Here is a 144,179-nt window from a genome sequence, read left to right on the forward strand (position 1 = left end):
TTGCTGTCACCTACATACCTATGACATATTTTTTATGTCTCCTCAACAAGGATATGATGCTAATTATTTTCTAGTTTATCTTTCTTTGGAACACATTTTTTTCTATCATTGAGAGTTTTCTAGGTCGGATGGATAATATTCTAATTAACACTATACTCTATTTATAAGGCTAACAACCTATTTTATTATAGGATTTTGAGAATGTCTGATCCTTAGAACAATTTCACTTTGTAATTTTTCTTTTCATATGATATAAAATATTTATATTTTGGTTCACCCAATGATTTTCTTATTTTGAATCTTTATTTGCAAAGGTTTTCAAAGTATCACATTCTTATTTTACTTACTAGCTCAGAGTGCCTCTATTTTTATATAAACTCCTTGTATTAGTCTCTTATGTTTTAATAACCTTTAGAAGGGTCAAACCACTTCTTCAATTAGTTAAATAAACATGACTTTCACTATTTATATTTGTTTCCTCTGTGGTTAATATTTATCAGGTTTTGTCCCTTATAGACACATAGACCTTGATGAGCCTTCGTATTGCACCAAGGATGTTTCAACTCCCAAGGGCTTCTCAACTTAAATTATCAACCCAGGGTTTGTAAAAGCTTATAGGTGACAATGCTATATGCACAACAAGTTAGGTTCTACTCATGTCACTCTTAGTCATCAGATCAAATCAAGGTGTTCAAAGACCACTCCTTCAGCTAACTACAAAGAGAAAAACATGTCATGATTTCAAGGAGATGAACATGATTCTAACTACAGAAGTGAAAATGTCATTCATTCAATGTAAATTCTGATTGAAATTGGATGAAATGAAAAGGCTAGTCTAGTTACAAAAGTTAACCATGCTACTCTATTTTCTTACTTAATAAAATTAACAGCCTACTTGCATTAATCGTTTATCTATTTGCAACATTCTTGAAAATGATAAATTCAATATTCAACAAAATTGTGGAAAAAAAATGCCAATTCTAATTCTATTTGTTGTCTTATGTTTGCAGTGAGGAGAGGATGGGGTTGGAGTGGTCTTAGAGTCTTCCTTCATCACAAAATAAAGGCTTGTGGGGCATTTTTCAAATTCAATATCTGAGGGTAAAAATATGGAGCAAATATGGTTAAAGAAAACAAGGCTACATGTCTACTATAGGAAGTGATATAGGAGGCTTTGTATTGCTATGTGGGGACTTGTTTTGCTATAGGAGGGGGGTTCAAGGAGAATGTTGTCTTGAAGGTAGAAGAAACTAGATGAAGGTAGATTAAGGTGCATGAAGGGTGTGGGAGCCCCTTGGCCAAGCCTAGTACCCCTCAGAGGTATATCTTGCACAAACGTTTGTGCCTGTGGTGTCCTACATTTAACCTAGTAGAGTGATCTTGGTGGCATAATTAGGAGGAAATGTAAGGTGTCTAGGAGGGAGATCGAATTGTCTAGGTGGATGTAGAAATGTGTGCCCAACCCTGCAAGTTAACATAATCCATGAAAACTATTCAAAAACACGCATCAAGTGATCACTATTACAACAAAGTAAATTAAAATGGAAAAGATGAGTTGAATTTTATTAAAATATACTGTACCCTACAACACAAATCTAATTTTCAAACCAATGCTACTAACTTCTAAGTTGCAGAAAATAAACATGAATAAGGATTACAGTGTAATACTTAACAATTTCCAAGAAATCATAAACAAATATTTTTGGGTTGTTATTATGTATCTTCCAATCACTCTTCCCACACGAGAGATGATAGGAAAACCTGCAACTACAAGTTTTATGATATAATACCTAACTTTTTTGAGAACTTCTAGAAACATGTGTATTTTTTCTAAGAGACCGACGTTTTGGGTGAACACTTCACCAATTTGTAGGGGAAAGAAGCTTAACTCAAAAAATTAATACCTATTGAAAAAAGAAAAGAATTGAAATGACTTGAACAAGAACAAGGAACAAATACAAGAGAGGGACTAAAGCCTCTAGGTTGTGTCCAAACCAAAGGGTTTCAACCCTCCAAAACTAACTCCAATGTAGACAAATAGTGAAATTCTCGTTAACAGAAAACAAGTCTAATAACAATGTTAAGAACTAGGCTCTCCATAGCTAATCCTAGTTGCAACAAAAAATTGAATCCTAGTGAGCCTTTTGGTTGGTTATTTATACAAAAAGTAGCTAAGGGGTAGCTCCCTTGAAAAGAGGAGTGATTCCCTCCAAAATATTGAGATTGGTGGATCTAGTTCCTTTGGATCTTCACATTCACTTGAGTTCCTTGGATGCTAGTGAATTTGAGTTGTTGGTGACGAATATTTGATCTAAAGTCAAGTTGGGGAGTTAATGTAGTGGAAAATCCCCCTATATTTTCTCTATATGTCTCCAATCAACCCTTGCATGGTAAATATCTCAAAAATGAGGCCCCTATACTACTAGTGTAACCCCTTTTTGTTATTAGTACAACCCACTTATTATATTCATGTACCCATGTACTGCCCATATTGTTACTATTGTGCCACATAGAAGCCCACTATTGTTATTATTGTGCCCTTACATTATTATTGTTATGTCGGCTCTGATTATGTTATGACCACTGGACTCCTATATATAGAAAGGAGGTCTTTTCATTTTTATCATCCAAGAATTGTTCATTTATGTAATGTAAAGGAGGTTGCCCCCTCGAAGAGGTTGAATTTTCAGGCGTTGATCTATCTTTTCTATCTTTTTCTTGAGCTGGTTTCAGAACATTTGGTATCAGAGCTTTGGATTCTAGGGTTTCACTAATCCAAACAGGTTTTTTCGCTATAATTTTTTCTGCGACGTTTCAGAAGCTAGAAAAAAACCCATTTGAGAAGATGTCATGCTGAATATTAGGTCCGAATTTCAGAACTTTTCGTGCTATATTTGTGGAGATATGATCTGAGGAAGTTGGTCTTCTTGCAGACTCCTAAATTACATTCCAAACAGGTAACCTGGGGAAAATCGTCATAACTTTCTCTCTGAGCATCAGATTGAAATTTCGTAAGAAGGTACAGAAAGAGGACGGACTGTAGTTTCTTGTATATATTTTTTTAGAGCCAAAGGTTGAAACAGTGACTCGTGGCATGCTATATAAGTTCGCTCTACTGAACTAGTCTATAATCAGGTCATATTGGGAGATTGTAAATAACTCTTCCTTGGAGAATCCAATTTGGATTAGACTAGTGGCATTGGAAAGAGGAAACAGAGGGCTACTACAGGTCACAATTTTAGAAATTAAAGATATGAAAGTACAAAGTTACAGTCGTTTCAAGATCGAGCTCCTAAAATCAACAAAAAGCAAGATGAGGAATTTTGATGGCAAGGATCTGGTAAATTGGATACTTCAGATGGAGCAATATTTTGATCTACATGGGATACCACTATTACAAAAGGTATGTATTGCATCTTCATATTTAGAACCAGATCAATTTTTATGGTATGAAGGGCTTTGTTCTCGTAAACAACTTGTTACATGGTCAATTTTCACGGAGGAAATGATAGCACGTTATGAGGATACAAAGAGCAACACCTTCTTTAGAGAAACACCACAACAATTGGAAAGAGTAAAAGGGCTTTGTTACGTAGTGGAAAGAAAAATTATGGAAACCAGGAAGCATACCCCTCACAACTATAAAGATGGAAGTGTTGTTTCTCCCAGCCTTCCACAACCTACAAGGGTTACACCACAACAATTGGAAGAAAAAAGAGAAAAAGGGCTTTGTTACAATTGTGATAGCAAATGCGCTAAAGGTCACAAGTGTGCTGAGAATAAATTGTTTTACATAGAATATGAAGAGGAGGAAGAAAAGGATCAAGAAACATCAAAAGAAGAGGATATACGCCAGGACCCCACCCCAGAGAAAGAAGAAATGAATCAGAACATATCTTGTAAAGCATTGATAAGAATTACCACTCCTCAAACTATCGAGATAGAAGGACATATCAAGAAGAAAAAGGTGCAAGAAGTGAAAGATTACATCGAGAAAGAAGAAATGAATCCAACCATATCTTGTAATTCATTGGTGGAAATTACCACTCCTCAAACTATCAAGATAGAAGGACATATCAAGAAGAAAAATGTTCAAGAAGTGAAAGATCACATCGAGCATCGAGAAATGAATTCGAGCATATCTTGTATAGGATTGGAAGAAATTAACACTCCTCAAACTCTAGAGATAGAAGGACATATGAAGAAGAAAAAGGTTCAAGTAGAGAAAGATCACATCGAGCATCAACAACGAGTTCTCCAGCTTTTAAAGGATAATGCCACTTCGGTGCAAAATCAAACGAAGCAACAGGTAGATCAACATCGTAGTGAAAAATGTTTGATGTAGGTGATTGGGTATTTTTACTGCTACATCTCAAGCAAGCTATTTATGAGAAGGAAATGTTGGCAATACTGCATGCACTTAAAAAATGGCGACCTTACCGAATGGGAAGACTCTTCAAGGATGAGGATGTGGAAGCATTGTTTTGTGCTATTTCTATTATCCAACCAGATTGGATAAACGAAGCAAGGGATGAATGGAAGAGGGACGAGGAAGTATGGCCACTTATTCAAAAGTTTCAAAAGATCCCAATTCAAACAATATTTCCAGAAATTGAAGAGGAAGGAAAAATCATATTAGAACCTGGAGCAATCATAGAAACAAGAACTCGACAACTACGAAATCAATCAATTTCAGAGTATCTCATCAAGTGGAAGAACTTACTCGCTGAAGATTCCACATGGGAGGACAAGAATTTTATACAGAAGCATCAAGAACTACTCAAGCATTGAGGACAACGCTTTTTGAAGGAGAGGGGCATGTTAGGCCCCTATACTACTAGTGTAACCCCTTATTTTTATTAGTACAACCCACTTATTATATTGATGTACCCATGTACTACACATATTGTTACTATTGTGCCACATAGAAGCCCACTATTGTTATTATTGTGCCCTTACATTATTATTGAAATGTCAGCTCTGATTATGTTATGACCCCTTGGACTCCTATATATAGAAAGGAGGTCTTTTCATTTGTATCATCCAATAATTGTTCATTTATGTAATATAAAGGAGGTTTCCCCCTCGAAGAGGCTGGATTCTAAGGTGTTGATCTATCTTTTCTATCTTTTTCTTGAGCTGGTTTCATAACATTCTTCTACCTACATACTAATCACATTATGCCATGAAATAAGGCAAGTGCCCTTTCGTCTTCCTACTAAGCATATTATGGTTAAAAATACAAATTAATGTTAGAAAAAAGAGAGCTTTAAGGGTTGGACGATAACACAATGGGCCTCAAAATATATCTATTGATGGGACCCATCATCACCCACCTACTGAAGGTGTTTCTCAACTTGTAAGAAACTCATTCAATGATATGAAGTTCATTCATGGCCCTGGTGGCCTCTATGACATCCCAAGGAATCTTAGATGGTGTGCCTTCCTAAGGATAAAGACCTGCATTTTCTTCTATGTCTGTACATTCCTTTTGTTCTTATGCCTAGTTTCTTCTCTCTTGTAGGCCTAATAAGGGATGAATGAGTTTGAGTCCTATCCACTTGATCTTCAACCTTCATGTGATTCTATTGTATAGTGGGGTTCTCTCCAAGGCATTCCTTAATCTTTGAGGAGAGTGATACTCTCATTTGCAAACTGTGAGGTAGTGCATTTCATCTTCTTTGGAAAGGCTGCAAAATTTTTGTCCGGAACATCCTAAAGGTGTCTTCAAAATGGAGGATAGTTTTTTCTTAGGTTTCCATATACCAAGGTGCCATTCAATATTAGTGGAGATGAGGTTGTGGTTACTAATGACAGCATTGGGGCTCACTAGTTATGCTCTAATGTATAAGGGTTCCCTCTCTTCTTTGGCCATCACCCTATTTACTTCCTCATCTCTTGTTTCCTCATGAGTAAACCAAGAGGCTAATTCCATTAGTTTCATGTCCCCCAATATTGAATTTGGGTCCTATAATTTCATGTCCGTGAGGATCATATTGTGCATATAGAACTCAACTAGTTTGGATCTATCTTCATTACTTTCCTTTTTGCAAAAGTCAATGAACTTCTTGTAGAATTCAAAAGGTAGAGATCCATATTGTGTTAAGGTATTTATTTTAAACTGTAGCCACTACTCCCTGAGGAAGATGGCATAGGATTTGGATAGTTTCTTGCATTGTATGGCTTCCATGGATAGACTTGACATGGTGGAAAGTTGTATCTTTTTTTCTTGCTACTCCTCTCTTAGCCTTGTGTTTTTCTCCTGTAGTTGCTCCCTTATGATCAAATCTCTCAACCTTAAGTTGTTTAATTCCTTGTTCATTTCATTTACTCTTTGATCAATGAGGCCCACATCTTTTACCTTTTCATATTTTTCAATTCAATGTATCCATCTATGTGTTCTACCTCTTTCCTTCTCCAACTCAAAGAAGAGTGGTATAGACAATTTCTTAGGTATAATCCTACCTCCCTTAACAAATTTGTAGTAGGAGTGTAGATTGGGTTGTGGATCAGGCTCCTGGAATTCTTGGAGGCATTTTTTGTCTTCTTTTGGTGTGGTTTCCTCTTTCTTTAGCATCTCCTATTGATCCTGTAGCAACCCCTATTTCTCCTGTAGCTCCTCTCTTTTCTCATGTATCTCTTCCATTTTCTCTTGTAACAGGGAAGCTAGTGTCTTGAGACTCTTAAATGTGATTGCTCTAGTGTTGGGCTTCCCTATGGGTTGCACAAGTTTCTTAGTCTTGGCCTTAGGAGAGGTAACTTCTTCAATATTTCCCTCACTAGGCCCCACTTCTTCCCTTTTTCTTGTTGATTCATCAATGGTGACAAGGATTTTTGAAGGAGGCTGAGGTTTCCCTTGCCTTAGCCTAGTTCTCTTCCTTATTTCAAAGTACAAGAAGCCTTGTGTTTACTGCCTCCTTTTGGGATCAAATGGTGTGCCCAATGTGACCAATGTGGAAACCACCTTTTACTCTGTGTTTCCTGGTGAGAGGCTCATTTTTCCCCTTGTCTCTCTATCCCTTGAGGTTTGGAGTGCTCCCCGGGGTTCTCTTCATCTAATTTTTTTTCTTCTTCCTCTTTTCCCTTTGTTTCTACTTTCTCCTTCTCTCTTTCCTTTTATTTTTCCTTATCTCCCTACGCCTAGTACTAGAGGCTGGTGTTTCTTCTTGCTATGTGGAGGTGAGGGATTGTGTTTCAATGAAAATCTCTCTGTCTGTGTCTATGAAGTCAGTCCACAACATAGGGTTTCTCAGGTGGATCAAGTAATCTAAGACAATTTTCTTAATAAGTCTATGATAGGAAATGTGTTGGTGCTGCCCTTCCCTAAATTTTGGGCTCATTTTAGTGATAGATTGTAAGAGGAAATGTGTGATACTAAGTTTGTTTAGAATGGGTAACTTTGTATGAAACCTTATCTCATATAGAAACCTACATTGGTAGGCATACACACTGCTTAACATCCCCTCACAAAATATGTATTTAAGGATGTGATAGGCCAATTCATCCTAAGGGTAAGGGAGGCTCTCTCTTCTTACTCCATTTTTTCTTCCATAGGCTTCTCTCTATGGAGGAAATTGTTTTTTTTGGTTGTAACACTTATTGGCTTATCTTTCTTGCTCCATCAAACTCCTAAGGTATGATGGTTACTCTACTTATAATTTCTACACTCAGATAGATTTAAATTCCTCTAACAATAGTAGTGGCATTATTTTCTCCTTGAGAGTCGAGGGCCATGGAAACTTATCGAGTTATCTCATCATCATATCCATTCCATTGTTCAAAGAATCCCATCCACTAATGTCTCAGAACAAATTCTAGAATAATGGGATGCTGATGGATTCTTTTTATGTCTGTGGGTTCTCTTCTGTTAAAATCTCCCCCCATCGATCCTAATGCTCCTTCTCAAGGTTATTTTGGGTGTATTCTCAATCTTTGCCTTAGAGAAGTATCTGGCACAAAGTTAATCTCGAATTTTCCTTTTTAATAGAGGAGGAGAAGGACACTATTTTTTCTATAAAAAAACAAACATTTCCTTGTCCCTATCTTTCCTTCTCATATAATAAATTTCAAAGGAAACTACTGCATAATTTTTTCTATAGGATACTTGATTCAAGCATAATTACTCATGCAAGTGTATGGGAATTAAAGAGGGAGGAGGCCACTTACTCTTTTCAAGATGACTCTCTTATCTGCATGAGGGTTTAAAGACAATCTATGGTGGTCTTGGCTCCTTTTATCCCCTTAATTCTCCCATGTAGCTTCCTTTGTGTGATCATGTAGGAATTCGAACCCTCCTATAACACCTCTTGTAGCACCTGCAAACAAAATTTGTAGCAACTTGGTGGCACCCTAGGTAGTCTATAGTAGCAGCTAGCTCATCCTTCTCCAACTTTTTTTCTAGAAATGAGCGACTATGAAAATGGAGTCGAGCCTTGTACTTTTTATTACTTTTTTATGGTAAAGGCTCAGAGCGCTCTGGTGACTTATCTCTTGTACGAGTTTCCTTTTTTAATTGTTGTCCCCACTCCTTGTAATCATCACCCCACTTAAATTGAATTTTCAACATTGCATGGTGGTTGAGAAAAATATAGTTAACTAATTGAAAGTGGCCAAGTTTACTAGCCACCTCCAACCCAAAAAATTCCATTCTAGATCATTAAACACATTTTTTTCCATTATGTGTAGATGGAATAGGTGAGGGGTGTCATACCTGAGCCTACCTATGATGTTAAATTATTGGAGATGCCTGCATGCTTCTACTAGGCTTCATAATAGGATGATTTTGAAGGTGTTGATTTCCTTTGTTTTCTTCTGCACAGGTCTTCATAGCATGATGATTCTTGACTGACGAAATCCTTTTTTTCTTTTCTTATGCAAGCCTCTTTCCAGTGCTCATTCTGCTACTGTTGGAATGGATGGATGACCTAACATATGCTCTCTAGGGATGGTGTGTCCCTTCTTAGCTTCATAAATGGCCTCATGATGCCTCAGGGTGACTGGATCTTCTACATGAAGCTGTAAAAAAATAATTGGTTCAAGATTTTGTTGTAACTGTGCAAGCTGCTACAAGAGGTATCCCCTTCGTGTAGTAATCACTTTGTTCCTCCTCAAGACCTAAAATTTCATTCAAGAACCAATACAAATAATATGAGGTATAGGGACAATATTAGAACCATAAAAGGGTGGTGTATGTGGTGAAAACGTTGAAAGAAAAGTTCTTTTTCTGTATTTTTTATTTTTTATTTTTGTATGTATGGTAGAGTGGAATTTTGAGGATGAATTTTGGTTAGATGGAGTGGATGAGCAATTAAGGAATTTTGGGTGACCTCTCTCAAAATTTCTTAATGAAAACACAACCTTTTTGGCCCCTTTCTCTAATTGGAACAACCTCCTATAGCATTTCAGGTTGCTTATGTAGAAATTTAGGACAATCCTATAACAATTTAGGATAGTCTTGTAGCACTTTAAAAAGGAGGAAAAACATGGTTGAATTGATGGCTAGATGATGAAGAGAGGTAGGGAGGTGAATGAATAGGATGAAAATGGAATGGATAGATAGGAAGAAAGGATAAATGAATCTGTGGAACCTGTTCTGTAACCACTATTATTCTAATTGTTTCGAGTCCTACAAAAGAGAGATGTTATCCAAATTGGTGTAAGGACTCCTCCCTTGTGTCTTATTTATTTTTCTCTCTCTCTTTTTTTTTTTGTAACATGCAGCCTGCCTCTATAGAGGTTTTTAGCTAGCATGCCTCCCCTAGGTGCCTTAGAGGAGATTTTCACCCAGGGATATTTTCATCTTATTTTTTATTTTATTTTGTTTATTTATTTATTTATTTTTCTCTTGGGATGCCTTACAGAGGTTTTCAACCCTAGAGTTGGCCTTAGTTCCCTCATGGAGGTTTTCATCTAGGCTCTTTATTTTTATTCTTTTTCTCCTTTTTTAGAAGCTTTGTGGATTGAGGGTTGTGAACCTCCCAATCACATTCAATTCTTTGCTGATTGAACTAATAAACTCTTCCTTGGACATAGGCCTTTTATACAACTTAAACCTGTAACCATTGAAAAGTAAGGCAAATCCTTCCTCATCACTTGTTTTGATTTTGACAGACCCATTCTCATGACATCATTCCACTAGATAGGGACCCAACCATATCGTCATTAACTTTCCCTTAAAAGCCTTGAATATGGAATCATACAATAGGGCCCAATCGCCTTCCTGAAAAGTCTTCTCCCTAATGTGTTTGTCATGCCAAATATTCCTTTGTAGTTGGATTACCTCAATGTGCAGGTCAGCTTGCAGCGTAACTTCATCTAAACCATTGAGTTGGAGCAACCCCTCCTATTGTGTTGTAGTGATGTCCAAGTCTAACTGAGATGCCATCATTAAGGTGTTGTATTCAAATTCAATGGAAATCAGGGCCTTCTTCGCATTGACTAGTTTGAATGGAGTAAATCCAGTGGTGGTCTTCCAAGTTGTGTTGTAGGCACAAGTGGCTTCTGTAAGTCTACTTACCCAATATTTTATAGTGATGCTAACAAAATTTGTTAGAATGTTCTCCAATGCTTTACTTGTGACCTTCACATGCCCATTTTCTTGAGGTAGATAGGAAGTGGAAGTCCTGTGATTTATGTGGTTCTTCCTCATGAGATATTCGATCAAATTTGATGTGAATTGTCCTCCTTTACCAATGACTAAATCTCTTGGAAAACCAAACTTGTAGAATATGTTCTCTCTCAGAAAATCAACCCCCTTTTTCTCATTTGTTTCCTTTACTACATTTTTTTAGCCCATTTAGTTAGGTAATCACTAGACATAATGATATACTTCTTTTGTCTTGATGGGGCATCAATGGGTCCAATGAAATCCATGCCCCACTTATAAAATGGCTCTAGTGTCACTTGAGGTTATAAGGGAATTTAATCCTTAGGTGTCATCTTACCCATCCTTTGGAACTGATAACACCTGGTCGTGTACCTCCTTGCATCTTGATGCAAAATGGGCCAATAGTAACCTGCTTGTAAAACTTTGAATGTTGTCCTTTTAGCAACAAAATAACCTCAACAAGGTCCATCGTGGAATTCTGAGAGGATGTCAAAGACATCCTCTTCCCTCACACATATCCTCATGATCTGATTTGGCCCCAACTTGAAGACATTTCCCCTAATCCAAGTGAATGGGCCACTTTTCCTAACAATCTTGCTTTCCTCCTTGGAGGATAGATTAGGAGGTAACCTTCTAGTAACTAAGTAGTTGGATATATCAAAAAACCAAGGAGAGAGAATCGAGATGGAAAATAGGTGTTCATCTGGGCGCTGACCATCTACCATTTCTTCTTAATATACAAGTAAGGTTAGTCTTGACAAGAAATATGCAACCACATTCTCTTTCACTGGTTTTTCAATAATAGTCAAGTAAAATTGCTGCAATAACAACAACCATCTAATTATCCTAGCATTGACATCCGGTTTATTCCATAAATACTTAACGGCTGCATGGTCAGTGTGAACAAAAGTTTGATAACCAATGATGTAATTCCTAAAGTTGTTGAAAGAATGTGCCACAATCAAGAGTTATTTTTGAGTGACTGTATAATTTAACTCACCTTTAGAAAGGTTCTTACTGATAAAATAGATAACATAAGGCAATTCATCTTTCACTTGTCCTAAGGTAATCCCTACAACTTTATCTGAGGCATCTGTGTGTATATGGAAATGTAATTCCAAATTGGGACCGCTAAGGATTGGTGCAGTGGTCAAATTTTCTTTTAGCAATTTGAAGGATTCCCAAAAATTATCTACGCAACAAAATTTTGAATCTTTATCCCGTAGTCCAAACAAAGGTGAAGCCAATTTACTAAAGTCTTTAATGGACCTTCGATAATACCCAACTAATCAAAGGAATCTTTGGACATCTCTTTGTTTTTGAGAAATAGGGACCCTTTTAATAATGGAAATTTTGTTTGGGTCAACCTATATCCCTTCCTCCGATATGCAATGGCCAAGGACAGTCCTTGCATGCATAAAAAAATCACTGTTATTAGGACTCAATGAAATATTATTTCAATGCATTTGTTTAAGACTTTTCATAGGTTAGAAATATCTTCCTGGAAGTCACATCCATAAGGAGTGAAGTCATCCATTTATATCTCAACAGTGTCATGAACAAGTTCAGAAAAGAGACTTATAACCGCCCTCTAGAAGGTAGTAGGGGCATTGCACAGACCAAATGGAAGGACTCTATAGGAAAAGGTACCCTAAGGACATGTGAATATGGTCTTATATTGGTCTTCAAGACTAATCTATTTGTGGTTGTACCCACTAAATCCATCCATAAAGGAGAATAATTTCTTCCCTATAAGGCCATCGAGGACTTGGTCAATGAAAGGAAAAGGAAAATGGTCCTTCTTTGTAGCCTTCTTAAACTATCAATAGTTGCCACAAATCCTCCAATTCCCATTTTTCTTTGGGGTTAAAACAAGAGGGGACACCCACTCACTATCTGAAATGGGATATATGAACCTGGCATCCAGTAGTGTTTGTAATTCCTCCTTCACAATGTCCTTAAGTGTTGGGTTCATACTTCTCTAGAGTTGCTGCTCAGGCTTGCATCTCTCTTTGAGTAGATATGATGAGTATAGACTGAGGTATGCACACCCTTCATCTCCTTATAATCCAAGCAAAAGCATCGAGGTGTTGCCTCAACACACTGCATAATTTCTCCCCCCGTTCGGCTAAGAGAGAGGGGTTTATCTTTAGATTTTTGGATGGGATAATTTCCATAACCTTGCCATGCTCTGGCTCAGAGTCAACAAAGTAAAAATCAGTCCAAAGAATTATTTTGGGTTCCTTTATTAGTTCATCCTTTTGCATGGAAGCAGGAGGTTGATTCTGTAAGATATGGTCAATAAGGTCATCTTCATTAAGTTTCCTTCCCCCTATAACAGCGCCCATTATGAAGAATGGGTAGGGGGTTATCTAATAAAATTCATCCTTTCCTAATTCTCTAACCACAAGGGAATGCCATGCTCAACAGAAGGCTGAGAAGGAGGATACAACACAAGTTGTTTTGATAGATTCCCATTTTTGATGGTCATGTTCCTAGCCCTACAACTAATGTAGGCATTAGCAATGGACAACCAAGGTATTCATATGATGAGAGGATAACCATTAAACTTATCTCTAGGATGGAGGATAAGGAAATATGTGGGATATTCCCTAGAGTTAATAGAGACCATTACATCCTCAATAACCCCTTAGGAGCTACTGTCGACCTATTTGTAAGTTGCAATACTGTAGTGATCTTCCTGAAGGCCCCTTGGAGGTTGATATTGAGCATGGTTTCCTTGGTCATCACATTTATTGCAGCCCCAAGGTTAATCAATGTATTAGGGACCATAATGCCATCGATGTGCACATCCACTACTAGGCTACTTGAATCCAAGTACTTTGGGGAGATCACCCTCCCAAGCATCAGATCAGATAATTGTCCAACAACATTAATACTGGGTATCTGTTCTTCTTCTCCTAGGTCTTTTGAAAAATTATAACTTGATAAGCTTCTTGTAAATGGGAACATCCTTCATGGCCTAGAGAAGGGGTATTTTGACACACAAGTTCTTCAATTCTCCTAGGAGTTCAACTTCCTCTAGGGTGTGCTGTTTAGGGTGAACCAACCTTTCAGGATAAGGAGGTTCATTGGCTTGAGGGGAAATATCTTCCTTATCCTCTTAAATCTCTCTAAGTTGAGAAGGTGGGTGGTTATCTTGGAGAACCTTCCCAGGCTGATGGTTGATCTCTTGGATTTACACAATATAAGTAGGATAGGATGTCTCCCCACTATAAACCTATTGTGCTTGCTTATTATTTGGGTTCATATTGGGTTGAGCAGGCATTTGAGGTTTCTTAGGTGAAGTATGGAGAGGAAGTTATTGTTGAGGTTGAGGTGGAGGAAATAAAGTGGGAAGTTGGGTTTTTTGAGGCCTCCACCCTAGTGAGGGGTCACCCAACTGGGAAGATTAGGGTCGATATGGTTGAAAAGGAGGGTTGATAGGATGAGGAGGGTATTGAGGAGCATAAGGAAAATGAGTTGTGTACCATGATGGATGAGTGGAAGGGTACCATGGATGAAAAGGTGCATGTTGATTTGGATTGTAATGAGGATAGTTCACACCTTGCATGTTGTGTTGATATTGCCGAGGACCTTGAGGCATCCTTTAGCTAATGAAGTAGAGTTGCTATGAACCACCTTCTACCCCTTGGTATACAACCTTTAGGCCTCGAAGAGAGGGACATTTTTAGGTTGCATGGTTTTCTTCACAAACTGAGCAAAATTCTATGACATTCAGTGGGTACACATTCTTAGGATGTCTCTTAGTGCATCTAGGACAAAGGACAACTAGTTCCCTTTTCACTTCCTTTTGCTTCCTTTTCATTTTCATAATATCCATTTGTAAGGAAAATGTATGGAACATTTCACTCATAAAATCCTCCAACATAGTTCTTATCTCATGCTTGATGGCTGTTATAGAGTGAGAGGAACTGACCAAGCTTTGGCTAGACCTACCCTTTTTCCTAACAACCCTAGAGTGATTCATGAATATGATTTTTATGTCATCATAAGGAAATTGGTAGATATCTCCTCAAGAAAACATGTTGATGGTTTCCATTACAATCTCCCTAATCCCTCAGAGAAGAAATAGCTTGAGTGACTCAGGATCAAGGGTACAATTAGCCCTCCTCTAATTGAGTTGGAATATTTCCTTGTAGTCCTCTAAGGATGCATCAGGTCTAATGGTCATTCTAAATATCTCCTTATTTGTTTCTTTGGACCTATAGTAATCAATGTACTTGTCATTGAAGGCTTGTTACATTTGGGCCCAGGTAGTGATGCTGCCTCCAAGTAAACCCATAAACCAACACAAGGTTGCATATTTGAGTATAGATGGAAACAACTTTAGCTTTTGTTCATTTGAGGAATAGTCATAGGTCCTACATACAAAAAAAAAATTAAAACATAAAGGTGTTAGGATCCTCATTGGTTGGGCCATGGAAATGGGGAAGGATAGCGAGGCTTATATTCTTCATTTTGGCCTCCCCATTAGTTTATCTGATAGGGCAATTATTATTATTATTATTATTATTTTATTATTTATTTTTGTTTATTTTTTTTAGCCATGGTTTGGATAGATGAGGTGGGTTCTTCTTCCCCTATGGGTTCCTTAGAAATTTTAGGTTGATTTCCTAGAGTGTCTTCTAACTCATTTGCAGTCAGAGAGGGAAGTACATAATCACCAAAGAAGAATGATGGTTGACTGCTTGAAGGGGTGGGGGTTTTTGGTAAGAATTTCCCTTGACTATCCCTACTTCTACGAGGCATGAAAGAACTAATTCTATTTCTTTTTTTAAATCATTTTTCTCTCTACTTTTTGTTTTAAGATTTCAAATAAATAAGACTAATGAAAAACACAAGCAAGTAACTCCTAAGTAGAAACAACACCTACTTGAACACCTCCCTGGAAATGACACCAAAAAGTGACGAGCCCCAATATTGCACCAAGGATCATGGGGGATTCACTCAATAAACCTTTGGCATATGGCGTGCATTCATGGCATACTAAACAACCCCCATAATTTGACTACATATTGGAAAAATACCTCTAAAAATCACATTATCTAACCCATTACCAATACAAACCCAATACACCTTCCGAATTAAAAAAACCCCTACTTTCACTAGATATTGTAGGTATCTATTTTCTTACACCCCCTTATATTTTTTCATTAACTTTGAGCTCCATTTTTTATACATGCCAATATAAAAACCCTTTACCCTTTATATATATTCCCTAATATATTGTGTCATTTTTTCCTCAATATATACCCACCAATATGAACCCACATGGTATGGTATTTCTCCCCCAGTGAAGCCCCCATGCCAAGGATGTTGCAACTCCCAAGGGATTCTCAAATTAAATTATCAACATGAGGTTCGTACACACTTAGAGGTGACAATGCTATATGCATACCAGGTTAGGGCCTACTCATGTCACCCTCAATCATAAGATCAAATCAAGGTGTTTAGAGACCACTCCTTCAACTAACTACAAAGAGAAAAGAATGGCATGATGATCCAAGATATTTTACTTACAAATGCATCGGAATTACATATAACAGAGTTAATTTACCATTGAACTTAAAAGCACGTAAACAATGCGGAGATAATCAGAAGAGCACAAAAACAATGACACAACAATTTTATTATGGAGTTCATCCAATTTGGACTATGTCTTCAGGCCCTACTCAATAGTGGGGAAGCCTTCATTTGTTAAGTGTCATAACAAGAGATAAAAGTAAAAGCAACATTATTTACAGTCCTTATACCTCCAAGATGGAAGATGGACAAAGAATGGAGAGCCCAACTTTAGAAACAGACATAACCACTGAACTCCTAGCAAAAAATTGTGAAAAATGCCTATCCAAATATCAAATTTGGATAATCGGGCCTTCTACAACTTCTCGGGACCTCCCTACTGCTCAGGATGAGGTCCCAGCTTGTTGCTAGGGTTAGGGTCTACTATACAATACTTTTGAACTATTCTGCTAATCCTCTCTACCTTCTTCCGACAAAAAAATGGCCTTTTATAAGCATGGATAAAATCCCTCAATACCTGGGTAGTTCAAACTATAGACCAAGTTAAGCGAGCAGGTGTATTACAAAGAGGTTCTTGGGCCCCTAAATAGTATGTGGCAACAACCCTTACAAACATGAAAAAATTATTTTAACCGTGTGTTTAAATTGGCGACAAGACTATCGACATTTCCAACCATCAACAGATAGTCCCAGGCCCAAACAATAGGCACTCTGCGATATGGTAGACCCAATGAGAATATAAAACATGATATATAACATATCACATCTGGGGGAACCCATCGCAATCACAATTGGTGGAAGACCCACACTTTGTGATGATCACTAACCTACCAGGATAATATAATGCATTTTATAAAATATTTCATCCAGACCATCCCCGTAAATTAAAATCGACAGAGTCCATTGATAACATGTACATTGGCATGGTACTTGTGCAATATGCGATCGCGATTATATCACAGTGTAACCCGGCTTCGTCAAGGGAAGATTCTTAAGTACTCATTCCTCCTCTGACCTGCGATATGTGATATCGTAATCACAACTGGGATCCTACCGGGGCTGATTCTCCTTAAGTCGCGACCTCTTTTTCTGTGATAAGAGAAATGTAGGACCAATGGCAGCCTGCCACTTGGCACTTCCCCATTCACTGAGAGTGTCTACCATGTCACTCCTCCTGCCACTTGGACAAGTCAAACATCAATTTTGACTTACTCAAACATTTTCATATGGACTTGGATTTGAGTGTCATTCACACTGTTGGAATCAGGATGACGAGCACTTCGATCTGATGCTAAATTTGTCCAGATTATGCCACTTTGATTTTTGAGCCTTTTACCATGCCACTGGTACTTTTTGAAGGTCCACTTGGATCAATGCTCCAGGATCCTCCTGGATCAATCTTCCCCACTAAGATCTTTTGGACCACCAAAAGACCTTTCAGTCAATTGGAAAGTGAGGAAATTTCTCCCTCACTTTTTCCTTCTCCATTCATCGAGATTTACTTGGATGCATTTCTTTGAAGCCAATACAGATATACTCCACAGCTCCCCATTGTGAAGTTCTAGTTTTTCGGTCGAGTATGATATCTTCGGGAAACTTATCTAGATACGCTGGTGCAAAAACATACACTGGAGGAATATGTGCAACCTCCTTGGTATCCATAATCAATGGAGATTCATAAAGCTTCAGGTTTTATACATTTACCACTGAGTACATTTTCATATAAGCAAACAAGTCAAGATGAAAATCATTGTCTCCAATCTTTTCCAATATGGTGAAGGGGCCATATCGGATGGGTCTCAACTTCTTCCCTTATCCCTTCATTCTATCCTTGCTGATATGGAGCCGTACCTTGTCCCCAACTTGAAACTAATGGTGGACTTGGTTGTTATCATGTCGAGCTTTATATCTAGCTTGACTCTTCTCCAACTACTCCAGCACTGCCTGATGAATCACCTGTATCCACTAAATGAACATCCGTGGTTTGTTCCTATCATATCGTCCATTGTTATCCTCCTCTTTCCCAAAGACCATGTCCAATGGATCTCTAGGTAGATAGCCAAAACATGTCTCAAACGGTGAGCTCTGTGTAGATGAATGTGCTGGTTGATTGTATGCATGCATCACATAAGGAAGTTGTTCATCGCATAACTTGTGATGTTTCACACAATAGCCTCGCAACAAGTGTACTGTAGTGCAGTTGACAACCTCTATCTATCCATCGGTTTGTGGATGAAATGTCATACTTTTTTTAGCTTAGTATCCATCATTCTCCACAAGCTAGTCCAAAACTCCCCAAGAAAGTGAGTGTCAATCTGACACAATAGATGTAGGCAACCCAAAATGGACCCAAACATGTTGAAAGAAAAGAAAAAAAGTCTGCTCATCTGTGACCTACTTTTTACAAGGCATTAAAATACACATTTTATTAAACTGATCCATAATGACATACAAATAGTCGTGACCTTTCCTAGACATAGGAAAACCTCCTACAAAGTCCAGGGATACACTTTCCAATGGTCGAATCAGAATAGGGAGTGGTGTGTAGAGCCTAAGTTTTCTATTAGAGGGTTTTAAAATAGAACACAACACAACCCTTTACAAAGTGAGTCACGATGTTTTTCATACGAGGCCAAAAACAAAACCTCTGCAAATGACATAAAGTTTTCTCAATTCCATAATGACCAGACATCAGAGAGGTATGAGCCTCTCTGATTACATGAACCTTTTCATCACTAGGTATGCACAATTTGCGAAGGTAGTACAGTAGATTTCTCTACAAGTAATAATTTTCCACCTACGATCCATGAGTCAATTTTGCATAGATTTATTTAAAATCACTATCGTTAGCATACTATTCATCATGACAACATTTTGCAGAAACTACAGATGCAGAAATAGGAGGGTGATAAATCATATCTGCTACTTTATCATTGGCACCCTTCTTGTATCATATCACCAAATGAAACTATTGGAGGAATCCCATCCATTTGAAGTGATGAGCTTGTTGAAGCTTGGTTTGTGACTAAAGATACTACAAGGGTTGATGATCCGTATGGATGGTGGTCTCCTTGCCTATTAGATAATGTTTCCACTTCTTTACACTCTGGACCAAGGCATACAATTACCTGTCATAAGTGGGATAACTCACAACATCATGGGAGAAAGTCTCTAAATGGTAACATACAGGCTTTCTTTGCTACACCAATACAACGCCCATGGAATATCCGTGGGCATCTGTTTCAATTTCAAAAGGATGTTGAAGGTCTGGTAAGGCTAGCACTGGTGTTGTCCTGATCTTCTCTTTTAGTGTGCCAAAGGATTTTTGTTGTTTTCCTCCCCATTGAAAGGCCTGCTTCACACTAGTCAAGGCATGCAAGGAGGCTGCGATAAAAAAGAAGTTTGCAATGAACCTTCTCCAATAATGTACCACACCCAGAAAACTTTGAACCTTTGTAACATTCATGGGCTCAGGCTAATTCATAATCGGCTCTACTTTAGAGGGAATCTATCTTCAATTGCCCATTTCCGACAATGTGGCCCAAATAAATCAGAGAAGTCTTCCCAAACCCACATTTTGATAGTTTCAAATACAACTTTTCACTTTTCAGAACATCAAGCACTTTCTTTAGATGACACACATGTTCATCCCATGTCCTACTGTACACAGTAATATCATCCAAATATACAAGAACAAAATGATCAAGAATAGGCTTAAATAAATCATTCATTACCCTCATAAACGTGGCTAGACCATTGCACAATCCGAATGGCACCAGCATCCATTCGATCGAACCCTAAATTTGGTTTTGAATGAAGTATTACAAATTTCCTTCTTTGAAATTCTAACCTGGTGATAACCACTACGCAAATCTAGCTTTGTAAAATAAACAATATTTTTCAACTGATCTAACAATTCATCAATGTGAGGGAGAGTTGTTGAGCCTCAAACCTGCACTTCTTTACACATCCTCTCAGCCTCCTTTTCCTATTCATTTCCTTCTTTTGCCACTCATTCCCTCCATCAAATTGCTCAAATCATTGTATTTCAAGACTTTTACATGGTTTGTTAATTATGCTAATGACTGTGTTGTTGGTTTAGAATTTTGTTCAAGTGCTGCACTTTCCGCAGCTGATCCTGGTTTCCACAGCCAACCCTGGATTCCGCAGATGTTTTATTAAACGGCATGTTCCAGGTGTCCTCTGAGCAGAAGAGCCACATGGGCAAGTTCGTGGAACCAAGGACATGGTGTGTGTCCTTCCAGCTCAGCCAAACCAGTCATGAAAACCCATGGTGAACGAGGGGGCAACTATGGTCAAACAGAGGTCATTGACGGTGGCACGGCTCTGCGTGTTCGGTTTTAGAGCACATGAAGAACAGTTGGCCTCTTCCTCAGCCACACAGATGATGGGAAACACGAATCCAATAGAAGATTTAATGCCCACCTCGACCGTTGCCTAAATCCGAGGACTGTGCTAGATTACGTGTTTTTACACAGCTGATAGAATAGCGTAGTTTGTGTTAAGTTCGTTTTGTTTTCTCTGCTATAAATAAAGCGTCTCTGAACGCTGATTAGTTAGTTGCTGTTATGTAATTTTGATCCCCCACTGTACTCTTTATTTTGCTACATAATATATGAGAAGACCGTTCTGTTTCTAAGCGTGTAACTAATCTTTTGAGTTGGCTGGAGTAGGCAGGGGGCCCCTGTTTACTAAGGCCTGTACAGTGCTTTTCGTTTCCTGCATTTCTTCTTATCAGTTTATGTATAATAGTTGTACATAATGCTTTTGATTGCTATGTTTTGATCATGTACAATAGCTGTATATAACTTTGAATTCTGCTCATTTATATTTCTGCACTTTTCCATGACTGATCAGTGTGTTTTTGCAGATTTCTTAGGTGCCCGGGACAGTTTTCTTACTTCTCTTTTTACAGCTAGTGGCATTTGTGATCGTCTTATCTAGACTGCTGATCTTTATTTTTGATTTCCATTAGTATCATTGCTTTAGTTTGCACTTTATTTTCTGCTCATAGCTTATCAAGTTGTTTATATTTTGATGGCTCTTTTTATCATAATCAACTAACTTTTAATGGAGCCAGAATATCACTTAAGTGCAGCTTGGTTTACTTTGTTTTAAGACTCACATTGCTAACTTGCTCATAACTCTTTCTTATATGATCAATCCAGCTGAAGGCAGAAAGGTTAAGGGAAAATTAAGTAGTGTGATTTGTCACTTAGATTGTACATTGCTTAATATTTAATTGAAGAGTTAAATTAGTTGTTCTTGTTTTTAATTGAGTTAATATAGATGTCATTTTCAATCTCATTTTTATCAGCAGTAGAGGTACTGGGCCAATGCCATTGGTCTTTTATTTGATACTTTCATTTCCCTTCAAGAGTTAATTTCATTTCAGTTTTTATTCAAAGCTTTCTGGTAGATCACTTTTAAGTTTTAAGAAATCATTTAGGACTCATCACAATCACACACACTTCACTCATTTTATTTCATTTCCATCACATCACTGTAGGAGAAATAGAATTGAAAACAAACTTAAAAAAGTTAAAAACGGCAAAAAACTTAAGAAATAGTTGCCTAAGTACATACAGTACACATCACTTCATCAGCTTACGAGCCCCGGGTTGACATTTAAAAGTTGCAATTTAGACATCACTAAATTGACCAAACATTTTGGCACTGTTGCTGGGGAAGTGAAAATTAGGTAGCCTATTCTTAAAAAAAAAAAAAACAAGAAAATTTCAAGAAAGGAAAATTAATAACCTCTCAAAGTATGCTCTCCTCTTGCACCTAGAGTGATCTGGAGGATCATAAAAGAGAAAGTTATTGGTTTAATAGTTTCTTGAGTATGCTCTCTTCTTGCACTTAGAGTGATCTGGAAGATCAGAAAGGGAATTATTACCCTGACTTGAAAGAAAATAAAAAATGACATGCATAGAGCAAGAGATTCTAGGGGAAGGTTTTTAGCTAGAGCTAAGAGTTCGATTTTTACAAGTCCATCTACTCCAAGGAATAGACAAGAGACACCTCCATCATCTCCAACTCACACTCCTAGCCCTAGGATTCCTGGAATTCAAGAGGCGATAGTTGACTCTCCCACACCATCCATTGAATCTGAACAAGAAAGAGACCCTTTCCTCTCTTCCATAGGAGGGCAAATTTTAATTGAAGAAGTAGAAACATCTGAAGAAGAGGGAGAAATTACTTCTCGTTCACCCTTAGTAGAGGAACTAGAAAACTCTGAAGTCCCCAAGGGAACTATATGACAGAGGAAGGATCAATTGGATTTGGTAGGGGTAGAGGTAGAGGAGGAGGAGGAAACAATGGAGGAGGTCGAGGTAACATTGGGGGAAATAGGGATGGAGATAACTCATTCGGGTTTCCTATAGTTGATGAGGACTCCCGAGCCACCATGAAAAACATCTCACCATCTGTCCTCCCAAATTTCCATGGGATGAGGAATGAGGACCCTGAAACATTCCTATTTGAGTTTGAAGTCGTTTGTCAAACTTATGATTATCTGGAAGACTCTCAAAAACTCAAACTGTTTCCTTCAACATTGAAAGGAGCAGCTCTGTTGGGTCCCTATAATACTAGTGATTACCCCATTACTATTGTAGTTATACCCCTTATTTATATTGATGTACCCACGTGGTGCCCATATTGTTACTATTGTGCCACAGAGAAGCCCACTATTGTTATTGTTGTGCCCTACAATATTATTGTTATGTAGGCTTTGATTGTATTGGGACCACTTAGACTCCTATATATAGAAAGGAGGTATTTTCATTTGTATCATCCAAGAATTGTTCATTTATGTAATTTAAAGGAGGTTTCCCCCTCGAAGAGGCTGAATTCTAAGGCGTGGATCTCTCTTTTCTATCTTTTTGTGAGCTGGTTTCATAACATTTGGTATCAGAGCTTTGGATTCTAGGGTTTCGCTGCTCCAAACAGGTCATCGTGGCATTTTTGCTATAACGTTTTTTCTGTGACGTTTCAGAAGTCGTAAGAAAAACCCATTTGAGAAGAATTGGTGCTAAACCTTGGTTCCGAATTTCAGAGATTGTTGCATGATATTTTCGGAGATATGATCTAAGGAAGTTGGCCTTTTTGCAGACTCCTGAATTACATTCAAAACAGGTGACCTGGGGAAAATCGTCATAACTCTCTCTCTGAGGATCAGATTGAAATTTCGTAAAAAGGTGTAGAAAGAGGACGGACTGTAGTTTCTTGTATGTGTGTTGTAGATTCAAAGGTTGAAACAGTGGCTCGTGGAACGTCGTACAAGTTCGCTCTACTGAACCAGTCTAAAAGCAAGTCACTGTGGGAGATTTCACATAACTCTTCCTTGGAGAATCCAATTTGGCTCAGACTTGTGGCATTGGAAAGAGGACGTAGAAGGCTACTGCAGGTAGCAATTTCAGAACTGGATGATTCGAAATTACAGAGAAACATCAGATTCAATATCAGGCTTCTATAAAGTGAAAAAAAGGTGTGTAGTTTTTTTTTAAATTTTTGTGTAAGCTTGGTTTAAAGGAATTCAAAGGGCATAGTAAAGAATTATTATCGGTAACTAATGCCCCGAGGAAAGAAAATGCAAACACCTAGTAAGGAACCTGAAAGATCTAGCATGACTCATGAAGAAGAAGAAGAAATGCTACGTGATATATCAAAATTACAAGAACAAGTGCAACAAATGTCACGATCACAAAAGCTAACAGAAGCTAAGATAAGTGGCATGGAATCTAAGATAAAGGGCATGGAAGCTAAGATGGATGATTCAAAGACAAATTTGAAGAGAGACATGGAAGATTTGAAGATAGATTTGAAGACAGATTTGAAGAGAGACATGGCAGATTTGAAGATAGATATGAAGACAGATATGGAAGAATTGAAGAAGTTGCTACAAGAAAGTGTCACTAATGGTGAAAAGGTAGTAAAGGAAACTCATGATGAGAACAAAAGAAATGTTAATCATGATACCATAGATGCTAATGTTGGATCGAAGACTCATCATGTTCCAAAAATCGATATGAGGAAGTTTGATGGCAAGGATCCCGCCACATGGATATTACAGATGGAGCAATTCTTCGATCTCAATAATGTGCAAAACACACAAAAGGTACGTATGGCAACTTTATATTTGGAACCAAATCAGTTTGTATGGTATCAATGGCTTTGATCTCGTAAACAATTTATCACTTGGGCAATTTTTACGGAAGAATTGATAGCACATTATGAGGATACAAAAAGCAACACTTTTTTTAGCCAATTGATGAATCTCAAACAAAAGGGTTCAATAATGGAGCACATTGAGGAGTTCCAAAAATTGAACATAAGGATAAAAGATATTCCAGAGGAGCATAGGATTGATGTGTTCATAGGGTCTTTAAAGGATAATATCCAACATGATGTGCGCCTTTGGGAACCTGATTCATTAGAGAAGGCATTCAGGTTAGCAAGAAAAATGGAAAGCAAAATTATGGCAACTAGGAAGCATACCATTCACAACTATAAAGATGGAAGTGTTGTTGCCCATAGTCTTCCACAACCTACAAGGTTGACACCGCAACAATTGGAAGAAAAAAGAGCAAAAGGGCTTTGTTACAATTGTGATAGCAAATACACAAAAGGTCATAAGTGTGCTGAGAAGAAATTATTCTACATAGATTGTGAAGAGGAAGAAGAAAAGGAGCAAGAAAGGTCAAAAGAAAAGGATATATTCCAGGAACAAAGCCTATATGAAGAACAAATAAATCCGACCATATCTTGTAATGCATTGGCGGGAATTACCACTCCTCAAACCATCAAGATAGAAGGACAAATCAAGAAGAAAAAGGTAATAGTGTTGATTGATTCAGGAAGCACCCACAATTTTATTCATTGTAGGGTAGCAAAAGAATTGAATTGCTTCCTATATCCAGCACCAGAGTGTCAAGTGATGATTGCAAATGGAGGAACAATAAATTGCTCTGGAAAGTGCCATAATATCAAGCTATCCATGGGAGAATATGTATTGACTAGCCCAATGCTTTCCATTCCAATGGGAGGTGCTGATGTTGTACTAGGAGTCCAATGGCTACAATCCTTGGGTACAATAGCTTTTAATTTTCAAGAACTTTTCATGAAATTTTCTGTGGAAGGAAAGGAAGTTGAATTAAGGGGTATTGCAGGGAAACCAGGAAAGATAATCAGCTCTAATGGTATGACAAAGCTTCTAAAAAAGGAGCAAAGAGTGTAATTGCACAATTATGTTCGCTAGATGTTTCCACATTAGAATCATCTATTTCTCCAGATCTCCAAAAAGTCCTGGACAATCATTCCAAGGTATTTGAGACTCCCAAAGGTCTCCCACCTATGCGTGATCATGATCATGCTATTCATCTGATTCCAGGAAGTGTTCCTCCAAACATCAGGCCATACAGATATCCCTATGTCCAAAAAAGTGAAATTGAACGTATGGTTGCAGAAATGCTAGAGGCTGGTATAATTCAACCGAGTCAAAGTTCTTTCTCTGCTCCAGTAGTATTGGTGCACAAGAAGGATGGATCATGGCGCATGTGTCCGGATTATAGGGAGCTCAACAAGCTCACTATTAAAGATAAGTTCCCCATTCCTGTCATTGATGAATTACTGGATGAATTGCATGGATCAATTTACTTCACCAAGTTGGATCTTCGTTCAGGATATCATCAAATCAGAATGAAGATTGAAGACATTCCGAAAACGTCATTTAGAACTCATGAGGGTCATTATGAATTTTTGGTCATGCCTTTTGGCCTTACCAATGCACCTTCAACATTTCAAGGTTTGATGAATTCAATTTTCAAACCATTCCTTAGAAAATTTGTGTTAGTATTTTTTGATGATATACTTATCTACAACAAGTCTTGGAAGGATCATGTTGAACATGTCGACAGGGTGCTACAACTATTGGAAGAGAAACAATTATATGCCAAAAAATCCAAATGTTTCTTTGGAGTCCAGGAGGTGGAATATTTGGGTCATATTGTATCTCATGAAGGAGTTAAGGTAGACCCTAGCAAAATTAAAGCCATTAAGGAATGGAAAATCCCCACATCCATAAAGCATTTGCGCGGATTTCTTGGGTTGACAGGGTATTATCGCAAGTTTGTTAAGAATTATGGGAGAATAGCAGCACCTCTAACGACATTATTGAAGAAAGATGCATTTTCATGGACTCCAGAAGCAACAAAGGCCTTTGAACATCTTAAAGAGGCAATGTGCCAAGCACCGGTCTTAGCTACACCGGACTTCACAAAAACCTTTATTGTGGAATGTGATGCTTCAGGAAATGGAATTGGTGCTGTTCTAATGCAAGATGAAAGACCCATTGCTTTTGAAAGTCGTCCAATCAAGGGAAAGTTTTTAAGAAAAGCTATTTATGAGAAGGAAATGTTGGCAATACTCCATGCACTTAAGAAATGGTGACCCTACCTAATGGGAAGACACTTCAAGGTAAAAACAGATCATGATAGCCTTAAATACTTTTTAGAACAAAGATTATCCTCTGAAGAGCAACAAAAGTGGGTCACAAAGATGTTGGGTTATGACTTTGAAATCATCTACAAAAAGGGGAAGCAAAATGTGGTGGCAGATGCACTCTCAAGGAAGGATGAGGATGTGGAAGCATTGTTGTGCGCTATTTCTATCATCCAACCAGATTGGATAAATGAAGCAAGGGAGGAATGGAAGAATGACGAAGAAGTGTGGGCACTTATTCGAAAGCTACAACAAGATTCCAGTACGTCTGATACATTTAGCTGGAAAAATGATTCGTTATGGTACAAAGATCGCTTATACCTCTGTAAGAATTCCCAGCTAAAACAAAAGATTCTTATGGAATTGCACACTTCTCCCTTAGGAGGGCACTCAGGATTTTTAAAAACTTACCACAGGGTTAAGAAGGAATTTTTTTGGGATGGCCTTAAATCAGATATTCATAAGTTTGTGGCAGAATGTTTGGTTTGCCAGCAAAATAAAGTTGAAACAATTAAGACACCGGTCTATTACAACCTTTACCCATTCCAAGCCAACGTTGGGAGGAGGTATCAATGGATTTTATCACAGGTTTACCCAAGTCTGAGGGAAAGAGTGTCATCATGGTGGTAGTTGACAGACTTACCAAGTATGCACACTTTTGTGCATTATCACATCCATTTAAAGCCAGTACAGTTTCTACTGCATTTATGGAAACAATTCAAAAGCTACATGGAAACCCAAAGATTATTGTAAGTGACAGAGATCCCATTTTCACTGGAAATTTTTGGACAGAATTATTTTCTTGTCTTGGTACTCAGTTAGCTCATAGCTCATCTTATCATCCTCAATCTGATGGGCAAACTGAGATAGTAAACAAATGTTTGGAAGGATACCTTCGTTGCTTTGTATCTGATAAACAGACACAATGGGTCAAATGGTTGCCTCTGGCTGAATGGTGGTATAACACTTCCTTTCATACAGCAACAAAAATGACCCCATTTATGGCACTTTATGGGTATCAACCACCATCCATCACATCATATTTAAGAGAAAATTCTAAGGTTCAGGCAGTGGAACATCACATCGAACATCAACAACAAGTCCTCCAACTCTTAAAGGATAACCTTGTGTTGGCACAGAATAGAATGAAACAACAGGCAGATCAGCATCGCAGTGAAAGAAGTTTTGATGTAGGTGATTGGGTATTCCTACGGCTACAACCATATAAGCAAATGTCCCTCAAGCAAGCTAAGAAGGATAATAAATTATCACCAAAGTATTATGGTCCGTACAAGGTGTTGCAAAAGATTGGTACTATGGCATACAAATTGGAGCTTCCTACAGCTTCTCGATTGCACCCAGTTTTCCATGTTTCATGCTTAAAGAAGGTTATAGGCGACAAGCTCCCAGTTCAAACAATATTGCCAGAACTTGACAAAGAAGGAAAAATTATATTGGAACTGGAAGCAGTTATAGAAACAAGAACTCGACAGCTACGAAATCGATCAATTTCAGAGTACCTTATCAAGTGGAAGAACTTATCCGCTGAAGATTCCACATGGGAGGACGAGAATTTTATGCAGAAGTATCCTGAACTACTCAAGCGTTGAGGACAACAATTTTTTGAAGGAGAGGGGCATGTTGGGTCCCTATAATACTAGTGATTACCCCATTACTATTGTAGTTATACCCCTTATTTATATTGATGTACCCATGTAGTGCCCATATTGTTACTATTGTGCCACATAGAAGCCCACTATTGTTATTGTTGTGCCCTACAATATTATTGTTATGTAGGCTTTGATTGTATTGGGACCACTTAGACTCCTATATATAGAAAGGAGGTATTTTCATTTGTATCATCCAAGAATTGTTCATTTATGTAATGTAAAGGAGGTTGCCCCCTCGAAGAGGCTGAATTCTAAGGCGTGGATCTCTCTTTTCTATCTTTTTGTGAGCTGGTTTCATAACAAGCTCTGAAGTGGTTCATGGGATTACTCACCCAATCCATTAGGTCTTGGAATGATATGAAACAAACATTTTTGGATAGGTACCTGGATTATTGTATGCCCACCAATCATAAGGATGAGGTATTCAAAATGGTACAAAAGGAAGATGAAAATTTGGAGGATTTGCTTGAAAGATTTCAATATAATTTGAAAAGAGCAAAAATGAACAACTTAGATGAGGAGACCTTGAAAGCCCTTTTGTTAAAAGCCATTAGAGATGAATGGATAGACATTTTGAACATGATGGGGAAGGGAGATATATCTCAACTTTCACTCAATGATATAGCAGAACTATGTGTCCATCTCTCAAGGGGAAAATCTAAAACTCAAAAAGGGCCTAGAGATCCTTCTCTCCTCAGAGCAAACAAATCTGCAACTGGATCGGTAAGTAGGGTTGAAATTGGCAGTATGCTTGATGAATTTAAAACTGACATCTTAGGGAGTCTTAGTGAACAACTAGACACTCTTAAGATTCACAATAAGCAGAAAGCAGAAGCTGAGGCTTTGGCCATCTTTTGCCCAAAGTGCAGAAAGAAACATGCTCTAAGGGAATGTCCCTTGGAAGCAAAAGTTGTAGAGACATGTGTAATTTGCTCAGAAAATCATGAGACCAAGGATTGTCCTTCAATCGCTGGGCTCAAAGCTGCCTTTCAAGAAGATCCAAGTACACTTGAATCTCTCTGTTTTGTTGCAAGGAGACCTTGGCAGGGGCAACAAAATCAAGGGTTTAACAACTCTATGAATTTTCAACCTCCATCAAATTGGAATCCTTGGCAACAACCTTGGCCCCAAGCTCAAAATCCTTTTCAAGCATGGCTACAAGGTATGCAGAATCCTTATGGTAGATTTGCTCAATTCTACCAATATCCTCCATCTTTCCAAAACCAACAAGCTCCACAACTTCCAAATCAAAACCCACAACTATCATTACCATTTCCACAACAACAACAACCTTCTCAATAGAATCCCAATTCTCAAGTCTTGCTTCCATTCCAACAGAAGTCAAATCAACTTCCTTCTCAGCCATTGCCAAACCCCAACAATAAGAATCCTCAAAATGCTTACATGATGGAAGGACAACCTTTTCCTACGTATATGATTGTTCCTCTCAATGAAGTACAACTCAGATCAGGTAGAGTCTTAGACAAACCTTCTATAAAAGCTCAAGAGCAAAGCATTTTTGAGGAAGAATCTATTGAAGCCAATAAGGGTTCTGAAAGCATCTCTTCAAGACCCAAACACTCAAAAATGAAAAGAAAAAGAATTACCCCCCACAACTCCTATAGTTGAGCAACCTACATCTCTATCCACACCTCCTTTTCCTAAAAGATTACAAATTGACAAAGGAGTGGAATAACAAATTTGGTTGCCTGACTATAATTTCCTAGATGAATTGAAGAATGTCTGTATGAAGATTCCCTTGTTACAAGCCATTAAGGAAATTCCTATTCTAGCGAAAACAATAAAAGAGTTGAGCCTTAAAAGACCAGGAAGGAAACCAAGAGATACCAGAAGGATCCACCTGGTAGGAAAAATTGTAGACATCATGATGGGAAAGATTACTATGCAGAAATATGTAGACCCCTGTAGTCCAATGGTCAAAACACATATCAATGGGGTAGAAATACCAAATACTTTGATTGATTTAGGGGCTGCTATTAACATTATGAGTAGGCAGACTATGGAACAGCTAAAACTTCCTAATCTTCTTTTTACACCTACTTTATTGCAACTTGCAGATCGATCAATTATTAAACCAGATGGTGTATTAGAAGACATTCCTGTCTCCTTAGATTCTTGGGAATATCAAGTGGATTTTATGATTTTAACTCCCAAGAGTAATCTAGGAGGACATCCTCTTATTTTAGGAAGACCTTGGCTAGCCACAGCTGATGCTTTCATAAATTGTAGGTCTAGGGATATGTACATTTCTGATGGTAATTCGACAAAGAAGTTCAATCTGTATCCTCCAGCAAAAGCAATCACAGAAATAGGAGATAATGAGTGGATTGATGATGAAGATACTATACAACCTGTCTTTACCATTTCTGAGATTAGTGAAGATAGTCAAATTCTGAACACATTAGAAAATTTTGAACCATCTTCAGAATATGACTCCACACAATTTTAGTTGGATTCTGACATAGAGTGTCTATCATCTAGACAAATGTCTCTTTTCTCTATGGAAGAGTTTGGTAGTTCTGCCATTGAGATCTTTCCAGGAAAAACACTAAACATCAATAGAAACTTGGAAAAATCACAACAGGAAGAGCTAACCAAAGTCTTGCAAAGACATTCTACTGCATTTGCATGGGAGTATACCGATATGAAAGGTATTGATCCTAAGACTTTCATTCATCACATCTACATTGAGGAAAACAGTAGACCAATCAGACAACCTCAAAGAAGGATGAATCCAAATCTTAGGGAGATAGTGAAAGAAGAGCTCCAAAAGTTACTTAATGTAAACTTCATTTACCCTATTTCAGATAGCCGGTGGGTTTCCCCTTTGGTTATAGTACCTAAAAAGAATGGTAAATGGAGGGTTTGCATTGATTACAGAGAATTGAACAAAGCAACCTTGAAGGACCACTTTCCTTTACCCTTTATTGATCAAGTATTAGATACTCTAGCAGGCAAAAAGTATTTCTCATTCTTGGATGGTTTTAGTGGTTACAATCAAATTCAGGTAGCACCTGAAGACCAGGACAAGACCACATTTACCTGTCCACGGGGAACTTTTGCTTATCGAGTACTTCCTTTTGGATTATGTAATGCACCTGCAACATTTCAAAGGGAAGTACTATGAATCTTTTCTGATCTAATTCATGATTGTGTAGAGGTCTATATGGATGACTTTACAGTTTATGGTAATTCATTTGAAGAGGCACTAGAAAATTTGGAAAAAGTCCTTGTCAGATGTAAAGAAACAAATCTTTCATTAATTCATGAAAAATGTTTTATGATGTTTACTGAAGGGATTGTTTTAGGACATCATATTTCAGGAGATGGATTCAAAGTTGATAGATCAAAAGTCGAAGTCATCTCCAAGTTACCTATTCCAAATTGTCAAAAAGATGTTAGAAGTTTTCTTGGGTTTACTGGGTATTATAGAAGATTTATTGGAAACTTCACCAAGATAGCATCTCCACTTTTCAAATTACTTACCAAAGATTGTGAATTCAAGTGGGATCCTGACTGTCAATCTGCATTTGAAACCTTAAAAACTAGAATATCTGAAGCACCCATTTTGAGAGGGCCAAATTGGAAACTCCCTTTCCACATTTCTACAGATGCTTCAGATACAGCTCTAGGAGCTGTGTTGGTTCAAAAGGATTTAGTTCCTTATGCCATTTATTGCACCAGCAAAAATTTGACTCCCACTGAGTTAAATTATATTGTGACTGAAAAAGAGTTCTTAACCGTTGTTCATGCAATCAACAAGTTTAGACACTATATAACAGGCTATGAAACTTTTGTCCATACTGATCATTCTGCAATTAGATATCTCATGAAAAAACCTGTTACTAATGGCAGAGTTACAAGATGGATTTTACTTCTACAAGAATTCAACATTACTGTGTTAGATAGACCAGGAAAACAAAACACAGTAGCTGATTTCTTGTCTAGAATTCAAAATACTAACGAAGATTCTCCCGTAGAGGATAAGTTTCCAGATGAATATCTGTTTGCAGTAACTACTAAAACTCCTTGGTATGCAGATATTTCTAACTATTTGGTTACAGGGAAGCTACCTCCACACTTATTTCCTAATGAGAAAAGGAAAATCATTCAGGAGAGCTCAAAGTATTCTTGGATTTCTAATGAATTGTTTAAAACAGGGCTAGATTGTGTGATCAGAAGATGTGTTCGGGAAGATGAAATGCCTGTCATCCTTAAGGTATGTCATGATGAACTGTGCGGCGGACACTTTGCTGACAAGAGGACGGCCTATAAAATCCTTTCTTTAGGATATTATTGGCCTTCTCTCTTCAAAGATGTAAAGAAATATGTTAGAAGGTGTGACAGCTGCCAAAGAGTTGGGAGACCAACTCCTTCAAATGAAATGCCACTACAGCCACAGGTATGCATCGAACCCTTTGAGAAGTGGGCTCTAGATTTCGTTGGACCTATTAATCCACCATCTAAACAAAATAAGTATATATTGGTTTGCACTGATTATGTTACTAAGTGGGTAGAAGCCAAGGCATTGCCTTCTGCCACTGAAAATTCAGTTATTCAATTTCTTTTTGAGGATATTTTTACTCGTTTTGGTGTCCCAAGAGAAATTGTGAGAGATCAGGGAAGTCAATTTACATCTAAATTGATGGAGAAGCTGATGGAGGAATACAAAATCAAGCATAGAAAATCTACTCCATACCATTTGCAAGCAAATGGTCAAGTGGAATCTACAAACAAAGTTCTTGAGAGCATCATCACCAAAACTGTTCATCTTCATAGAAGAGATTGGGCAGAAAGGCTTCCTGAAGCCTTATGGGCCTATAGAACTACATGGAGGAACACAACAGGACATTCTCCCTATGAACTTGTTTATGGGAAAGAAGTCTTGCTCCCCATTGAGTTTCAAATCAAGACCTTCAAGATGGCAGTTCAGTTGGGGATGAGTTTATCAGAAGCCTAAAAGCACAGAATGGACCAGCTAAATGAGCTAGATGAAATAAGACAAGATGCAATTCTAAGGACCGATCTAGTTCAGCACCAAAGAACTAAGTGGCATGACCGATATATCAAAGAGAAGAAGTTCCAAAAAGGAGATTGGGCGCTACTGTTTGATTCCAAGTTTAAGGACTTCAAAGGAAAATTTCAAACTCATTGGCTTGGACCATATGAGATTGATGAAGTCTTTAACAATGGAGCAGTTCGAGTAAAGACCATTGATGAGTTTCAGACTCCTCTCATTGTGAATGGCCACCGATTGAAAGTCTACCACAAGCCACTCTCAAAGGAGGAATTTGTTAAAATGTTCCAAGAATATTCTGCAATGAGGCTGGTGGAGAAGAATTCTTCTCCTCCATCAGCCTAGTCTTTGTTTCTTTTAGTTGAAAAAAAAAAAAAGATCTCTTGTATAATCCTGAAAACCAATCTTGAATTGGCAGTCTTATGCAGAAAATATAAGGTGAAAATCAGGGGTACCTGACACTTTATATTTTCCAAATAAAAAGTCTCTCTCTCTTTCCATCTCATTCGCCATTTCAGTTCATCCACTTCACTTCCATCTCCATTTCACTTCATTTTCATTCCATTTCATTCATCTCATTTCATTTTCACTGATAAAGTCCCTCTCAGGACTATTTCATTTAGTTAAGTCTTCTCTAACTACTTTTTGGTATAGACAGAAGGGTGTTGTTTCAGTTTCCGCAGCTGAAAACTGTTTCCGCAGCTCGCACTAGTTTCCGCAGCTCGCACCAGTTTCCGCAGCCAGCATCACTCTGTCTCTACAGTAGCAGTACTCTGTTTTCAAAAATCACAGTCAGAGGCATCATCATCACCAAAGGCAACAAGGATAGGGGGCACCTGCAGGAACAAAAGGCAATCATGGATCAGCAACCTTAATCAACAAATGGCAAACCCATGAAGGTATGATCAAAATCTTTTCCAAACAACCATTTAAATGTCATTTCATGCATAATTATTAAATCGTGGATAGAGCCACTAAATACAATGATTCGGAAAAATCATCCCACTTCTCCTCCAAGATAGTCCTTCATCCACCTCATACCCTCCTAACGGTCTAATAATCACTCCTAGTTCAACTCAAGTTGAGACTGCGCTTTCATTTATGAGCCGTACAAGGAAGAAGAGACCTATCGTACTACGTCTCTTCTCTACCATGATCTCCGCAGCCAATAACTGAAACGTGTGCTTAAGCCACCCGAACTCCAAGGGATTTGGCCGTTATTTCATTCTCTTCGCACACATTTGAACTCATTCTCGTGTTTGTATTCTACTCACTCACACTCACACCATTTCCATTCTCCTTTTCGCTGCAAACTCCACGGCTCTGTTTCAAATTCCGTGGCTCTGTTTCAAACCCCACGGCTCTGTTTTAAACTCTACAGTCCTGTTTTAAACCCGTATTGCCTCGCATTACATTGCGGATATTCCACTTACGGCCGTAATACACCTGTTGTTCCCGTGAGTATCCTCCTTGAGCATCCATACACAGTCAAAAGCCTCAGCCGAAGTTGAAAACCGAATATGGGGAAGCTGCTTAGAGCAGAACCTGAAGGATCAAAGTATCTAGAAGGATACCCACAGACAAAGGAAGCATTAAAGAAGGCAAAATGGTTGAAGTTCATTCAAAAATTCAGAGGATATGATAAGGAGGTAACGAAGGCATTTGCTCGATCATTCAATGGAAATACCGTGGAAGTGGGAGACCTGAAGTTCACAGTAACAGAGAATACCATAGCCACAGCAACCGGTTTACCTCAGCTAGGAGAACGATGGTTCAAGAACAGAACAGTGGAAGATCAGGGATGGAAAGATATGCTTAAGAATCCAGGTATGGACACTTCAATATTCACCAAAGGGATTCCTGTACATGTGATTAAGGAAGAATGGACTGCATTGTTATTACTTGTTCAAAAGTTTGTTACATGTGAGGGCCGCTTTGGCACTATGTATATGTACCATGCTAGAATTATGATGAACTTCATGGAGGGACATGCCATCAATTTACCCTATTTTCTGTTAAGAAGCCTAACAAAAATGAGTTCCACTGTCCAAAAGAATATAGGCCATATTGAACCACACTTGTATCATCATGGGTTCATTAAAATTCTCATAGAGGACCAATTGAAAAACAACAATGATACATGGGAAAAGTTTTTAATCAAGAATCATTTTCAAGAGGTAACTGAAGCTTCCGCTAGCAGCTCTCCTAGAGTCCCAAAAAGAAGTAGGAGAATGAAAAGAGATGTTGTAGCCCAAGATCCTCCTATTGTAGAAACTCAGGAGACTACTCAAGAAGAAGAGGTAGAGAGAGATAAAACTAAGAAACAGAAAAAGGAGAAAGGGAAAGCAATTATTCAAGAGTCATGTCCATCACCTGAACCTTCAATAGAAGAAGACTATCAAACCTTGGCTGATAGACTCTCACATCTTCAAACTGCTGCCCTCTCAAAGAAGAAACAAAGAGAAAAACAGAGTGCCAAACCAAAGAGCACTAGTGCACAAGTGAGAAGAAGCAGTAGAATTAAAGAAAGAATGAGTGTGACTAAGGAAAAATAGTCACATTTCATTGATTTGGGAGAAAGTACACCTGAGAAGACTCCAATTCAGCTAGTTATTGAGCCAAGTCCTCCACGAGAGGAAAGTCCCTTCCAGCAAGAAAGAGAAAACAGTCCTCAAGAATTCGAGTTTAGGCCAAGAAGAACACCTGAAATTGACCCTGACCAGCAGGAGGCATACAATTATTTGGAGACCTTGGAGCAATCAGTTGCAGGTCCAAGTACTATATTGCCTCTTAATGAACAAGTTGAATCTTTAAAACAAGAGGTATTTGAGCTAGAAGTCCTGAACCGACATATAAAACAAGAAAACGAAGCATTGAAAGAACAAAGCAAGGTGGACAAAATTGTCCATGACAATGCCATGCTTCACCTAGGACTCTGGCAGAAGAAGAATAGAAAATTGAAGAGAAAATGCAAGAAACTGAGCAGGGCCTTGATCAATTTGAAACTCAAGTGTTTAGTGAAGAAACCAAGAACAATTTTGGCAACAAGAAGAAAGAAAAGAAGGCTAGATGTTTTGGCAGAAGCATCTGAGCACATGGACTGAAGAGCAATGACAAAGTTTTGGTTGCATGAGGACATGCAACACCTTCACAGTGGGGGTATGTTGAGCCTCAAACCTGCACTTCTTTACACATCCTCTCAGCCTCCTTTTCCTATTCATTTCCTTCTTTTGCCACTCATTCCCTCCATCAAATTGCTCAAATCATTGTATTTCAGGACTTTTACATGGTTTGTTAATTATGCTAATGACTGTGTTGTTGGTTTAGAATTTTGGTCAAGTGCTACACTTTCCGCAGCTGATCCTGGTTTCCGCAACCAACCCTGGATTCCGCAGCTGTTTTATTAAACGGCATGTTCCAGTTGTCCTCCGGGCAGAAGAGCCACATGGGAAAGTTCGTGGAACCAAGGACATGGTGTGTGTCCTTCTAGCTCAACCAAACCAATCATGAAAACCCATGGTCAACGAGGGGGCAACTACGGTCAAACAGAGGTCATTGACGGTGGCACGGCTCTGCGTGTTTGGTTTTAGAGCACGTGAAGAACAGCTGGCCTCTTCCTCAGCCACGCAGATGATGGGAAACACGAATCCAACAGAAGATTTAATGCCCACCTCGACCGTTGCCTAAATCCGAGGACTGTGCTAGATTACGTGTTTTTACACAGCTGATAGAATAGCGTAGTTTGTGTTAAGTTCATTTTGTTTTCTCTGCTATAAATAAAGCATCTCTGAATGCTGATTAGTTAGCTGCTGTTATGTAATTTTGATCCCCCACTGTACTCTTTATTTTGCTACATAATATATGAGAAGACCGTTCTGTTTCTAAGCGTGTAACTGATCTTTTGAGTTGGTTGGAGTAGGCAGAGGGCCCCTGTTTACTAAGGCCTGTACAGTGCTTTTCATTTCCTGCATTTCTTCTTATCAGTTTATGTATAATAGTTGTACAGAATGCTTTTGATTGCTATGTTTTGATCATGTACAATAGCTGTATATAACTTTGAATTTTGCTCATTTATATTTCTGCACTTTTCCATGACTGATCAGTGTGTTTTTGCAGATTTCTTAGGTGCCCGGGACAATTTTCTTACTTCTCTTTTTACAGCTAGTGGCATTTGTGATCGTCTTATCTAGATTGTTGATCTTTATTTTTGATTTCCATTAGTATCATTGCTTTAGTTTGCACTTTATTTTTTGCTCATAGCTTATCAAGTTGTTTATCTTTTGATGGCTCTTTTTATCATAATCAACTAACTTTTAATGGAGCCAGAATATCACTTAAGTGCAGCTTGGTTTACTTTGTTTTAAGACTCACATTGCTAACTTTCTCATAACTCTTTCTTATATGATCAATCCAGCTGAAGGCAGAAAGGTTAAGGGAAAATTAAGTAGTGTGATTTGTCACTTAGATTGTACATTGCTTAAGATTTAATTGAAGAGTTAAAGTAGTTGTTCTTGTTTTTAGTTGAGTTAATATAGATGTCATTTTCAATCTCATTTTTATCAGCAGTAGAGGTACTGGTCCAATGCCATTGGTCTTTTATTTGATACTTTCATTTCCCTTCAAGAGTTAATTTCATTTCAGTGGTTATTCAAAGCTTTCTGGTAGATCACTTTTAAGTTTTAAGAAATCATTTAGGACTCATCACAATCACACACACTTCACTCATTTTATTTCATTTCCATCACATCACTGTAGGAGAAATAGAATTGAAAACAAACTTTAAAAAGTTAAAAATGACAAAAAAATTAAGAAATAGTTGCCTAAGTACATACAGTACACATCACTTCATCAGCTTACGAGCCCCGGGTTGACATTTAAAAGTTGCAATTTAGACATCACTAAATTGACCAAACAAGAGGGTATCAATTCTTCATCGTGATCTTATTCAGCACCCTGTAATCTACACATATTCTACATGTGTTTTCTTTCTTAGGCACCAACACGATCAGTAAGCGACACGGAGAAGAACTTGGTCTGATGACTCCATGATTTAATAGTTACTGCACCTATTTCTTGATCTCCTCCATCTCAATAGAAGCCATCCTATACATGCCAACATTCGGTAAAGGAACATCTAATTGCAAATGGATCTCATGTTGGAATTCCCATTGAGGGGGCAATCCTCTTGGTTCCTGAAACAATCCATCATAATTAGAAACAATTTCAAATAATTCTTTCTTATGATCAGGATTACAACTTTTTAAAGTGTCGACCATCTCCACCTCTTTCACTCTCACTATCATGAGCATGCACCCTTTGTTGGAATTAACTAGTCGCTTAATCTGTCTTGCACTTATAAGGCTAGCATTAAATTTTATATGATGAACTCTGACTATATACTCTACCCCATCCTTTGTGAGGTGGTATTTGTTTTCATGCTGAAAGAAAATGACCTTTCTGTCATATAGATATGGGCTTCCAAGGATGATTCCACAGATGTACAAAGGCACTACATCTAACTCTACATCATCAACTAATTTAGAAGTAATAACAAATATGGCCCTAAACTTCTTGGTGACGTGCAATTTGATTTTATCATTTACCCAACCAAGCAGGTATGGACTCAGATGAGGCTTAGTTTCAAGGCCTAACTTTTTCACTAAGGACTCTGAGATTAAGTTTGCTTGGGAACCTGAATCAAACATGGTTTCCACCTTTGTATGTTTTATTACAACTCTAATGTGGAATAACTCAATTCTCTTCCACTCATTACTTATAGGCTCATTCAAATAACTAGTACTTACAACCGAATCATAACTATCATTAATAGAAAGAGTACCTCTTGTGCCCACAACTGTGATCAATGTCTCATCACTAGAATTTGATCCAAGGTCATGCGTTGTTGCCATTGTCTTCTGCTTCCCCTTTCCACCAAATCTCTTCGGTCTCAACTCTAGATGCAACTTCCAGCACTGGTCCTCATCATGACCATCTTTCTTGCAATGAGTGCAAGATGGTGTTGCTCCATCCCCTTTCTTGATTACAACATTCTTCTTATCCTTCCCTTTTCCTTTCTTTTGGATTTTTCCATGTTGAGGTTTGAATGGTGCCTTTTTGGATTGATCATCTCGATCATTCTTTCCTCGAATTTCAAGATGAATAGGCTTTACGCTGGCCACATCAATTGCAGTAGGATCGAATAATAATAATGGGTGTCTGATGTAACTATGTAGCACAACTATATACTTAGTTATAGTCCCAGGTGCATCTAATGAGATGCCCAGATTCAGTTCTTGTTAATGAAATTATTCAGTGAAGCTTTGCACATTCTTGCCCTTACCTTGCCTTAGATATTTCTAGTCCATAAGTGCCCTTTTCTTATAACCCAAAGGGTATAATTGGTCTTTCAATGTAGAAATAAAACTAGACCAAAAGGACAGAAGGTTACCTGACTTTGTGTTGCCCTTATGCAACTTTATCTCCCACCAAATGATAGCAGTGACGCTCAGCCAAAGAGATGTTAATTGGACTTTCACCTCATCTTCTTTGATCTGCTAGATCTGGTAATAAGCCTTTATTTGTCTTATCCAGTTATTAAGTTTTTTGCACTACACTCTCCATTGTACATGGGAAGGTCAAACTTTACATCTAACTTGAAGAACGGTTTCTTAGATGTCTGCTTGGAATTTCGATGAGAGTGATGAGAAACATCACTTGAAGAAGGAGAGGGAGGAGGCTCTTCTCAACCATCTACATGACTTTCTGACCCATGTTCATCAACATCCTTCCTCTCATACTCTGCGAACAACTTGTCTACTTTCCATTCCATATTGTAGAATGCCTTGTGGAAATTCTGCTCCTCTTCCCAACGAGCTTCTTCATTGGCCATGTTTCTTCTTCACTGTGCATGTCCCACTTCAAGATCAAAGGACTTAAGCGCTCCTTCTCCTATTCATAGCTTGTTCCAGTTTAACATAAACTCATGTAATTCACATCTACAAAGACCTGCTCCGATACCAAACTTGATCCAAGATCTTTTACTTACAGGTGCATCAGAATTACATATAATAGAGTTAATTAACCATGGAACTTAAAATCACGTAAACAATGTGGAAATAATCAGAACACAAAAACCATGACAAAATGATTTGATTACGGAGTTTGTCCAATTTGGACTATGTCTCCAGGCCCTGCTCAATAGTGGGGACGTCGTCATTCATTAAGTGGCATAAAAAGAGATAAAAGTACAAGAAACATTATTTATAATCCTTATTCCTCCAAGATGGAAGATGGATAAAGAATGGAGAGCCCAGCTTGAAAAACAGACAGAACCACTTAAATCTTGCTGAAAAATCGTGCAAAAATGCCTATCTAAACACCCAATTTGGATAATCGGGCTTTCCGCAACTTCTCGAAAACTCCCTATTGCTCAAGGAAGGGTTCTGACCTACTGCCAAGGTCAGGGTCTAATGTACATTACTTCTGAACTATTCTGTTGATCCTCTCTACCTTCTTTTGACACAAAAATGACCTTTTATAAGCATGGAGACAATCCCTCAATACCCAGGCAGTTCAAACAATAAACCAAGTTAAGCGAGTGTGCATATTCCATAGAGGTTCTTGAGCCCCTAAATAGTATGTGGCAACACACCTTACAAACATGGAAACATTATTTTAACTGTGCATTTAAACTAGCGACAAGACTATCAACATTTCCAACCATCGACAGAGTCCCAAGCCTAAACAATAGGAACTTTGCGATACGGCAGACCCACCAGGAATATAAAACATGATATATAACATATCGCATCTGAGGGACCCCATCACAATCACAATTGGTGAAAGACCCATGCTCTGTGATGATCGCGGACCTACTGGGATAACATAATACAGTTTATAAAATATCGCATCCAGATCCTCCCTACAAATCAAAATTGGCACAGTCCATCGGTAACATGTATATCAGCGTGGTAATTGTGCGATATGTGATTGCGACTATATTGCATCGCAACCTAGCTTTGCCAGGGCCCAATTCTTAAGTACTCGTTCCTCCTCCGACTTGCGATATGCAATATCATAATCGCAACCGGGATCCTGTGGGGGCCAATTCTCCTTAAGCCACGACCTGTTTTTCTGCGATAAGAGAAATGAGGGACCAATGGAAGCCTACCACTTGGCACTTCCCCATTCCTTGAGAGTGTCTACAACATCACTCCTCTTGCCACTTGGACAAGTCAAACATCAACTTTGACTTACTCTAACTTCTTCATATGAACTCGGATTTGAGTGTCGTTCACACCGTTGGAATTAGGATGATGAGCACTTCGATCCGATGCTAAGTTTATCCAGATTCTTCCACTTTGAGTTTTGATCCTTTTACCATGCCACTTGTACTTTTTTAAGATCCACCTGGATCAATCTTATAGGATCCTCCTAGATCACATTATTGCAAGGAGATGAACATGATTCTAACTACAAAAGTGAAAATTCCATTCATTCGATCTAAATGCTGATTGAAATTGCATGAAAGGAAAAGGCTAGTCTAGTTGCAAAAGCAAAACACACTACTCCATTTGCATACTTAATAAAATTAACAACCTACTTTACACAAATCATTTATCTATTTTCAAGTTTCTTGAAAATGAGAAATTCAATCTTCAACATAATTATGGAAAAAAAATGCTAATTCTATTTGTTGTCTTGTGTTTACAATGAAGAGAGGAGGGGGTTGGAGTGGTCTTAGAGTCTTCCTTGATCATGAAATCAAGGCTTGTAGGCCATTATTCAACTTCAATATCCAAGGGTCAAAATATGGAGAAAATATTGTTGAAGAAAACAATGTTACAAGTATACTACAAGAAGTGCTACAGGAGGCCCTGTATTGCTACATGATGCCTGTTCCATAGGAGGCCCTGTTTTTCCAAAGGAGAGGGGTCTGAGAGATTTTTGAGGACAAGAATGGTGTCTTAAAGGTAGAAGAAGGTGGATGAAGGTAGAATAAGGTGAACTAAGGGTGTGGGAGCCCCATATCCAAGCCTAGTACCCCTCAAAGGTCTATCTTGCACCAAATTTTGTGCTCATGATGTCCTCCATTTACGCAAGAAAAGTGATCTTGGTGGAAAAATTTAGAGGCAATGTGAGGTGTATAGGAGGGATATGGATTAGTCTAGGTGGATTTAGAAAGGTGTTCCCACCCCTACAGGTCAACAAAATCCCTGCAAACTAGTCAAACACGTGCATCAAGTGATCATTACATCAAAGTAAATTAACATGGAAAAGATGAGTTGAATTTTATTAAAATATACTCTACCCTAAAACACAAATGTAATTGGAAAACCAATGCTACTAATTTCTAATTTGCAGAAACTAAACATGTAGAAAGATTACAATCCAATACTTAACAATTTCCAAGAAATCATAAACACATATTTTTGGGTTGTTATTGTAGATATTCCAATCACTCTTCCCACAAGAGAGGTGATAGGAAAACCTAAAACTACAAGTTTTATGATATAATACCTATTGAAACAAGAAAATAATTATAATTACTTGAATAAGAATAAGGAAGAAATACAAGAGAAGGACTAAAGCCTATGGGTTGGGCCCAAACCCAAGTGTTTCTTCCCTCCAAAACTAACTCATATGTAGACCAATAGTGAACTCATTAATATAAAATAAGAGTCACATACATCATATGAAATATGAGAATAACAATGTCAAGCACTAGGATCTTAGTAGCTAGTCCTAACTGCAACAAGAATTTGAATCCTAACGAGACTTTTAGCAAGTTTATTTATACAAAAAGTAGCTAAGGGGAAACTCCCTTGAAAAGAGGAGGGGTTCCCTCCAAAATCTCGAGATTTGTGGATCTAACCTTGGATATTCACATGCACTTGAATTCCTCTACCTCTAAATTCAAGCTATTGGTGAGGAGAATTTTATCTAAAGCCAAGTTGGGGAGTTAATGCAGTGGACATGCGCCCCTATATTCTCTCTAGATGTCTCCAATCAACCCCTGTATAGTAAATATCTCCAAAAATGCTTCTTTTGCTTGCATATTAATCACATTAGGCCATGAAATACGACAAGCACCCTTTAGTGTTCTTACTAAGCATATTATGGTTAAAAATGCAAATTAATGTGATAAAATGAGAGTTTTAAGGGCTGGAGGATAACACAATGGGCCACAAAAGATACCTATTGATGGGACTCGTCAGACCCTATAGTTAAGGTACTATAATAAGAAAGAAATTTATCACCCTTCCTAAATATGCATACTTCAACTCTAATTCTTAGTATATGCATATTTTCATCTTTATCAAACTTCCATTCTTGTTACACATTAACATATGATATTTTGTGACAAAGGTCATTTATATGCCATGTATAATTATCATATGCATCTATATTTATACATATATTTTTTTTTATCTTAGCTTAATATAATATTTGATAAGTGAATTTTGAATTTTAGACTTCATTTTAGTCACTAAGAACTATCTTTTGATGGGTTAGAAGACGTAGTGTCATTTCTTACTCTTTGTTAAAATCTAAAAGTTCTATGTAGAAATTTAAAAAGTATTAGCATAAACGTGAAAGTTCTATGTAGAAAATTGGCTGTACTTTGTAGAAAATTGAATGCAACTAAATGTACTTTGTAGAGATATGAATGTAATTTGAAGAAAAATAAATGTACTTTGTAGAAAATTGAATGGAACTGAATGTACTTTGCAAAAAACTTAATGTGCTTTGAATAAAATTGAATGTGCTTTGTAGAAAACAAAATGTTCTATGCTATCGCAATTACTTAGAATGAAAATTTCTTCTTAAATTTTTTTTAGATTAGCAATTGTAGATAGAACATAAACTTAATGATCATATGAAGAAACCCAAGCATAAATGTAAGACACTGAAATTTAGGTCCAATGATTAGGGAAAAACCCACAAGGAGAAAAACCAAATGATTCTTATTCTATTAGATTTCTTTAATTGTTCAGCAAAGTACAAATATAGAGAGAGAATGAGAATGAATAAGGTCACCAATGTATGATCAACATGCAGATTAAGTTCTCTTTCTCTTTGCTTGAAGATCTCCTTCTCTTTATCAGATCTTGTCCTCCACAATTTCTCTAACTCTTCCCTTGTGCTTACTCTTCATTTTCTCTCACACTTCTCTTACACAAACTCAACACTAGCTCTACTTCTTCACAATGAACATGCTACTCTCAACTCTCAATTTCTCTTTCTTTAATAAATGAGAAAGGAGAGGAGTTACAAAATGAATTCATGCCTTGAGCCAATAATAGGAGAATCAAATTCCATGAGGGAGGAATTACTTGAGGAGAATCGTAACTCATCCCAAGAATAGAGATAGAACTACACTTGTCTTGAGGAGTTACAATTCGAATTAGGGAGAGAGAGAGTTACAATTAGACATGAGAGAATATTTGGTGAGAGTTACAAATAAAATTGCATAAGAGAGTTTCAAGTGCATATAATAAGGAGTTACACTTTTTCCATATATTGAAATAGTGAGGGAGAGTCACATTCTCTTCAGTGTGGAGTTACTATTTTATTCGAAGAGAGAGGTTCAATTTGCTAAGTAAGAGATTCTCAATTTAATTTACTTATTCCATGAGAGAATTAATTTTTATTAATCCATTAAAGGTGAATAACTTTATTTTTTTTAAATAATAATAATAATAATAAGTACAAAAATATTAATTCTAGACTTGTATAATCACGATTGATTTGATTTTTAAGTGGATTCCATATGTCGAGATAATCCTTGATCATTTAGACATGAATTTCTATTTTTGCAAAGTCATTTCCAAATTGAAATGTGACTTTCTATTTTTGGAAAGTCATAATATAGTTATTACAAATGAAATTTTATTATAGGTGGTTCAAACAAAACTGAAAGATATGATTTCTTCTAGGAGAAATTCATCCTTGGGCTACTAAATTTTAACACTCTTTACTAAAGAGTCTAAGTCACACTCACAAACAAATGGCAGGTTAATGACATAATGGTTTAAATTTCCTATTCCATTTTTCCTAACCCACTTTCATTGACCCTTCCACCTATATAACTCATATAAATTCTCATCAAATTGGGTTCCTCTCATTCCTAAGAACGAACCCCTAGTTTATTAACTTCAATTTGGTTTTTTTCGTCTCCTCTATGCATTCAACAACAAATAATTCACCTTGTTATTAATATCAGCTATTTTGACTCATTCCCCTCAACACTAAATTTCCTACTACTCATTAACATATGTTTCATAGTAATAACATTAAACTAGTATATAGTCCAACATATAAATAATAAAACGACAATCATCTAATTGTAACTAGTTACTTAGGAATATTTAGGGAAATAACATCTTCCTCCCAACCAATGAATTGCAACTAGAAATTCCCATCAAGCTCAGTCTTCTTGCACCTAGGAATCAAGAACCCCCTTTCTGTATTAATGGGTGGCTTTCTTATAGTTCTTCCCAACAAAGATTTCCTTATCAATGTCCTAATTTTAGGGACTGCACCCCTTAATTACCAAGGAATTTTATTTAATGTAAGAAAAAACTTTCCTTTTTTTTAAAGCATGCCTTTCTTTCCTGTTGTGTTTTTTTGTTTTGTTTTTTTAACCCAACTTAGTAATTCTCTTCAACTAAGTATTTGGCATAATATTTCTCTCCCATTATGCTATTATTAAATTGGTAATTTTCTCCTAGGATTTTCAAGAGAGAATTTGGGAAGGTCCACTATGTGGACCTGACCACTTAACAACTTTTCTAGAATACTAAGAAGTCTTACTTAATAATGTTCTCTTTCCTATCTATTCCCAAAAAACTAATTTATTCATTAATTAAAATTTAATTACAAAATCACGTAATTTAAAGCATGTCTTCCATAACCATTTAGTTCAAAAATAATTCAGGGGTATAAAAATAGTCATGTGTTAAAATGCAGAACACAGGGGTGTCACATTGGGGATGGTTCAGAAGATAGAGACAAGAAGGAAGAAGAACGAGCTCAGGGGGAGTTGTTGTGGGTGAAACTCGTTGGTTGAGTGGACCGTTCTACTTCTCAACGTGTTTCCATGGACTACGATAAGTAAATGAGTTGTGCACTTTATTTAACTAGTCTAGCTCTTTTAAGTAAAGGATTATTGTGGATTAGTGGGAAGACGGAAGAAATTGAATGATAGGATGGCTCTGCAAGAACTATCGCAACCCTAAGCTCTGAACTTACCTGCTCCTCCCAGCCGCCGCCGGTCCTCCCCAGAGCGTCCTCTCATGGATTCGTCCGCAGGAGGGGCAGGCTCCTCCCCCCCTCCTTTCAAAGACTCTACCCCTATCACAGATAGACCTGCAAATCCTCTTACCTCCACTGAAGGTGTACCAGACACAGATCAAGTCACTAGACAGAAGAACGATGACAGAGCTACTACGGTAGTCCATGACGTAGAAGACAAAGGAGAAGGGGATAATCGCGAGCCATCCACACCGCTGCAGAAAGCTTCCTCCGCCACTTATATCCCCAAAGCTACAGAGCGAATAAAAGTAGATCTTCCTACCCACCGCATCAATAGTGAGATCCAGTACATGCAGGATCATGCGCTCATAGGCAAGTTCCTGGGCTTTTGACATACTAAAAAAGCACTGTAGGGATGGATAGCCTCAAAATGGAAGCCTAAAGGACAAGTGACTTTACAGTTAGGACCCAAAGGATTCTTTACAGCCATATTCCACTGCTTAGAAGACAAATCTCGCATTTTCGAGGGCGGACCATATTTTTTCAACTCATCGGGCCTCTTCTTAAGGGATTGGAAACCTAGGTTCAATCCAGACAAGGAGGACTTCAGCTGGGAACCAGTCTGGGTGCGAATGTACTCTCTATCTGCGGAGTATTGGAGAGAAGAAATGTTAGCAGATATCGGTAACAAACTAGGGAAATTCATCAAAGTTGCGGAGGAAACCGAAACTCGCAGATATAGCTCCTATGCTAGGATATGTGTCCACATGCACCTGACCAAAGCTCTTGCAGACTCGGTAAGTCTCTACCATGATGAATTTGAATGGATCCAACCTTTAGATTATGAGCATATTCCTTTTCGTTGTCGAAAATGCCATGAACATGGCCACCTCTTTCGTGATTGTCCCATGAACTCTCAGAATAAACCCCAAGATAAGGAGGCTAATAAAGACTCAGAGGGTTTCACCAAGGTCCCGAATCGACGACGCCATGCAAAGAAAAATCAGGCCGCCCCTGAGAACCCCCTTAAATCTGATTCTCAGAACAGATTCATACTGCTCTCCTCTCAAGATCTGCCAGCCTCTCTGAGCTTTGCGCCCAAGGATTCTCCCTCCCTCCCCTCTTCTTCGTCTGCTCCCTCTGCCCCCATTTCTTCCCCATTGCCCTTTCCTACAAAAATCATTTCCAGCCCTCTTTCAGATAAAAGTCCTGCTCAACTTGTAAGCTCTTTCCCTTCCTCCTCTGAACATCCTGATCCAGAGTATTTCTTGCAACCCTCAGCAATGGAGCTAGACGCAGCTCTAGCCCTTAGTCTACAGGATTCAGTAGCACAGGACGATCAAAGTTTACCCACTATTATGGAAGAAGATCCAGAGAAGGTCAGCCTAGATGGTCTTGACATACTCAAATTAGAAACAACGTGCAAACAAAAAGAATTCAACTCAATACCTCCATGGCAAATCGATAGGCTTGAAGGAGTTTTAACCAAAGCACAGCGTAATGTTCATCTGGGCATACAAGCAGGAAGTCCATGGGATGGAAAAAAGATTCTCAAAGACACCAAGAAAAGAGGGCGCAAAACTGATCTACAAAGGACAATCATAGTTGGAGAACTACTCATGGAATCGGGCAGATTCCCTAAGTTGACAAAGTTCTACAAACCTAAACCCCATGGTTCCTCATGAAGCTCATATCTTGGAATGTAAGAGGACTCAATAGCCCCTCAAAACATAGAATGTTAAAAAATTTGATACAGAAAGAAAAACCTTCCTTAGTTTTTCTTCAAGAAATAAAAAGCAACAATAATGCTATGGAAAAAAATCGCAATAAAGTATGGGCAGGCGGCTGCTCTGTATCAGTAGACGCATCTGGAGCCTCCGGCGGATTGTCCATCCTTTGGAACCCACAAGTTCTTACTCTGAGTGACTTTCATGCTACTCATCACCTCATTCAAGCTTCATTTCATCTTATAGGAACCAGCATTCATGGGCACCTCACAAATGTCTATTCCCCACAGAACATTTAGCAAAAAATTGATCTTCTGGACACACTTACCATCCTCAATGCCAACAGACAGTGCCCCCTTTGGATCAGTGGTGGGGATTTCAACATTATAAAGACATTGGAGGAGAAGCAGGGAGGCAGAATAAGGCTTGAAAATGATAGCTGCGGATTCAGAGAATTCATTCAAAATAACCAACTCATGAACATTCAAACCTTTAATGGAGTCTTTACATGGACTAACAGGCGCAAAGGCACACACAATATCACCTCCAGATTGGATCGGTTTCTTATCTCAGATAACGCCATACACCTGGGAGGGGACTTTCACGCCTCCATATTACCTCAAGGCGGATCAGATCACTGGCCAATTATGTTGCAATGGGCAAGGCAAGGCAACAAAAGCAATCGTCCTTTCAGATATGAAGCCTTCTGGCTCTCTCATCCCAACTTCAAAACTGTAGTAAATAAAGCATGGCACTCATTCAATCCACCTCCAGGAGCTAAAATGTTCCAATTCCAATGGAAATTAAAAAACTTAAAGCAAGTTCTCAAAGTTTGGAACCGCACTCAGTTTGGTAACATATTTGAGAACCACAAAAGACTGGAACATCAAATGATGGTACTTCAACAAACTCTCATCCGGGAAGGCCGAACGGAGGAACAAGCGCAACAAGAGCAGACTCTCTGGAATCATATCGAAGCCTGCCGGAAGCAAGAGGAAATCCTTTGGAGACAAAAGTCCAGAATCCACTGGCTCAAAGAGGGGGAAGAAAACACAAAATTCTTCCACAGAACCACAATCCAAAGAAGAATGAATAATAACATATCATTCATAAATAATCAACAAGGGGATAGGCTGGAAAAGCATGAAGATATGGAGAAAGAATTCAAAGATTACTTTTAGGAAATTCTCAGGGAACCTCATGGCAACAGAGATCAAGCCATTAGAAAAATCACTTAGCACATTCCCAAAATCATCACGGAGGATCACAATAGCAAACTGCTCCAGCCCATATCTATTCAGGAGGTAGAAGAAGCGTTAGGTCAGCTCAAGGACGACAAAGCTCCAGGCCCGGATGGATTCACTGCCAACTTCTTTCATGAGTTTTGGGAACTTATCAAAACAGAGGTATGGGAATTAGTTGAAGAGTCAAGAACCATGCACTGGCTTCTTCCCTCCCTCAATACTACTTTCATAGCCCTAGTTCCCAAAGGCGATGAACCAAATAAGCCGGATAAATATAGACCGATAGCACTATGCAATGTCATTTACAAGCTCATATCTAAAGTTCTGGCAAACAGGCTCAAACCTCTACTTCCTCTTCTCATCTCTCCGGAGCAGACGGGCTATGTAGAAGGGCGGCAGATCATGGATGGCATCATACTCTCAAATGAAGTTATCCACTCTCTCAAGATTCTGAAAAAACCAGGTATGATTCTTAAGCTAGATCTCTCCAAAGCGTTTGATAAACTTAGCTGGAATTACATTACTCAGATGCTATTAGCTTTTGGCTTCCACCCGACCTGGACCAGATGGATTTCCAGCCTCATCTCCTCTCCTAGCTTCTCTGTTTTGCTAAATGGCACCCACTCCATGCCTTTTCGACCCTCCCGTGGAATTTGACAAGGGGATCCCCTCTCTCCCTTTCTTTTTGTCCTTATGGCAAAAGGTTTAAGTCGTCTCCTCTCCTCAGCCATCTCTTCCCATGCTCTTAAAGGTATCTCGCTCCACGGCCTCAACCCTCTGTCCCATCAGCAGTTTGTCGACGATACCATGTTATTTGGTCATTCCTCCTCTCAAGAATCCAAAGTCTTTAAATCTCTGCTCTCTCTCTTTTCGGAAGCCTCTGGCACCTCCATCAATGCTTCAAAGTCTCAACTCTTCTTTTTCAACACCCCGATCTCCACTCAAAGGAATATTGCTCGCATTCTGGGGTTTACCATTGCCTCGCTTCCCTCTAAATATCTGGGAGCCCCCTTGATAGACTCTGCCATCAATCACTCTTCTTGGAGAACTCTGCTTGATAAGTTGGAATCAAGACTATCATCCTAGACTTTCCGCTCCCTCAATATAGCCGGTCGACTCATTCTGATCAAATCAATCCTCCAGGATATGCCTCTGTATCTTTTCTCCATTCTTGCACCTCCAAAATGGGCACTCAAAGCAATACGCAATCTTCAGCGAAATTTTCTGTGGAGCTCCTCTGTGCTTAATCGAAAATGGGCTCTTGTCAACTGGAAAGAAGTTTGCAGCACAAAAACAGAAGCTGGGCTTGGTCTTAGGGATCCCCTGCAAAGTAACAACACTATGGGGGCGTGTATCTGGTGGAACTAGATCTCCAAGCCACACACTCCCTGGGCAAAGCTTTGGCAAGCCAAATACGCTCCAGGCAGTCAATGGAAGGATCTCATTAGAATCAGCACAACCACTCAAGGCTCACTGATATGGAATGCCGCAAAACTTCATAGCACCTTCATTCAAGAACACAGTTTTTGGGAAATCCATTCGGGCACTACAGCGAGGTTCTGGGAGGACTCATGGCAACAACTTCCAAAACTAGCCACCCTTTTCTACAAGCCACTTTGGCAGGCATATTCGCAACACGCCGATCGAATCCTAGTACAACAATTCTGGCAGCCTCATACAAGCCATGACTTCAGAATCTGGAAACCAGGCATCACTTGGCAACCTGATTGGCAAGGGGAAACATATACAGATATAGAACAGGAACTAAATCACAGGAAAATCAAATGCTCACACCTAGAGGATAAACTGAGATGGGGTCACACGCCTAAAGGTATGTTCACAACCAAGGAAGCTCACCAGCTTCGCTACTCCGCCTCCCAAACAGATAAAGATCCACTCTGGGATAGGGTTTGGCAACCAGGCATATGGCCTAAGATCTCCATTTTTCTCTGGCTGCTAAGCAAAAGACGCATACTCACCTGGGACAACCTGCAAAAAAGAGGATTCATTGGTCCATCTCGTTGCCCCAACTGCAATATACACCCTGAATCCATCAGGCATCTAATGGAGACATGTCCGCTTGCAACCCAACTATGGGAACAAATTGACCACTGTAACACGAGATCAAAACATCGATAGGGAGACATCACATAAACCATTCGCACATGGACAAAGCATCCCTTCAAAAGCCCATTATTGAACACACTGTGGAATATAACACCGGGCTTCCTCTACTGGATCCTCTGGAAGGAAAGAAACAACCGTATCTTCAATAATAGCAGTAGGACAATTGATGCCTTATGGCTCCTCTTGAAACAAAATCTTCAAGAAACTTTAGCAATTCGTAGCTGGCATGATACGGACATACCAGACACTCCTCAGGAAAGTCTTATCTTGAAAGCCTGGAATCTGGACTTATCCTTTCTTGCCCAGATCAAAGCCCATCCCATATCTAGTTCTTCCTCGCCCCTCAATTGGTCCCCTCCTACTTTCAACTCCTTCAAATTAAACTTTGATGGGGCTGCCAAGGGCAATCCCAGACCCACAGGATATGGTGGAATCTTCAGGAACAATCTAGGCGCTGCTCTATTCATCTATCACAGTTCGATCGACAAAGATACCAATAACGCGGCTGAGATGGAAGGTCTCTGGCAAGGGATATGTATTGCAGAACAAAAAAATTACTACCCCTTAGAAGTAGATGGAGACTCTCTTATTCTAATCAATGCAGCGACCAGAATCCAAGCGGGCACCTCTGCAGCTAAGATAGCTACTAGTTGGAGATTACTTAGCAGACTGGAACAACTGGAGGAAAAGCTGAGACATCCACAAAGCATAACCTTCAAGCATGTAAGACGGAGAGCCAATCAAGTTGCGGACAGGCTAGCCAATCAAGGTGTAAACCAGCAACTTCCCCAATTTTCAGGTACCCTCGATGAAATAGATGATCAACAGCTTAATCAAGATTGCACTTCCTTGGTGCATCAAGATCACTCACCCCCGGATGTGGGTGATTAAATGTTCGAAGGACATTCGGGCGGCGTTTCATGTGGGCATCTATCAGCTCGCATACGCCATGAGTAAGTTCACTTGGGAAGGGGAATGGGCCTGCATAACCACATTAATGCGGCCATTATGGTGTTCATCTGCCATCATTATCGCCGTGTCTTACTGCTCCTTAAACACTCATCACATTCCAACTCAAATGCATTCTGCCGTCGAGGTTTCACTTGCAGTTCTGGGCGTTTCTCTACATCCCATTGCAAGGGTTCACAACACTGTTAGTGTGTAGAGATTGTATGGTTATTGGGAGGTTCTGCAATTACCCAGCGCACAACAAGCCAACATGCGGTGCGAAAGAGTCAGGCTACTGAGCAGAAGGGGGGGCTCTGGTGGTTGAGCTGTCTCGCAGTGCTCCTCCGACACTCTGGAACCTGAACGTCGAAGTCCTCCGTCAATGAGGAGTGGCAGAGGAAGGGGTCGCGGTAGATCACGAGAGGTGATAAGTGAGCTTGCCGCTCACTAGATAGCGTGGTATCGCTTCCCTTGCTCGTTCGACAACGCCATTTTTATTATTTCTGTCTCCATTCAAAAGCTTGAAGACAACAACAATTTGGGAGAAGCCCAAGCTGTTGAACCTGTGAAGCAGAGAATTGCAAACCCGGAGGAGCACCTGCGCTCAGTCTCGGAGGATGCTTCGTCGCCAATTCTGGCAAACCCCGCTGGCCCAGGTGTGTCCGTGCATGGCGATCCCACCGACTTAGTTGCTCCTCATTCGGACTCGGAGGACCTTCTTCGGTACGGGTGTCTAGTTGTTGAGGAGCCCTATACCACAGATGATGACTAGCCTAGCTTATTCTGGTTTTGTTGCTATGTTTTGGCTCCGGTTCTTGCAAGTTAATGTGTCGTTTCTACATATATCAGCTGTTTCTGTCTGTCTCTGGGCAGGGTCTGTCCATGTTTCTGTCAGTCTCAGGGCGCTGTCTGTCAAAATGTACTGGTCTGGTCACTATGGAAAACTGTAATGTGTCGGAGAACTGCACTGATCTTATGTGTTTTTGTAAAATGCCATCGTCAGGCTGAACTTTCAAGGCCACTGCCTCGCTGTAAATTTTTGTATCCATAATAGAATTAGTCTTATTGAGAAAAAAAAAGTAAGGGATTATTGCACTTTGTATAATAGATATGTTTTTATATCATGATTGAATCGGTATAGGCATTAACTATTTAATTGTTGGAATATCTCCAACTATAGTAAATAGGTGGGATGAAACTTCTAAGTATGGAAGTAGTATTATGATCAATCAATTGAGTAGTAAAACATGTCTCATGAGTATTTGTATAATGATTGTGTGAATTTTATTCCATGATGCTTTGTATATTAAACAAAATAGAAGTTAATGTACATATAGTAAATCACTTAGATAGAGAAACACCAGGAAGTATATACCTATATATGTATGTAAGGAAAAACGTGTATAATTGCTTTTTTGGATCTGTTAAAAAAATAGTAATAGCAAGAAAAATGATGAATAGCACATAATAGATAATTGAATGGAAAATTACAAATATTTGGAATTTTTTGTAATAAGAAAAGGAAAAAAACTAGTTTTAAATTCTATATAGTAAGCTAGTTGCATGTTGAATGATGAAAAGGGATCACTAGACATGTTTTGGCCAAAATTGTTCAAATATTTACATAGGGGTTTATTAAGGAAACATGTATAAATTCTTGTATTTTAATTATCTTCTATCGTGTAATAACTATATATATTGATGGAACTCTTTGAATGTTGTATATTAGATGAAATTTAATCCCTAGATATATTGTTAGTGTTGTAAGGTTTGTTTAACTTGCACTAAATACTTTTGATTATATATAAATTACAATACTGTAGGACATATGTGTGTTATTGGATAACTATAATAGGCTACCTAGAAGCAAGGAAAATTTGAAGGATGGAAAATTTTCTTGAAGTTTAAAAACATTGGCGAATCTCACTATTCCCTAATATACAAATTATAAAATGTTTATTGATATATTTGTAAAATTATTCAAATTTATAATGATTTTATATATAGTCTCTATATAATGTTGGTGATTTTTAAGGTAAAATAATTTTATATTCTAAAATTTGGGTGAATCATCTTTTATAAAAATTGGAAATTGGCGAATCTTTTTTGTGGAAAAATCATGGAAAATTAGCCCACTGGGCGAACATTAGCCCCTAAAATTTTCCATGCCTAGAAGGTAGGCTAGACAATTTCTGGGATCCAAGAGAACTCAAAAACTAGTGGTATGTAGGCTCTATAGAAGTATAAAGTGTAACAAATAAAATTCTATGCGTAAGGCAAAATGGCTATGCCTAAGTAACCTACAACTAAGAAGAGAGAATGTAAGTCTTACATAATCCATCATGTAAAATAAAGAAATCTACAATTTTCTAGTTGGAAATCCAAAGTATGTTGTATATTAATATATATAAAAATTTATGATACAAAAATATAGAGAATTTAATTAAGAAAAAAATGGGTAGATTGTATAAATACTGATATATTGGGTACATAATACCAAAATCATATATATATAGACCAAACTCAAGTCCATATTCATTAAAATGGTAGATTTGAGCATGAAAAAACTTAGACTAGATAATGAGACATAAGAACTTAATGAAGTATGTGAATGACCAAATATCCATAGCTACATTTGGCCATTACAATCATCATGCAACCCTACATCATGGAATGCGCAAATGCTATGTGAATAGAGACACGTTGAGGAAATAGCTTCCTAAAACAATATGCGAAATTGACCCTTAAATGAACAATATATGCTTAGTTAATTCGGAACTGATCAAGTGTTCTTAACCTAGAAAATGAAATCAAATGACTTGTCATGGAATTACCTTTGGGGGATGGGGGTTGTCCCAAAACTATTGTAACATCCAAGACATGTCTAAACCCAAAAAGGAAAAATTCATAGTTAGTATTGTCACAAGTGCACTTAAATATTAATGCTGAGTATCCAACTATAGCTAGGAAGAGACCAAACTATGCACATTTATAAGGAATTGTTCCATACTTGATGTTAAGTGACATAGAACCAAGCTAAGTCGACGTTTATCTGCGAGGAGAAGAGCCTTGGGTGTACATATCTACAAGCAAAAAAATCCATAAAGTAGCCATAGAAAAACAAAAATATAAGAGACTTAGACACAAATTGGGGCTTTGCAACTCATATCACCAAAATTTTGGTAACACAAAAATGAATTTCCAATAAAGGGCATTGAACACCAAGTAAGGGTGATATCTCCACGACCTACCATATAAATGATAAGGACTCCTCTTTCCACTAGAGGAAGTGGGTACCCAAAAACACAGAGGGTGTCAGTTAGAAACCCTTGCTGGAGGAGAGTAAATAAATAATCCTTTTACAAGATGGGTTTAATAACTGAAAGAAATATTTTCGTAGAGAGAACAAACCTGAAGGAACAAGAAAAAACCCTAAATTAGCTGGGGTATGTGTAGGAATGGATACCCTAGAAATTTAACATTTGGGACTCAACACACATGTGAAACTTTGAAAGGACGAACAACCTATGTTTCCATAGAAAATTGATCAGTATGTGAACATAATGTGTGTCCAAAAAATATTAACACAAGTGAAGGTATTTTAACTAAGATTACTTGTTATCAGTGAAAAGAAGAATGATTCTAACAAAGGCATCAATTATTTTCTATATCGTGGCATGAAAGCCATTTCCCTGAAAGAAAAAAAAATGTTTATAGGCCAAGATTGTAGCGTCGAAACTATCACCTTAAATGTAGAGGTGGTAGCTACCATGAAAATGAGATGGTGAAAGGGGTAGAAACTCTACCCAAAGCACCAAGAAATTTTTCCCAATGTCCGATCATCACAATAAATCTTAGTTGCCCAGCGTTATCATTTCATGTGGCCAGTGAAATGTAAAATGTGATGGGAGTGCACATAGGCAGGAGCCATCCATCTTCACATGGGTAGGCAAGGTAAAACATAATGGGAATATGAATAGTTAGGGACCATTGGTCATGGAGGATGCCCGCTTAGTTTAACATGTGAGGTAGATATATAGTCTAATAAACTATCGAGTCTAAAGTGGTGCTCTCGAAATGATTCCTATAGTTAGGAGGTAGTTTTAAAACTTATTTTAACTCTAATGTCTAGGAGTACCAATGTAGTTGTAGACTTGTAGTCAAAATAAAGAGCACAATTAAGAACCTTGGAATAGCTTTGTAGTCAAATTTTTGTTGGATCCACAAGTTTAAGGCTTGTAACCAATCCCTTATTTTTTATAAATCTCTTTCCTTGTATACCGATAGCATTCTTAGAATGAGTTAAGGGATCATGGCAAAGAATTAGCATTGTGGAAACATAGCAAATAAGTATGAGGAACAAAAAAGAGAAGTGTGTGATTATAATGGTAATTACACTAGTCAAACAAGTATATCAATATGTGAAGATATTTAAGTATATCAATATGTGAAGATACAAGCTAGGAGGAAGTAAAAAATGAATAAAAGGAACAATTTTTTTTGCGTGTGTGTAAATTTAGGTACATTAAATCTCTGCAACAATGGGGGAACATTATCAGATTTATGGGTGAGGTCCACCATGGAAAGCCATCATGTCATGTGTGAAATTCCAAAAGTTAAATATCAAAAAGATGAATTCATAAGTTATGACCCTAGAGTGGCATGCTAAAGTCGAGTTTAGTTGGGTATTTTATATGTTTTTTTTCTAGTATGAAAGAGTGTAAACATGTTTTTTTTTTTTTAAAGATATTGTTTAATCTAAATGTAATATTTTTCTTAGGATTCAAAATTTATTAATTAAAATATATTTTAAATAATGAAAAATTATAGTTTAAAAATAAATTGAATAATTTAATTTAACTAATTAATATATATATTTTTAAATTATATATCTATATATATATATATATTCCAAAAAAAACAAACATTTCAAACAAGATGAACCTTGAACCTGGAACACCCCCAAAAAAGCAAAAAAAAACCAAAAGATGACAAAACATTCTTAATAATATTAAAGATGATAAATGTTTAATTACATTTGTAATAATATCAAAGATGATAAATGTTTAGTTTTTGTTGTTATGAGCATAAAGGAAAAAAATATGTTGTTAAAACCCGATAAACAAATAAGTTTTAGAAAAAATGGAATGCGAAATAAAATATGTTAAAATTTTATAATTAAGAAAACCCAAAATGTCAAACAACTATTTTGGGTAAAAAAAATTGAATGTAGAGTACCACATTTTGAAATGCGATTAAAAATTACCATTAAAAAAGGTATAACTCCATAAGGTTCTTGTTAAGTAGATAATTGTGCTCAATCCTAAGGTGATAATTGGTATTATCATTGGATTTCCTTTATGAAAATCCTCTTGAGATGAGAATATTTTCATTACTGGAAAATTTAAAGGGAGATTTAGAAAGACAATAGCACTACAACACAAAGGGGGTTTTAAGATAATATTTAAGACAATTTTTGAGTAAATTGTCTTAACTTGAGACAAAAGAAAACTTGTGTATTGTCTCAAATATTGTCTTTAAGCGGATGTCTCAAATTAAATTGTTTTAAAAATAAATTGTCTTAAAATATTGTCTCTATAAAGACAATATATAACACAAACCTTTTTGTCTCCCCATAGACAATTTCATTTTCATTTTTGTCTCTCTAGAGACAATAGTTGGGATTAAAGACATATTGTCTTTAAGGAGACAATGTCTTTGATCCTAACTATTGTCTCTCTAGAGACAATAAAAAATTACATTCAAAGACAATACAACATCACTTTTGTCTCTTTAGAGACAATATAAAATAATGAATCTAGAAAATATCTTGCCATTGAAATAAACCAACATTAAAAGTATTTAATTAAAAATAAACTACAATATCATTGATTAATTCATATTAGGACACAGTGGAATCGAACCACCAACCTCTTGCTTATAAAGTAGGTACTCTTCCATTGAGCTAGCATCCTTTAAAGATTCACAATAAAAATGGCAATAAAAATAATAGCTATTAAAAACAATTTGGGTAAACAAAATAATAATACAATTAAAATTCACTTAGAGGAAATTTCAACTCAAAAATAACCACCTAAGAAAAAATAAAGAAATTAATAAAATAATGTCGTGTAGACAATTTTTTAATATTTCATTTTTATTATTTTACTTTTACCAAAATTACCCAAATAAATGTCACCTTTATGAAAATAACTCTATATATATTTTATATTTAAATTAGTTTATTAACAGTAGATTTAATAAAATTTGGTAATTCAAAATTTGATATATTGTTTCAAATTTGTTATATAAAATTCCTAAATATAAGGAATGAATTTAGTCATTGATAAAAAATGATTAAAATTAGTAACATTTGTTTTAACAATATTTCTTTTTTTAATATAAAAACAAATATGCACAAAAAATAACATCATCAAATAAAATTTTCCAAATATTTGAATTGAAAATATTTTATTATCAAAAATTGCTTGTCTTTTCACATTTTTTTAACTAATAGCTAATAAACAAGTTAATTTTTTTTAAGATAGTCATCACAAACCCTCTCCCCGGTTTTTGCCATATGTAATGAGGCTAATTGAGATTCCTTTTGTGGTGCAATATGAGGGGCTCTTACATTATATAACCAGTTATATTAATATATATTTATATCATGTTATATGTATAATTTTAAATTCTTATTATTGAGAATAAGTTTACATGATTAAAACAACAATTAAGTTTTACAAATAATAATACTTATCTAAATTAATAATAATTCGATCCTAATTTCCACAAATTCAAAAGTTGAACGATTTTGTTGAAAAGACAATAAAATATATTATGGGTTTCCAAGGATTTTTGCATAATCATACAACATTGTACTATGTATAACCTTTGGACTAGTATAATTCCATGGATACTTCAAATCACCTCCACCAATTAGGCACAACCTTTCCATTTCTGAAAAATACTCAAAATTTTCTTCCATGACAAGGTAGTAGGTGTGTGTGCAACAACAATCTTGTTTCTTTCTTTCTATAGACAATCCCCAAGATGCACAATCACACAATCATCACCTTTTGTCCTGTTTGTAGTAATTTTCGATAGATTCTCTTGCTAGTCATTAAGCATACCACTTATATAGTGCTGGTTTGATTGCTTCATCCCAATAACTATGCCAAAATATAATTAAGTAGAAAATGCCATTTCGTTTGTAGAAAAAATTCATGTGGTTTTCTTACTAAAAGAAGACACAATCTTTGAAGAGGTCATGCAATGGTTGTACTACAGTATGACCATATGTGGACTCCTATATCCCTATGTCCTTCAATTGAATCCTTCAATTGAATTTCGAGGTCTTGAGGAGGAACAATTATTACCTTCTCTTGCACTTTTAATGGCAGAGGTGAAAGGTTTGAAGGGGAATTTGAGGGGATCCATAGGGGTATCCAAGTCCATTTCCTGCTAGAGAGTCCCTTTGAAAGTTTCTCATATTCCTCTTATTTTGGTTCAAAATTCCTTGAAAAGCGGTAAATCTTGAAAAAAAAAATATTAAAATGAAAAGCGGTAAATCTCTTTAAAAGAATATCATATTCCTCTGATTCTGGTTCAAATTTCCTTGCTTCCTTCGTGTAGAATCTAGAATAGTGAAGTGTCATAGAATATAGCCAAGTGCTGTAGAATCACCTGTACTTTGAAAATTATAAAGTGAGAGAAGCATCATAAATTTTGAAATCTTAAAAAACAATGAAAAGATGTAAATCTTGAAAACAAATCTTAAAAGGAAATGAGGTAAATATCTTAAACAAATTCTCATATTCCTAAGATTCTAGTTCAAAAGTCCTTGCTTCCTCTATGTAGAATACAGAATAGCCAAGTGTCGTAGAATCCATAATAGCCAAGTGAGAGAAGCATCATAAATTTTGAAATCTTGAAAAAAATTCTTAAAATGAAAAGCGGTAAATCTCTTAAAATAATTTCTCATATTCCCTTGATTCTAGTTCAAAATTCCTTGCTTCCTTCGTGTAGAATAGCCTAGTGCCCTAGAATCACCTGTAATTTGAAAATTATAAAGTGAGAGAAGCATCATAAATTTTGAAATCCTAAAAAACAGTAAAAAATTGTAAATCTTGAAAAAAAAAAAAACTGAAAAAGAAAAGCCTCAAATCTCTTAAAAAAAATTCTCATATTCAAAATTCCTTGCTTCCTCTGTATAGAATTCAGAATAGCCAAGTGCTTTGAAAACTATAAAGTGAGAGAAGCATCATAAATTTCGAAATCTTAAAAAACCTTGAAAAGCTGTAAATTTTGAAAAAAATGGAAATGGAAGTTTTTGAAAAAAGATAAATAATTAAAATTTTAAAAATATTACTAATTTTATGAATTATGTATCTAGATATTTGTGGATAGAAAAATATATTATTAATAAATTTCTAAAACATACAAAGAAAGAAAGACTATCAAAATTAAATGTAAAGTCTCAATAAATGGAAATTGAAAGTGATAGTTTTGAACAAAGATAATATTTAAAATATTTTTAATTTTATGAATTATGTTTCTAAATGTTTTTGTATAGAAAAATATATTATTAATATTAGATGAGTTAGAAATTTTAATTTTTTTTCTCTAATTAATAATCAACCCATGATTTACCCTTCCTTAAAGATTAATTTTATTTGATAAATATTTAAAATTTTAAAAATACTACTAATTTTATGAATTATATTTCTAAATATTTGTAGATAGAAAAATATATTATTAATATTATATAAAATATTATATTATTAATAAATTTCTAAAACACAAAAAGAAAGAAAGAAAGAGTATCAAAATTAAATGTAAAATCTCAATAAATGGAAATGGAAAGTGGTAGTTTTCGTGAAAAAAACATAATATTTAAAATATTTCTAATTTTATGAATTATGTTTCTAAATGTTTGTGCATAGAAAAATATATTATTAATATTAGATGAGCTAGAAATTTTAAAATTTTTTCTCTAATTAATAATCAACCCATGATTAACCCTTCTTTAAATATTAATTTTATTTTTAATATGTAATATAGGTTTATGCCATTTTGGAACCATTCATGTTTAAGGTAGGTAAACCATATTATTAAAAAAATTCACCTATACCCAAATTAGATAATTAAAATTTTCCATGTCATATTAGGTACCTGTATCTCTTTTTAATTTTAAAAGATTTTGATTGGATTACATATTATGACATGGAAATTCAATGTTAAGTTTTTAAAATCAAATTTCCTCTAATGAAAATAAAATATCAATAACTCGTAATTTTGATTAATTTTAGTTCATTTATAATTACAATACAATTTTGAATTAAATAGTTAAAATAAAAATACATCCAAATTAAAATCACAACTGAAATTATATCAAAATCACTCTCAAAATAAATTAAAAAAATCACTTTACAAAGTTGTCACAAATCTTAGTAAATTTAAAATGATACTTTTGAATGGAATGGTTGAAAACACAATAGCTAGATTTACATTAAAGTCAGACCCAAAATAAAAAACAATAAAATCCATTGCAACACAAATACGCCAATAACTTTGCAATTTTGAGAGATTTTAAATTTCATAATTTCGGTGTATCTTTATTTTATATATATATATATATATATACCATGTTACACCCCCTCAAAACTGCTATCTAGATTATTGTAACATGATATGACAATAATATTAATCCCCACATTCAAATGGTGTTCTTAGATATATATTCATCCAAGTAGATGGAAAACCAAGATTTCTAGGTTTGTATACTTGTTTTTTTTAGCAGTTCAGCCATTTCTGCCTGTTTTTTAGACAAAAAGATCCATTAATGATTAGTACATAGATTTTATGATAATAAAACAACCAATTGCCTAAAGAAAGAAGTACATCCTATGGATATTTATATCAATTATAGGTTTGTCCACAATACCTGTTTTTTCGTAATTCCTTGTTCTCTTCTTTGAGTTATGTTACTTCAGCTTCCAATTCAATAGTATATGCCTACAAACAAGGAAAAGTTTTAAAAGATTAATATTCCTAGATAAAAATCTAGCAGCAAATACCAGGTTTGTCAAATTGAGGGTTCTATCAAAATGTTTGCCCAAACATAGTTGGGTCGTTAAAATAGAGACAAGCATCACAAAACTGATATCAATCAGCAAAACACAATGGTTATAGAAAAATCCTTTCATAATGCTTCTCCAAAAATAGTTTATCGATCAGAACCGACATTCTTACAAAATAAGACAAACAGAGTACTATGTTCAGCTAAGAGATCAAGGACAATTTACTTACCTTAAGTTTAGAAGGGTTGACCTTTGAGGACAAGCTGACAAGACTTATTCAAAACCAAGCACATGAGGTATCTTACCTTCATTACAAGGTTTGGCATAATGTTACCCTCTAGCTTAGTTAAGACCTTTCAGACAAGCACACAACCAAAACCCTCTTTCCTACAACTTTGTTTCTTCCTTCTGGAGTGTCCAGGTGACCAAGAATACCATTAGGAGGGTTGGGATAATCTTACCTTCTACCTTAGGTAAGACATAGATGATTGGGTAGGAAGACCCCTCTCTCCTACAACTTTGTTGCATCCTTTTTGGAGCACCCCAGGTCACCAGGACAATTATGAGCAAAATCAAAGGCAAACAAACCATGATATCAAATATTTGTATGCTGCAAGCATGGACCTCCCAACCCATAGTAAAAATATGAGGACCTAAGAAGCACGGAGTGAACCATTAGTTTTGCGATCTCAAAATCCAACCAAAAATAGGTAGGTCACTTGTGCATGCAGTCCATTAGAACTGTCTTATACTTTACTCTTCAATCCTAATATCTTCACTAATACATAGGTAGGTACCTTAATCCAGAGAATGGATCTTAACATAGACCTATATGTACTAAGATTGAAACAAATTACACAAACACTATTTTTACCCCTAATTTATGTAAAGCACAAAATATTATTTTTAGCAGAAAATTCAAAAAATTTATGAAGAAAGACATAGTTCAGATTTCTATAGAAGACTCAGTGTCTAAAAAATTCAAAATTTGACAAATGAAAACTATGCTTCTAATTTTTTACCAACATAGATACTCAATTGCAATGAATCAGAGCATAACCTACAGTGTACACACAGTTCTTCAATACCTGTCTCACAGGAAAAATTGTAAAATACATGATAGGAGAGCTTGCGCATGGACACAATTTCAAAAAATATAAACAATCACCTGGAACAAGTGCAAGATAGTTTTTTCATGAACAAAAAAAAATAGTACTGGGATTCTGGAAACTCCTCGCACATAACAAATAATAGAAAATAAGAAAATAAATATAATGCTTAACTTATCTTTTAGGAAATAATAAGGTTTGTAATTGAGTTTGAGTTTGAGTTAGGATTGTAATCTAATGCACTGAAAAAATACAAGAGCGAGTTTCAAGGGCGGGTTATGGTACCAAAGCCAACAATTTGGGCCAAGACAGATCAGTTTCAAGATCAAAGACTGAATGTAGGCCACATGTAGATTAGACTCATTGTAACGGTCCAAAAATATCTAATTAACATTAAATTTAAAGAAGAGTGGCACTTACCTAGCCAAATAAACATGTAATTAATTAACTAAATTCAAAATTAATGAATAATACAAATAAATAATAATAATATAAATAATAAATCATAAAATAATAAATAATAAAAACAATACATAATACATAATTCAACATAACTTCGGGACGAAGTTCCTCAAAGGGGGAGAGTATGTAATATCCCTTCCCTTAATAATACATAATAAATAATATAAGAAAAATAATAATATAATAATATAATAATAAATAATAAATAATAAAAATAATAAATAATACAAAGAAATAATAATAATATAAATAATAAATAATAAATCACTTAATAATAAAAAATAAAAATAATAAATCATAAATAATAAATGATATTTAAAAATATACAAGAAAATAAATAAAAATAATAAAAAATAAAAATAGTAATAACTGTACTAAAACTCTAAATCAAAATAAATAGAAATAAAACATGAAAACTATCAAAAAGAAGGAAATAAAACAAGAAAGCTAAAAATCAAAAGAAAAGTAAAGAAATAAAACAAGAAAGCTAAAAATCAAAAGAAAGTTGCATGTAGACACATGGAGTGTGTGCATGTGGTCCCCCTTCCAATGTTTTGTTCTATTTAATAGATGGTGAGGAAGATGGAATGCAAGAATACCTCCCATCTTCCTCACCATCTATTAAATAGAACAAAACATTGGAAGGGGAACCACATGCACACACTCCATGTGCCTACATGCAACTTTCTTTTGATTTTTAGCTTTCTTGTTTTATTTCTTTACTTTTGTTTTGATTTTTAGCTTTCTTGTTTTATTTCCTTCTTTTTGATAGTTTTCTTGTTTTATTTCTATTTATTCTGATTTAGAGTTTTAGTATAGTTATTACTATTTTTATTTTTTATTATTTTTATTTATTTTCTTGTATATTTTTAAATATCATTTATTATTTATGATTTATTATTTTTATTATTTATTATTAAGTGATTTATTATTTATTATTTATATTATTATTATTTATTTGTATTATTTATTATTTATTATTTATTATTATATTATTATATTATTATTTTTATTATATTATTTATTATGTATTATTAAGGGAAGGGATATTACATACTCTCCCCCTTTAAGGAACTTCGTCCCGAAGTTATGTTGAATTATGTATTATGTATTGTTTTTATTATTTATTATTTTATTTACTTCCTGTTTCCAACACCCTCTGCTGAACTAGTATAACCAGCAGGCATCGAAAGTCCCCAACACCCCGGCAAATCTCAAGGAATCTCTGTCCTTTTTCCCACTTTCGGCACCAGGCTAAGCCTGACCCGATCTGTATCCTAGTCCAAGGCTGGCCCCAAGGCTCGCGCCTGACTCAGACCTCATCTTCCCCAAGGCAGGCATCCGGTCCGGTACTCAATGACCCCGAGCATTTGGCAAGGCTGGCCCACTCCCTCCACAACTACTAAGGTGCACAGCTCCAGGCATCGAAGTCCTTTACATCCCTTCCAGACTTCGGCATCCCAATCCAATAACAGGCACCAAGCCTAGAACATCAGGCACTTGGCCTCCTCAAGATGGTCCCATAGCTCTTCTAGAGCTATCCATCAAGAGCTATACACAAGACAAAGGAACCACTGGCATATGTAGTGTTGATTGAGTTTTCCTCAGCCCATATGATGTTACTTATTCTCCCTCGTGCGTATGGGCTCACACAAGATCATCAAATAAACCGGCCCTCTTGGCCCATTTGTGGAGTCCTGTGAATCATCACACCTCAACATGCAACCAATGCATTAGCTATACCATCATAGTATCATAGAAAATAATCCACATGCCAAGTCTTGCATGTCATCATGTAACATTCATCATTGTTAATCGTAACATTATGAATAATAACGAACTACATGCTCATGCATGTCATAAATTTTTACGGAAGTATCACATGCTTCACCTCATGAAATACCATCATAAGTTATAACATCAACATATTCACAATAAAAATATATCATCACTTCACATAATAAATGAACCACATGTCAATAAACCTCATATTATAGCATCATAATTCCTATGCCACATTATGCATATCATATCCATCATGAGTTTTCAACATTAAATACCTATCGTCACGTAGTAAATGAATATGTCAATTTACCTTGACATAACATCATAAGTATACATCATCACTATTGTAACCAGTATATAAATATGAACCACGTGGGCATGATCACCCTCATACCATCATATTATGAAACATCATCAATACTTATCAAATATAGAATAATACTCTATAAGAATTCTTATCATGATTCATTAGAAAATGAATTTCATTTACTTTACAAACATTCAACTATGAACTAAGATTATTCAACATCCATATAGGATTTATGTTATCTCATTAATGTTATTAGTGTGATGTTTTCATCAAGACACCAATTAGTTTGTTTTTTTAATAATCATTTCCACTTCTTTCAACTAAGAAGTTGACCATTTACACCATAGGTATAATTATCTAAATACATTGTTAAATTTCACATGAGCCTCATCACCTTGAGTCTTAATCTCTCATCATATTTTCTTCCTTCCCCAAGGAAATTCTGGTGAAATTGATTGTTAAGATATTACTAGTTATACAATCATTATTTAAATCATCTATCTCAAAATTAAAATCCCTTGGTTTTACATCCATTTACCCCTTTGTTTTACCGATTCCAATATCGCTATATGCAATTGCATATAAACATTTTTTCATCATGATTTAATTTTATATCATGCTTAATTTACTTGCAAGGATTTGTTAATCCATGTTGACTTTTTTTAACAATCAACACTTCATCCACAGAAATATTTTCTGATCTCGTCGAGTTCATAAAGTTCGTATCTCAATACCACTTGATTGCTTTCTCATAAATTCAGTTTCATCAAGTTGGGAAAAAGACTCTTTCTTATTAAATAGTATCATTATTTTAGATTTTGAAACAGTTGGAAACACTACTACCATCATTGTCCACGAGAAACTTAAATGTGGAAACGACCTCGTTATGGAAAGTCTTACTCATGAAACAATGAGTCAAGTACAATCTCTATTAATTGACTTTCACTTATTTTGTCACTATGTACATAATCTTTCTCAAGGTATCCGTCTAAAATTTCTAGCAACATTCCTTCCTATATCTTCCTCGTTTATTATCATTTGGTCATCATACAACTTCACACCTTCACATTTTTAAAATATGTAGATCATCATTATGACCATTATCAATGGTGTTTCTAGCGCTACTCATTAATACCTTTAAAAAAACTTTCTTCTTGATAGAACATCCCTTCATTTTCTCCTATCCGATATTCATAGATATATTTTTCTTTTTCTCCTTGTTTTGATTTCCTACTATTCCATGTCTATTGGCTTCAAAAATGGAAGTTTCTTCACTTCCTTCTATTTTATTAAATTGACTTGAATTTCTCACCTCCAATCATTGTGGTTTTTCCTCTTCTCGTATAGCACTGATATACCTGGGAAATGTTGTTACTATTTCCAACTTGGGTAAGACTTGATAAATAAATTCATTAAGACAGTTACCAAGTGTAATCCACTTATCTTTTCCTGTTTTAAGACATCAACATAATAAAATCTCCTTATGATACGTCTTGTTATCGATAATTCATTCATATAGTTAGTCACCTGTGAAAAACTTTACAATGTAGCTCTCCCATTGTTATAGATGTTGTTATGCACACAACTTATCTTCTCCAATCATTCTATTTATCATACCTTACAGGTTCCTTAAAATAACCTTCATTATTACCCTGATTTTTCAAGTTCATTAGTTGATTGCCAATATTTTCTTCTTTATGTGCATCATCCTTAGATAGACCTTATAGTGATACCGTAGAGTACCAAGTCATGATTATACCAACTCTTCCATTATGTTCTAAAATCGGTTGTTTCTTCTTATTGATTTCTTACACTTGCTGTGATACTTCTTCTCTACAATCCAAGTTGGTCATAATCACATGAACTATACTTAGCAAGTTTCTCCTTTCCATTTCTCTTTCAACATCTTTATCCACTATATGTAATTAAACTTGAATCACGAAACCTCATGTAACATTATACTCAACATCTAAACTGAAATCCAAGTCTGTACGATTTGCCATTAAAAATATGGTAGTAAATGAGCAAATACATGTAATCGGAATGGCAATGGTAGTGAAAAATTAAATTTATTAGAAGGTCATATTGAGAGTGTTGTGTTCTTGCAATAATGGACCAGAGAAATGCCAAGCATATGCTATTGCTAAAGGTCAGGAATCCTACAAATAATTAGTGAATAATATGATCAACATTCACATAATGTTATTGCTGTGTTTTTAGATCAGATTGAACCATAAAATAATGAGCAGATGCAAGTGAACAATGATCAACTAAAGGTAATAAGATATCAGAGTTTATCCATTGTGAATTGGAACAGATCTCACTTCTTTAGAGCACTTTAATTGGTGACAATTTCAACTTCAATTATCCAATTACTTCAAGTGCTATGTAAATTGTGTTGTAAAATGAACCAGTGGTGAGTAGTTATGCCAATATACCATATAAATAGTGTGATATTTTAGAGAATTTATATATCGTCAATAAGATTATATACTTTTCCAATGAACCATTGAATCATAATCAAACTATATCTTAATTATGCGACTCATTTAGAATTTTGCTTTATGATTTGTAAAAAGAAAATAAGGTTGATATAGAGACCTTGTACTAGAAATAAAACACTACTATAACTTAATATCAAGGTTCATCACCGGAAGAAGCATAAAAATAAGAACCAATATACTCAAGAATCTACACCAATATTAATTCTACAAATTCATGATTTTTAACGATAAAGATAACTGAAATTTTGTGTTGTGGAGTGAAATATTTAAGTATCTGTTTAAGCAATCATAACTTATGTTAGAAGAATTAAATGGACTGCTTTCAACAAATAAATCATTTAAACAAATTTATTGAGTGTATCTTGAGATTCTTATGGTTATTAAATGATTACTCTAAGGAAATTTAAGAAATCAAACGACTAAATAAATATTCCACACCATAAAGAGGAGACACTGCCACCCGATCTAGAACCAGATCGGATGACTGGGAAGGTTATTCCTCCCCAACACAATAAAAAATCATTTTATTAATTATATGGTCTGCCTGCAAGCGCACCTGCGAAGGCAACACCATTTCGAAACCCTTAAATTACAATACATTTAGCCATAAAATTGCTTGCATAAGACAGAAGTTTGTAAGCTTGCAGCCATGGCTATGCGTGTTCCGAGATTCTGTCTTTCATTCTCTTGGGAGAATGGTATACTAAGACCTAGGAGTCACTGGTAGTAGTATGTTGATTGAGGGCTCGGGGGTGGCCAGTTGTAGCAAGACGTTGCACAATTGAGCCTACGGTTGGATGGAGAGTCGTCCCCAAAACCTTGTTGCGGTAAGCCTACTTCTACGACAGGTAAGCACTATTCTTAGTTGAAATTAATGTTAATTAGAAAAGTTAATTAGATATTTATTCTTTGACTGTTACACTCATACTCTCTAACTTGTATAGTAAGGTGAAATCACTCATATAGAAAAGGCTAGTTTTTTATATTAGTACTTTTGGATTACATGATTTGGTCTCATGTCAAGAAGTATGCAAAAGGTCTCAGACAATGGAAACATAATCTTAACTGTGTGTACTCTTGAGCATGCATCTAGGGTAATGTTTATTGATGAAAATGGGGCAAGTTTAAGATGAAACTAGAAAGAATGTTTCTATGCAATACTGCATGCTAAAGCATTGTACAGAGACATGTCCACTCATTCATTTTACAATCCATACATATCATAAACATATAATGATCAAAATGTTTTATTGATCATTTGACCTAGAAACATAGTAGAAAGTGAAGCACTAGCTAAATGTCATAGAGGATGCCTTGTATACAATACTTGCCTACCCTCGACACAAAGGTTCAAGGAAGCAAAGTAAAAATCCCTAATATAGGCATGATGATCCTTTATTTTTGGTGGCTCCTTTTGCACTAATGGTGAAGAAAAACATCATCAACATCTAAAACCTAGCTCAAGGTGGAAGATAATAATACCTACTCTTGCTACTAGGTATTTGGCATCACCAAGATCATGTTATACTACTTAGTCTTGCTTTGTTAAACTAGAGAATAATTGTCAGGTTGGTGCCATATGATGAGAAGCCCCATATTCACATACCACACATTCCTAAGAATTGTGTTGATAGATAGGCAAGATACCATCGAGAAATCCTTCTCAAACTTGGAAACAAACTTATCCAACTAAGTTTCTATATATTCTACTACCTACTTTTTTTGTTGCTTCCACTTACCCTTCTTCTAATCTAGATTCTAGACATTGTGATGCATAATGACCATGCTTATGAGGAATGAAGCACTTATTTTTACTCGAGTCCTTTACTAACTATGAGGTTGACTCCTCACTTTTTCCCTTACCCTTGCTAGGTCCTTTACCTTTTCCCTTATTTGTCTAACCAAATAGAACAATGTTCTCATCAATGCCCTTCTTGCTAGCTTTCAACTCCATCCAAGTCTTCCTCTTGGATACAATCATCATGCATCTTTTCAATGTGAGGAAGGTTCTCATGATCAGAAACACCTTTGACGAATGCTTCCCATGAATCTAGGAATCCATTTAGTGCCATGTTCACTCGCTTTAAATCTACAACCTTCTCCACAACTATTACAAGTTGACCATGAACTTGTGTGCCCTGCATAAGGTAACTATTGACTAAGTCTGATTAGGTCATCTCTATGGATCTAAGATTGTTTCACAATATCACCTTCCTATTTATGTTCTCACTCTGCTAGAAGCCCACTAGGGCATAAAACATATCCTTTATTATTTTCTTCTCGTATATAGAGGGATCAAATGATCCTTTACAACGTCCATGATCATCCACTTGGACTTAACTTCCGTCCTCATGTGCACTGCCAACCACTGCAGATCTATATGTGAAGGCATGATATCCTAGATATCAGTCTTTTAATAAGAGCATAACCCTTAGTTTCTATAACAAAAAAATGAGGCACCATCAAGTCTATCCTTGAATATGAAGCTAGCTAACACCATCTTTGAGATCCAATACGCAAACACCTAGATCTAAAAATTAGTCCATCAAAGAAATATGGAAACCATCTAACTACTGGTCCATCCTTCTGACAATTTCTTAACCACTATAAATGTTGGAGAAATTCAATTAGAACAAGGAGGGTTGTTGGGCAGCAAATCCCTGCCTTGAGTGCAAAACATACAAGGAAAGCATATGTTCAACTTAAGTTGGCTAAGCTTGATGACATTGTGTATGTGGGTGATAGATGCAGTGTTTTAAGTTTTTGATGTTTTGGATTCATTGTGTGGAAGATTTTTACCCTCCACCTCGAGGAAGGATGTGTGTTAGTGACATATTTTATGCATCATATAGATCCAATGCACTATTACACAATGATACACCAATGCATGAAGAGTTGATGGATCACCTCTACGCCCAACTGGGTTACAGAATGCAGCTTGCTTCTCTCAGTGCAACTGCAAATAAGGAAGTCTAATGGCAGATATATTGGAGCAAATAACTGCACTATTAACAGAGTAAGAGTGAACAAAAAACAACAAACACAAGCAAGAAGAAAACCATGACAAACTGAACTTGGGATTCATGATTCAGAACTGGATCCAACATACTATGGTATCCATGTGTATGATGGTCACTTGGAGGAATTGAGCTCTTGACTGGTCATTAGAAAATCAAAATCCACCTCACACAAACGAAATATCACACAATCTAGCTTAACTTATCAGAGAATCCTAGATGAACCCAAGCCTTGAGGTATCCCTATGTAACATTGGCAATGGCTAATGTGGTTGTAGAATGAAGAATAATACTTGGAGGAATACTAAGCCCAGCTTCTAAAGTGCAGTCACATACACAAGGAGAGAAGGCTACTGCATGCTCGACAAGAGTGTGGCCCTCTATGATCTACCAATACAAGGGAGGACCTACTATATATACTGCTAGTTCCATGGCTAACAGTACTAGCAGTAACTTCAGCAAACCTCGATTACAAGATATGGGTGTCGGTTGTGCCATATATAATTATTTGGGTGATCAAATTTTTCTCTCAAACACTCATTTTGAGATTGATCTCTGCCAATATGTCTTTGAGATCAATCTGATCCAATCAAAGTGATATATCAGATCCATATCTGAATTTTAAATAGGTTAGGTGATTCCCAGCTAAACCAAGAGGTAAGACTTCACCCCAAGGCCCTATTTTATCTCCTCAAAAAATTGTCAAGGACCTAAACTGGCTTAAAGTATGAATGTTTAGTATTTAATGATATTCAAGATGAAAATAAAAAAGGTGTTTTATCATTTCAACTGCTACTATATCTTATGTTAACATGAATGGTTTAATGATAGAAAGTTTAGTTCCTGAATGAGAGGGTGGGCATGAAAACTATAGAAGCCAAGTAAAAGAGTGATGGAGTAAGAAATATTGAGCAAAAGAAATGAACATGCTTACAGAAGTTTATAAATTGAGATAGCTTGCCAAAGAGGAATTAGGCAAAGAGGGAGGTGATGAAGTCCATGGTGATACCAAATGGCATAGAAAGAAAAATTTAAGATGAGAAGAAATGGTAGTTGTAATATTAAGGAATTCAGTGAGGGGAGCAATAGAGCATTATGAATTGGTGAAATCTCAAGGCTAGTTACTTAAAATTTCTTCCAAGCAGTATCAAGAAGTGGAGGGCACTAGCATACCACTTGACACAAATAAGACAAAAAGTCAAAAATTAGTAAAAATGATCTAGTTGATAATTCCAAATAAGGTCAATCATTAATGAGGAGAGGGCTATGAGCAAGATTTTGTCCAGCTAGTATAATGGGCTCCCATCCATGGGATAAAGCCATAATGGTCCTGGCCAAGATTGGGGGGGTGGTGAAATAGATGAGAAAGTCAATTTAGTTGGCCAATTATCCAATTGATATTTGAATGTGGATCATGAGGAGACCAATGAGTAAACAGTGCAAAACTAAAAAAACTAGGTGTTTAGACTATGTATGTCCAGTTTTGCTGTCAATTTCTACCATCTCGTAGACTAAAACACGTTTCAACTCATGCATATTAGCCACAGATCATTGGTAATATTAGTAATATTAGGAGAAGAAAATCTCGTATATTTGCAGTCCTGCATCATATGTTCATATTTCCAAGTCCTCAGTGTAACGTTCCCTCATGTCATGTGACTTAGCTCCATGGGAATTAGAGCATGGACATGCATAGTGTGCCAGATTACAGACCACATCCTAACAATAGTGGTAGTAACTGGTTGCCCCAACCACCAAGGATCTTGTCATAAAGGACTAATTTATATTATTATTATTAAAAATTGTCTATACAAATAAACTCAATCCTTTATAAAGAGGTTTAAGAGGTGGGTTTGAATTCTTAGGCTAATGGTTAGTCTCTAGGAGCTTTGATCATTGAAAACAGTGTAGTCACAATAATTTTTAAGCTTTGATCCATAGAAAAAATAGAATCATATAGCAACATTGAATGCATGTGTGCACAACAGTAGCAAAATCAGGGATCAAATACAATAGGATGTCAATTTTAGTAGGCTTCCTTTTTCATTTATGTGTAAGAAATATATATCCTGAGAAAGATAAGAACCATATTTGTATTCTTGAGTTTTGAACTTGAAAATGGATTTTTTTCAAACTTCAAAGCAGAATCAACAAACTCATTCTAAGAGCAATGTCATAACACCAACTTAAAATTACAAAAATCAGTGAGGAACAATATTATTTAATGAATAATTTCCTCATAGAGATTTATAATTTCTTAATAGTAAAGAAACTTTACAGATTTCATATTTGAGTAACCAATAAGAAGCCCACTAGAATGGCATCAACTTCTATTACTATACGCTACCGAACCATACATGTGGATCCATCTCTATAGGTTGGGCATCTACAAAATTCTAAACAAACCCATTAGCATGGATATTTGAGGTTCTGTGAGGTTTCAATAAGCACATAGGTATGGATCTTTTTGTTTATATTAGATGGATTAATGCATAATTTTCATAAGAATTCATACACAAAGTTGTGCAATCTTCAAAGCACAATCATCAAACTCCTAAAAGCAGTGCCATAGCACTGACTTAGAACAATAGAGTCAGTGAGAAACAAGACTATGTACTGAGTATAATTTCTGATGCAAAACAACTCCACAACTTTAGCATTCAAGTAACCAAGAGCAAGCCCACTCGAATAGCATCATGTTCTAAATTCCTACCCAACCATACATGCCTATCAATATTTATAGCTTAGCCATCTGGGAATTTCTAAACAAACCAAATAGTATGATATCAAGTTCTATGAGACACTTTTTTCAACAAAACAATCACCTAGGGATGCTTCCCCACATTTTGTGGATGGCATCCATAGTAAACCCATCAGTGTAGATTGTTACACCTCACCCTCCTAGACCCAGCCAAGGATATTTCCACCTACCACCACCTGCCACTGGAACCATTGACCCTCACCAAAGAAATTGAACCTAGGTCTGTAGTGAAAAGCACGGTACTTAAACCAGCTGAGCTACCTTTTGTGGCTCCAAGTTCTACCAAGTTTTGCTAAGAATGTAAGCATGGATTTCTTTGTTTCTATGAGACAAGTTAATATACAATATTCCTAAGGTTCATACAAAATGTTTTGCAATCTTCAAGCACAATGAGAAATCTCGTTCTGAAGAGCAATGTCATAGCACCAATTTAAAAGTACAAAGGAAGAGAGGAACAATATTTTTTTAATGAATAATTTCCTCATATAAAGATATAATTTCATAACATATTGAGGTGAAATAGTTTCAATATTTTCACATTCAAGTGAGCATGAACAAGCCCACTAGGTTGGCATCAAGTTCTAAATGCTACAGAGCCATACACGTGTATCCATCTCTACAACTTGGCAATTATGTGGAATTCTAGATAAACTAATAACATGACATCAAGTTGTACAAGGTTTTTCTAGGAGGGCTTTCTTGGTCAGTTAAAGTGCCATGTTGTTAATGCCTCCGCTAGGAATCAAGTCTCCCGAGAAACATGATTTTCCCTTATAGTCTGCTTTTCTATCCTAATGTTTGTACTTCTGTTTTCAGTTTGGGCTAGGTGCAAGTCCTAGGGAGCTTTGGAAGAATAGAGACAGATAGAACCTCAACTCTGAATCAACTGAGAAACCTTATGTTTATAACCCAGAAACCTGCAAGCTTTTTAACTCTTCAGAGAATACACTAAAAGCAATGTTATCATTGACAGGAGATTTGCCTAAAACATTTGCAACACGTTCCTATTTTGGGAAACACCCCAGAAACATTTATGGGGTATACCGTATATCATACCAATTTCATATCAAAAACATTTTCAGTATGGAAATAGGGGTTGGGGAAAGTTTCTAGTAACATAATTGCCAACATAAAGAATTTTGCTACATTGAATTGCTATATATTAACTAATTCCCAACATAAGATCATTTTAAGAAAATAGTTGTCCGCACTTAGATATTTACATCCATAGTCAGTAAGTTTATGATTATAATTATAAGTTTCCATCTAGATGACCTTGAAAGAAACTATTAAAACATAAACTAGTTTCCTTTGTGAATTGCAATACTTGTGAATTGCTTACAAACCATATGTTGAAAATAAGGAAAATAGGGTTAATGATTACAATTTGATCATATGCATCAATGCCTTTGTTGTCAAGAAGTAAGAGATTGTACTCAGTTCCATCTAGAGCAATCCTCTTCAGTGGAGCACTCCACATCCAAAGGCCCTTTGTACATGGTCGATGTGTGGATGCAACCTGAAAGCCACTGCTCCTTCCAAGAAGTTGTCAAAGATATGAACAAAAATAACATTGTGAGATTTTAACATGATAGATTAGAATGAGCTAAAATGTTTAATTCAATCTAAAGAGAAACATTTGTTTATTGCAAGTATTCAAAGCCAGGAAAGGTTCCCTGGAAACTGTTACTAAGGCTTATCACTTCATACACAACAAGATAATATTTAAATATACTATTCAATCATCTGATTGAAAAAAGACATGGAAAATTAATAACAAAATATTATAGTTGATGATATCAAGTTAATCAAGACTGCCTAAAAGGATATTTGCATTGTGACCCACAAACATGCAAGTTTCAGTGCTCATGATAAATAATAATGCACAATAAAAGGACAAAATTCCATCTGTTGACATCCCTCAGTTGTGCAATATCCCACTCCTCTAAATTTTCTATCATCTTCATCATACTATATGCCACTGTCAAATTTATGGTTCAGATTTCAATATTTTTGTCTTATTAGGAAATGCCATAGAGTTCCATCATGTAACTTTATGATATCCATGAAAACCATTGCCAACTTCACATCATTAATCAAGAATCCTATTTCTCCATCCAATATAATATAGTTCAAGTCAACTTCAATTGTAGAAACCTTTCTTGGGTCCTCTTGATATTTATCCATAAACGTAAACATATATTTCTTCTTACAACATTTGTCACATATTCATCTATTATTCCTTTTAAAATAACAAGTTTTTCCACCTGAGATTCCACCATCTTATTGGTATATTATGGCCTGCATATTCAGTCAACAGTCATCTCAAAGAATTTTGACCATCTTCGCCCAATGTCAGATGACCTGGAAAGGTTCGAGGCAAATCCTTCTCAATCTATCTTTTCCATTTCTTAGCAACACATGTTTCAAAAATAGAATTCATGGTGGTATTGCTTAGAATACCACCAACTTTTGTTCTCTGAAACCCTTGATCACCTCCTAGAATAAGTAAATTTTTATAACATTTCTCTATCCTTTGTGTTCGAGTTCCAACAAAATATTTCCAAGGCTCTTTTCTAAGAGCCATGGGGACACCTCCACAAACAAGGCTCTCTTATTCTTCTTTCCAAGCACATGACTCTGCATATGAGCCTTGAGCAGAATTTGCTGCAGAATCACCCACTATGCTATCATTTGTGGATGCATCCTAGATTGGATCGCTCCACATCATAGAACTCTTCCTATGAATCCTCTAAAGAGATAATATTTCCATCATTTAATAGCCTAGGATCCCACAAAGAAAGACTTTTGCTTCCACTCTTGGGTTCCTTATTAATGACTTAAGAAATTCTCATCTTCCTAACGTGGAAACACGGATTCTATTATATGGCATCTAGAGATGGTCTTATTTGTGACCATGTTTTAGTTTAATGGTTTTTCATGTCCTACTTCACATCATCTATTTTTGATATCTTGTCAGGAGAACTTCTCTCCATGTTAGTAGTAGCATTAGGATATGTATCATAAAGTGATTAAACAAATCATTGTAACTTTCAATTGATTATGAATCTGAGGTAGATATTTGGGCAGAATTCACATAAGTTTATATAAAGAACTGTCATTTCTCTAATCTCTCCTCTTATTATTCCTTGTAAATTGTTTCATATTCATGATACCGCTGCAAAATTTGGTGGCACAGAGGGCCGAGTTCCAAACTTAACTAATTGCATAGTCTCCCACCCTCTACCCTTTATCTCGATAGTGTATTTCTCTATCCACGATTACATGATCATTCGAGAACCCTTGAGCAAGAGATAAGCTACAAAAAGACTCTCTTTAACCTGATTATTAATCCCAGAGCACTGATAAGAGGATTTTTTCATAGGGAATATTAATGCATAATGAAAATCAACCATGTGACCTCATGGTTTCAGCATTTTGTCCACTTTGTTGTTGTCTCATGATTCATTGTTCCATCAAGGCCTTGGGAACTTGACTATCTGGTGAATACATCATTATTGATATTTCATTCTTGATATCATTGTCATTCCTTAACAACACATCATATGTTATGCATTTTTTGTCATTTCTTGTGTATTCTTGCATATTCTGAAATTTTTCTTCACAATAATTATGACACATGAATAATGGCTTAATTACATCTTCTCCATCTTATCAAACCATTATGTTCTGTGGAGACACTTCTCCCCATATGGGTGAAAGTCCCAATCCACATTTTCACTTGTTGGGAAGAATGTGACAAAATTTTGACCCATCCCACTCCTTTTGTTTGAGTACCCTTTTGATGTTTTACTCAAACATGGCCTGGATTGGACTGAAGAATAGTATGAATAAAAAAAGGAGGGTTTTATTGTAAAGAATCATATGAATTGGAGTTGCTTATAGAAGGAGATGATGAACACTTTTCCTTCTTGGTACCACCAACCATAAAGAGAGAACTTAGAAATTTTGTGAGCTTTTTTCCTGGAGAGATTGACTGCTTGGGCTTCTTGGAATCCTTACCAATTTTGGACTTTCACTTAATCTTAGCATGATGATCTATAGGGTTGAAAGGCTTCTTTGTAGAATGAAAAGTTTCAACTCTAATTGATGATTTTCCATGTGAATCTTGGAAGAAATATCCACCAACAGCTAGTTTCCATGATCTATCTCTGCTATCGACCGCGTGATGATAATTTTCCTTTGCTTTAGCTGTAGGAGTGGAAGAAATATTTTAGTAGAGGGAATCCTATGCCAAGGTAAGGTGAACACGTGGAGCCAAGTTTAAGCCTTAACCTTTGACAACTAATCAGAAAATTTGGTATTTTCCCTTGTATAGGCAGATATCAGGGTACCATTTTGGGATGCTAAGTTTCTCCCAAGGAAATATAACGAAACCCTATTTTAGTTGCCTGTTTAATGTACATCGATAAAATTCATTTTTTGATCCAAGAACTAGGGCGAAACCATGAAAGTTCAAATGCAACGATGATATTCAGCTTGTGGTAGTTGTTTTCTTATTTGAAGTAATCCAACAAATATTAATTTTGCAACGCATGTGTTCAAACTTTAGTCTCTCATTATTTCCATACAATACTATTTTGTTTCTGAATCCAATATACATGAATTTCATACGAACAAGATTCTTACAGCTAAGAATTAATATGAAGAAAAAAAGATAGTACATAGAAGCTCCATCCACATTCATTGTTCAGTGAAGTAGCAGTTGCCTCACTTGTTAATCCCAACCACTGTGCTGAGGCGTAACCAACCCATGATCCTTGATACAAATTTCTCCATGGCTTCTTTCTGCTCTCTACATTATACTTCTTATCAAGGGTACTATGGATCTCGACTTCCCAGGGAAGACACATTCAGTACATGTCTGTATCCCAAAGAATTATAAAAATCAATACCCTGAATTTTTTGTTTAAAAAACAAAGGATTCCCACATGGGCACCAGGGATATGATGTTTCTCTCCTACCAACTTCCCCAAATCCGAAGAGGGCGTGAACATACCTGGGTAGTAGAACTACTTGGGGTGCAATTACATTGTAGAGTGCTCAAAGGTGGCTCAAATAAGATCTTCCTCTTGCCCCGCACCTCTTGGATGTTGCATCATAGTGCTCAAGGGTGGCTCGATGTGGATAATTTTCATTGCAGAGTGCTCTTGCTGCATCGCCTTTCAGCTGCTGCATCATAGTGCTCTATGTGGGGCATTTTAATTAGAAAGTGTTCATGGATGGCTTGATGCAAAGCTTCCTCTTTCTATGACACCTCACGACCCTAGACCACACAAAGGATAAAGAAGAGGAACCTGACACTTTTCAAGACCCTAGACCACACAGAGTATAATACTTGAATTTTCACGGGCGCACCAAAGACAAGCAGAGCCAGGATAGGACAAAATAATAAAATTTTAAGAAAAGGGGCTTTGAAAAGTGCCAAAGACAAGTGGCTTTGAAAAATAGGCTTAAGATAAAATAAAATTTTAAGAAAAAAAGACTTAAGAAAAAAATGATAATTTTAATACAAATATGAGGTGGTTGAATATTTTAATTTTAATAGAAATAATTGTGTAAAGATACACTACGTATTATCACTACGTCGATTTGACTCATAAGAAAAGATAATGTTTTTCTTTTCTCTTTTGCTGGAGTAACAAGGATATTCTATGTTTCCTTATCTTCCCTTTATTTACTCAAGGGAAATGTTAAAAACATTTCCATAGTTTTACTAGGATAAGAGTGTACCAACATCCTTAAAATAAAATATGCTTTCATGTAATTTTGGTCTAATTTCTTATAATTATTTTTAATACCTATTATATTATAACTACTATTTATGTTATTTGTTCATAACAACTAAGTAATTTACTCACACTTATTTATATCAGTGAATCAAGGAGAGTGTAATCAGAGTTATGTGACTAATTTTCCACAAAAATCTCCACATCTAAATTAGATATACACTGAGATTTTATAAATACAATAGAATTAATCCAATTAAATAACTAGATTATGCTATTACACACTTTTACCTTTTTTTGTACTTCATTACCTTTCTTTACAATAATACGATACAATCCCTCTAAGTTTAGAAAGTGAAATCGAAAAACAACCATAAGTTTTTTGTAAAATAATTTATTTAGAAGATATGTTAACTATGCATGCAAATTCTCTTTTATACAATTGATTCATTAATTCATTTAATTTAACATTTTCAACATTGCATGAATTAAAAACTTTTAGATCAACATGAACAAAAATAATATAATTTCATCTAACCGTAACTATATGCTTGGGGAATATTCAATAATAGAGCATGTTCCACCCAACCATGAATTTTATCCAATAGTTCCCCTAAGTTAAGACTTTCTTTCCTTTAGTAATAAACTACCCCATGGATTCCTTAGTGGTTTATTTTATAATTTTTCTTCCAAGTATATTTTAGCAACATCCCTTTTTCTTAGGCCTTTTGTTTTTTTATTTTTTCAAAAAAGGTTATTTCCTTTTTCTTTAAAGCTTTCCTTTTTCTCACACAACACTTTATTAGACACGGACATAATATATTTCTCCAACTAAGTCATTTAATATGATATTTCTCTCCCATCACATTACATCCATTTATTTCTAATTAATTTCTCCTAAAGGTTTTTCAGATATTTTTAGGGAAGGTCCATCTCAGACTTAACTACCAACAAATTTTTATAAGATGTAAACAAGCCTTCTAAACTCTAGTGCTCTTTCTTGAATACTTCAAAGTAATTTTTTATTAATTCAAATAATAATAAAATAATTATATCCTCACCTAAGTCCCATCATGGATGCCATCGCCATTAAATACAATAATAGTTCAATGTATAAAAATAATAAATGTTTAAAAAGGTAGAGCCATAGGGGTGTTACATCTTCCCTTCCCCTTTAATAAACACCATCCTCAGTGTTTCCTTAGTTCCATATTTTCTTAATATGGGAAAGAAATGTCTCTTTCCTTTATTCTTTCATTCCCACAACAATCTCTTTCGTACTAAAGTTGTTTCCACTTCACTTTATTTTGAACAATGGCACAGTTACAAAGTAAAAACATACTCTTATCTTCATTTTATTCTCATTCCTTAACATGTTTTCATACATGCTAAACATATGCTTTCTATTTTCCTTCTTGCATCCCACCAAAGGATCATCAACCTACACCTAACAAAGCTACCCACATGGACCCATCAAGGTCAACAACATTATTATAGCATCACAATAATACAACAGGTCCTTTGATATATTTATTGATAGTTGTGACAGTGATAGGGATGCCACTTAATGTGCAATTCAAATATTAAATTTCTAGTGGAATTAAGCCCAGAAAAGTATGAAGAAGAAAAAAGTAATTCATAATATCAACATAAATAACGTAACTTCACAAATATATAACACTCATTTTCCATTTTACACCTTATCCACTACTTTTATTTAAATCACTCTTGATTTTTTATTTATTTATTTGTTAAGTTGCTCCAAAATTTTCAATCAACATTCTTGGTTATCCAAATTCATCATTTCAATTAACCACTTTGGTCATTTTGGTTTAACAAAAATATAATTTGCGAAGTTTCTAACGAAGCAATAATACTGATCTCTACTCCCATACAAATTTGCAATAATTTATTCTTAGGATTGATGCAAAAAAAGGGTTTCTTTTGCCTTGCTAGGGTCTGTTTGAATTCTTCTTGGGTTGTCATGTTTTTATTCCTAATTTAACATGCCATTATTTCTATTACTTTTAACTTGATAGTCTCCAATTATTCTACGTACTTTGTCACGTTTGTGATGAAATTTACGGTGATATTTTATCATGTCCATATTTTTAAACTCTTGTTGTCCATCGATTTTCTTATTTACTATTTATTTACCTTATATTCCATATAGATTCGAGGACCATTTCGTTCTTCAAGTTTTCTAACCAAATATTTACTTTCCCTTTTTAGGGCCATTGTAATTTCTTCTTTAAGGATTTTCATATATATATATATATATATATATATATATATATATATATATATATATATATATATATATATATATATATATATATATATATATATATATATATATATATTTATATTTATTTATATTTATTTTTTTCCATGTTCACTTCCATGGAAGTTTCATGAGTTACCGCTTGCTCTCCCATTGTTGAGTATTCAATTACCTGAACCTAAAATTTTATAGTTATTAAGGGAACCAATTCCTGAGATTCTTCAATTGACGAGGTCACAAACTTATTTACCTATTCCCTTGGTAACATTTTTTTTATCAGTTCCTTCATAAAATTTATGTCTTAAAGAACACACATGTCCAAGACATTCAATGTGGCTAGAATTATCATCCATAAGGATATAACATCTAGCCCACATGTGATTTGGTTATACTGCCTGCATCTATTTCCATGACATCAATGTTTCAGTGGTGCCAATATTAATATTAATATGCTTCAGGATTTTTTTTTAGTACCTATTGTATTGTGATACACCACATTTGTAGAAAACTAGCCCTTAATCCCTATTTTAAGCCATGTACTGTCAGTATTTATATATCTTACAACATCTTATATTTTGAGTATGCACTACATATTTCTAGTTTCTACGATCAAAACATTTCTTATACAGGTGCATATCAATTTGTTTCTCAACAGTATGTGTTCACAACACAATTTGGAGATAATGTGTACTTGACAATACCTGGTATTATTTAAGTTCTTGCATCCTTATATATTATTTTTCACACACCCAGTTCTATATATATTTACTCATGTATATGTTCCTATAACTGTATCCCTATTTGTACTAGAAGATTCCTCCTATTATACCCAAAATTTCTTCTGAATAATTTATTTGTGTGGAACAATATATTATAGGTTTTTGGTACCAACTTACTCTGGATTATTATCCTATATGACTTAGCTAAGCCTCTTGAAAGGAGACAATCTACTAGGTTTCTCTTCCATTGTATCTTCTTCTTGAATAAAACAATAGTACACCTCCTGATTACATGAAATTCTACCTCTTACTTTCATATAATTATGAATAAATACTTGTATATTTTAGCTTCTTTCTTAAATTATTTTGTTGTTATGGACTTAATTATATGCTTAAGAAATTAAACACATCTAATTTTATTATCAGGGAGCCACATTCCTCTTGAATATTAATTACTTTGCGTAGTTTGTAACCACTAATTATTCAATATTTGCTCAATTCTTACTCTTGCGAAACTACATATCCTTTATGTACTATATATTTTAGGATGTACCACCTGGTAACATATGAAATGTCGATATTTAACTTCCCTATTGTAATTATGTAATATCCCTCTTTTTCTTGTGGTTTGTAAAGTCATAATGACTAAGATAATATAATTAGTAGTTAAAAATATTGGTAATAATGGCAGGTTGGCCAAGTTGTTTTTGGAAAAGAACTATGATAATGTAATTAGTTCTATTGAAATAATAATTAATGATGTTGCAAGGAATTAGATGGAAAGAAAAAAAAGATTGATATCATTATCCTAATCCATAGTTCTATATCAATGGACTGGATTTAGGAAAAGCAGAAAAACATTGAACTTTCCTAGGTCACTCTAAAGAAAAATCCTCTTGGAGTAGAACTATGTGATTTTCTAGATAAGTAGACAAAGGAATATAGAAAAATCACATAGTGCAGAGGAAATAGCACTAGAAGGGGTGGAAAAGCATCGTAGTAGAGAAGGACATGCTTTAAAGGATGAAAAGGAATCATTTTCTCAGAAAAGCTAAAAAAAATCCTAGTCTATGGGGATAAATAGATTCCCAAAAAACGAGACGTCGTTTTAGAAATTCTGTTGGGAAAGTGAAATATAAATAAAACCTATACAAGATAAGTGAAATTTAAATTAATCACTTGGAAAATGAGACACCAAGATATGAGATTATTGCCAAATGAAATCCCAATGGTAAATGGGAATGGATACTTCTTTCATGATAAGACTTCTAGATAAAATTCTAGAAAAGCTTAATGGATTGGGAGATAAATATCCATTAGGTTTTTTAGCTAGAAAAAGGTGCTAAGTTAAACATAAAAGCTTTACAGCAGAGAAAGGAAAGATTTTATGGGAAAAGCCTCATGGGAGAGAAAGGCGATCTTTCTGGGAAAATCCTAGGAAAATGGATAAAAATATCCACCTAAAAGAGGGACAATGCTAAAGGAAACCATATCATGAAAGAGGGTATTAAATACCCATTGAAGAGATCAATAGGGGGCAATTGATCCATGGCAAGAACTCTCGGTTCGGGGGTGAAATGGAGATAGCTAGTTCTAGATTGGGTGGCGGTGCTTGATTTTCCAAATGACAGTTCTTTCATCTAATCTAGTTGCTTCAATTTCTTGGGATGTTCTGTATGTGGTTCCTTACTCCTTATGTTGTCGCATCTTTAAAGTTATGAGTATAATTGTATTGTGTTATCTTATGGTTCATAACTCTTGATGTTGTCAAATTTTTAAGTGTATGAGTGTACTTGCATGTATAATATTTGTTCATGAGATGATGGAATAATTATGCATGTGACGACTATTGAATCTAAATTTAATTGAAGTTAAATTGGGGGATGGGAGCCTAGTAGGTAATTGTTAATATTGGGTCACGAAGGTATGTGACAAATGGTATCAGAGCTCTAAGTTCAAATATTGCAGCCTAAGGGCCAACCCACCTCTATAAGGTATGAATGATTTAGGTTCTAAACAAATAAGAGGTGTCACTAAAGGGTTTTGGTTATCAAATAGCTAAAGTGATATTTTAATGAGGAGTGAAAATTCCTATATTGCTTTTCACGCATGTAACTAATTGTGTTTCCAATTTCATAAAGGGGTCAATTAGAAACTAAAGTAGTACATCAGATAACTAGATAATTAATTAAAAGGAAATAACAAAACCTAGCCACTGTGTTGTGAACGCTACAAGTTCAATGTTCGTAGTTGCTTGCATTCGTCATACGACATCGCTATGCTCCAAGAAAAATCTGTGATAGACCATCCAAATATTTCAGTTTGTGTTGGCCATTACCATGCCAATAGCTTAGGTTTAAACTTGGATGGGCATAGAGTCCTTATTGTGTGTATACGAGATGGTGGTTGATCTCCATGAGTTGGTATCCATCCATTATCAAATAGACTTAGCAGTTAAATTATCACCATCAGGATCATCCAACTTCAAAATGATTTAACGAAAGTTTGAACCAGAACATCTCAGCCTATATTCTTAGGAATTCCTGCTGTAAATCATAAATAGTGGATGTCATCTTGCAAGGCTAAAGCCCAATTTTCTAAATACATAACATGGAGAATAGCATGTCGTATGGATCAATTTGTAGATATTGAGCACTTGAAATGGGTCATATGCATAGTTCTTTGTTGCACATCCTATATATCACTGACCAACATCATGTAGAAGAACAATCTATGTTCACACCTGAATTATTTTTCTTAGTGTGAATTCTTTTGATTGGATATTATTTATATGATTATTTATATTCGTAACCAATTTATTTAAATTAGTGTGTATGCAACATAAAGTGTGAAGTTGAAATATATATGTATATGTTTTGTTGACCGGGAAGACACAACAAACCCAACCATCATTACAGTGGCAGTGGAGAAGGTTCCTCTACCCATCCATCTACTAATATAATCATTAAAATTTTTCCAAATAAACAATCAAACAAAACAACATCATGGCCAACATACATTCCTATTTTATTTATCGTTTGACAGAAGTTAATATATTTATCTAATCAACTTAGTTTTCATTTTAATCCTATTAGTTCCATTGGAATACATCTTCTACGTAGTTTTCTAGAACCACAACAACAACCTAGCTATGCAAACCTATTGTAGCGGCTACAACCACCCTCGAAAATTTTTCCTTAGCTTTGCTTTGGAGCCTCCCTACCAACCTTTCACAGCAGCATGTCTTGCCTTCTCAAGTACACAAGCTTCAATGATTTTCTTGCAGAATGACAACTTGTCCATCAAAACTTGTTGCATCCCCTTCACAAGATATTTCACCAGACTTGGTCTAGCTGCAGGCTGAGTAGCTCCCTCAAGAAAGTTCGAAATTCTAGAGGAGAACCAGCCTTCCCTCCAGAAATTGCGCAATTCTGTCTAGAAGCCTAATGGGCTCCAGAATCACGCAAATCTACCTGTCATTGTTCACTGGAAAAATCGTGAAATTCCTCCTAGTAGGACTGCTTATCCCAGAAATTGCACAATTCTAGGCAACAGTTAGCTACTCTACCCAAAAATTGTGCAATCCCTTTGGGAAGCCAACCTAGATCCCTCCCAGAAATGCGCATTTTTTTCTCCTAGCTGAGCAGACTATTGCATGTGCATCTGAGTTGACCAGTTCCCTCTGGGACCGAGCAAAAATGATTTGCATGCATTGGCTACTTCTCCAAAGGAAACATGAAAAGGTATCCATTGATTCAAGAATCTACTTTTAGCAGCTGGAGGTTGCATGCAAGGATCATTTCAAAAATATCCCACTAAGTGTCACTCTTCCTAGATTTGTGGCATGCGCGTCACATTTTCAATTTTATCAAAACTCATGAACTAGATGTTGCAAAGCTAATTCCTCGAAATGGCCTTACAGCTCTGACATCCTACATTGCATCTAGGAGTTGTCAGCACATTCAGCTCAACTATTTTGGGGTAAGCCCACCTTTCATGTCTTGTGTTGCATTTCTATTACTTTTTTTGTTTCACTTTGTGTGATTGCTGTCTACTTGATTTTAGTGAGCGCTTGCTATTGTTTTGATACATGTTAGCTTGTAGAAGCACCATTTTAGTTTTCATTCGCATCTCACTGCTGTCACATGCATGACATTGTTTTGCACGGACTGTCACCATTGCGGTGACTCACTTCACACACATTCATGCATTCCCATTTTCTGAATCATGTGCTTGGTGTTTGCATGAATGATCATTCACTCTTGTTTGCACTCATCTCATCATGCATTCAAACTTCTCATGTTTTCAGTCGCCCGTTGGCCAGACTCGGATGCCTTGGCTTGGACTGTGCCTTACTCAGCTAGCATTGCACATTTACGGAAGCGAAGGCTTTGGATTCCCTATAGAAATTGAATAAGTCTAGCCAGACATTGACCTCCAGGCTTGCATTGCAGAATTCTTGGAGGCATCTCTTGTTGGCCCCAAAATCTGCACAATGCAGTTTGATGGTTGCATGTCACTACTGACTGAAATTGCACATTGTGAAGTTTCAGTCCTTAACAGGCCAGGATGGACTTTGCATTGCGTAGTTCCAACAATCAGTCAGCCTCCTGACAACCCAAACTATCCCTTGCATTGTTTTGGCAGTTAGTCTCCTGACCTCCCAGTGGAAATTGTGAAACCTTCATGATCAGTCATACAGGTATGTTGCAAGTCAATTCTCAAGTTTGTTTTGTTTTTCAACTGAGAGATTGCTTTCCATGAATGTTTTTATGTCTCTAGGCATCACTGGTGTTCATCTATCACTCAACAACACAAGTGAAATGGCCTTGAGGAGAGCACAGTCAAAGGAAACCGTTGATAGCCCAATGGGGTTTGGATCCAACCAATTGTTTATGAGCTCGCCTACCTATGAAGACATCAAGTCGTTCGTAGACAAGGACATAAAGATAATATGGCAGTAGCATTACAGCTAGCAACACCATCAACAATAGTGGAAGGCAGTACACCTACGCACAATGAATACAAGAGGATGGTTGTGGACAACACAGAGGTGGGAAAAATTTGTAAGCTCAAGCAGATCCACTTGTGATGAAAGAAACTTTGGAGATTCATGCTATGAGGTGATGGCGCAACATGAAGATAAAGAGAAGGCAAGGAAAATAACATAGAAGAGGTTGCATGTGCTGAAGCAACAGCTCGAAGAAGAACAAGAGCTGCATAGATGAGAGAATGAGTTGTAATAGGAACAGGTATAGCAGGGGGCGCAACATGCACAGACGAATGAAACTGCACCCGTACATGTTATATTTTCATCCCAGTAGCTAGCATGGAGTAGACATGGTGAGTGGTGTTATTGATCGCATGCAAGGGAATTCAACAACATGCATGTCATTGTGCACACGCATGTGATCTCGCCCATTTGCACACTCACCAAGGCAAAGACAAGAAGCAAGTCCAACTGGAGTTGAACATGTACTTTGACAAGTTGATGTGCTTGACCACCAGTACACACTTGAATATCAACACAGACACTATGCATCACTGTGTTTCTAGTTCAACTGCACCCAAGAAGACCATGCATATGCTATCAGACAAGTTGGATGGAGGAGCCATATCAGTGCACCTGGATGAAATAAAGGCAAGATTTAACTTTAGCAAGATGTCACCTTTGATCACACAAACATCATTACGGATAACCAAGCTTGGCATTAGATCAGCATCTTCAACCATCACAAGCATGTTAAAGAGTTGGTCTCACCACAACGGTCCGAGTGTCAGTGGTGTCTTGCATGGCTTGCTCAAGCCATTTTGTCTCACATGGGTACATGCACATTGCAATGTAACGTGTTTTCAAGTGGAAGTTCAAGTGTCAATAGTTGAATGTAATAGTCATAGAGTAGTTGAAGAGTCATGAGGATAGATGAATGGTCTCAAAGGGGAATGTAAAGGGTCACCCCACCCTTTACTATAAATAGTACCTCATAACTCATTGTAGGGGATTTTGGTCAGCCAAGCTTCAATCAGAGTATCTTAGAGAAAGATTCGATAGTATTGTAACGTGCCTTGGCTTCTCCACTGCACAGAGCTAGTATATCTCTTTGGAGGAGCAGGTGGTTGTGGCTATAACTTTCCGCTATCGAAATTGGTGATTGGACATGGATGTATTGTGTGACTGGAACTTACACTTCTTAATATAACATAACCATCTTGTTTTCATGCATATGTTGTTATTGTAGTTGGACTATTTTGGTTTCTTTAGAAATGTATGTTATTTAACTTACGCATTTGTGTATGAACTAGTTTGTATGCAATTATATGAATCTTGTTGCAGTCGTGTTGTTGGTTTAACCATCAGTTTGGATTGCTCTCTATCTTGATTTCCAGCCGGTGATGCAACTATGCTCGTGTGTTCCCTTCCAAGCTGAGTACTATTACAGGTTCCCAAGGGGTGCACTCACCTCACCCTCAATGTGTTAGAACCTCTCATGCACCTTCCTTGACTTACTACAACTGTCACACCCTTGCTACCAATGGGGACATCTTACTTGCCTTTGTGCGAAACCGTGGTCAAGGGATTACCTTATGACCCACTGTTGGGACTCATACACCAAACAATTTGAGGTCTAATTGGGACATCTTACCAGGAAGATCCCGTGACATTTTGGCAGGTCCAGCACCATCAACATTTCTGGCACTAGAAGGAGGGCCAGATGAAAAGCTAAGACCTCATCATCTATTTTGAATTTTCTCACATATACCATGGAGTTTGTTATAGTTTGCCCTCCAAAATGTCTGTCCAACGGACATATATTTCACATCAAGAGGGAGTTCTAGGATCACCTGTCACAAATCATGTATGACAGTGAAGGCAAAGTGACCTAGCGTGAGCATGTAGATGACTTCCACATTCTCATGGAGGGCATGGAAGATTATAATGAAACAAAGTTTTGTTCACTGCTCGCACACACACTTCGCGACCACCCATCACAATGGTGTGGCACACTACCTCATAACTCCATGCACTCATTCAAGCAGTTCAATGATCTAATTGAATCTAATTTTCCACCATTTTGATCCTGTAGTACTTGATAAAAAATGTTAAAGCGATGGAAGGCCCCACATGAATTGCCTATGAAGTTTTCAGGGCGCTTCCGTCTGTTAATGTTTGAAGCTCCAAAAATTCAGATGAAATTTCAGTATCTCATGGATAGATTTGAATATTACCTTATCCAATATTTCAATCCCAAGAAGAAGTTCAAGCTCAAATCCCGCTCAGCATACTTCGATGATGGATTTGCACAATCACATATGGACACGGTTGCTGTCGCAAGTCACTATTCATCGTCTCCTCATCAAATAGCTCCACCATTATAGAGTGATGTGGGAGAAGATGAACACACATCTGTTCAACCGTCACATCCTCTCGAAATCGCTTATTCCGATTTTCGTGCAAGCTTGGTTGGGAATCCCATGGGTTATCACATGTATTTCGTACCTCAACCTCCATCCGTGTATTCTGATCATCCTCCAGATTGCACTTCCTTGTGTTCTTCCGTTCTAGACTCTATACGTATTTTGAGCGAGGATCAATCTATTGATGGAGTTGGTGTTGCAAAATGAACATGCACTGCCATTCACGAAGAGTATGATTGGGAAATGGAACATCCAATGATAGTAGAGGACCATCCTTGTCTATCCGTACCTCCTCCAATTTTTCCTAACCTCCTTGGTGATCCTGTCATCCTGAATTTTTCATGTGTATCTCCGTACATGCAAGCACCCATTTTTGTCCATTCGCAGGACACACTGGATGTTAGTCCATCATCTGAAAATGGAGAGGACTAATCATTCTTTAAACATCCACTTGATTTTTCATCTATATTTTCTAGAAATGTAGAGGATGAACATTCTTGCTTCTCATCTACCCCTCTGTGTGATTCATCAAATCATGAGGATGCCGACCAACATCCTGAGTTTTATGATCTTAGTTATCGTGATCTATTTACCTCATCATCTGATCACAATGTTGATTCACTCATTGTTAATCCATCTAAGCCACTGGTCTATGATTATCCATCTGTCAATGAAGTCGAAACCCCACAAACTATTGAGGCACTTCAGCCTGATCTGATGGTTATGTCAGGCCCTCGCTGTCCTAAGGCTGGTTTCACTTCTAATCAGAAATTTTTTCAAACATACAAGGCTCCTCGTTGATCATCTGTATGCATTGAAGACCAATCTAAAACTCAGATTTCACTTCTTCCACTCGAACTACATGATCCCATCGCTCATGCATTGGCAAAATCTTACTTAGAAAGCACAATTGTGCAACGCAAGTGGTCTACCTTCCTCACGTGTGCTTGCATGTCACAGTGAAGAGTGTGCATATGCATAACATCTGCACATAGTGTCACATAGAATCATGGCAAGTCCATAGAGTGCACGTCATGCCCTTTCACTCATTTTTGTTCTGTGGACGCTTGAAAGCTCGGACTGTGTTTGTTTTCACTATTGTATCTTTGGCATTTGCTGGTTCGCACAACTAGGTTGATCACAAACCAAGACTTCACCAACATGGGTCAACTAATGCGCCAATCGCTACATTGGAAATATCACTTCACATGATCAGGCCCATGCACCATTAGCTTAGGAGTAGGAGTAGTGTCTACTTTCAGTTTGCTTACTTGCATGGTTGTTTGCTTTCTTGCTTTGCTTGTTTGTTTTCTTACTCACTTTTCTTTCAAATTTACATCTTCTTCTTCTTTTCTTTGTTGTTTCTTTGCTTGTTTTTATTCATAGGTTAGTTTCGCATGAACCCATGCATGACTCTTGAAGCAAGTTGGGTAAAAGTGCAAGAGGACTTGTGCAACTATCACTACTTGGTTATCTGTCATCCTGCATCTGTATGATGAACTTGTTAATTTTATTCCATGATAGGTCGATGGAAAATACGTACTGTTTGAAGTGAACCTTGGTGAAAAAAAAACACTTGCGTGCTAACAAGTGTCACATTGTCTAGTCGGTTGTTTTTGGGTTAACCCTTGTCAGCTCAGTCAAGTAGAGTAAGGTGAGGGGGAAAACCTTAACAAGCACATCATAGGTATATAATAAACCCCTTATGTGAAGGAATAACCTATTCTGATCTTACTAAGTCGTGATCGCTCTTCCACCTCTGAAATGGATAAGTCCCATGAATAATTATGAAAAAATGAAAAAAATGAAAAGTTAAAAATAAAAAAAAAATAAAAAATGAATAAGGCGAAAGAAGAGAAAGGATTCTTGCACAGAGAGGTGATGCAAGTAACTTCGCCGAGGTATTGACTAGGCTCACTGGAAGTAGAGCGATGCTTGTGTTATTGCATGACTCCACCGGGGTACTGTCTAGGCCTACTGGTAGTGGAGCAACACCAGAGATGAAACTAAGACTCTGAAGACTATACTGCTTGTGCACCAATATACCCCTCAACCCCAATCAAAACAAATGTGTTGACCTAGCTTGGAATGTGTGTCAATCGACCAAGAGCTTGGTAGCTGCTACATCTTACAATCAGGCAAGTGTGGAAACCAAGAAGCATTGAGAACTGAACAATACTTCTGGAGGTGTTAGACTTGCTTTTCATGAACAAGGTCCATTCAGAGAGCTAGAGTTCTACCAATGTGTTTCCAAGTGTTGTAGCGGCTACAACCACCCTCCAAAATTTTTCCTTAGCTTCATTTTGGAGCCTCCCTACCAACCTTTCATAGCAGCATGTCTTTCCTTGTCAAGTACACAAGCTTCAGTGATTTTCTTACAGAATGATAGCCTGTCCATCAAAATTTGTTGCATCCCCCTCACAAGCTGTTTAACTGGACTTGGTCCAGCTGCAGGATGAGCAGCTCCCTCAAGAAATTGTGCAATTCTAGAGGGGAACCAACCTTCCCTCCAGAAATTGCGCAATTCTGTCTAGCAGCCTATTGGGCTCTAGAATTGTGCAAATTTGCTTATCACTGTTCCCTGGAAAAATTGTCCAATTCCTACCAGCAGGACTGCTCAGCCTAGAAATTGCGCAATTCTGGGTAGCAGTTGGTTTCTCTTCCTAGAAATTACGCAATCCCTCTAGGAAGCCAGCCCAGCTCCCTCCCAGAAATGTACAGTTTTTCCTCCCAGCTGAGCAAACTGTTGCATGTATAGTTGAGTTGACCGATTCCCTCTGGGACCGAGCAAAACTGATTTGCATGAATGGGATGCTTCTCCCAAGGCAACATGCAAAGGCATCCCTTTATCTATGGATCTACTTTTAACAACTGGAGGTTGCATGTAAGGATCATTTTAGGAACCTCCCACAAAGTGTCGCTCTTCCTAGATTTGTGGTATGCGCATGACATCTTAGATTTTATCAAAACTCATGAACTGGATGCTTCAGAGCTCATTCCTCACATCAACCTTGCATCTCTGACATCCCACATTTCATCTAAGAGTCATCGACACATTCAACTCAGCTATTTTGGAGTAAGCCCACCTTTCATGTCTTGTCTTGCATTTATGTTGCTTTTTGTGGTTCCCTTTGTGTCATTGTTGTCTGCTTGATTTCAATGAGTGATTGCTGTCATTTTGATACATGTTAGCTTGTAGAAGAACCGTTTACGTTTTCATTCGCATCTCACTGCTATCACATGCATGACATTGTTTTGCACGGACGGGCACTGTTGCGGCGACTCGCTTCACACACATGCATGCTTTCCCGTTTTCTAGATACTATGCTTGTTGTTTGCTTGAATGATCATCACTCTCATTTGCACTCATCTCATCATGCATTTACACTTCTCATGTCTTCAGTTGCGCGTCGACCGGATTGCACAACCTTGACCCTGACTGTACCTTTCCGGGCTAGCACTATGCATTTCCCGAAGTGAAGGATCTACGTTCCCTTCAAAAATTATGCAATTCTAGCTAGGCACTGACCTCTAGGCTTGCATTTCACAATTCTTGGATGTAGTGTCCTACTAGCCCTAGAAATTGCGCAATGCAGTTTGCTGGTTGCATGTCACTGTTGACTGAAATTGTGCATTGTGCAGTTTCAGTCCTTAGCAGGCCAAGCTGGAATGTGCATTGCATAGCTCCAGCAGTCAGTCAACCTCCTGATAGCTCGGATTGTGCCTTGCGTAGTTTTGGCAGTTAGTCTCTCGACCTCCTAGTGGAAATTGCGCAACCTTCATGATCAGTCAAACAAGTATGTTGCAAGTCAGTTCTCAAGTTCATTTTGGTTTTTGACTGACATATTTCTTGCCATGAGTGTTGCTATGTCTCTAGGAATCACAGGTGTTCATCTGTCTCTCAGTAGCACAAGTAAAATGGCTTTGAGGAGAGTAGAGTGAAAGGACACCATTGAGAGCCCAACGAGGTTTGTAGCAAATAAAGTGTCTATGAGCTCACCTACCTATGAAGACATCAAGTCATTTGTAGGCAAGGACATCAAGGTGATATGACAGCAATAGCAAATGGAAGCACACCTACACGCAATGAATACAAGAGGAAGGTTTTGGACAACACAGAGGCAGGACAAAGTTGCAAACTCAAGTAGATCCACTTTTGATGAAAGAAACGTTGGAGACTTAGGCTATGAGGTGAAGGCACAACATGAAGATCATGCAAAGGTAGAGAACAAAACAGAGAAGTAGTTGCATGTGCTAAAGCAACAACCCAAGGAAGAACATGAGCTGCATAGATGAGAGAATGAGTTATTGTAGGAATAGGTATAGTAAGGGACACAACATGCAAAAAAGGATGAAACTACGCCCGTACAAGTTATAGATTAATCCTAGTAGCTGGCATGGAGCAAACATGGTGAGTGGTGCTGTTGATTGCATGCAAGGGAATTCAACAGCATGCATGTCATTGTGCGCATGCATGTGATCCCGCCCATTTGGCACACTCACCAAGGAGAAGATAAGAATAAAGTCTAATTGGAGCTAAACATGTACTTCAACAAGTTGATGTGCATGACCACCAGCACACACTTGAAGATCAACATGGACATTATGCATTAGTGTGTTTCCGGTTTAGCTGCACCCAAGAAGACCATGCACATGCTATTAGATGAGTTGGATGGAGGAGCCATATCAATGCACCCCAATATAATGAAGGCAAGAGTTTTTGTTGGGTCCCTATAATACTAGTGATTACCCCATTACTATTATAGTTATACCCCTTATTTATATTGTTTTGCCCCTATTACCCCCTTATTGTTATTTCTGTGCCCCATAGAATCCCTCTATTGTTATTTTTGTGGCTTTATATTATTATTGTTAGGTCGGCTGGATTATATTGTGACTCCTTAGACTCCTATATATAGAAAGGAGGTTTTGTCATTTGTATCATCCAAGAATTGTTCATTTATGTAATGTAAAGGAGGTTGCCCCCTCGAAGAGGCTGAATTCTAAGGTGTGGATCTCTCTTTTCTATCTTTTTGTGAGCTGGTTTCATAACATTTGGTATCAGGGCTTTGGATTCTAGGGTTTCGCTGCTCCAAACAGGTCATCATGGCATTTTCGCTATAACTTTTTTTCTGTAATGTTTCAGAAGTCGAAAAAAAAACCATTTGAGAAGAAATCGCGCTGAACCTTGTGTCCAAATTTCAGAGCTTTTCGCGCGATATTTTCGGAGATATGATCTAAGAAAGTTGGTCTTTTTGCAGGCTCCTGAATTACATTCAAAATAAGTGACTTGGAGAAAATTGTCATAACTTTCTCTCTGGGAATCAGATTGAAATTTCGTAAGAAAGTACAGAAAGAGGACGGACTGTAGTTTCTTGTATATCATTTTCAGAACCAAATATCTAAAATTGTACACGTGGCACTTCATACAACTTCGCTCTTCTGGAAAGGTCTATAATCAGGTCATCTTGGGAGATTGTGCATAACTCTTTCTTGGAGAATACAATTTGGATCAGACTAGTGGCATTGGAAAGAGGAGACAGAGAGCTACTACAAGTCACAAATTCAGAACTAGATGATTGGAAAGTACAGAGATACATCAGAGGCAATATCGAGCTCCTACAAAGTGAAAAAAGGTGTGTAGAGTTTTTTTTAATTTTTGCTTAAGCTTGGTTTGAAAATTTATTTTGAAGGAATTCAAAGGGCATAGTAGAGAATTATTATCGGTAACTGATGCCCCAAGGAAAGAAAATGCAAACACCTAGTAAGGAACCTAAAAGCTCTAGCATGACTCATGAAGAAGAGGAAGAAATGCTACATGATATATCAAAATTACAAGAACAAGTGCAAAAAATGTCACGCTCACAAAAGTTAACAGATGCTAAGATAAATGGCGTGGAAGCTAAGATAAATGACGTGGAAGCTAAGATGGACAATTTGAAGATAGATTTGAACACAAATTTGAAGACAGGCATGGCAGATTTGAAGACAGCTTTGACAAATTTTCTGCAAGAAATACTTACTAATGGTGAAAAGGTAGTAAAGGAAACTCATGATGAGAACAAAAGAAATGTTAATCATGATTCCACAGATGCTAATGTTGGATCGAAGAATCACCATATTCCAAAAATCAATATGAGGAAGTTTGATGGCAAGGATCCCGCCACATGGATATTACAGATGGAGCAATTCTTCGATCTTAATAATGTGCAAAACGCACAAAAGGTACGTATGGCAACTGTATATTTGGAACCAAATCAGTTTGTATGGTATCAATGGCTTTGTTCTCGTAAACAATTTATCACTTGGGCAATTTTTACAGAAGAATTGATAGCACATTATGAGGACACAAAAAAAAAACACTTTTTTTAGCCAATTGATAAGTCTCAAACAAAAGGGTTCAATAATGGAGCACATTGAGGAGTTCCAAAAATTGAACATAAGGATAAAAGATATTCCAGAGGAGCATAGGATTGATGTGTTCATAGGGTCTTTAAAGGATAATATCCAACATGATGTTCGCCTTTGGGAACCTGATTCATTAGAGAAGGCATTCAGGTTAGCAAGAAAAATGGAAAGCAAAATTATGGCAACTAGGAAGCATACCACTCACAACTATAAAGATGGAAGTGTTGTTGCCCCTAGTTTTCCACAACCTACAAGGTTGACACCACAACAATTGGAAGAAAAAAGAGCAAAAGGGCTTTGTTACAATTGTGATAGAAAATACACAAAAGGTCATAAGTGTGCTGAGAAGAAATTATTCTACATAGATTGTGAAGAGGAAGAAGAAAAGGAGCAAGAAAGGTCAAAAGAAGAGGATATATTCCAAGAACAAGGCCTAGATGAAGAATAAATAAATCCGACCATATCTTGTAATGCATTGGTGGGAATTACCACTCCTCAAACCATCAAGATAGAAGGACAAATCAAGAAGAAAAAGGTAATAGTGTTGATTGATTCATGAAGCACCCACAATTTTATTCATTGTAGGGTAGCAAAAGAATTGAATTGCTTCCTATATCCAACACCAGAGTGTCAAGTGATGATTGCAAATGGAGGAAAAATAAATTGCTCTGGAAAGTGCCATAATATCAAGCTATCCATGGGAGAATATGTATTGACTAGCCCAATGCTTTCCATTCCAATGGGAGGTGCCGATGTTGTACTAGGAGTCCAATGGCTACAATCCTTGGGTACAATAGCTTTTAATTTTCAAGAACTTTTCATGAAATTTTATGTGGAAGGAAAGGAAGTTGAATTAAAGGGTATTGCAAGGAAACTAGGAAAGATAATCAGCTCTAATGGCATGACTAAGCTTCTAAAAAAGGAGCAAAGAGGTGTAATTGCACAATTATGTTCGCTAGAGGTTTCCACATTGGAATCATCTATTGCTCCAGATCTCCAAAAAGTCCTGGACAATCATTCCAAGGTATTTGAGACTCCCAAAGGTCTCCCACCTATGCGTGATCATGATCATGCTATTCATCTGATTCCAGGAAGTGTTCCTCCAAACATCAGGCCGTACAGATATCCCTATGTCCAAAAAAGTGAAATTGAACGTATGGTTGCAGAAATTCTAGAGGCTGGTATAATTCAACCGAGTCAAAGTCCTTTCTCAGCTCTAGTAGTATTGGTGCACAAGAAGGATGGATCATGGCGCATGTGTCCGGATTATAGGGAGCTCAACAAGCTCACTATTAAAGATAAGTTCCCCATTCCTGTCATTGATGAATTACTGGATGAATTGCATGGATCAATTTACTTCACCAAGTTGGATCTTCGTTCGGGATATCATCAAATCATAATGAAGATTGAAGACATTCCGAAAACGGCATTTAGAACTCAGGAGGGTCATTATGAATTTTTGGTCATGCATTTTGGCCTTTCCAATGCACCTTCAACATTTCAAGGTTTGATGAATTCAATTTTCAAACCATTCCTTAGAAAATTTGTGTTAGTATTTTTTGATGATATACTAATCTACAACAAGTCTTGGAAGGATCATGTTGAACATGTTGATAGGGTGCTACAACTATTGGAGGAGAAACAATTATATGTAAAAAGATCCAAATGTTTCTTTGGAGTCTAGGAGGTGGAATATTTGGGTCATATTGTATCTCATAAAGGAGTTAAGGTAGACCCTGTTAGACTCCGTCTTGTATGTCAGTGTGAGATTGATTCTTATTCAAAACCCTGTTTTAAAGAAGAAATCATTAAATGTGTCTTTTTAGAATATGTATCAAATTCTCCAGCTCTTCAAATGGTAGCAGTTTCATCAGCTCCTATCCCTGCAAGTAGAGAAAGAAAAAGCCCTCATTCAAAATCAGCAAATTTAAAAAAAGGGAATTAGAAAACAGAGTTTGTAATAATGTGTTGGAGCATAATTGGCAAAGAATATTGCAAAGAGGATTTCATCAGATGGTGGCGGTGCACTCATCATTGATTATGGACAAAATGGAATAATTTCAGGCAGCTTGAGCCAGTGCAAAATAACACAGGCGGTGCGCACAGGAGCGTGCGCTATGCACTGGGGTTGCGCGCTGTACATTGAATCTCAGCACCAGAAAATTGTTGTCATGCGCCCAGATCATACCTAAAACGCCTCCAAGTCTGCAAGAGGTTGTTAATTGTGATCAAGACCTAGATTCCTTTTAAATGGCTAACCAACCCGAAGGCTTGTGCGTGACATTCTCTCAATAGAATGCTTGAACTATTTTCGTGGTAAAACATGATCATTGCATGGTAATGAAAATCTTCAAGAGAGGATAGGTGGGAATTTGTAAATGACTCCTGTTATGTTCTTATTTTCTTAACCAAGATATCGACAAAGCTGGAGCAAGGTGCTGGCTATTCTATTGTGGATCGCATGCAAGCATTTCACGTGATAGCAATGCTGGTAGTTTTGGGCATGGTTCTGTGTACAAGCTTGCATTTGGGCCAAAATCATTTGTAGTGGTTTCAGATCCAATAGTTGCTCGACACATTCTTCGAGAAAATGCATTTGCATATGACAAGGGAGTTCTTGCTGATATTCTGGAGCCAATAATGGGAAAGGGACTTATTCCTGCTGATTTGGAAACGTGGAAACCGAGAAAAAAAAAGCAATTGTTCCAGGTTTTCATACTGCATTCTTGGAAGCCATGGTGAAGGTCTTTGGTGATTGTTCTGGATGCACAGTACCAACAACTAGAGGCATAATTTTCAAATCTAGCTCTGGACATTATTGGATTGTGTGTATTTAACTATGATTTTGGATCTGTTACTCGAGAATCACCCGTAATCAAGGCAGTCTATGGTACATTGTTTGAAGCTGAGCATAGATCAACCTTTTATATACCATACTGGAAATTTCCGCTGGCAAGATGGTTAGTTCCTCGCCAACGAAAGTTCCACGAAGACCTAAAGGTCATTAATGAATGTCTTGATAATCTGATAACAGGGGCCAAGGAAACAAGACAGGAAGATGATATCGAGGCTCTTCAAGGAAGAGATTACTCTAAAATGAAAGATGCAAGTTTGCTCAGATTTCTAGTTGATATGAAGAGAGAAGATGTTGATGATAGACAGCTTAGGGATGATCTAATGACAATGTTAATTGCTGGGAATGAAACTACAGCAGCAGTACTTACATGGGCTGTGTTTATACTTGCACAAAATCCAGACAAATTGGTAAAGGCTCAAGCTGAAGTTGACACTGTACTTGCCCAAAGAAATCCAACTTATGAATGTATTAAAAAACTGCAGTATATTCAGTTAATAATAGCAGAGACACCTCGACTTTATCCTCAACCACCTTTGCTAATTAGGAGAGCATTACAGCTAGATACTTTATCTGGTGGGTATAGAGGGGACAAGGATGGGTATCCGATACCACGGGGAACTGACATCTTTATTTCAGTTTACAACCTTCATAGATGTCCTTATTTCTGGGATCAACCTGATAATTTTGAAATCGGAAAGATTTCTTCTACCGAAGGATAGCAAAGGCATTGAAGGCTGGGCTACTTTTGATCCTTACAAAGGACAAGAGCAAATGATTTGAGTCTAAATCCAAATGGCTCAGCTGTAAATCCTACAGCTATGCAGCAGCACATTCGAAATGATTCACATCTTATGAACCTATTGCTGGAGAGAGATCCAGCTTTTGCAGAGGCTGTTATTGGGGATAACTTGAATGTCTTTTAAAATACTCTCAGACAGCAGCACCAGCAAAGGCTGCAGCTTGAACGCCAAAAACAGGAAGAAATAGCACTCCTTAATGCAGATCCTTTCGATGTGGAAGCACAGAAGAGGATTGAAGAGGCTATTCGACAGAAAAGCGTTGATGAAAATTGGGAAGCCGCACTAGAACATAATCCAGAGGCTTTTGCACGAGTGGTTATGTTGTATGTTGACATGGAGGTCAATGGTGTTCCTTTAAAGGCATTTGTAGACAGTGGAGCCCAGATGACAATAATATCTAGGAGATGTGCAGAGAGTTGTGGTTGATGGCATGTAAGGTTGCTGAGACTTTTGGATCGACGATATGTGGGTGTTGCTCGTGGGGTCGGTCAATCTGAAATAGTCGGAGGTATACATGTGGCACCAATTAAGATTGGAACACAATTTTACCCCTGTAGCTTCACAGTGCTTGATTCTCCTAACTTGGAATTTATCTTTTGGCATGGACATGATGCTTGCTGGTTATTCACCATAAAAAAAGAGACTCTTAAAAAACTCAGAAAGCAGTGTGTTCGTGAATTTGATGTCGATGGGAAAACTACAGTCTTTTCAGGGCATGTCAAGGTCCAAGGAGTGCCATCTCATAATTGGCAGCGCTATTCAAACGAAGCCAAAATACCATATTTCTTGGATAGTATAACGGTGAACGGCAGCAAAGTAAAAAGTCAAAGTTTAAATTGGAACGTAGATATTCATCACAGCAGAAAACAAGATTCAATTGCCTATATTTATCTTCAGTAATGGGATTGACACCTGTAAAGGCCACCGCTTCATCAGTTATCAACAGATTCGAGTAGAAGAAGGAGCGCTTTTCTATTTTCAGAAGAGCTGATTATTTTTTTTAGTTTTATTTATTAATAACGATAAAACAAATTCCTTGTCTTGGGGTCGATTTGTTTTTCCCCTAGCAGCGTTTATTTAATGTATTAAAAAATCATTTGTAAGAGATTTGGAGGGGGAGAGAATTCTGAGCGCTGGTGGAGGAGAGAGAACAGAGCTTTCATTGTACAGTCTTTGACAGGGATTTTAATGAAAATACCCAGCTCTGGCTTCTGAGATTCCTGTGGTATGAGATTTAACATTTGTGTCCTCTTTTGTTTCATATGTAGCCTGTTATGTGTTCATGTCATTTCATGATCGTTTCCAATTGAACAAATGAAGTGTTAAGGTAGAATTCATATTTTGTATGCTCTGCCTTTAAGTTTGTTCATATTTAATGTTTTCTTCTGTTTGACAAGGATTCATCCTCTATGCCCTTGTCAGCTCCTCAGCAGTCTTGCCATTCCATTTAATCTCAATTTGATGTTAAACTCTCTTGCCTACCTTGCCTCAGGAGACAATCTATGTTTTTGATTACATTTCTCTGTTCAAGCTGTTTCTTTGCCCCATGCAGCCCAGAAAAACCCCATCATTTTATTAAAAACCCCTTTTTATCAATTTACTAGCCTAAAATCAGTGTTCTTTATTGGTCATCTCAGCCCTTTGAAGACCTTTTGCCGAGATAGACCCGGAGAGAGCCCTCTCCTATCCTCGTAGGGCTAGCTACGAGGCTAAGTGGTTTGATGTTGCCTTGGATTTTTCCTTCCTCAGCCTGAGGCAAATTTGAGCGCTAACAAACCCTAGCAAAATTAAATCCATTAAGGAATGGAAAATCCCCACATCCGTGAAGCATCTGCGAGGATTTCTTGGGTTGATAGGGTATTATCGCAAGTTTGTTAAGAATTATGGGAGAATAGCAGCACCTCTAACAACATTATTGAAGAAATATTCATTTTCATGGACTCCGGAAGCAACAAAGGCCTTTGAACATCTTAAAGAGGCAATGTGCCAAGCACCGGTCTTAGCTACACCAGACTTCACAAAAAGCTTTATTGCGGAATGTGATGCTTCAGGAAATGGAATTGGTGTTGTTATAATGCAAGATGAAAGACCCATTGCTTTTGAAAGTCGTCCAATCAAGGGAAAGTTTTTAAGCAAAGCTATTTATGAGAAGGAAATGTTGGCAATACTCCATGCACTTAAGAAATGGCGACCCTACCTAATGGGAAGACACTTCAAGGTAAAAACGGATCATGATAGCCTTAAATACTTTTTAGAACAAAGATTATCCTCTGAAGAGCAACAAAAGTGGGTCAAAAAGATGTTGGGTTATGACTTTGAAATCATCTACAAAAAAGGGAAGAAAAATCTGGTGGCAAATGCACTCTCAAGAAAGGATGAGGATGTGGAAGCATTGTTGTGTGCCATTTCTATTATCCAACCAGATTGGATAAACGAAGCAAGGGAGGAATGGAAGAATGACGAAGAAGTGTGGGCACTTATTCGAAAGCTACAACAAGATTCCAGTACTTCTGATACATTTAGCTGGAAAAATGATTCATTATGGTACAAAGATCGCTTATACCTCTCTAAGAATTCCCAGCTAAAACAAAATATTCTTATGGAATTGCACACTTCTCCCTTAGGAGGGCACTCAGGATTTTTAAAAACTGACCACAGGGTTAAGAAGGAATTTTTTTGGGATGGCCTTAAATCAGATATTCAAATGTTTGTGGCAGAATGTTTGGTTTGCCAACAAAATAAAGTTGAAACAATTAAGACACCGGGTCTATTACAACCGTTATCCATTCCAAGCCAACGTTGGGAGGAGGTTTCAATGGATTTTATCACAGGTTTACCCAAGTCTGAGGGAAAGAGTGTCATCATGGTGGTAGTTGACAGACTTACCAAGTATGCACACTTTTGTGCATTATCACACCCATTTAAAGACAGTACAGTTTCTACTGCATTTATGGAAACAGTTCAAAAGCTACATGGTAACCCAAAGATTATTGTAAGTGACAGAGATCCCATTTTCACTGGAAATTTTTAGACAGAATTATTTTCTTGTCTTGGTACTCAGTTAGCCCATAGCTCATCTTATCATCCTCAATCTGATGGGCAAACTGAGATAGTAAACAAATGTTTGGAAGGATATCTTCGTTGCTTTCTATCTGATAAATAGACACAATGGGTCAAATGGTTGCCTCTGGCTGAATGGTGGTATAACTCTTCCTTCCATACAGCAACAAAAATTACCCCATTTATGGCACTTTATGGGTATCAACCACCATCCATCACATCATATTTAAGAGAAAATTCTAAGGTTCAGGCAGTGGAACATCACATCGAACATCAACAACAAGTCCTCCAACTCTTAAAGGATAACCTCATGTTGGCACAAAATAGAATGAAACAACAGGCAGATCAACATCGCAGTGAAAGAAGTTTTGATGTAGGTGATTGGGTATTCCTACGGCTACAACCATATGAGCAAATGTCCCTAAAGCAAGCTAAGAAGGATAATAAACTATCACCAAAGTATTATGGTCCGTACAAGGTGTTGCAAAAGATTGGTACTATGGCATACAAATTGGAGCTTCCTGCAGCTTCTCAATTGCACCGAGTTTTCCATGTTTCATGTTTAAAGAAGGTTATAGGCGACAAGCTCCCAATTCAAACAATATTGCCAGAACTTGACGAGGAAGGAAAAATTATATTGGAACCGGAAGCAGTCATAGAAACAAGAACTCGACATCTACGAAATCGATCAATTTCAGAGTATCTTATCAAGTGGAAGAACTTATCCGCTGAAGATTCCACATGGGAGGATGAGAATTTTATGCAGAAGTATCCAGAATTACTCAAGCGTTGAGGACAACACTTGTTTGAAGGAGAGGGGCATGTTGGGTCCCTATAATACTAGTGATTACCCCATTACTATTATAGTTATACCCCTTATTTATATTGTTTTGCCCCTATTACCCCCTTATTGTTATTTCTGTGCCCCATAGAATCCCTCTATTGTTATTTTTGTGGCTTTATATTATTATTGTTAGGTCGGCTGGATTATATTGTGACTCCTTAGACTCCTATATATAGAAAGGAGGTTTTTTCATTTGTATCATCCAAGAATTGTTCATTTATGTAATGTAAAGGAGGTTGCCCCCTCGAAGAGGCTGAATTCTAAGGCGTGGATCTCTCTTTTCTATCTTTTTGTGAGCTAGTTTCCTAACAGTTTTCTTCAACAAGATTTTACCTTTTAGCACACAGAAATCATCACGAATGACCAAGCTTGGCATCAACTCACCACCTTCGATCATCACAAGCATGTCAAAGAGTTGGTCTCAACACAATGGTTCGAATGTCAATGATGTCTTGCATGGCTTACTCAAGCCATTTTGTCTCACATGGGTACATGTGCATCGTAATGTAATGTGTTGTCAAGTGGAAGTTGAAGTGTCAATAGTTGAATGTAATAGTCATAGAGTAGTTGAAGAGTCATGAGGATAGATAAACAATCTCAAAGGGGAATGTCAAGGGTCACCCCACCCTTTATTATAAATAGTACCTCATAACTCATTGTAGGGGCTTTTGGTCAGGAAAGCTTCGATAGGAGTATCTTAGAGAAAGTTTGGACAATATTGTAACGCGCCTTGGCTTCTCCACTACACAGAGCTAGTATATCGCTTTGGAGGAGCAGGCAGTTGTGGCTGTAATGTTCCGCTATCGGAACTAGTGGTTGGACATGGATGTATTGTATGACTGGAACTTACACTTCTTAATATAACAAAGCCCTCACATATTCATGCATATGTTGTTATTGTAGTTGGACTATTGTAGTTGCTTTAGCAATGTATGTTATTTAACTTACACATTTGTGTATGACCTATTTTTTATGCAATTGTATGAATCTCATTGCAAACGTGTTGTTGGTTTAACCATCACTTTGGATTGCTTGCTATCTTTCTTTCCGGCCGGTGATGCATCTTTGCTCGTGTGTTCCCTTCCAAGCCGAGTACTATTATAGGTTTCCAAGGGGTGCACTCACCTCACCCTTAGTGTGTTATAACCTCTCATGAAGTTTCCTTGACTTACTACGGCTATCACACCCTTGCTACCAACAGGGACATCTTATTTGCCTCTTTGCGAAACTGTGGTCAAGGCATTACCGTATGACCCACTATTGGGACTCCTACACCAAACGATCTAAGGTCTAATTGGGACTTCTTACTGGGGAGATCCCCTGACATGTTGGCGGGTCCAACACCGTCAATAAAACCCTATGACCCTTTCGTACTAAACATGAATTACATAGGTATTCCTCTCATAGGATCCACACTTTTCTCGTCTTCGGCGATGTTGGCACTGAACAAATGGCTTGAGTTGACCATCAATGAAATCAGGTATAAAGCGTGGTTAATATTCTAATCAAGTTTGGATGACCATTTATGGTGTAAAGTCAAGAATCCATGACACTCCATGCACTGGTTGAGAGAGTAACACCTTTCTCAACTGCCTTAGAATTGAATTCTTGCACACAAAAAAACCTGTGCCTTTGAGATTTAAGGCACACTCGATTATAATATCTTTAGAAGAATGTTTTATTGGTAGATTTAAAGCAATAACACCCTTCCAATTAGATGTATGGATAAAATCCCTTAAGGATTGTTGTTTCCCTTAAGATCCAAAATACCTCCTGTCTACTGGCCTTATCCGCTGATTTGGAGTTGTTCAATTGCTGATGTGAGTTTCCCTCAAAAGCAGTTAGTTGAATAATGGTTATATTTATTAGTTGCCCATAAAAGTAGTCAATATGGATAATTTTTTCCCGATCTTCACATTGGCAGCATATTGTTAGCGTGTCTTCTCAATCGTTTGGAATGTCCTCACTTGTCTGCTCAATCGAATGGAAGGTTCTCACTTGGCAGAGCTAGCGGAACATAATCATGTCTTTATTTCCCTTCGGGGGAAAGTGATTTTCACTACTAGCATTCGCACTTACAAAAAATTCTGAATCTATGCCTCCATGTTAATATTAGCTCGATAACCTCATGGAATGACTGTCAATCAAATACTTAGGCTTACAGAGATAAAAGTTAGGTTAAAGAGAGAATTTTTCCGTATGGCTTGGCACTTAATTATTTGTTGCAAAGTTGTTGTATGTCCTTACATGACATTACAGTCCCATAGGTATTCACGAGCGTTTTGAATTTTATGGGAAAATTTTCCCTCAAACACCACTAATTTTCATCAAGCCTGTGAAGTTATTATTTAAAGTTAGTGAGACAGATATGAGATATGTCGAAACCATTCAATTGATGGGTGTTCATACCCTATTCACTGCACCCCATTCTTTTACCAGTTTTTATTGTTTTTACAATCCAATGCCATCACTATATATGGCACTATGGCCTGTACTGTGCTTATGTTATGGCTCAGTGCATTAAAGAAGCTAGGGGAAACTGTACATGCAAATGATACGTAAAGAGAAGACTCCTTAACCATCACCTTGAATATAAAGAAGCTTGATATGGGTAATGAGGATTTGGTGCTATGACCAGCAAATTGTATTGAGAATAGTTTTTCCATGGTTAATTAAGCTAGCGAAGGCTGATCCACCATGATAGTACACGTAAAGGAGGGAAGTATAACTTAAAAACTGATTTAGTGAACTATTCGTATAGTAAGTCAACCGAGAATCTACGGGGTTCCGTTTGGAACTGTACCAAGTCATGGGTTGTGAGTCCACGTAATGAACTCCAACATATTCAGTGATCATGTGCCTATGATTAATGGTGTTGGCAGAGCTCCTCCAAGATGATTGAATAAAAAATTCTCATCAAGTTCTTTCATAGCTATTACCCGGTCCTTGAATTGACCATGGGAAAGGAAGGAAGTGCAGTTGTTGCAGGAGAGGAAATAATGGGTGAAAGAAGAAGCTTGTGGAGTGCCAAAGGAGCTGTCACATAATGTGAAGCCTAGATTTCCATTCATCTTTCGAATGATTTTTTAAGATCAGTCAATTCTCTGGAAAGTTTGATATTTGAGGGAAAGGTTAGTAGAAGTATGAACTCAGTATGGAATTAGGGGACGTGAAGAAGTAAACTAGTAGTGATAAGTAGACAACATCTCACTCTACGAGGTTAGCAAGGATTATGAAAATCCAGAGTGATGGATATGGGTCCAATGAGAATCAAATAGATCTAATGTGTTTAAAACCATTTTAAGTGAGGATAGGGCTCGATTACATAACAAACTATTATGTCACCCTGTAATTGGAGGAATGTTTGGCAATGAGACAATCTTGAGTCGCATGAAACCGGTAAGGTTAAAGGTGCAATAATTAAATTATGAGTTGTTTGTTTTAATGCCTAACTCATTCCATAAGAATATGCATACATTTTGTTATTATCTCCTTAGCGTTCCATGATTACATTATGTGTTGAAGGTTGTAAGTTCATCCTTTCTCATTTTACATACGATGAGTGTTGTGTTCAAACTCATGACATGATTACATGCATGTGCTTACATATATGTATGGCTCATTTGTGTGGTTACAATGAGCTACAACAGTATGCTTACAAGAATGGATGGTGCAAACTTTCATTAATTATCATGTTTTAAAAATTGATTTAAGATACTATACAATGGGTATAGTTGAGCTTGATGAATGAACCAGGATAGATTTAATCCTTGCACTTATATCAAATTTCTCAAGTCTAAGTATTGTGGATAGCTATAGTAGCATTGTGGGGAGGACTGTGAAAATCTATATAAGAACAAATAATTATGCAATATGGTGATGGGTGGAGTAGAGGGTAATACAAATAAATGAAAACAATTAACATGTTGATTATTTTTTTATAAGTAGAAATGGTCAACCATAAATTGCTTACTTTTTTTATTGTGCTGACTTATTGAGTGATGTAAAGATTAAATTTTTAATTCATTATATGTGTTGTAGAAAGATCTCCAACACTTAGGTTATTGTTGAATGCGCTTGTGAGGGAACAAAGGCCCTATACCATGATTTAAAATTGATTTAAGGTACTTACACATGATAGACCTAGTTTTAAATGTTCATAGTAGAGTGGGAGGAATGAAAAAATTTGTAGTAATTGTAAAGTATGATTATTGCAATGAAAGTTTGGATGATGGGTTTTTGTAGCATGGTCGTCATGTTTTATAAATATGAATGCAAGTGTAGAGAATGGCGGATAAGGAAAGTGAATTATTCCATACTATCATCATACTACTTTAAATTATGAGTTGTATGATTACTACACAAGGGCATAGCTTAATAAAATTCCAACTAATGCTGGTAAGGATAGTCCAGTCAAGGACATAACTTAATGGAATAAAGTTTATGCTTATAGAGATCCTAAGAAAGGATGATATATGAAAGAGGAAACATTGAACTCATATAAGGTAACTCACAAACAAAAATAGATAAAATGTCAAGTGTTTTTCTTTCCATAGATCATGGCCAACATGAGGAAAAATAAAAAATAAAAGTATATAAATGGAAACTATATACATCATCAGGAAAGAAGTTCATGACATACTATCAACATTAACAACAGTTGATGGTTAATTAAGTGGGTTTCATCCTAGAACAAATTATGAAGGTTTTATTTAATCTATTCATGAAGGTTCCCATGAAATATCGTTAAGCACATGAGACTATGTATTTTTAAAATTGTCTTTCGATTTAATATGGTTGTGTTGATTAGTGCATCTACATGTAATGATGCAATCCATTTTGAATGTGGTTTTTCCACTGGTTGAGCCATTAATTCACCTTATTTGGAAAATGCTTCAAATATACACTATTGAAGGGAACTAAACCTTACCAGGTTATTATTCAATATGCATATTTAATTAGACATGCATAGTTTGGAACCTACAAGTTTCTTTGTATAAAGAAATATCTCAATATAAGTAAGAGATGTAAGAGGCATCTAAATTGAACTAAGGTCAAAGTTGTGAAGCATATGCACACATGAAATACAACTCACTATAGACATGTTGAAGAAGACATTATACATTAATAATTTCATGACCTTCATAAGTAGGTTAATGGGACTGGCACCCAAAAGAAAATATAGTGTAAATACGTAATAGGAATGTAAAAGCAGCTCCTAGTGATTCTTATTTAATACTAGTAAGACAATATTAAATATAATCTCAAGGGCACATTCCCAAATTCACTCAAATTTCAATGATTAAATTGTTGCAGCTCAAGTATGCAACCTCAAACTTCACAACCCTGATGTGCATATCCATCCAGATAAAGATGGAGTTCTATTAATATATCAAAAATAGGAACCTTTCAAATCTATAACAAGAAGAAGATGCTTCCAGTAGAATGATTGTAGGTCTTACAAATGTAATTCTTGTGGGAAGTGATAAGATAAAAATGAACTGTGTGTTTCCACTATATATAAACAAAGTATACATGCTTTATGAAATGAAAAACACATTATATATGGTGGTACTAAATGCACTTGAAGTAGAAATAAAGAAATTCAAAGTAGCCTATGAATAGCAAGAATTGTACACTGGATTTGGAACCTGATTGTTTGAATTAATAAATAAATTCTTGATAAACCCAAAAGGTTTCACATTAATACAGCTTAAGATAATCTAAGGATCTTATGCTAGTAATAAAATAATACATGCACCAAAGGGGTGACATAAGGAAGGTTCTAGAAGAGAGAGAATAATGAACCTTGCAACAACTCGTTGTTGGAGCAATAGTACGCTTTAACCATATTGTATGGCTAAGTGGTACTGGTAAGCGAGATTGTTGTGTAAAAAGATAATTTATTTCGATAAAATGATATCTATCAATCTATTCAAATCAATTGACAATTGTACAATATGAGATGCATATTTTGTAGCACTATTTCCTATCAAACAATCTTGGAGAAGTCTATCTATCAGATTACATTGGTAGCGTTGTCTAGTTGTGAATATGAGAACATAAAAAATATTGCATAAAAAATTAATAATCGATTTGGTTTCCAAGAAATGAAATTTTATTTTACTAGGTCATGATCTAGTGTTAAGGTGGGGTATCCACATGTTAATGACCCAAGTTTACACCCTAGTACGCCTAGTACCCTCGAAAGTAAGAGATCAAGGAATGTGAAAGCATTGCAACCTTTATTCATGACTCATGTATAGGAGGTATATGTACTTACACACTAATCGTTTGGTTGGTTTTTAATATACACTGAATTATTCATGGCCAACAAGCTGTCGAAAGTAGTGTTAAAAGGAGAAAACATGAAATGATATGATATAACCAGTTATGTGTGAAGTACTTTTGAGTACCAAACACTTATTTTCTTGGCTAAAGATAAATTAAGGTTGTTATTAGACTTCAAACATAACATTGAAGTCCATACTGGACTAACTATCATAATCAATAGTCTGCTTTATGATTAAGGAGAGGTCATATTCCACTCTTATTAAAATCTTGCCTATGGGACATGTTCAATCCCAAAACTCAAAGTTATTGGGGTTGCACAATTTGATTATGCATCTATGTTATCATTTTGCTAAAAGTTCCTGCAGCCACAAGATACATGAAAAGGATTAGCTAAATAAAAGCACTTGAATATTTTATTATAAAAAATTTTAGTTTTTCTTTGGTTGTAGAAGTTGAACAAAGTCCATGAATTCCTTATTCTCCAATCAAAAAATTGAGCATGGTTTGATTTGGACGTGCCTAAAGGTAGTGTGAATAAATAAAAGAAAATTTGACATTGACCTTGTGTTAGGTTAATTATACTAACATTGTTTTAAGACATTTGCATAAGGTACCTATCATGCAGGTGATGCTATGGACATTTGGTATTGGGTACACATGTATAGTTGGTGTTGCATACAAATGGTACATATGGTACTCATATGGATACGTGTATTTCATGATGATATATGACATGTATAGTTGTATGTGTGTAATGCACACCATGTGTAGGTGCACATGGTTGAGGAGAAGGCACTGGGTGATTTCCTAGTGTGGCAACTGATCCAGAGTGCATACAAAGGAAAGACAAGGTGGAAACTAAGAACTGTTATTGAATAATAAGGATAAGTATCAGTGTTTTATTTCCATTTTATATACATGTGATTTATGTTTCTCATATATGATTGATGGTTACATATGGTTTATGATTTTGATGGTTATGAGTTAACCTGAGGTAATATTTAATACATATTGATTGGTCAAAAGTGCTAGTTTGACTTGTTGTGACTAATGCAGGGAGACTTTGGAAGCAAGTGTTCGGTAAGAACACAAATGAATTGGAACAGAAAGAAATTTCTTCCTATTATAATACAATTAAAATACTGAATCATATTTAAATGACGTGCAACATTAACCCGTATTTACTCAAATAGTAGTACTATTATATCAAGTTATGACATTAACTGTGGTAAACAAAATTGAGTTTTGTTTTTATGGCATCTAAAGTCTCTCACAGAATTGATTGAACAAATGTTGTAAGTAGGAATTGAAGGAGAATTTTGGTAGAACTCCTTTGTAACCTATATATCAGAAGATCTGTTTTAGGTGGCAAGGTCATGGGAACTTGAAAATTCAGAAACAACTACCTGTGAATGGGAAAATAAATTTTAAGATGCAATAATACACCGAGGATAGTGTAAATTTGAGGGGGAGAGTATGTAACACCCCTCTGTTGTATGTAACACTTTGTTGACCTAAGCTAAGAAAATCTATGTTTGATGTGTAACAATGAAAGTAAATACTTTATTATTAAATAAATAAAGATAAATTAATCACTTGGAAAACGAGACACCAGGGGATGAGATTCTTGCCAAATGAATTCCCATTGATGAATGAGAATGGATAATTCTTTCATGATAAGACTTCTAGACAAAATTCTAGATAAGGTTAATGGATTAGGAGATAAATATCCATTAGGTTTCTTAGCTGGGAAAGGATGCTAATTTAAACATAAAAGCCTTGCAGGAGAGAAAGGAAATATTTTATTGAAAAATCCTCGTGAGAGAGAAAGGCGAGATTTTATGGGACAAGCCTAGGCAAATGGATAAAATATCCACCTAAAAGCGGGACGCCGCTAAAGGAAACCATATCACGAAAAAGGGTATTAAATACCCATTGAAGAGATCAACATGGGCAATTGATCCATGGAAAGAATGCCCGGCTCGGGGGTGAAATGGAGGTGTCTAGTTCTAGGTTGGGTACCGATGCTTGATTTTCGAAGTGATGGTCCTTTCAGCTAATCTAGTTGCTTCAATTGCTTGGGATGTTCTATATGTGGCTCCTTACTCTTCATGTTGTCATATCTTTAAACTTATGAGTATAACTGCATTGTGTTATCTTATGGTTCATAACTCTTGATGTTGTCAAATTTTTAATTGTATGAATGTACTTGCATGTATAATCTTTGCTTATGAGATGATGGAATAATTATGCATGTGATGACTATTGAATCTAAATTTAATTGAAGTTAAATTGGGGGATGGGATCCTAGTAGGTAATTGTTAATATTAGGTCATGGGGGTATGTGACAAAAGAAGGGAACTGTATGAATCTTTCTAGAATTGGGTTGCTACCACGTTAATAACCAGACTTAAGGATATTAAGAGTAGTAGTGCTGCCTAATGGATGTGGTTATCATATTGTGAAAATGAGTTCATATTAATACAATAGTAAAGTCTAGAGGGGCTGTAGTTACAATTATGCAAACAAGAAATAAACCCAGGATAGAAATTAAGGAATATCCAATTAGGAGATTTCTAAAAGTAAGTTAAGTGAGATTGTATTTTGTGTAAAAGAAACAACTACATTAAACTCATTTACAAATAAATCCATCATGCAACAAAAGGAAACGTATATCCTGAATGAATTTGTGAAGGGTCTATAGTAAGCCACATACTAAGTGCTATTATGGAGTATATACAATGAAATGGAAGAAAGAAGATGTCACATGCTACATTAGACACACCATAACCGAATTCATTCTTCTAATATAATGCTTCTACGAGTTAAGCTCTCTTGAGACATTACACATTTAATAGAAACATGAAGAGAATTTCAAGGCTCAGAAATAAGAAGAGAATTTCCAGACTTAGAAACAAGAAGAGAATTTTCAAGACTCAATTAATTACTGGAGGCTTTACTAGCAACCTCTGCTCACATGGTTATGCATTCCAAGGAAGTAGTGTATTGGCCAGAGCGAGAGCCAAGCTGAGGCCTCCAGATACTCAAGGAGATGAGCCAAGTTCATATTAGTTCGAGATTTAGTAAAACAATTCAGAAAGATAAACAATTAACTACTCAGTCTAACCCTGGATCAACACTGTAACTAGAACCCTATTCATAACAAGATGAAATACATAGTAGAATAATGATAGAAAAATTTAGTATAAATCTCATGTGCAAGAAGAACGAAGTACACAAACCAAGAGACATTAACAAAATCAATCACATTGTAAATGAAAAATATATAACTATCCATATAAGTTATGCATTACTGAACTAAAAAGTACAACAACAAAAATCAACCTCATTAACCCCATGGGCAAGGAATATCATTGTTAGAGCAGGATTTCAAGGGACGTGTCCAAATTCTTACAACATAATGAGATTCTTAATTGGATCTGCGAAATTTATCAAGTGGTGAAAAACCCTTAATGAAAAATTGGCCAGTGATTGACTTCACTATGTGTCAAAAACAAAGAGAAATTAAATTCAACCCATTTTAGAAAACATAGAAACCAAATAAGAGGAGCATTCAATGTAGGAAGCAAAAACAGAGCAAAATCCTTTAGAATAATTGGATATTCTGGGACTGACAGGGTAGTGGAACACAATGTATAGTTAGCTCGATGATTGTATGGAAAAAATTTCTGTAGTTGCTATAGGGGTCGAAGTTACCTGCCATGAAATAATACAACAACCATCAATCAAGGAATCGAAAATCCCCTTTCATAAAAGAAAAACAAAATAAGGGACAGAGAAACCATTTTAGCCATATAAAATACCTTTAAAGATTTTAATAACTATCACTGGCTTGAGAGGGTACCTACAAGCATATTAAGCTTGGTGAGCGCAAAACCCTAAAATGAAATTCATAGAAAAAATTCCTTAGTCTTCGAGTGTAAATTAGCTCATCCCACAATATGAAAGGGTGAAGGGGCATGCCCCATCACTGAAGATGTATCAACCTTTCCAAATCATGTACTAGAAGTAACCTTACATAAAGGAAAAGGGGAATTATCAAAAGTTCATATAAAAACAAGATAGAGAAATAACCAGATTCAATGATAAAACGAAAGCAACACTCACCCTAAATCTTAACAGGCCATCAAACCTTGAAATCTCACAGGCGCAAGGAACCGAGTTAAGAAGGATGTGAAGGAAACACCAGTGCCAATAGGGTGTTTTCCATGGAGAATCATCATGAAACCTAGAGTCGTTCCCTTAAGCAATTTGACACTAACGAGCCATACCTTTACAAAAAATAAAAAATCTCAGGCGCTGACAGTCATGAAATGAAACCACAGAGTGGCACTAGGTGACGATGAGAATGAGGTAAGGCATACGGGTTTCATCCACTTAGGGTTTCAGGTTTCATTGTGAGTCGTTGATCTATTCACAAATGACTGCCACCCTTGAGATAATTTCATCCAGTGTTTAATCAACCAAGGAAACCCTGGTAGCAGTGGAGGGTGGGACCACATGGTTGCAAGGGATGTGGCGTCATTCGACTTGCCTGCGTATAAATATACATGAATGGATAGGACCACATTAAATTCACTTCTAGTAAAGTCTAGGGAGGTGCTTAAGTGAATAAAGAGGGTAAAACTGATAGTATAAAGGATGACCTTATTCCAAATATCATATGACTAGAAGACCATGTGATAGGGAATACATTGATGCCAAATAACAGATAATAAGCCCACTATGTTATTGTGGGTTAGTGGATGCAATCACCCCCTAGGGTTCAATTGTGGTGGCCATGAAATTGTGTATATAAATTAGATGTAAGTAGTTAAAAATTAATAGTGAACTACATAGGGAGTATGGTCCCTATTGAAAGAGTGGTGAGGTGCAAAAGAACTAAACCCTTCAGGTACAAAATTAAATGAATGTGTTATGGGGAAATACTATAATCACTATTAATAGCAAATGATAACATTGACAAATATACATACATACATACATATATATATTAAAGAGTTGTGGTTCATGACAAATTACTAGGTTCACATTCTACACAGCTTCTCCATCCTATCCAATATCCTTGGTTAGCAAACTTGTCACAACTTACTACCACTACACAATTTTATGCAATAACTTATTGGTGTAACATCCATGTTTTATATTTTAACTCCTACACATAAAATAACAATTCAACGTTATAAAAGGTACACATTTATTTTTTTTTTAGGGAAATTTATACCTTACATCATTTTCTATGTAATATTTATTGCTCACTATTCCTATGATTCTTCCCACACTTCTCTATATCCCAACCAATATGTGGTTAACATCATTTCTTCATATAGGTATTTGATTTAGCATACAATATATCATCTTTCTCACTTGAGTTCCTTAATTGTAAGGCATACAAGCCCATAGACTATTTTGTATAACAAAGTAGTCAGAAGATAAATTATCACTGTATGCATATTTATCTTTACATGAGTTAAAAAAATCTCTTATGATAGTAATTTGTATAAAATAGTATGCCTTAAAGCATTTCCAGCTTATATCCTATTAGATACTTTAGTTTGTAACAAGTAGATTTTATACCTCTTGTATCCAACTTGTTTGGAGTTCAAGTTTAACTCCTTAAGTGATCTATTATTAGAAACTTATATTACCTTCCTTAGACTTCGTATAAAAGCCTGTATTTGATTGTTATTTGTACTATCGTTACATTAAGATCAAAAAATCATGTCAACTCTTTTGTTATTATACTTTACTTAGTGTAGTTGGAAACTCAAGAAGGCCTAATGAGGTTGTCTCTCTTCTATAGAAAATTTGTGTATGGAGTAACATTTTTGTTTAGTTTTTGGACTTGTAGTACTTGTCACTAAAGACAAGTGCATAATATTTATCTAAGTTCAATACACTCCTTACATCTCTCATTTACATTCTCTTTTGATCTGAACAAGTATACATATACCAATACTTTGTTTTTTTCTATTTAATGGATAAATGTACCTACTAATACCTCTCTTATCAATTTACTTTTCTTATTGCATCTCACCCTACTAAGGGTACTTTAGGATATATATATATATATATATATATATATATATATATATATATATATATATATATATATATATATATATATATATATATATATATATATATATATATATATATATATATATATATATATATATATATATATATACTTGAACTATTAACACAATTTATTTTATATAGTAAGACCTAATGTTTCCTAATAATACAACTCTCACGTCCTAGCTATAGTGATAGAAATATCAGATTACAAATATCCATCTTCCTCAACCCATTCATGAATTGTTTTACTACTTGTTAGTTCCAGTTTTCAATACTTTTACTCCTTCCAACAATTATGTTGTTCATCTTCTATTCACCTTGGGTTTGATATAGTTGATGCTTATAATTGTGTTAAAACTATGGGTTGGCCCATAGACCTCAACATTAAACCTACAACTCTTATACCATATGTAACTTACCTCATTCCTATACCAAATTATTAATTTTTTTTCTTCTTTCATTCTACTGTTTAATTAACAATTGATGTTGTTCTTATGAGAACTTTTATATATTCATTTAATTCTCAAGCCACTTGATATCAACTTTGTTTGAAAATTAATGTTTCTTCTAATTCACTTATCGCTACTTGTACATATAATGAACTTCCTTATGTAAATTTGTCATCTTATCTTACACCTATTCTATGTTTGATATTCATACCACTACAATACCGATAAATTTTTATCATTGCTAATTAAAACATTAAACAGTGGGACTCGTATTTAAATATCTAACTTACCCCTTCTCCTTGTATGATTACAAAAGGCTCCACATGTATCATTTCATACCTCCTTAATTTCAGTGCTCATTTATATAATATGTAACGTTTTCATACCTCATTAAATTTGGTGCCCTATTTACATATAGTTACATATGTCTGAAAAAATTTAAGACACTTCCCATTGTCTTAAATTTAATTCCACTCAGTGTATTATATAAAATTTGTTGTTGTCAACATTTAAAGTAATGGATATATATTTCAATCCCTTTTTTTATACCTAGTGCATAAGTTGGAAAAAGCGCACATGTTTTCATTGGTTCGTTTAGGTATTAAATGTTCCCACTTGCATTCACATGGCCAAGTCAGTAGTGCATACCTAAATCCTTTGATGGTGTTGATTTAATGTGAAAATCCAATGGTGGGAAATTAACAAACCTTCAACAAGGTAAAGAACCCTAGTTTCCAACTTATCTCACTTATGGAATTCCCTTTTGTTTTATTTTTCTTTGCAGTTGGGGCACTTCTCGACCCTTCCTGCAAGGTGTTATAATACTCGACCCTGTAAATCTTGCTACAACTGGTGGTGGAATATATCCAGTTGTTGTTTAATGAAAAAAAGTATTATTGTTATATTGAATAATGTTTGCAGAAGTGTATTACAATCTTCATGTCCATTTCTCTATTCTAATACCATTCTCACTAGTCCTCTTGCTTCCCGTCTAGATATTTGATTGGGGTTTTTCTTATAACAACATGGGCTTAACATTCTTTTCTTTTTTCGTTTTTTTTTTCAAGGGTTTTAAATTTGTAGTTTTCCCGTAGAAGTAACTTCTATTTTATTTTACAGCTTCCCTGAGTTATTCCATTTGGGGTTTTTATTTGTAATCCTTCACATTAAACCCTTTTCTTGGTTCTTACGGCACAACCAAAACAGGAATTAATTTATTCCTTCTATTTTCGTCTTAAAGGACATTTAGGTGAGATAATGAGGTTTTTCCATACTTGAGATCCTCTTGTGCTCTACTTTATTGTGTATAATGGTTTACCTATTGGCTCATGCAATATATAGTAGCTTCAATCTCCCTTGTGGACCTAGGATTACATCTCTCGAGACCCATGTTTCGACTATAATTCTTGTTCATAGACTATATAATTTTTAATACTTGTTTGATATTTCTCTTACTATTAACATTCGAATAATAGTAATTCTTGGTTCATGAAATTATTACTAATGTTTCCCTCACTTATTAATATGATTCATAGGGAAAATAAGAATCAAAGTGGTTTGTGCTAAGGTAAAATCTGAAATTGGGGATTTCTCCATGAGTTACATCATTACCTCTCTCCTCTTTGTCACTCCTTTCTGATACAACATTGATGGTTTCTCTCTTGGGTTTCCATGTATTCCCTACATGTAGACTTACATGAATATTTACTTTGACCTCGAACCTACTACAAATGAGCTAGGGCCTTAAAGACTGAAGAAATTGTTTATTCTTACCACAGTCGAAAAATTTTCAATTTGTTCTTAATTCCTCCTAAATTTCTTCATGGTGTACTATTACGAATGCGCATTTTCAGCATGACCTAAATCTATGTTTTTTTCCTTGTTGTTATACATTTTAACCCTAACAGGTTATAACTTATGTTGTTTGTACTTATCCTTTGTGAACCAAAGTCTTGTTGTACGTGCATTGGCTATGCATATGTGTAAAAACCTCTATTTTATTTATTCATATGAAAGGTTTTCTCCTTCTTAGTTTTTTTTTTAAATGCATGTCTACAACATATATAGATGTATACTTCCCTTTTGATTGCAAAGGGATATTTTTTTGCAATATTCATCATATTTGACATTATATATTTTACTCCACAAGTTTTATAGATTATAATGTTTGTCCACAATTCTTTTCTTAACTAAATTTTGAATTCTGTGAAATATATATTCCTTGTAGTTCAATTCTCCATTATACTTCTTATATAAATCTCCATAGTGCTTAACAAGAGAACTTCATAAGTATGGAGAACTTAATCTGAGACAATGTATGTCATACTGTCAAATTTTATGGTTACTCGGCTTTGTTGTCGATTTCTTAGTTTGATATTGAATTTGTTCCTATATAGTCAGACTATTGACTTCCTATAGTCCTATTTGTGTGAAGTAATATTCATATACTTGTTTAGTTGTAATTCCTTTTTTTTTATATATATTTTGTGGCTTCACTCTCATTTTTATACTAATCATTGTATCCTTTTGTATTAAAAAACCTCTTCAATCTATTCAAATATAACTAAATTTCATCTCATTAATCATTTACTAGAATTCACTTCCATTTATAAATAATGGAAATGTACGAGGTTCTAGATTATGTATAGTCAACAAGATTTATTAAGAAGTTATACAAATAGTTACATAAAGATACACTACGTCTTATCACTAGTTCGATTTAACTTATAGGAAGATTTTTTTTTTTTTTCCAAGTTTCCTTATGTGCCTTTTATTGGCTAAATGGAAATGTCAAACCATTTCCATAGTTTTACTTGGATAAGAGTGTACCAACATCCTTAAAATAAAATTTTCTTGCATGTAGTTATGGTCTAATTTCTCATAATTCTTTTTAATACCTATTGTATTATAACTACTACTTATGTTTTCTGTTTATAACATCTGAGTAATTTACTCACTCTTATTTATATCAATAAATCAAGGAGAGTGTAATAAGTGTTAAGTAATTATTTTTCCAAAAAATCTCCACCTCTATATTAGATATATAGTGAGATTTCGTAGATACAATAGAATTAATCCAGTAAATAATATAGTATGTTTATTAAATTTTTTTTTTTTTCTTTTTCTGGTACTCCATTACCTTTCTTTACAATAATATGATACAATCACTCTAAGTTAAGAACATGAAATCAACAGAACAACCATAATTTTTTGAAAAATAATTTATTGATAAGGTATGCTAACTATGCATGCAAATTCTATTTTATGCAACTGATTCCTTAATTTTTCATTTAATTTAACATTTTCACCATTGCAACAATAAACAAATTGAAACCAATATGAAAAAAATAATAGGATTTCATCTAACCATAGTTATATGCTTGGGGAATATTCATGAATGGAGCATGTTCCACCCAACCATGAACTTTATCCAACAGTTCCCCTCGAGCTAAGACTTTATTGCCTTCAGGAATCAAGTACCCCATTGACTCCTTAGTGGTTTATTTTATAAATTTTTTCGCCAACAAATTTTAGAAGCGTCTCGCTTTTGGGTCTGCCAATCCTTTTTGCTAAGCCTTTTTTTTTTTTGAAATAGGTTCTTTCCTTTTTCTTTAAAACCTTCATTTTCTCCTGCAACGCTTTATTCCACCCAGACTTAGTACCTTTATACTAAGATATTTAATATTATCTTTCTCTCTCATCACATTAAATCCATTTATTTCTAATTATTTTCTCCTAGGGAGTTTTAGGATATTTTTTGGGAAGGTCCATCTTGGACAGCCACCAACAACCTTTTCTAAGCTAGGAAGAAATCTTCTAAACCCTAGTTCTCTTTCCCGAATACTTTCAAGAAATTTATTTATGAATTAAAATAATAATAAAATAATTACATCTTCACATAAGTCCCATCATGGCTTCTGTTTCCATTAAATCCAATAATAGTTTAATGTCTAAAAATAGTAAATGTTTAAAAAAGTGGAGCCATAGGGGTGTTACATGCAAATTATAGTTGGAAATGTGTTAAAGAGAATTTCACCAGAGATAGTTGTGGACAATTGTGAAAGGCCAAGGAGGCCCAAAGAGTGAGATGTTGAGCTCTAAATTTCTCACGAATTAGAGAAAACTAGCTGGAGATAAATGTCATAAGTCTAAATTGGGTTGGAATTAATATGGGAGAGAAATACAGTAATTTCAAAATAACACCAGTGGCAGAGAAAGATTGGAGGAACCCTCTAAAAAAATATAGTACATTATTTAGGGAATAAGTAAGATGATGCCAAGAGGAATGTTTTATTAGAAAAAATGTGGTCATTGTCATAGAACTGTCATGGATGTGAAAATAGCTCAATCTGGTTGTAGAAACTAGTTCCCATTTGTTAGGAGAAGCATTATTTTTCCCACTATGGTTTCCATATCATAAAAATCTAAATAATATGATAAATGATGTGCTAAAAATAAAATTTCTATATGTATGTGAGAATTCTATGCACATCTTAATAAGAAAAGAGCCTAATGCTTGAATTTTTTTACTAGAAGTATAGTTCCTTTATTATGTTACAAACCTTTTGAATATCTTTAGCGGGTCTAAGAAAATATGCATTTGATGATTAAAAATCTAGGTGCTCTTTAAGTACTTGAGAAAGTACTATTATTAAAATATCAGTTGGTATTGCATGAATGATTGATATTTAAAAATATCTCATTTAATTGTGAATGTTGGGAATAAAAGTAATGTGGTTTCGATTACTGTGATTATGTTGAATTTGTGATCCTACATTATAGTGTGCTTACCATTGATCCAGGTGGCTCCAGACACATATAGAAGTCTAAGAGGGCTCAGGAAGGGTCAAAAATCAAAGTAATTGGATTGTGCTCAAACTAGGTTCATGTTTAAGATCTCGTCGTCGTGATCATAGTGGTTCAAATGGTTTGTCAAACCGAGTCCATGTGTGAAAGTTAGGAGCATTCAAAGTTTGGGATTGACTTGGGTGATTGGGCAAGCTTAAGGAGGCCGCAATTTGGACAAAATCCGGCCACCGGATTCTAGCCAACCTGGGCCATACTCCAAGCGAATTTGTGGCCTATTTAAAATGTCTCCTTTGGTCAATTTATCGAATTTCCAAAAAGAGCCATTCTGTTAAACAAAAAAAAAAAAAAAATATTTTATGGGGTGGCGAGCCACCAACCCTGCCACCCCCCCAACGACCAACAGTTATATTAAAAAAAAAAAAATCATGGTCCAATGGGCCACGACCCCCACCGACCCCTCACCAACCAACCACACTAATATTAAATGTGGGGTAGGCGGCCGTGACCCCGCCACCCCCGGTAACGACATAACCATCAAACATTTGGTGGGGGTGCGGACTGTCAACCCCATTGCCCCTCCACCTCACCTAACAACTATGGGTGCAACAAAGTATAGGGAGAGTGGGCCACCAGGACTGGCAGACCCACCTCCAAAACATTGCATTAAATGTTTATGTGGTAATAAAAAGGGAGGGGCGGGATTTGAACCCTCGACCCCTCCTCAACAAATATTTAATTTTAACCAATGCGCCAACCACCTCGTTGGGTAATCCACCCACCCAAAATGTATTTAAACATTCATTGCTTAGTGCACTAGGAGGAGGCTAAGGGGCGGGCACAAATTTCTATGTAGGTGGAACCTTGAGCGATGCAGAGAGGGGGTTGGAACCATGATATGAGCAATTTCTCCAGGGGCCAGATTTCGGCTTTGTCAGTTTTAGACAAGTTTTATATGGTTTCAACATTTCTCGATGCCAAGAACTCAACGGTGCTAGCCATTTCTCCATCAAAGATCTGCAACCTTCAACCTTCTTCAATTTTTGGAGGTATAAGGTCGTCATTTTGACTTTTGATTTATTTTCATTATTTTGTCATCTAATGAAAACAGGGCCTCCCCACTAATTTGAGCAGGACCCGGAGATGTAGTCCCTCCTGGGTGAACTCCGATACCAATTTGGTGTCTTCTATGCGTGACTTGCTATTCTTCTCTTCCTCTTCTTTTATGCACTTGTAATTCCATGGATAAATGCAAGCTTAATATGTAATTCCTAAATGCATCACAAGGAAAAAAATTTTGGGATCAAGTGGTATCAGAGCTGGTCTTTGTAGATGTGAATTGCATATTTGTATACTAACAAGAAACAGGCTCCAAAGAGGCGAAGGGAAACTAAGGTCTTTCGATCCCGAAGCGAGGCATGCACATCGAAATAGAAACATGGTAGATGAAGAGGATCGTTATGAAGAGGAGCTCAATTTTCGTAAAACCTTCTATACAATGGCAGAAAATGTCGGTGAGTTCCTTTCAAGGTTGGAGAAAGAGGAAGGGAAAAAGGCAAAAGAACAAGGGTCAGTGCATGGAAATGGTGGAGAAGAACCCCCCCCTTCTCCTTCCATGAGTGAAATCTCTTCTTCCTCTCATCACCATCATCGTAGAAATTCAAGAGGTGCATCTAAGAAAGCTTTCTTTAAATTAGATGTCAATTTTTATCTTCCCATGTATAACGGTGAAAGTAATGCAGAAAAGCTTAATAACTGGATTAGGTAGATTGAGATCTACTGCAGGATTCAATAGATCGAAGAGGATGAGGCAAAGATTCAGTTGGCCTCTCTTCAACTAAGTGGAACAACTCTTGTCTGGTGGGAGAGAAAATTGCGAAGCAGTAAGAGTGTGGGTAATCTTCTTTCCTCATGGCCTAGTTTCATTTCTGCATTAAAAGAACAATTTTATCCCTTAGGTTATAAGAAAAAAGCCTTAATGGATTGGAAATACTTAAGGCAAGGTAGAGGTCAGGATGTTCAAATATTTACTGAGGAGTTTAGAAAACAAGCACTTAATTTGGGCATTGCACTTGACTCACTTGAAGTAGTAACTAGGTATATTGGATCATTGTATAGTTACATTAGACATTCATTATTATTGTTTTAACCTACTACCATTGACTCGGCTAGTGTAAAGGCCATTCATCCGGAAAATAGGGGAACACGTGAACGAGATGACCACCCAAAGAGAACTGCAGCAGCCAAGAGAAGGGGAGCAAAGCCCTCTTGTACACATTATTAGAAAGAGGGGCATGACGAAGAAAATTGTTGGAAGCTGCACCCTAAGTTGAGACCTGAAAGGAATGGTAGAAAGGGAAAGCAGAAGGTCATCACCACCGTGCAACAAAATCAAGATTCCGAGTCAGAGGAAGATGAGAAGGTCACAGCTACAGGATTTTCACGAGGTAGGCCCATTGACTTGGAGTCTGATTCTAGCAATGAAATGAAGTTTGCAGCCCTTGGGATTGCAGCAGGAGGACCCATAGATTTGGGGTCTTATTTGGGCCATGAGTCAAGGATTTTAATAGACAGAATGAAAAGTGCACTCCCCACAGCAAGACTCCAAGAACTTGAGGAGATCAACTACCGCATCCAAGCAGGGAATGATGAGCTAAGGATGATTCTACATGAGGCAAGGGAAGAAAAACAAAGATTACTACACTAGTTGTAAGCCAAGGATGAGGCCTTAGAAAAACTGTAACATCGCTATCCAGAGGTAAAAAGCAATTACCCGATTTCATATGATTTTCACGATGATGAATTCGCTACTTTTGAACAACATACTACAGGGATTGGATCCAAACTATTGAAGGAGATGGGGTATCAAGGAACGAGCCTCGAAATCAAAGGCCAAGGCATCATAAACCCCATCAAAGTCAAGGAATTGCCGCGTCATGTAGGACTCGGATATGCCAGAAAAGAAATGGGAGAAAGCTCCAATACAACTAGTAACCAGCCAACGCCAGACAATGAAATTCCCTTCTCACAGTCTAGCACTAGTGAGGGCCCCATAAACACTTACCAGAGGAACACCAGGGGAAAGTGCCCCAAGGCAACCCTGAAAGTTTGGAGCAAGAAGAATCGTTGTAGTCATTACAACAAAGAGGGATACCAACAAACCGCGTGTTCGATGCTCCATGCTCTGGAAACATTGCTAGAGGAGCCGAAAGGTGAACATGTTCAACAAATGAATCCACCCCATTCACAATGGTCTACTTTATTAAGTTGGTTTTTTTTAAGGTAGTAGCTTGTTATGGACACCATTGTAAATCATACGTTGCAAGTAAATGCAAAAGTGATGGTGTGTTTCCTATCACTTCAAAATGCAAAGATGATATTTTGGCCTTTATTTATTAGTAGTTGAGGTATTGATTACTTTTTATGTAATCCTTGGACAAGGAGTATGTGCTATAAACTCTTGGAAATGAAGGGTTGTGAAGTCATGTGTGGTGTGCATGATTGCAAAGAATGTACTAGTTTCACACGCAAGTGATCAAAAGTGTGGATTCAAAAGGACACGAACAGTGTGCTAAGTGTAAATGCTTTTGGGGTCCAAAAGCTCCTCGGTGGGGAGGATTGATCCAGGTGTCTCCAAACACATGCAAAAGTCCAAGAGGGCTCAAGAAGGGTCAAAAATCAAAATGATTGGATTATGCTTGAACTAGGTTCATGTTGAAGATCTCGTTGTCGTGATCATGATGGTGTGAATTATTCATCAAACTGAGTCCATGTGCGAAAGTTAGGAGTAGTCAAAGTTCAGGGTTGACTTGGGTGACTGGGGAGGCTTAAGGAGGCCACAATTTGGACAAAATTTGGCCACTGGATTCGAGCCAACCTGGGCCAGATTCTGGGCAAATTTGTGGCATGTTTAAAATGTCTCCTTTGGTCAATTTACTGAATTTCCAAAAAGAGCCTATGTTAAAAGAAAATAAAAAAAGATATTTTATGGGGTGGCGAGCCACCAATCCCACCACCCCCCAACGTCCAATAGTTATAAAATAAAATAAAAATAAAATCATGAACTGATGGGCCACGACCCCCACTAGCCCCTCACCAACCAACCACACTAATATTAAATGTGGGGTAGGCAGCCATGACCCTGCTACCCCCAGTAACGCCATAACCATCGAAACATTTGGTGGGGGCACAGGCTGTCAACCCCGTCGCCCCTCCACCTCACATAATAACTATGGGAGCAGTAGAGTATGGGGGGAGTGGGCCACCAAGACTGATGGACCTGCCTCCCAAACATTGCATTAAATGGTTATGCGGTAAGAAAAAGGGAGGGGTGGGATTTGATCCCTCGACCCCTCCTCAACGAATATTTAATTTTAGCCAATGCGCCAACCACCTCGTTGGGTAATCCACCCACCCAAAATGTATTTAAACGTTCATTGCTTAGTGCGCTAGGAGGAGATCAAGGGGCGAGCATGGATTTCTATGTAGGTGGAACCCTGAGTGGTGTAGAGAGGGGGCCTGAACCATGATTTGAGCAATTTCTCCAGGGGTCAGATTTTCACTTTGTTAGTTTTTGACAAGTTTTATATGGTTTCAACATTTCTCGATGCCATGAACTCAATGGTGCTATCCATTTCTCTATCATAGATTTGTAATTTTCGGGGTTCTTCAATTTTTGGAGGTATATGGTCGTCATTTTCACTTTTTATGTAATTTTATTATTTTTCCATCTAATGAAAACAGGGCCTCCCCACTAATTCGAGCAAGGCTTGGAGACATAGTCCCTCCTGGATGAACTCCAATATCAATCCAGTGTCTTCTATGCGTGACTTGTTATTCTTCTCTTCATATTCTTTTATGCACTTGTAATTCCATGGATAAATGCAAGCCTATTATGTAATTCTTTAATGCATCATAAGGAAAATATTTTTGGGATCAACCATGCAACTTGTTAAACCACCCTAGGTGCTTGTTTTTGTGCTATCAAACCACTCTTAGAGTTCTAACCGTAGCTGAGAAACCACCTATAGTTTGATTTTTTTGCATAAAGTGACCATGATTTATTTAAGTTGGTATATAGATTTCTGTTTTGTTTATATGAATTTGAATAATGACTAAGTGATGAAATTAAAAAAACTGCATCATAGAAAAATTGTTGACCTAGAATTCCTTAAATGAATACATGAGTATTTTATTAATTTCTTACAAAGAAAACGTGTGCTTATACACGCATAGTTATATTGTTAAGTTATGGGGAAAGAATATATGCGAGATGCCCAAAACAATAGTCATCATACTATTTTTTCAAGGGATTCCTTGTCAATCTACTACACAATCAGTCAGGCCTAGCTCATTTCCCTAAGAAGCATTTGTTGCACATGTGTGTATGAGTATTATTGTATTGTGCTAGGTGTACTTGGAATTGTGAATTAGATAGTTAAATAAAACGTGTCAACCAAGGATGGAATTAAGTTGATAACACAAGATGGGCAAATGAATGGTGATTAAGTTTCCTGGAGTAACCCAGTGGAATTATATAAAGTTAAGACTTGGAAACAATGTAATAGAAGCAAAAAATTATCATTAAGAGGTGAATCCATAATTATGAAGAGAAATCTCTAAACCTAGTTTTTTCTAGTTGAGATGTTGTTTTTATTGATTATTCGAAAATCTTAAAAGAGTGTCCTAAAGTTAGGATACCTATACTATATTAAAACAAAACATGTGAGACAACCATTGTGTATTTCAGTGCAAAAGAATAAAATCTCGTAGTTGTATATGGAAGTACAATAGTGTATAAACTTCATAAACAACCTGCGATGAAGGAGGTAAAAAAGAGAGGGCCAAAATTGAAGGAATGTTGCAATGTGGACTCTTGGTTGTGCCCCAAAATATAATAGTAAGGAAACCAAGATGAACATAGCTATGCTCACTTGGAAAAAAATAGGTGGCAATACAAAAATCATGAAAATGACAGGAAAAGGAGGTTATGCCAAACTTTACTAATGAAAAAATAATGCATATGCAAAAATTGAAATTGAGATAAAAGCATAAGTAATGCTACTTGTGAAATAAGTTACTAGTTTCTATTTCCATAAAAGGAAAGAAAAATAAATGGTTCTTAGACTACTATTGTTAGTGTGTAAATGGTGCAAAATGGAATGATATTTCCATGTCTTGAAAATGTCAAGAAAAGGAGGTCATGCCAAACATTACTAATGCAAAAGTAATGCATATGAAACAACTAAAATTGAGATAAAAGAATAAGTCATGATACCTATGAAATAAGTAACTAGTTTCTATTGCCATAAAAGGAAAGAAAAATAAATGGTTCTTAGACTATTATTGCTAGTATGTAAATGGTGCAAATGGGAATGATATTTCTATATCTTGAAAATTTACAGTGGAACCACACAATGGGTCCATATCATTTGGCATAGCCATTGGACAAGTACAAAAAAAAAATATTTCCAAGAATATTTCGAACCTTTGATGGGTTGGGGAGCATGATGATGACCTTGTTGGGTGAATAAATAAAAGATAATGATTCTCATCCAACATGGTTGAGAACATGTTGAAAATGGAATATGGAATTTAAAAAGGAGTTAGTTTTACTCCGGAAAATTGAGCCATCCTAAAAATAAAGTGCTACGGGAGCACTTTAGGCCTAAAGAGGCCACCTGAGAATGGAAGGAAGAAATGAGAGAGGATTTTCTAGCTCTTTCCAAAGAATAAAGGAACTTGCAAACACCGAGAGCAGTGTTCCTCCTAGGGGTGAATAAATGTAATATCCCTGGTGAAGTGATTCAGAGCTTTATGACTTAGTTAAATTCCTTGAATAATTTAAGTATAAATATTATGTATTTTTAAAATTAGTTAGAATATAATCCATCATGTGGTTATGTTACGAAAATTGTGTAGGTGCACATCATTTAAATACAAAAAATATGCTATGATTGAAAATATAAAACTACATATACTTATATTTATTTTTGAATTAATGTGACAAGACCACTTGAGGGAGTTGAAAACTCCTTTTCCAAGCTAGGGCAATTAAAATAAAAATAGTTACATTCCAAGAATGGGGAAGTAACAATAAGGAGTAGTTCCAAAGGAAGTTGCATCTTTAAATTGGAAAAAGGGAGAAGAATGAGCATTTGATAATGACTAGAGAAAAAATCCATTGAACTAGAATGGAACTGATGTGAGAATTTGAAAAATGATAATGGCTGGAGATAAATGGCATTAAAATGATACTACTCTCATTCTGGGTCACTGCGGGAGAGAAAGGCATTGAATGTAGGCCATTAGTGGGAGATAAATACTGTTGTAGAACCCTTTTGCAAAAGAAAATTGTTGCTTGGGCTTGGTATACATACTTCTTGACCCGCAAGGGTGGTGCTACATGACTAGAAAAGAATTGAAGCTCATGGGAAGTTGGATAAAAATACAACTTATGGTTGGGAGTCAAAAGGAGGCTTTGGTATATAATCATGAAATCTAAGATAGTTATTAAATTTTAACATAGAAAAGGAAATTATGGTTGTGTAATCAAAGTTTTCTTTGTAATTATGGAAAGGAAAAAATAGGGTTTATGTATGTATATGGTTCTAGTATGTACTCTATTCTCTATGCAGGAATACTAATATGAAGAGAAATTTGTAGGAAAAGGGAGTGTGAGAAACTTAATTGTTATAAAACAATATGATATAAGCAACAAAAACTTGTATGTATGTGAAAGATGGTGGTTGAATGTTTATGTGAAATTATGTTATATGTAAATGTTTATGTAAGGAAAATGGGTATAACAATGTTTACCTCTTTCTGTTAAAAAAAAAAAAATCGAAACCAATGTAAGGATTAGTGCCTTACTTTTGGCTTGTATGAAATAGTATGGCTCAGTCCTTGGACTTGAGCATAGAGCTACTAAGTCCATGAATAGGAGGAAATGTAAAAGTTGGAAAATGTTATTCTAGACTCAAAAAAGAAATGATTTTTTTTCTTGTTCTATTGAAAAGGAAAGATATTTCGACAGTGATATATAAGTATTATAGGCTACTGAAGAAAATAGTTAACCATAAAAGAAAGAAGAATTTATTTTTTGTCTAATAGAACCACATGCAAAGAATAATATTTTATTACTAGAATTACATAAATTGGACACTAGATATTGACACTAAATTCTTTTGGAAAGAAAATTCAGGAACATGCATGTATGGATGACAAATAATAAATAGTGAATTCCATAATGGTAAGTAATTTAAGTAGAATTTATGTACAAGAATGAGGGTAAATATTTATACCAAGAAAATGAATTTACACAATGCTTATACTGTAAATATTCATGAAATAGCTAATTGCTAAGAATTATAAAAATAGTCATTGGTTACTCCAAAGAGAGAGAAAATAAATTACATATAGAATGAACAATTGTGTATACGACCCTAGCAGTTGCTTGAGGAGCAAAATATACAGAATGAAAAATTGGTCAGAACAAATGAACCCTTCCTTATTTTATAAATATAAAGAAAACATCCAACAAGTTTGATATCAACGTGTAGAAACCCTAAGGCAATTTCCCCAAGAGGGTTTAGTTTATTTTTAGACAAGTTCCATCTCCAATGGTTGACATATCCTCTTGCCCCAAAGTTATCAGAACTTGGGCTAGGGTTGAGAGGGACCTAGAGAGAAAAAACACAACAATGAATAACATAAGGACAAGGAGTTGGAACCTGGAATTAGTCATAACCATAGTAGTAACTGGAATAATAGCTTACATTAACCTTAGTCCATGGGAAAACCAAGGGCCTGTGCTAGGTAGAGCAACCTGACTTGTAAGGAAAAGGATTATTAACTCATAAGAAAAAAATAACTAGAATAAAAAGGGAAACTCAAAAATATGTGTCCACCTAAAAGCAGGTTGAAATAGGTGTCCACCATGTCGATACTAAGCCCATCCATTAGACTTGAAAACAAAATAAAAATGGAAAAATATAAGGTAAATGGAATACCCATTGCAAAGTAGATAAATGCATATAGTTTAAAAAAAAATACTTTATACATGTTAATTTTACAACATGATGCCACAAATATTGTTAAGGCAAAGGAACTTATTTGGAAGGAAGAAAAAAAATTGGATAGGAAAAATAATTGTCTTGAAGAGTTACCCATATAAATTCATCATGGATTAAATAAGACAACTGGCGAATACGGTTGTGAGGAGCTAATATAACCTCATCGAAAAGTAATGGTTTGGTGGAACAATTGGGTTCCTCAAGAGTTGTAGACACCATCTATTTGTATCAAGCCCTAATCCAACAAGAGTGGAGCACTGCTCCGGCAAAGCAACAAATTACCAAAGACTCTCAGTGATCCATAGGGAAGTTACCCTAATTACAAGCCAGTTGATATTAACCGTATGTTTTTCTCGACGGACATATGTAAGGCTTAGATCATAGATCAATAGATAAATATATTAAGTAATCCACCTAGAAACCCTCAAGGAATTGTATGAAGGTTCAATAGATTTCATATCATAAAGTCTTTGTTAAGCATATACATATAGAATTTGATAACTCAAAGTTGCTACTTTGTATTATCAAAAACACATGAATGAAATTGTTTCTCCACAAATAATATCCCATACGCGTAACTAGCATGCAACATACACCATGGATAACCCCCCAATGACAACAAATTAGGGTCAAACTTGTAGCAGAGCCCGAGGGGAGGTACATTTATTGAAAACAATGCACATGGATATGTGGGTTTTGAGTCAAGGCTAATACAAGAGCATTTAGATTGAATGTATTATCTAGGAGACATGTCATGTAATTTTTTTTAATATAAATAAATTAATAAAGTGAGAATGTGATAATTTGAGAAACTAGAGGGGGAAAAAGAAAAATCCACCAACAATAATAATAGTACTCATCATAATAGGATTTAATATATTGGTCTATTGTACCTATAACCTATACCAAGGAAACCAAAAGGCTTTCCTTGATAAAAAATAATAATGTTCAATCATATAATATGAATAGATTTGAATGAATATTGAAATACAATTTTGTTATGTGAAATTTGTAAACCTCCAAGCTATAAATTCTTTCGCTTTTATTGAAAAAAAATTTGAGGTTAGGATTGGAGTAATGGTAACATGAAAGACATTATGTATATTAATGTGACCCAGTAATGCTAGTTGGTAGACAGGTGGTCCTTCTTTAGCCAGTATCTCAAACAATTCATAGAACCTGGGTGCTAAATTAGCATAGGTTCCCAATTTCAGGGTATTTTTTCTTGGAATGACTTTATCATAGACATGTTCCCCACACTGTGCTCTTTATGAAGTATTTTGTAGTTTTTTTAACTCTTCTTCTTATCTTGGGATACCTTAAAGTTCTATCTCATTTAACTAACTGTTCCATCTCTTTCAGAATATTAGGTCCCAAAATAGTCTATCTTCTAGTTCACTCCAACTCAATTGAGGGTGACACCTTACATGCATACATGAATTCAAATGGGCTAATCTTGATGGATGTTTGGTAACTATTTTTATAGGAAAATTCAACCAAATGAAAATAATCACCCCACTTCATGGGTTAATCCATCACATATATCAAAAGCATATCTTCAAGTATCTGATTAATTCTTTCAGTCTTCCCATTTGTTTGAGGATGGTAGGAATTTTTGAAATTTAGTTGTGTACCCATCCTTGAAAACAATCTTTTCCAAAAATTGGAAGTAAATTTTGCATATTTATCTGATATGACCATTTTTGGTACTCCATGTAGTCGAAAGATCTCCTTCATATAACTTTCTACCATGTGCACCACATTATATATGGAGTGGGCTAGTATAAAGTTGGTTTCTTTTCTTAATTTTTCGACCATGACAATGATTGACTTATATTTATGTGTAGTTGTAGGTAGCCTAGTAATGAAATCTAAAGAGATAATATCATATTTCTATTCTATGATAGGAAAAGGATTTAGTAACCTAGCAGGGTGTTGGTGTTCCACCTTCACTTACTAGAACTCCAAGCACTTTTCCAAGTACTTCACTACTTCTCCTTTAATTCCTAACCAATAAAATTATTTCTTGAGTGATATAATAACTTTTTGATATATTGGATGAGATGATAAAGGGTTCCTATCATGCTCATCTAGGATCATCTTCTTAATTAGTTTAGGTACATTAAGAATGTAAATTCTTCTTCTAAAAGTTAATATCTTATATTTATTTATTGCATATTCATATTTTTCTATTTGGGCAACTTCATTTCCCAATTTTTCCTGTAACTGTATATATACCTAATCCTCCAATGCTTATATTATAATTTTCTCCACAAGGTATGTTTTTCCATTACTTGTATAGATTTTAGCAACTTTATTTACATTCTTTCAAATTGCATCTGCCACTTTGTTCTCATTTCCCTTGATATGTTTGGTATCAAAATCAAATTTTCTTAGTAAGGAAATCCATTTTACTTTTCTAGATTTTAGATATAGCTAGATGAATAGACACCTTAAACTAATATGATCAGTAATAAGGGTAAATTTCTTTACTAACAAATAATGATGCCACATTTTTAATGCATGTATCACTACAACCAATTCCAAATCATAAACAACACGATTTTTCTCTTGATCTTTCAATTTCCTAAACTCATAGGCTATTACATGATTTTCATGCATATACAACCCACCTAACCAGTTAGTGTATCCCTTACTAGGATCAACAATTTTCACTATAGGGGCTATTGTTACTAAGTTTTTCAGCCTATCAAAACTTTCCTTTCATTTTTGTGTCTAATTAAACTTAACTCGTTTTTTTTTCTATAGTGGGGTTATGGGGTATGCTAGTTTAGAAAATCCTTCAAGGAAATTTTGGTAGTACCACGTGATGCTCATGAAATATCTTTTCTTACACATCATTAGGGATTGGCCAATTTAGTATTTATTTGACTTTTTTGAGTTCTACTGCAATTCCTTCTTTGAAAATCCCATGTCCCAAGTATTGGATTCAGTTATGATAGAATTCACATAAGTTGAAATTAGTGTAAAGATCATGTTCCGTAAGTTTTTGAGGAACTCTTATCAAGTGATGTTCATGTTCTTCATGGGTCTTGGAGTAGATTAACATTTCATCAATAAAAATCACCACAAATTTATCGAGGTATGGGAAGAAAACATTATTCATTAAGCACACGAATGTATCTAGAGTATTTGTAAGTCTAAATGACAACATGAAAGATTCATAGTGTCTATATCGAGTTCTAAAGGAATTCTTGTGTATGTATTAATCCTTGATCCTCAGTTGATGATAACCAAATTGTAGATCTATTTTGGAAAATATGGTGGCCCCTTTTACTCGGTTAAACAATTCATCTATCATATATAGAGGATGTTTGTTCTTAATAGTCAACTTATTTAAATGTCTATAGTCAATAGACATTCTTAATTCCATCTTTCCCTTAAATACATCATAAGTTCTCCCCAAGGGGAAACATTTAGCTTAATATACCCTTTTCCTAACACTTCTTGTAGTTGCATTTTTAGTCCCATCCATTATGGTACGCTCATTCTATAGGGCACTTTGTACATTAGTCCATGGGTACCAACTCAATTTTGAAATCGATATCTATTTTATATGGTAATATTGTAATTTCATTTGGGAAAACATCTTTGAACTCTCTGATCTCTTCAACATGATCTAATGTTTTGTTCACAAATTTCTATCTGAAGTCTTCCATTTATAAAAAAAAACAATTTATAGTGCTTCCGGGAACATCTTTTAGATGTAGAGTTAATATTTACCTAGTAGATATTGGTCTCAATATTCCTTTAATAATATGTACTTATCCCTCTTATGTGGTATAGGTGACAGTTTTATCTAGACAATTTATTATTGACCTATGTTTTTCCAACCAGTTTGCTCCTACCATTAAACCATAAGATCCTAGAGGAAATCAATTTAGATTAATTATTTTTCTACTTCCATTTAAGCTAACTTAATAGTTTTAAGCCTATATGGTAACTTTTATTTTAGTAACAATGACTGATTGAACCAACCAAGATTTTTTTAATTTTTTTGTATTTGTCTTATATTTTTCCACAATTTGTGGACTGGCATGACTTAGGTTGGCCCCTAGATCTATTAAAATGGACATAGGTTGGTTTAGAGTCATACCTTCAATCTCAATCACTCTAGGTTGATGTTATTCTTGACAATATTTAAATGTTACATTGATTCTGGGTATGTTCTAGGCCACATCATTCACCGTAGAGTCTTCTTTCACTATCTGCAGGGCTTCAATTGATTTTGTATTGTATGGGAAATCTTGAAGAAAATAAGGCTCTTTGTAGCCCCAATACTTCAGTGATTCCCATTCTTTTCTGTTAGTTCCTTTACTCTTCAATTCATTTTTTTAGTCCCCATTTGAGATTGAGTATGTTGTTGTTGTTGTTGTTTGTTAAAATTCTTGTGTTTATGGTTTTTACCAATGTTTTTAAAAGAAGAAAAAATTTACTTTTTGTTTCCTACCACAAATATTTCCTTTTTCTTATTGAGACAAACTTCTTAACTTTCACCTCTTTTCTTGGATTGGCCATAGAAAATTCAATTTTTTTGAACAACTTCACCCATAGTTTTTGGCTCATCATACTCAATTATTTCTTTGAAAGAAAGGGGAAGGAAATTAAAAAAATGATGAGATTTATCCTTCACCCTATGAATATAGGGAAAATATCTCAAAATAAGGGTGAAATTGGCCACAAATTGATCCATGATCATTCAACCTAAATTTAGATCATGTAATTCCTTTACTTTGTCATCATAGTATCTCTCTGTCAGATAGATTTCCTTAAAATATTTTTGGAAATATTCCCATATCATAGTATTCTCCTTTATGTTATGCACTATTCTCACCTCTTTCCACCATAATGAGGCTTTTGATTGCAATTGATAAGTGGCTAGTCTAGCATTCAAGTTACTAGGGTACTCATACATATGAAAGTACTTACTCATATTTAGTAGCCATGCTTTTGCTGCTTATCTTGTTTCACCATCAAAAGTGGGAGGTTTGATATTTTTGAACTCCCTTCGTAGTTCTACATTCTATCTTTTCTCTTGTTTAGGTGCATTTGGGAGTTTTTTTTTAATAAAATATACTCATTTTCTTCATCACCTTTAGGTATATCTACATTAGTTTCTTCATTTTTTTCTAGATTTTTCTATTTTGAGTATTCCATTTTCTCTTCTACCTCTTCTTTTATAGGTTTCATACTTTATTTTTAGTCAAATTCTTAATGATATTTTCTTGCTCAGGACTTGATTTGAGCAAATGTTCATTAATTTTATCTAATGCTGGCTAGTTCTAGTTTTAGGTCCTTTATCATTTCCAAAACATGCGTTGTAGGAGGTGACACTTCATCTCCTAAATGCATCTAGATATAATCTCCCTCCTTAGGAGATCTCACAAATGATTTTTCCATCACTATCTTATTTACTTCTTATTTTCGCGTAACAAATAATTATTTCATTCCCCGGATGCGGGTGCTTGAGGAGATGGGACAGGCGATCACCAAAGGCCACCTGCCCGCCATGCGCAGAAGTGTTGTTTCCACATGGGGGAAGGGACAAGCCAAGCGGCATGGGAATGGAAATAAAAGCACATAGTAGAGGAGCATTAACGCTCCATTCACCTTCGCACGCGAAGCTGAGCTATGCTCCTCGGCTCCCATGAATGCCACAGTAGCGCCTCGAGGCAAAGGCGGGTGTATGATATATGGTTGCAGCATGGGCTTCACAATGCGGATTCAGGCTCTGCTTCGGTTTTTAATGACGCCTTTGGTGTTTCTGGTCGCTCAAAGCATTTGTCTTTATCCTTTTCTATAGGATCCTTGCCCATCTATTGGTTTACTCCCCCGCCTGTGTCTGGTCTTTCCTTGGCTATTATGGGATCCAATTCTGCTTTGGGCTCCATTTCAGCTTTAGACTTAGAGTCTCTGTTCAGCTTGGCAGTCATGGTCCGGCCTCGACAGCGAATGCTCAGCCGTCGAGGCACTTCCCGTGGTGGGTCCTCGCGCCCTTCAGTCGACGCAGACTATTCCCATCACTGCCATTGCCATTGCACTCGCACTGAAGGTGCAAGATTTCTTCGGTCCAGCCAATTTCTGGATGCCAGCGCTCCTGAGTCCTCTTCCTCGCCCTCCTTTGGCTCGGCAATATTCACATTCAACAGTTCTCTGAACCGTCCCCGGATCAGCGCCCATGTCTCGGTGCTCTTCATTGAGGAGGCCCAGGAAGAGGGCGATTCCAGCGCTCATCGGGAGACGATGCCAACTGCTCGCTCTACGAGAGCCATGGAGACACCCTCTGCAGATCCCGTGAATGTTTCAGAAAGGCCAATTGCTGGTTCCACGAGCGCTAGGGAGACATTGCTCAGCCAGAACGAGGACGTCAAGATGGAGCCCGTCCCGACAGCTACGGAGGAGGCTCAGGACTTGGCAGAATTCGGGTGGTGCAGGGTTGTGGAGGAGGACCCTGAAGACTAACTGCGGCTTCTTCTCAGATCTCTGCGGCCCGATAGTGAGGGCTTTTGGTCACTTCTAATGTTTTGGCTTTATACTTGTGTAATTGTCTGTGTCAATGCTGCTGAGATTTTGTCTATGTCCAGGTTCTGGGACTCTTTTCTGTGTGGTTGGAAAATTATTTTGGCTCCCCTGCGTGGGACTAGATTGTTGGCTCCCCTGGCTCCCCTGTGTGGGATTTCTTTTTGGTCTAGTTCGTGCTCTCAGGCTGCGAACTCTGATGTTCCATGCTGCCATCACCACCAGGTAGCTAGTTCTTTTTGTTAAGTCATGTTGTAATTATCCACTGTTAATGTAAATAATAGAATAGTTTTACCGAGAAAAAAAAAACAAATAATCATTTCGTTGAATTTCAGCTATATGTTGATCCATAGCCCTCAATTATTGAAGCCTATAACTCTAATATCTCGTGTAATGTCCCTCATATTTAACACATAAAAATAAATGATAATTTGTTTAGTTACTACCTTGTATCATGGATTTTCCACCCTAAATATGCAATCTCATGGTATGATGTAGACTACCTTGATAATTTCCTCTCTATGTTCATTATGGTTACAATTATATTTCCTCTGACCCTTCATCATTTATGGTTTGGAATAAATGTACACTTTTAATTTCCCCTAAGCAACTCTTCTCATAATTACAAAGTGTGTTTCTTGTTACTTATATAATCCCATTCTTATATACTCTTTATAACTTGTTGGTATGGGTTTAGTCTTACCCTCTCAGCTTACTTCATAAGTCTTACCCATGGTGCTAGTATTGTCCATGGTTAGGTGGCCATGGGTCGTCATGAGACCCCCTTGATTAGGCATATTATTCTTATATGTCATGGGAATTACGAGTCAACTTTCCCATCACCCTTGGTGTATTTATTTTTTGACTCATAACCACTTTAGCATTGTAGTGTATAGTTAAAAAGGCACACCTTTGCCCATGGTTAAGCATGTGACCATACCAACTAGTCCCATCGAAGTTGTTCCACCTTGACATTCTCACATCGTTTTTAGTTTGAAAGCATGATATTTCCCAAGGTGATCCCGTGAGAGGGATTGATCAACATTCGTTTGGTTCATTTAGATAGGGTAGTCTACCCTCCTTCCATTTCATTTTCCTACTTTCACTCTTGTTGTTGCTCTGCTCTACTACAAAGGAATTTTTTGTCTCTTTCCCAAAATTTCCTTACTCAATTTACTATGGTTCCCTTACATCTATCCTTGTATTTTTTCTCTTACATAGAGAGGAGTTCGAATGTGGTCCTAGGTGAGGTTAAATAGTAATCCCAATGCTCATTTTTTTCCTTTATATTTTTTCTCTTCCCATTTGTAGATGTTTACTCCTGGTTCTAATGCTTTATTTATTGTGTTCAAGTTCTCATGTTCCTTTGAGGTTTCTAAGCCAAACCTGCTCAAACTATGTTTCTTTGGTGTTGATAATTGTTTTGTTTCACCATTCATTAACTTGATTCAACTTTTTGTTGTCTATCCATGGCAGTTATACTGACTCAGTTATTGCGAAAATGGAGGTTGCTACCTCAACGAAAAACTAAGGATTCTTCCAAGTAATTATGTGTTTGGCTCATTCAACCTCCTTGGTTTATTGAACATCATTTATTCTTGGTTTCTCATGAAAATTAAGGGTTTACTAGTACTCGTCTCATGGGGTTTATTTCAATTTGAGACACAAGTACATCTATATCAAGTTGTTAGAGCTTTCTTCCTACATGGTACGACAGGTAATGCTCCATTTTTCATTTTCCTTTTAGATATGCTTACATCACCAAAGGTTTTATTGAAACTAGGGTTTAGTTTGTAATTATTATTCATGGTTTTAACTTGGTTACCTTGGGTGTATGCACGAGAATTATTCTCAATTGACCACTATAATGGATTTATTTTGTAGTTACTCATTCATGGGCCAGCTTTATCAATATTTTCCCCTCTAACTGCCACGCTTTCTAGTGGTCTGGGTGCAGGTGTAATGGATAGTCGTTCAAATCCAGAAACGATTTTTGCAAGTTCAGGTGGAACCTCTTCTTGGATTTTATTTGGAGTATCATTCATCTACCTCCAAACTTGGCTATTCTGATAAATTAGCAAAACTACTTAATTTTAACTGCAATATGACAAACCTTTCAATTGCCACAAAATGAAAAAGGAATTTAAACTTTTGGTTAATTCCTTATCGCGTCCTCCTTTCCACAAACATTATCACGTTAATTCTCCACCATTGATCTTACCTTTCAATTCGATGGTTGTTGGTTCACCCGATCAACAAAACTAATCAGTGATCCTCCACCGTTGATCAAAGCACACTTGATCCAATGGTTAACAGTGATATTAGACGGGGATCTTGCACGATGTTTACCCACTCGATAAAGTGGTTTTCTCTCTCCACCCGAGTGCTACGTGTCGGTCGATAAATGGAATCACTTGGAATTTCAAAAGACAGCTTACCACTTTTTCTTCACCTGATAAACAACTTTACTAATAAAACTGCTTTTCTTCCTTGACTAACACACGAGCTTATTGGCACATGATGAGCATTAGATCTATTGGATCTGTAGATCAGACGATTCTAAACTCCTTCGGTTAACACGATTTTATCAGGTTTTCTTTCTCTATTCTGCCAACCTTAACACCTCCGTTACATTTAACTTGTCTCAAACCATATCCTCCGATGTTTTTAGAACATAACCAAATTATTTCAAAACACAATGAAAAATGCAAGATTGTGCGATACAATATAGATTTTGCATACTCTAATTCAAAAGCTAAACTATAAATCAACAAAACTCAAAGATATTTTGAACAAATACACCACCTCTGGGATTGACCAATTATACACAAATACATAGAGATACAATTTCTGTAACTTAATCTTATACAGCCTAATCAAGCCAAATCAGTCAAAATCCCTTTACAATCATTTAGAACTTACATAAATACTATTTCATTCTAACAATTAGATTCTTAATCCATGGATCGAATCTGCCTAATCTTAGACAATATCTAATCTGGTTGATATTCTCCTTGAGTGTCTCAACTGAATCTAAACAACTTGAATTAATTATAAAATCACTCAATCCCTAAATCCTAGCTCAAATCCTATCTAGAAAACTTTGTAAATTGACAACTAAAGGATCCCATTATTTGCTTGTAAACTTTTTTTGTAATTTTGGAATAAATTTGAATCCTTTTGTCTTCAAGCCTCATGCTCCTGCATCACTTTCCTCACAATGTTCCCTTTCCTCTCAGTTATATTCTATGGCCTCAACTTTCTTTCACTTCTTATGGGTGTACTATAGACATAGAACCTAACCTTGACTTATGTTGACTGTGTCATTCTTATTCTTAATTAGGAAACTTATAATTTCAAAAAAAATCAAAGTTTGATAACGTCACTTCCCCCTCATAACTTTGCATTAGATAATAATTTTTACCATCTGGTTGATTTATTGTTCTTATTTTATAATTATTTTGTAACCGTTTTGAATTCTCTTTTCATCTCAAAATGCTATAGGTATGCTCAACATTACCCTGCCATGCATTCTTGAGTTTATGAATACCTCCAAGTACTTTCAATATAGCTAATTTCTTCTACACCCTCTACAGGGTCCCTTTGAACCAAAATTTGAGTCATTTCTATGGTTAATATATACTTTTCTCACCTCGGCCACAAGCTTAGGGTGGCCTAGAGATAATGTCTCTATCCAATGGAAATTTCATATATGTGTATAATCCTATAGTGGATTTATCATGCTTGTCACTATAATTATATTAAATACTCTGCTCTATTTCTATACCTTGTCCACATGTAATATGTTTGACTGAGATGTTAGTGCTTAAGACTAGGACATCCTCATATAAATTTTTTGATAAAGATTTAGTACAAATATTGTGCCTTTATTTGTTAGCTATTGTGTCTTTGTATTGTGTGTAATTAGTTAACCATTATACATAAAGGATATGTTTAACTCGACAGTGCCTTTCTGGTTCCATACTTCTAGGTATAATTAGCCTTTTAACAATTTACTTCTATTAATGTGTTTCACCCACTTGAGGGTCTTTCATGGTATACATATCCATTGAAACTCTTTATGCATCCTCTCATTTTATGGACAGTATTTCACCCTATTTGGGTAAATTTACATTCTAGACTCTTAATGCCATTTTCACTATATTACATTAAAGCTTCAATATATTGGGTATGGTAGTCCATGCTCCTGTCATAACATTGTTCTTTAAAGTCATGGAGCCAGCTATTACAAGATTACTTATATTCCTATATTTGTTTAAATAGTACAAATGTCTTCTTTCTAGTTGTAGGGAGAGTAATCTTCAAATTCTTTGTAACCTACAATTATTTATTTCCAGGTATAGGGGTAGTAACTACCAGGTTACTTGTGCTGAAGCCTTTGTATATAATAGTAAATATTTTAAACAATGGTTTTATAATTCCTCTGCCACTTCCATAGTTCTAGTGGTGTGTCCATGGCCGCATCATTTGATAGTGAAATGAAATACTGATACTTCATTTTGATAGTTACTCTCACAAATAGATGTATAACTTTTATGAGATTTCCATTGAGCTTTGTTCATTTTACATTATATTGTCTTGTTGGTATGGAAAATATGCTAGTAGATTAATTAAGATACCAACACTTGTGTTTACTCTAAGTATACTTGATCTTATATGAGCATATACTAAAAACTGATGTAGAATTGATTAGCCATTAATGAGTTTTAATGTTAACTGAAAGCACAGAAATCGAGGAAAACGGCTTGAATTGATCACTTTATGATAATTGATAAACCATGATTAAGATGAAAAACACAAGTGAAAACAACAAATACATAGATATACCAGACAACAAGATTGATTATAGAGTTCGTCCTTGATGGACTACATCTCTGGGTCTGCTTTCAAGATGGGCGACCATTTTTATTAGGAATGAGAAAGAAAGAAGTTGATTACACAATGAATTGGAGAGACTGAACTTGCACACAGGAAATTCTAACCTTTGTCATCAGATAGCTCTCTGAACCAGCTTTCCAACGCCACTTATGGTTTCTAAATCTGACTCTGGATGCTCCTAAAACGATGAAAACAAAACAGCTTATGTCCTCCAGAAGCTGCATACAAAATCCAAAACCACTCCCCTATTCTTCATTGAAAAAATCTGCCTTTTAAAGGCCTTTGGATACATAAAACCTCCTATGACTATATTTGAGGTGAATTGGATAACTTCTAGAGCTGAATTGGTTTATTTAAGCCACCTTAGGGCTTAGTTATGGTCATGAAATTAATTGAAAACCATTTTTTAATTAAAAAAAATACCATAGTATAAGCCCGAAACCGCTAACAGTTGGCTAACTGTGCGGAGGAGACAACCAGTACATGTGAATAGTCGACCTAGCTTGTAGTTTGGATGCCAGCAGTTCCACTGACTAGCGGTTACAATGACGGTGGCGGTCGTGGTTTGCGCTGCATTCACATGTTGGCTCTGCCACGGTCTATAAACTAGTGGTTAACCCAAAACAATCAGCATATACATCTAACAGTTTTTACTACCGCGTTCACATATAAGTACTGTGGTCAACTCCCCACACAGTTTAGGTTGGTGGTTAGTGCTAACCTCCGCTGCTATCCCTTCTAATCATATGGTGGCAGTCCCCCGATACGGTCAAGGCTGCGGTTAGGGTACTATTTTGTATTTGTTTGTAATGTTTTTAAAATTAAATATGCTGAGAGTGTATGTTTTAGATTTAGGCTTATATTTAATGTTTTTCAATGTATTTTTAATACATAGATGTAATGTATTAGGGTTTAGGACTTTAGGGAAAAATGCATTAGGATTCTTAGGGTAAACAATGATGACAATATAGCTTAGGAGTTAGGGTTTTGGTCCAGGCTTAGGTAAAGAGTTTCTTTTAACTTTTCAAGACTGATGTTAGCTCTGCAAAGTGACATCAGTGAAACTGAAGCCTTTACCAAACAGTCGTCCCTTTTACATCCTTATGGTCTCCGTGCGAAATTGGTCAACATTGCATGACGATGACCATCACATCTTTGAAAC

At 36.2% G+C, this 144,179-nt stretch overlaps 2 pseudogenes; both read left to right on the forward strand.

The window, feature by feature from the left end:
* Positions 1-52,686: 52,686 nt before the first annotated feature.
* Positions 52,687-100,905, forward strand: LOC149252350 (cytochrome P450 97B1, chloroplastic-like; annotated as a pseudogene).
* A 5-nt stretch (positions 100,906-100,910) lies between these two features.
* Positions 100,911-101,849, forward strand: LOC149252351 (protein DNA-DAMAGE INDUCIBLE 1 pseudogene; annotated as a pseudogene).
* The last annotated feature ends 42,330 nt before the right edge of the window (positions 101,850-144,179 follow it).

The sequence above is a fragment of the Pinus tabuliformis genome, chromosome 7 (genome assembly GCF_031772625.1).
Source record: "Pinus tabuliformis cultivar Carrire ecotype Pingquan chromosome 7, CPIR1, whole genome shotgun sequence".
Classification (NCBI taxonomy): domain Eukaryota; kingdom Viridiplantae; phylum Streptophyta; class Pinopsida; order Pinales; family Pinaceae; genus Pinus; species Pinus tabuliformis.